Here is a 121,896-nt window from a genome sequence, read left to right on the forward strand (position 1 = left end):
CAAAGGGCCAAATGCTATGGAAATAATCTTCATTCATCCTCTCAGAGAAAGTGAGTGTGTGAGAGAGAGAGAGAGAGAGAGAGAGAGAGAGAGAGAGAGAGAGAGAGAGAGAGAGAGAAAGAGAGAGACAGGAGCAAATATCGCATTAATGAGAGCTCCTTTATAAAGAAAGATTACAGTTTTGAAACTCCAGTAAAAGTGCTGTAACTGCAGTAAAAGTGCTGTAACTGCAGTGAAAGTGCTGTAACTGCAGTAAAAGTGCTGTAACTGCAGTGAAAGTGCTGTAAATGCAGTAAAAGTGCTGTAACTGCAGTAAAAGTGCTGTAACTGCAGTGAAAGTGCTGTAACTGCAGTAAAAGTGCTGTAACTGCAGTAAAAGTGCTGTAACTGCAGTAAAGTGCTGTAACTGCAGTAAAAGTGCTGTAACTGCAGTCGACTGTGGTATTTTGGACGCAGTAATTGCAGATTAACTGCAGTTATATTGCACTCTGTCTGCAATCTTTTTTAGTAAAGGATCACAGATATCCCTCCTCTCAAACGAGAAGACAGTGTCTGGAGATGTGTAGAAGACAGTGTAGAAGACAGTGTATGGAGATGTGTAGAAGACAGTGTAGAAGACAGTGTATGGCAGTGGAGTGTCCTCAGAGGAGGAAGGGGAGGACCATCCTCCTCAGTGAATTTCATAAAAATTAAAATAATTAAACATTTAAAAAGTAGATCAAACTTTTACTAAATATATTCACGTTACCAAATAAATTAATCAAACGCACTGCTTTGCAATGAAGGTATATTGTAGCCTCAATAGCACTCTGTAGGGTAGCACCATGGTGTAGCCAGAGGATAGCTAGTTTCTGTCCTGCTGTGGGTACATTGACTTCAATACAAAACCTAGGAGGCTCACAGTTCTCACCCCCTTCCATAAACTTACAAAGTAATTATGACAACTTCTGGAGGACATCTTCCAACCTATCAGAGCTCTTGCAGCATTAAATACCTTTATCCACCCAATCAAAGGATCAGAGAATGAATCTAGTACTGAAAGCAAAATATACTGCTAGCTAGCACTGCAATTGTTTTTATTTTTAATTTAACTAGACAAGTCAGTTCAGAAAAATTCATATTTACAATGATGCCAAACCATAACCCGGTGATGCTGGGCCAATTGTGTGCCACCCTATGAGACTCCCAATCACGTCTGGTTGTGATACAGCCTGGAATTGAGGGTCTGTAGTGACGCCTCTAACGCAGTGTTTTAGACCACTGCGCCACTTGGGAGCCCCCCAAAAATGTGGTGAGTAGTCGACTAAAAGAGAAAGATGGTAGTTGAACAGTTTTGAACAAATTAATTTCTTCATAAATGAAAGAGAAGCAAGACAGAGGGAGCTAGCTATATTTCTTTGTATTTTTTTATTTCACTAGTTTAACTTAATCAAATACCCGGCTCAAAAAGAGAGGGAAGCAATGTTAGTTAGCTGGCTATGGCTAACCAACACTGGAACTACTGTACTGTAGGACGTTTACTAATGTGTTAGTTCTCGTAGGTATGTTGACTATGACATTAGCTAATATGGTGACAACGATGTAGACTTTGTGTAGAGTTTAGCGGTTATGATGTGAAGGTTTGGCTTGGAAAGGTTTTTCCACCTGGTCACAGACAGCTGATGTGTTTTGCAATGAAGTCCACAAGTGAAGGAAAAGGGTGAGAGGAAGAGTGTGTAGATGCCAGAAGGATTTATACATCGGGGTGTATTCATTCCGCTGCTTCTGTTGAAAAACCTTTCTTAAACGGAAGCAAATGGAACAAAACGGGGATAAACATACCTGAATTTGTCCAATTAGAAACACTTGTTTGCAACTTTTGGACTAATGATTAGCTAGATGCAGGCAAGAGTGTGCAAGAAGGTATTGAATGTGTCAATGTCTGTCACCTTGATTACACAAATTTATTTTGACCTATGCACCTGCGTTGAAAACTTTCATTCATAGGCTAGGTTGTCGCAACCTCCTGATGGGTAGAGGAAAAATTTGAGCATCATGAAGTAGCCTAAACCTATCGATGCTGCATTGAGCTGGGTGAATGAAATATTAATGACAGTCATCCAATATGCTGTAACAGAAATAAGGCCATGCTCATAAAAAAAATTGTCCTCATCTTAAACGGCCTCATCTTAATCGGTGTATGGTGGTATATAAGAAGTAAGAAATTATGTTTTGCTCCCTCAGATCTTCAGCTCCCAAGACAGTAATGATCTATGCATGTCCATTACCACATCAGCTCAGACTAAAAGCTCAACATCTCTGTCCAGAGTCACTGGTTAGAAACAAGAGAACTCTGAAGCTGATCTCCCTACTAAACAGAGAAATTCTATGCTAATCACAATAACAAGTTGGACAAGTGTAATTTCAAAACACCAATAAAACTTGACCCCCAATGACACACCATTGAATGGATTATGCAAAATTGAATACATATTTTAAAGGTGTATACAGACATTTCCTGTGCAGTGTGTAATGTGCCAAGCTGTTTTCCCTGCAGTTGCCCTGGGGGATCTCATAACCCACACTAAGCAGGGTTGTGATGCATGTCTGCCCATACTCTGTTGTAATTAATTCCAGTCCTTTTGGCTTTCTTTCTCCTCCATTAATCTGCAAATTTAATTAAGGCCCCACTTGCTTTTGTGGTGCAGGGAGAGAGACACCTACAGTATGGTGCAGGGAGAGAAATAACTACAGTATGGTACAGGGATAGAGAGAGAGACCTACAGTATGGTGCAGGGAGAGAGAGAGACCTACAGTATGGTGCAGGGAGAGAGAGACACCTACAGTATGGTGCAGGGAGAGAGAGACACCTACAGTATGGTGCAAGGAGAGAGACCTACAGTATGGTGCAGGGAGAGAGAGCAAGAGACCTACAGTATGGTGCAGGGAGAGAGAGACCTACAGTATGGTGCAGAGAGAGAGACACTTACAGTATCGTGCAGGGAGAGAGAGACCTACAGTATGGTGCATAGAAAAACATCACAGTATGGTGCAGGTAGAGACATGCCTCCAATCTGGTGCAGAGAGAGACATACAGTATGGCGCAGGGAGAGACACACCTACAGTCAGGTGCAGAGAGAGACATACAGTATGGTGCAGGGAGAGAGACATACAGTATGGTGCAGGGAGAGAGAGACCTACAGTATGGTGCAGGGAGAGAGAGCAAGAGACATACAGTATGGTGCAGTAAGAGAGAGCAAGAGACCTACAGTATGGTGCAGGGAGAGAGAGACCTACAGTATGGTGCAGAGAGAAACACCTACAGTCTGGTGCAGGGAGAGAGAGACCTACAGTATGGTGCAGGGAGAGAGAGACCTACAGTATGGTGCAGTGAGAGAGAGCAAGAGACCTACAGTATGGTGCAGGGAGAGAGAGACCTACAGTATGGTGCAGGGAGAGAGAGCGAAAGACCTACAGTATGGTGCAGGGAGAGAGAGCAAGAGACCTACAGTATGGTGCAGTGAGAGAGAGCAAGAGACCTACAGTATGGTGCAGGGAGAGAGAGCAAGAGACCTACAGTATGGTGCAGGGAGAGAGAGACCTACAGTATGGTGCAGAGAGAGAGACCTACAGTATGGTGCAGGGAGAGAGACACCTCCCGTCTGGTGCAGGGAGAGACACACCTCCAGTCTGGTGCAGAGAGAGACATACAGTATGGTGCAGAGAGAGACCTACAGTATGGTGCAGGGAGAGAGAAACAGTATGGTGCATAGAGAAACATCTACAGTCTGGTGCAGGGAGAGAGAGACCTACAGTATGGTGCAGAGAGAGAGACCTACAGTATGGTGCAGGGAGAGAGACACCTCCATTCTGGTGCAGAGAGAGACATACAGTATGGTGCAGGGAGAGAGACACCTCCAGTCTGGTGCAGAGAGAGACATACAGTATGGTGCAGGGAGAGACACACCTCCAGTCTGGTGCAGAGAGAGACCTACAGTATGGTGCAGAGAGAGAGACCTACAGTATGGTGCAGGGAGAGAGACACCTCCAGTCTGGTGCAGAGAGAGACATACTGTATGGTGCAGGGAGAGACACACCTCCAGTCTGGTGCAGAGAGAGACATACAGTATGGTGCAGGGAGAGACACACCTCCAGTCTGGTGCAGAGAGAGACATACAGTATGGTGCAGAGAGAGACCTACAGTATTGTGCAGAGCGAGAGACATACAGTATGGTGTAGGGAGAGACCTACACTATGGTGCAGAGAGAGAGACATACAGTATGGTGCAGGGAGAGAGACCTACAGTATGGTGCAGAGAGAAACACCTACAGTCTGGTGCAGGGAGAGAGAGACCTACAGTATGGTGCAGGGAGAGAGAGACCTACAGTATGGTGCAGGGAGAGAGAGCGAAATACCTACAGTATGGTACAGGGAGAGAGAGACCTACAGTATGGTGCAGGGAGAGAGAGACCTACAGTATGGTGCAGGGAGAGAGAGCGAAAGACCTACAGTATGGTGCAGTGAGAGAGAGCAAGAGACCTACAGTATGGTGCAGGGAGAGAGAGCAGGAGACCTACAGTATGGTGCAGTGAGAGAGAGCAAGAGACCTACAACATGGTGCAGGAAGAGAGAGCAAGAGACCTACAGTATGGTGCAGGGAGAGAGAGAGACCTACAGTATGGTGCAGAGAGAAACACCTACAGTCTGGTGCAGGGAGAGAGAGACCTACAGTATGGTGCAGAGAGAGAGACCTACAGTATGGTGCAGGGAGAGAGACACCTCCCGTCTGGTGCAGAGAGAGACATACAGTATGGTGCAGAGAGAGACATACAGCATGGTGCAGGGAGAGACACACCTCCAGTCTGGTGCAGAGAGAGACCTACAGTATGGTGCAGAGAGAGACCTACAGTATGGTGCAGAGAGAGACCTACAGTATGGTGCAGGGAGAGAGAAACAGTATGGTGCATAGAGAAACATCTACAGTCTGGTGCAGGGAGAGAGAGACCTACAGTATGGTGCAGAGAGAGAGACCTACAGTATGGTGCAGGGAGAGAGACACCTCCCGTCTGGTGCAGAGAGAGACATACAGCATGGTGCAGGGAGAGACACACCTCCAGTCTGGTGCAGAGAGAGACATACAGTATGGTGCAGAGAGAGACCTACAGTATGGTGCAGGGAGAGAGAAACAGTATGGTGCATAGAGAAACATCTACAGTCTGGTGCAGGGAGAGAGAGACCTACAGTATGGTGCAGAGAGAGAGAGACCTACAGTATGGTGCAGGGAGAGAGACACCTCCATTCTGGTGCAGAGAGAGACATACAGTATGGTGCAGGGAGAGAGACACCTCCAGTCTGGTGCAGAGAGAGACATACAGTATGGTGCAGGGAGAGACACACCTCCAGTCTGGTGCAGAGAGAGACCTACAGTATGGTGCAGAGAGAGAGACCTACAGTATGGTGCAGGGAGAGAGACACCTCCAGTCTGGTGCAGAGAGAGACATACAGTATGGTGCAGAGAGAGACCTACAGTATTGTGCAGAGCGAGAGACATACAGTATGGTGTAGGGAGAGACCTACACTATGGTGCAGAGAGAGAGACATACAGTATGGTGCAGGGAGAGAGACCTACAGTATGGTGCAGAGAGAAACACCTACAGTCTGGTGCAGGGAGAGAGAGACCTACAGTATGGTGCAGGGAGAGAGAGCAAGAGACCTACAGTATGGTGCAGTGAGAGAGAGCAAGAGACCTACAGTATGGTGCAGGGAGCGAGAGCAAGAGACCTACAGTATGGTGCAGGGAGAGAGAGACCTACAGTATGGTGCAGAGAGAAACACCTACAGTCTGGTGCAGGGAGAGAGAGACCTACAGTATGGTGCAGAGAGAGAGACCTACAGTATGGTGCAGGGAGAGAGACACCTCCCGTCTGGTGCAGAGAGAGACATACAGTATGGTGCAGGGAGAGACAGTATGGTGCAGGGAGAGAACACCTCCAGTCTGGTGCAGAGAGAGACATACAGTATGGTGCAGGGAGAGACACACCTCCAGTCTGGTGCAGAGAGAGACATACAGTATGGTGCTGAGAGAGACCTACAGTATTGTGCAGAGCGAGAGACATACAGTATGGTGTAGGGAGAGACCTCCACACTATGGTGAAGAGAGAGACATACAGTATGGTGCAGGGAGAGTGAGAGACCTACAGTATGGTGTAGGGAGAGACCTACAGTATGGTGCAGAGAGAGACATACAGTATGGTGCAAGGAGAGTGAGTGACCTACAGTATGGTGCAGGGAGAGACATACAGTATGGGGCAGAGAGAGATCTACAGTATGGTGCAGGGAGAGAGAAACAGTATGGTGCATAGAGAAACATCTACAGTCTGGTGCAGGGAGAGAGAGACCTACAGTATGGTGCAGAGAGAGAGACCTACAGTATGGTGCAGGGAGAGAGACACCTCCAGTCTGGTGCAGAGAGAGACATACAGTATGGTGCAGGGAGAGAGACACCTCCAGTCTGGTGCAGAGAGAGACATACAGTATGGTGCAGGGAGAGACACACCTCCAGTCTGGTGCAGAGAGAGACCTACAGTATGGTGCAGAGAGAGAGACCTACAGTATGGTGCAGGGAGAGAGACACCTCCAGTCTGGTGCAGAGAGAGACATACAGTATGGTGCAGGGAGAGACACACCTCCAGTCTGGTGCAGAGAGAGACATACAGTATGGTGCAGGGAGAGACACACCTCCAGTCTGGTGCAGAGAGAGACATACAGTATGGTGCTGAGAGAGACCTACAGTATTGTGCAGAGCGAGAGACATACAGTATGGTGTAGGGAGAGACCTACACTATGGTGAAGAGAGAGAGACATACAGTATGGTGCAGGGAGAGTGAGAGACCTACAGTATGGTGTAGGGAGAGACCTACAGTATGGTGCAGAGAGAGACATACAGTATGGTGCAAGGAGAGTGAGTGACCTACAGTATGGTGCAGGGAGAGACATACAGTATGGGGCAGAGAGAGATCTACAGTATGGTGCAGGGAGAGAGAAACAGTATGGTGCATAGAGAAACATCTACAGTCTGGTGCAGGGAGAGAGAGACCTACAGTATGGTGCAGAGAGAGAGAGACCTACAGTATGGTGCAGGGAGAGAGACACCTCCAGTCTGGTGCAGAGAGATACATACAGTATGGTGCAGGGAGAGAGACACCTCCAGTCTGGTGCAGAGAGAGACATACAGTATGGTGCAGGGAGAGACACACCTCCAGTCTGGTGCAGAGAGAGACCTACAGTATGGTGCAGAGAGAGAGACCTACAGTATGGTGCAGGGAGAGAGACACCTCCAGTCTGGTGCAGAGAGAGACATACAGTATGGTGCAGGGAGAGACACACCTCCAGTCTGGTGCAGAGAGAGACATACAGTATGGTGCAGAGAGAGACCTACAGTATTGTGCAGAGCGAGAGACATACAGTATGCTGTAGGGAGAGACCTACACTATGGTGCAGAGAGAGAGACATACAGTATGGTGCAAGGATAGTGAGAGACCTACAGTGTGGTGCAGGGAGAGACCTACAGTAGGGTGCAGGGAGAGTGAGAGACCTACAGTATGGTGCAGGGAGAGAGACCTATTGTGCAGTGAGAGAGACCTTTGGAACCGTTTTGCTGGAGCTGTACGGTTTGATGGTTGCTGTCAACATCAGACTTTTGGAGTGATGGGAATGCTTGGCAAAGCAGAAAGTTGGACAAACAAACAGGCTGCTGGAGGTCATCCAAAAATGTAACTCCTCCTCCGTTCCATCCATCTCCATCTATTCCTCCTCCTCTCTTTCATGGGTGTCTATCTCTCGCTGGTGTATTTCAACCTCTCTTTCACTTCATCTGTATCAGACAATTAATTGTTAGTGTCTCACCCCCATCTTACCTTTTTCTCTCCTCTCAACAGAACATGCTGTATTCTCTGGGATGTCGTTGGGTGGTCAGCACAAACATAATAATGATTAGAAAACCAAACATAACCTGTTGCATCACTAATATTATTTCCACGCTTGTAAGGGAAAATGTCATTCAAGAACACAAACAAATCTAACATGAATATAAATGATTGCGGTAAAGAAATCCGATCGTTCAGCAATCAGCATAATGAATTGCGTAAAAAATATTCACATTTTATTTATATTCTCCACAAAAGTATGCAGTCACAGCACAGATGTGAAATGTGTATTAACAACACAAACAGGGGAGAAAACATACCCAGAATCTTTAACAGAGTTTTAGCATTGTAACAGTGGTTGGATATTGAATGAGGCATATATGTAGTTATATGTAGAGTCATATTAACTGGTGACCAGCTTCGGTACACTATATTCACTAAGTCTAGTATATAAATAACTGCAGGCAATATGGTTTCCTTTTAAAAGATAGTTAATTAAGAGAGGTGAAAAAGCGGTCAGAGATGAATTTATTTGAAATGAAAGAACAAAGTTAATCTGTGAGTATTATGCACAGTTATTCACTCGGTCCTTAGAAATATGTTCACTAACAAAGTAGTTGAAATAAAAACGGACCACAGTAGGAGGAAACAATAAGAGAGCGCTTTCTTCTGAACAACTCCGACGCTTTATAAATAAACACATTATATTTAGCTCGTTTGACACATGTGACAAGGCTAGAGAACAGGGATACCATTTAGAAATGTTGTCCACAGTTATGAACGAAAGGTGTCAAAGTGTCTTTAAAAAATGCTGTGCCATATTTAGAGTAAAAAAAATACATACTATGCCAGACAATGAAGATTAAAATAGTCTTTGTGAATACTGAGACTGTAGCATTGTGTAGTTTGGCTGGTGGCTATACAAAGATGGGTGGTTGAGGACTAGCAGTCTAGTCCTCCTGGAGGTGAGGGGGAGTCTAGTCCTCCTCCAAGGGGTGAGGGGGAGTCTAGTCCTCCTAGGGGTGAGGGGGAGTCTAGTCCTCCAAGGGGTGAGGGGGAGTCTAGTCCTCCTAGGGGTGAGGGGGAGTCTAGTCCTCCTAGGGTGAGGGGGGTGAGGGGGAGTCTAGTCCTCCAAGGGGTGAGGGGGACAGTCTAGCAGTCTAGTCCTCCTAGGGGTGAGGGGGAGTCTAGTCCTCCTAGGGGTGAGGGGGATAGTCTTGCAGTCTAATCCTCCTGGAGGTGAGGGGGAGTCTAGTCCTCCTAGGGGTGAGGTGGCGTCTAGTCCTCCTAGGGGTGAGGTGGAGTCTAGTCCTCCTAGGGGTGAGGGGAGTCTAGTCCTCCTAGGGGTGAGGGGGAGTCTAGTCCTCCTAGGGGTGAGGGGGAGTCTAGTCCTCCTAGGGGTGAGGGGGAGTCTAGTTCTCCTGGGGGTGAGGGGGAGTCTAGTCCTCCTAGGGGTGAGGGGGAGTCTAGTCCTCCTAGGGGTGAAGGGGAATCTAGTCCTCCTAGGGGTGAGGGGGAGTCTAGTCCTCCAAGGGGTGAGGGGGGACAGTCTAGCATTCTAGTCCTCCTAGGGGTGAGGGGGAGTCTAGTCCTCCTAGGGGTGAGGGTGGACAGTCTAGCAGTCTAATCCTCCTGGGAGTAGTCTAGCAGTCCAGCCCCTCACCCCCATGAGGACTAAAGGCAGATTCAGAGGAAGCTAGACTCAGAGGGACCAGACAGACAGCTGTTGTTCAGAATCTTCAATACAAACAGCTATGTGGAGCATAGGAAGATATGCAAAAATGATCCACAAGGGTAGGGTCAGGGGTGGGGTTAGGGGTCGGGTCAAGGGTGGGGATAGGATGGTGATGGACATAGGAAGGAAAGCAGGAGGTGGAGTCTATATCAACAGTCCAAAGGTTCATCCTCTTCTATATTTCATCTATACGGTTGGGAAATAGATTGCTTTCCAATTAGCGTAGATATAAAGGAAGGAGACAGGCTGCACCCTATGAGTGATGATGACAATGATTATGGTCAGTTTGGTCTATATGGCACAGTCGTCCTGAGAGGCGGGGCTGAAGGCTGAGCTCCGGAGCGTATCCAGGCAGTTGACGAGGATGAGCGTTCCCGTCAGGTGTTTCCAACGCTTGGTGATGGGGCTCTTCATCTTGTCCAGGCCCATGTGGAGCTCCTGGATCACGTCCCGGTAGCTGTCCCCAATCTGGGCAGCCCACGTCAGTAGGAAGTCATAGGCTGGCTTCCACATGGCCTACACAGGGAGAAAGAGAGAGGTGGCGATTGAAGGGAGCATATTGGACTGACAATAGATCACATGGGAATTGCATGCTGTTTTCTGATGTTTCTATGGTAATAATTAAATAAACTCAGTGACCCTGTGATTAGATTGCCCGCCCTGAGGTTGGAAGTTCGATTCCCGGCCGCTTCATACCAAAGACTGTAAAAATGGGACTCAACGCGTCTCTGCGTCGCACTCAGCATTAAGGATATAGATTGTAAGGCCCTGTGGTAGACTAGCGTCCTATCTGTCCAGGGGGTGTACTTGTACATCAAGCTGCCTCACGCTACAGAAACAGGAGATCGGCTCCTGCTCCTATGAGCTGTTCTAGCTCGCACAAGCAAACGCTCGTGCAAGGTTATTTACTTACTATGGTCATAATGATGTTGTTGGCTTACCCACAGTGCAGCACAGGGAGAGATAAGGACAGAGGATGATGTGGGGTGGTAATTGAAGGGTATACATATTGAAGTGAGGGTGACAATAAAATCACATGGAACTGGCATGTTATGCTCCACCAGTTTAACAGTGGTTATTGTTTTCTGACATTCATAGTATATCAATCTAAAAGTATGTAAAGCACAAAAAGTCTTTAACCATTTCCAGTTCACAGGTCATGTCATTTCCAAAAGCTGTGTGTAGTATTTCAATAATGCCAGATCAGAACCTAGCCTCACCTCGTTGTCCACCACTCCGTTCCTGTCTCTGTGCGGTCCCTCGTATGCATCCAGCTGCAGACGGGACACTTTGGATAGCCTTTCAGCCAGTTCCCGCCACCGCCCAGCCACCTCCACCGCCGTGGTCAGCAGGACAAAGTCCATCACCAGCCTGGCCACCAGGCCCTGGCAGTCCATCTTCAGCAACGCCTGAGGGGGGAAGACAGAGAATGGTTAAAAAAATAAAAACACAAACTGTACATTCTTGCCAGTACAATTCCACGAGAGAGCTGGTCAGGACAGGATGATATACAAAACTCACAGGAACAAACACACACAAGAACACAAGATTAAGAGTTTTGTTTCTTGGATATGCTTCCCATTGTTCCTAAATATCGTCTTTCCCATAATCTCAAATCTGTGTAATTTTCCATAATCTCAAATCTGTGTAATTTTCCATAATCTCAGGTCTGTTATTATTCAGATGTATTCCGGAGGGCCTGACGGGAACAGAGCCTCTACAGCGGTAGGCACCACCTCACCAGGAGGGCTACAGCATTCCAGAGCCATGCAGGCTCCAACTCTCTGGCTCTCTAGGCACCACCTCACCAGGAGGGCTACAGCATTCCAGAGCCATGCAGGCTCCAACTCTCTGGCTCTCTAGGCACCGCCTCACCAGAAGGGCTACAGCATTCCAGAGCCATGCAGGCTCCAACTCTCTGGCTCTCTAGGCACCACCTCACCAGGAGGGCTACAGCATTCCAGAGCCATGCAGGCTCCAACTCTCTGGCTCTCTAGGCACCACCTCACCAGGAGGGCTACAGCATCCAGAGCCATGCAGGCTCCAACTCTCTGGCTCCAGCTAGGTACAGTAGCTGTCTATGCTGCTGGGCTGAGAGGAGGAGAGCGATTCTTGTTTGATTAACTCAGCGATAGGCAGGAGAGCAGACCAGGGGACAATGTGCCAGAATGGAGCACAGCAAACAGCAGAAAACCCATGCTTTTTTTTTACACTACTTCAAATGGAGAAAGAGACTTTTGACTGGCTAGCACTGTGTAAAATGGCCTGTTTCCAAGTGTAAATCAGAGAATATCTTTAATGATAAGAAGTAGAAAAGCAGTATTGAGAAGTCAGAACAAAAACAGTCTTACCAGTCGCCTCTGGAAGGTCATGGATATTTACACACGCTAATAGCCTCTAACAGCTTGTCTATTGTCCTCATATCACGGCCCAGTTCAGCTCAGCAGGCAAACTACTCCAAACATGTATTTAGTAGGTTTATAACCTAGTACATCTATTTTTTTTTCCATGTCTTAACAAGAAGTATAGACTATAAAGTTAATATATGGTATATATGGTTTCTATATTCATACAATCATCAATAAAGGTCTAATATCAAATCAAACTTCAATTAAAACTATTTGAATTACATTTAAAATAGTAACACACTTAAAACAATAACATGAACTTGTGAACATTCATGTGCCTTAATAACAAACTTGTATGCAATCTGTAAATAAGAATAAAATTGTTCAAATTGCGAGTCCAGTTGGTTTAGCCACAGAAAACGAAAGCAACCTTCCCGCTAGCCATGATTGGCTGAGATAATGAGTGGGCTGGACATGCTGAGAGATGAGTTTGGCCATATAGCACGCTTCTGTCTATTTGAGCTGGTCAGTATGTATTGGTACTCCTGTCTAACGCTGCTTTTAACTCAGGTAGTAAAACTGCATACGTGTTGCTTTCCACTTTCTGGAGGACTGAGTTCAGTGGAATTCGAGTATGATAGCTGAGGAGATGGAGAAAGCACCTGTCTCCGGATTACATCTTCAAACTAAGGGCAACCATGGCATCTGCAACTGGAGACGCATCCATCTATAAAAAGGGGTTTAATTTCAAGTTAAAGTGTACTGTTAGCCAACTAACGTTAGCTGGCTGGCTCGCTAGCTAACATTACGTGTATGATCTTATTATACGTATCTCAGAGCCATTTGCTTGGCTAGCTAACATTGAACCTGGTTGGTTAACTACCGGCAGATTCATGCAGGGTAGTAACGTCATGAGTTGGGATTATGGTTCATTGTTCATCTTAACAAAATAACCCACTATGCAAGTAACCGATTCGGGTGCGTTCGTAAATTCAGTCTGGCCAATTAAGAGCACTCTCGTCTGAGTGTGGCAGAGTGCAGAATAACTGAAGAATTTACGAACGCTCAACACCCGTTGAATATGGCCAATGTCAGTAAACGTTGGCAAAAAAAGCATAATTAAATTATTTCCAGCAGCACAGTTACAGTCACCAATGCTCTGGATAACATGAAAACAGCCTAACCATCTCTGCTAGGACAAGTAAAATGGTCAGACTGGGGTGTTCTTTCGTTTGTGTCTGGAAGTAGCTAGTCAATGTTAGCCAGTTAGCTTGGGTGCTTGACTGCCATTGTGAAGTCAGAACGTTTGGCTCAACCCTACTCATCGGCCAGAGCGTCCAGCGTGCTCTCTGAACGGTCCGAGAACGAAACGCTCTGAATTTACGAACTGACAATCTGACAGCACAGCTGCAGTCACCAGCACTCTGGAAAACATAACAGCCTAACCAGCTCTGCTAGGGTGAGTAATGTACAGTGAGCTGTTCTGTCTGGAAGTAGCTAGCAAGTTAGCTTGGGTGCTTGACTGCATTAACATTAATACTAGTTTATTTGAAAATAAAATCTTCTAACTCACGCCAAAATCTTCTGACATAAGAACAGTCCAAAAATAAAAAGGTCAAGAGTCCCGAGTCACAAGAACAAAATACACATTTGATATCAATAGCTATTTTGAATCTGTTTATAACAAAGGTCTTTACAGGGGTGCTTGACTGCTGTTAGTACTGAATGCTCGGATCAACCCTTAAAGAGATGGGTGTGGCTAAAGCTTAAGAAGGTGTGAATGATGCCGAATGTGAGTAGACACAGAAGGGCTCTCCAGTAATAGTACCAAAACATTCAAAGGCCATTTTATAAAAAAATGAAGTTTACAAGTTTAATCAACTTTCAAAGCAAAATGACTTTTCCATTGTTCCTCAAATACAGTGTATGATATACCATTTTGTAGCTCTGTGAGGCTACATTAGACCGACTTGAGCCGGTTGGTCACACATTGTACTATAGTCCAAAAATAATTTCTTCAAGTGGCTACGGCGGTGCATATTCGATGTGCAATACTGTTTTCCATACAACCTTGCAAAGTTCTCACATAACTGTTGCAAGTGGAAAAGAGCCAACTCGCTCCACTGTGATACATTTTGTACATAAGCTGGTACAGGCGTTGACAAAATAGGTCCAGCAATCATAACAGAGCGAATAAGGAGTAAACGCATGTCACATTTTTACATTCATGTGCATTGAAATGAGAAAACCCTGATGAGATTTTAGCGAGCAGGTGGCCAACTTAAACTGAATATTTCTTATCATTCCATATCCAGAACACCAATATTCTTCCAGACGGTAAAAATGTGTTTTTGATGCCCAGAGTCCACTACAGCCATGTCCATGGGCATGAAATACAGCAATTTAAATAGCTCTGAGAATCTCAGTTTCAGTCTCTATTGTTTTCCTGTGTGCCTTGGTCTTTGCCTGTGTCCACATACTCTGTTGCATTTTGTGAACTTCATTCTGATGTTATAGTACACAGTTGTCTGTCCAGTGCATGATGGAGTAATCTGCTTTTTTACCCCAATTCCATGGAAAAGTCTGCAAGCATTTGTTTCAACCTGTCTGAGCTTGACATGGATCTGTGTTGTTGAGCAGATACAAACATGGTGGTGAAATCTCAAGTAGACTACATGGAAGTTAAACACATACCACTAAGAGAAAAAAAAGTTTCTAATGAAATGACATTGAAAATAAACAGGGGCCTGAAAGGCTTAGCAATAAAGTAGCCAACTGTATAAACTGTTATGAAATGTCACCAATGTATACTAGTTGTTAGTTGAAGAATAGGCTACTCTGAGAAAATATTCTTAAAGCTTTTACAGAGACGCAAACAACTCTGTAATAATAAACACACATAAAACATGTTCATCCTGCCAAAATGACTCCTGGGTCTGTTCTGGCTGCAATGGCAAATCATCTGGAAAGGTGGCTGTCTTCCCTCTGGAAAGGTGGCTGTCTTCCCTCTGGAAAGGTGGCTGTATCTTGCTGTTCAACTGTCCATTGAGTGAATTTAAGGCTTTGTGACTGTGGTAACTAGCGACGCCCAGAGTTTCTGTGCTTGTTTGAGTGGTAAAGGCTGAAGCAATCTACAGCAGATGAAAGTCGAGGAGTGAAGTCGGGGGAACTGCATCTGCTACAGCTGAAAGTCGGCCACTGATGTGGTTTTCCAACAAAGGTTTTCCAACAAAAATAATTTTCTATGTCACACACTCAGTCAGAACATACGTGCCTGGCTGCAAAAGTGCATTGTGCGTGACGTCAGCAGCAGGCGCTCAGCTCGTACACAGGCAGCAGCAGGCCAGCAGCAATTTCAGTAAATTGCAAATCATTGTTGGCTGACTGCAACAGCAGTAGTGTGGGTTCAGCGAGCCAAACCAAATTAATATTGTTGGTCACGAATGTTTGATCTTGAACAGAACTTACAACATCAATCAACATGTGTCAATCAAAATTGTACAGCCAGAAGTACAGAAAAGAGTGGGAGTCTGTAGCTGAACAAAATGTCAAATCATATTTTTTGCCGAGATGGCCAGTCAATTTGAGTAACGTTATTGTGTATTCTAAGTAATGACGCAGTTTTACGTTATCACGCAATGACATCACAACGTCATTTAGCAAATTTTTGGCAACAAATCAACCTGCCTCTAGCAACTTACCCTGAAAATTAGTTGGCAACACCGGTCGGGGGATGTACATATGCACCGTCAGGAAGTCGGATAACTTCTGATGTTTCTAGGAAACAGCTAATGGCAGACATGGAATTCGCCTTCGTTATTGCCGATTAAGTGAATGATATAAAACAATCCACTTTATATCATTCACATGATCAACATGTCCCAAGGAATGAATATTTTGATACAGAAATATTAGATACAAGCCCAAGCTCTTCCTAACACTCACAATACTTATTTTGTATTTTGAGGTTCTCAAAATATAACCAGGTACAGTAGTGAATGCATAGGCTACGACAATGAGGTGTTTTTGCAGCATATGGGATATGGTTGGTTGTTTGCCATTACTTCATGCCCTTGTACCTGTACCTTGTATTATTTGTGATTGTGCAACATGGAATTGTAACAGGTGTGATTAAATGGTCCACAAAGATTCTTACTGAATGCAAATTGACTGCAGTGTATATTTCTTTAATTCACAACCCTTATATTGCTTGTCAGTAAGCATGTAAAGAATTTGATTAAATTACATGAAGTACACAACACTCACCGTACAGAACAGTATTAGACTATACAGCGGATAAAATGTAGATTTTGGGCCACTGATCTACACGCAATACCCCACAATGTAAGTGGAATTGTGTTTAGAGAATTTTTTAGTAATTAATAACATTTTCTCGAGTCAATAAGTATTCAACGCCTTTGTTATGACCTTAAAACGTCCAGGAATAGAAATTTGCTTACCAAGTCACATAATAAGTTGCATGGACTCACTGTTTGCAATAACATTAAAGTAATTTTTGAATGATTACCATCTCTATACCCCACACATACAATAATTATCTATAAGGTCCCTCAGTCGAGCAGTGAATTTCAAGCACAGATTCAAGCACAAAGACCAGGATGGTTTTCTAATGCCTTGGAAAGAAGGGCACCTATTGGCAGATGGGATTTTTTTTTTTTAAAGCAGACACTGAATTTCCCTTTGAGCATGATGTTATTAATTACGATTTGGATGGTGCATCAATACACTCAGTACCTACAAAGATACAGGCGTCCTTCCTAACTCAGTGGAAAGAAAAGGAAAGAAATTGCTCAAGGATTTCACCATGAGGCCAATAGTGATTTTAAAACAAAGTTTAATAGCTGTGATAGGAGAAAACTGAGGACGGATCAACAGCTTGAAGAGTTGGGCAAATATTGCCCAAAAGAATGGGCAAATATTGTACAATCCAGATGTGCAACGCTCTTAGAGACTTTCCCAGAAAGACTCAAAGCTGTAATTGCTACCAAAGGTGATTCTAACATGTATTAACTCAGGGGGTTGAATATTAATCTCAGTAAATGTTAGAAAATGTTTTTTTCTTCTTCCACTTTGATATTAGAGTATTTTGTAGTTAACATGATAATGTTACATGGATTTATGTTACATGGATTCATGTGGCTGTTTTGACTAAAACAAGCTAATGTTAGCTGGCAAGCAAAGTTAGCCAACTATCCTTTGGTAGCTAGCTAGCTAACGTTAGCTATCCAATGTTGGTGGGAGAACAGATTGCTTGGTAGCTAGCTCGCTAACCAAGTCTAGTAAAATACATCAAAAGAAGAAAAGCGGATATTGACATTTTATTTATATTGTTTTGATACAATTAGTAAGTGGGAGAACAGATTGCTTGGTAGCTAGCTCGCTAACCAAGTCTAGTAAAATACATCAAAAGAAGAATAGCGGCTATTGACATTTTATTTGTACTGTTTTGATACAATTAGTAAGTGTGAGAACAGATTGCTTGGTAGCTAGCTCGCTAACCAAGTCTAGTAAAATACATCAAAAGAAGAAAAGCGGCTATTGACATTTTATTTGTATTGTTTTGATACAATTAGTAAGTGTGAACGATGCATCAAAAAACAAGGTAATGGATTTCCAATAACTCATAGCCATGCGGAATCAGATGCCAGACTTCAACACGGTGGCTGATATGAACGAAAGGCCGACAAGTAACTCAACTATTCCAACAACAGAAGCAGAAGCTATAGCAAAGCACTCCTCCAGCAACTGCAACGGAACAGGAGTTTGTCGAGCAAGACGTAATGAGCTATCCACAAGTTCAATGTTTACCTTCATAACTTGCACTTTGATGGTAGCTAATGTTGAATATTTTAATCCTGTTAATTTGCTAATGATGTTATTTTCTGTTTTAATAGCAGGCAGCAAGGGATCTACACATTAATGCTGACTTGGAGATATATAAGCCACAAGAAAAGTGACTACAAATGTGTATTTGTTTGACTTTGACAAAATATATACTGTACCAGTCAAAAGTTTGTACACACCTACTCATTCATGGGTTTTTCTTTGTTTTTACTATTTTTTACATTGTAGAATAATAGTGAAGACATGCACTATGAAATAACACAAAGAGAATCATGCACTAACCAAAAATGTGTTAAACAAATCAAAATATATTTTATATTTGAGATTCTTCAAAGTAGCCACCCTTTGCCTTGATAGCAGCTTTGCACACTCTTGGCATTCTCTCAACAAGCTTCACCTGGAATGCTTTTCCAACAGTCTTGAAGGACTTCCCACACTTGTTGGCTGCTTTTCCATGACTCTGCGGTCCAACTCATCCTAAACCATCGGGTGATTGTGGAGGCCAGGTCATCTGATGCAGCACTCCATCACTATCCTTCTTGGTCAAATAGCCCTTACACAGTCTGGAAGTGTGTTGGGTCATTGTCCTGTTGAAAAACAAATGATTGTCCCACTAAGCACAAACCAGATGGGATGGAGTATCACTGCAGAATGCTGTGGTAGCCTTGCTGGTTTAGTGTTCCTTAAATTCTAAATAAATCACAGACAGTGTTACCAGCAAAGCACCGCACACCATCACACCACCTCCGCCTTGCTTCACGGTGGGAACCACACATGCAGAGATCATCCGTTCACCTACTCTGCGTCTCACAAAGACACGGCAGTTGGGACCATAAATGTCAAATTAAGACTCCGGTCTAATCTATTTCCACCAGTCTAATGTCCATTGCTCGTCTTTCTTGGCCCAAGCAAGTCTCTTCTTCTTGTTGGTCCTTTAGGAGTGGTTTCTTTGCAGCAATTCGACCACAAAGGCCTGATTCACATCTCCTCTGAACAGTTGATGTTGAGATGTGTCTGTTACTTGAACTCTGTGAAGCATTTATTTGGGCTGCAATTTCTGAGGCTGGTAACTCTAATGAACTTATTCTCTGCAGCAGAGGTAACTCTGGGTCTTCCTTTCTTGTGGCGGTCCTCATGAGAGCCAGTTTCATGTATACCCCCCCACCTCGTCACAACACAACTGATTGGCTCAAACGCATTAAGGAAAGAAATTGCACAAATGAACTTTTAACAAGGCACACCATAATTGAAATGCATTCCAGGTGACTACCTCATGAAGCTGGTTGAGAGACTGCCAAGAGTGTGCAAAGCTGTCATCAAGGCAAAGGGTGGTTACTTAGAAGAATCTCATATATAAAACATATTTTGATTTGTTTAACACTTTTTTGGTTACTACATAATTCCATGTGTGTTGTTTCATAGTTTTGATGTCTTCACTATTATTCAACAATGTAGAAAATAGTAAAAATAAAGAAAAACTCTGGAATGAGTAGGTGTGTCCAAACGTTTGACTGATCCTGTATAAATATATAATTAAAAAAATGACATCCAACCAAGCAATCTGGTTGTTGTAGGATAGTTATCTTAGCATTGTCAAATATGTTATTAAATGAAATAGTTGTGTGAATATCATGCTTTTCTTTGTCATGTCTCAGGAAGAACACTCTGCACAACACCCATGTACTGTCTGCTGTTCCGTCAGCTGAGGTTAAGGTACACAGATGGAAAGTGAAGCATGGCAGAGTTTAAGTTGAAGGTGAGTAAAAACATGGACTGACTAACATAGTTCTACATCTTACAACTTTCTCAATGATTTTGATGCATGTAACCATTGATAATACACCACACTGACTCCTCAGGTGATTTTGATGCATATAACCATTGATAATACACCACACTGACTCCTCAGGTGATTTTGATGCATATAACCATTGATAATACACCACACTGACACCTCAGGTGATTTTGATGCATATAACCATTGATAATGTGTGCTTTTTTGTTGTTGTTGCACAATAACTTATTGTCTCCTGTAATGTCACAGACTCTCAGACGCTCTGCTGAAGAGAAGAGTATCCGGATGCGTTTTTAATAACCTCCCACCCTGGCACTCCCCAGAGTTTTAGGACCTGATTGCGTCAGCAGAACGGAAAAGGGCCAAGCAAGCTTATGGGGAGAAAAAGCGCAGTCAGAATGAAAACCGGAGCAACCGTCCACGTCAAACGCAGCCTTACCCAAAACAACCGAATGTGCAATAGACCACAGACTATTTTCACTGACTCTTCACACTTGCTCCTCAAGAGACTTATTGCACCGACTCCCACTCACTCACCCAGCCTTACATATACACAGAACATCCTCTTATTTAGTACTTGTCTTGTAAATTGTCTTGATATTCCGTATTTATTTTTTTTATAAACGTGTATTGCACCGCTGAGAGCGTGTCATTTTTTTGTTATTTCATTACTTATTTTTTGGAAGGGGTTTGGGAATATATCATTTTTTACTTATATGTTTTATGTTATAAATGTTTTATATTTTTTATTAGAAATGTAAGTGTATATTATGACACCTACAAAAGACTGTTAAAACCCACATTTATTCAAATGTGTTTTTCCCTGCCAAGAAGATTCCTTTCGTTTGAAAGTTATAAAAAAAAATAAAAAAAATCCATTGTTGTAATGATTTCTTTACAGTCAAGTTTTTTTCATCGTATTTTAAAGAACTTGTAGAAAATATTGAATAATTTGTTTGGAGCAATAACATGCAAAACACCTTAGTTCTTCCGACTGGCATGGGAGTGACTAGTCTTCAGAGCTGTAAGGATAATTAGGAGTCTGAAACTATTTTGTGGCAGTGTAGTCAATGGCTTGTTTCTGTACATCTAATCTGTTTGGAGTATCGCCCAGACCAACCACTCGCCCTTTGAAACCCTCGGTCTTGTCAAGTTGAGGTGAAAGCAAACTATGCCTGTGCTCATGGAAACTGAATATGTTTTCATTTGGCACAGCCTCAGGCAGAGAGAATCATAGGGTATGACTGAAGTGCAGCATGCAAAGTCATTCACCCAAACACATATATGAACACACAACAAACACATATACACGCCAAAGACTCATCCTTTACTGATACTGAGCAATCACAGCACACATGGTTAAGCTCAGTGACTCGTGACTGATCCGTTCTCTGACTAGCAGACTCAGAGCTCCGCCAACTAAAGCTCTTATTTGTTCCATGGGCAGGAATACATGGAATGACAGGAAACGGGCAGGGGGGGAGGTTGGTGGAGATGCTCCCTCTCTCTGTGTGTACAGAGACATAGACAGGTTACAAACAAGAGCATAAGATAGCGGGATGGATGCCTGGAGTTCCTGCTAACGTCTACCCAGGAATGCACAGTTTCAGCCCAGATCAGAGTTCAATCGCAGAGGGAGTTTCCACTTCAGCCCAGTCTACATTATATATACCCTTCTCCAGAGAGAATAACAAGGACATTCAAAAGAAGGATTCTGTTCCCATCTGTGTGCATTTGTACAGGATAAGTAAGACCTGAGACAAGCACCTGCTTCCTCTCTGGATAACAGCAACAGGAAATTCCCTGCAGGAATCAAGGAGATTGCTTCCCAAGTCACCTGCTGCTAAAAGACATACAATAATACTGCACATATAGAGCCAGTAAAGTTGACTTTGCACACAACACAAACAGTTTCAGTGTTGACCTACACTGAGTGCACAAAGCATTAAGAACACCTTCTCTTTCCATTACAGACTGACCTGGTGAATCCAGGTGAAAGCTATGATTCCTTATTGATGTCACCTGTTAAATCCACTTCAAATTCAGTATAGATGAAGGGGAGACAGGTTAAATAAGGATGTTAAAGCCTTGATACAATTGAGACATGGATTGGTGTATGTGTGCCATGCAGTGTGAATGGGCAAGACAACACGTTTAAGTGCCTTTGAACAGGGTAATGTGGTAGGTGCCAGGCGCACCGGTTTGAGTGTATCAAGAACTGAAACACTGTTCGGTTTTTCATGCTCAACAGTTTCCCGTGCATCAACAAAGGTCACCCAAAGGACATCCAGCCAACTTGACACAACCGTGGGAAGCATTGGAGTCAGAAAAGAAGAACTGAGCACACTGCTGCTCATGCTCCCAGGTGATATTTATTTACAACATTTTGACCCTTAGGTCTTCATCAGGCATCCATATCCCAGGTGCGGGTGGAAGGTAAGAAATTACAATTATTGACTAAGGGTTGGACATAGTCGTCAGTATATCCATTGTTGAGGAGTGGATGTGGGGTGAAAGTTTATGAGCACAGAGCATAATGAATATAGCTACATACTCAAAAGACAATATGCGACCGACCGGTTTGATTTGGTCTTACGTAGCAACATTTGAAAGTGTTTTTTTATATTGGATAAAAGTAGAGGCTAGATGGTATATCATACACTACAGTTGAGGAACAATGGGAAAGTAATTCTGTTTTGAAAGTTGATAAACTTGTAACCTCACTTTTGAGAAAAGGGTCCTTTGATATTTGGTACCTACTGGAGAGCACTTCTTTGTCTACAACCATTCCTTTTTTAAAATAAATGTAACCTTTATTTAACTAGGCAAGTCAGTTAAGAACAAATTCTTATTACAATGACGGCCTACCGGGGAACTGCCTTGTTCAGGGCAGAACGACAGATTTTTACCTTGTCAGCTCGAGAATTCGATCCAGGAACTCAATGCTCTAACCACTAGGCTATCTGCCACATTGTTCACACCCTCTTAAGCCTTAGCCCCACCCATCTTTTTAAGCCTTAGCCCCACCCATCTTTTTAAGGATTCACATGTGAGGCCATGTGCTAAACAACCAAAGATTTCAAGACTAATGGCTGGTTTATACTATGGGTGTGTTTGGAAATTTAATCTGGAGTGCCAGTGTGATCAGAGTTCGCTCTCTGGGCATTGTCAGATTGTCAGTTCATAAATTCAGAGTGTTTCGCTCTCGGAGCGTTCAGAGCGCACACTGGACGCTCTGGCCGAGGTGTAGGGTTGATCCGAGTGTTCTGACCAAAACAGCAGCAGTCAAGCACCCAAGCTAACATTGGCTAGCCTGCTAGCTACTTCCAGACACAAATGAGAGAACAGCTCACTGACCATTTTACTCACCCTAGCAAAGCTGGTTAGGCTGTTTATGTTATCCAGAGTGTTGGTGACTGCAATTGTGCAGCTGGCAACAATTTAATTACTATTGCTATGCCAACGTTTACTGACACCGGCCATATTCAACGGGTGTTAAGTGTTAAATTTGTCAGTTATTCTGCACTCTGGCACTGTCAGACGAGCGAGAGTTCTTTGAAATTGGAGTAGATAGCCTGAGCAAATTTACCAGCTACTGTACGTCTATCGACAGTTGTCACAATGACATCATTAATATTCTATTGAAATGGTTACTTGTATAGTGGAGTCTTTTGTTTAGACATGTAGCTAGCTAGCTAAACAATGAACCATAATCCCAAATCATAACATCACTACCCTGCATGAATCTGCAGGTAGATAACCAACCAGGTTCAACGTTAGCTAGCTAACAGGCTATAACTAGCAATTTCAAATGGCTCTGAGAAAAGAATAATATAACTACACAGATCATGCACTTAACATTAGCTAGCTAGCTAACAGTACACTAACTTGAAATGAAAACAACTTTGACAAAATTAGAAACATGTAATATCTGAAAATGTAGCTAGCTAGACTATCTTACCCGTTTATATGGATGGACGCTTCTCCCTCTCTGTCACGGATGCCATATTCGCAAACAACCAGAATAATTTTCTACATCTCCTTAGCTATTATACTCGAATTCCACTGGTTTCAAAACTTGGTCCTCCAGAAAGTGGAGAGCAATGCTTTTGCAGTTCTATGTGATATCTTTCAAAAAAGCCACGGGAAGATTGCTGTCTTTTTCTGTGGCTAAACCAACTAGGCTCATAATTTTACAAATGTATTCGTATTTTCAGATGGCATACATGTTTGTTATTAAGGGACATGAAAGTTCCAGAAGGCAAAAAAATATAAAAAATGTTCAAATGGCCCTCCTGTGAAGTAGTGACACACGAAAATGAAGTGTTAATACTGTTATGATGCGTGACACGAATCATGTATTTACATTGTCAAGAGTCGTATGATAACATATCGGCACTGGGACAGAGCAAACATATTTTTTAAATTTTTATGGTATTTGAAGTCAATTTCTACTTAATAATTTTCCACCAATAGACAATGGGTTAAATCCACGCAGGGCATAATTGCCAGCTTCAGGCCAGAGACCATCACAGATAGCTGAAGAGGAATTATACGCGGTGCTGTTATTCTCAAATGTCACTGAGGAATAAAGGATTGTTGTTTTGTGTGTGATGTGTTTGTGGCTGTGTGTCTGAGTGTGTGTCTGTGTATGTGTTTCTGAATGTGTGTGTGTGCGAGTGGTTTAGCTAAATGTCACATTGATTGTTTACACCAGCACAGCAGTCAGTACGCAAACTCTGCACTGCATAAATCATCTCACTGAATGCAACTCCGGCAAGCATATTTCTGAGAGGGGCAGGAAGGGCTTTACACAGTGTGAATCAGTCTTAGCTCGATCGTTTACTACTTGTAAACAAAGTGTATGAAAGCAAGATCTAAGGATAGCTCCAAGTGATCAATGGCAGGTTGAGAACTGAGGGAGTTCATTTGAGGAATGTGATGCTTCTTGAAGAATAGCGAGATCTCTCGTCTCTCTAGACTCCTTATTCTCTAATCATCCCGAGGGCTCCCGAGTGGCGCAGTGTTCTAAGGCACTGCATCTTAGTGCTAGAGGCTTCACTATAAACACTGATTCGATCCTGGGCTGTATCACAACTGGCTGTGATTGGGCGGCGCACAATTGGCCCAGCGTTGTCCGGGTTTGGGGAGGGGTAGGCCATCATTGTAAATAAGAATTTGTTCTTAACTAAAAATATTTTAAAAAATGTATATAATCTCCCATTACTCATGTACTACTTCCATCTTATCCACCTCTCTTCTATTTCGCTCTCCATTTCTGCTCCCTCGTTCCATCTCAGCCACTCACTCATTTTAGTCATGCTCTCGTTCTCTTAGTTCTACTTTTCCCTTTCAACCTGTAGGCTCTCTTCATGTTTTCCTTTTTGAATACACATATCCAACTGAACGCCTCCATACCCTCAACCAAAACAAGTGTCTGCTTAGCTGCGATTAGAGAATTCTGGGTTCTGATTGTGTCACTCCACTCCTCTGCATGAACCCCCTCCATTCTACCCAGACTGGCAGAAGAGTGAAAACAAACAAATGTCTCAAATCTCCAGAGGGAAACAGATATGGAGAGCTGTCAACTGCACCATCACAGTAGTTGGCCACACCTTACTGCTGAAGGAGGGAAGGAAGGAAGGAAGGGTGGGGAGGGAGGGAGAACAGAAGAGCGTTGATCAGAAAGTGAAGAACAGAAGATGGAGTCTAGAGATGCTGGGAAAAAAGGGGGAGCTGTGTACAAAAATGGCAAAGCAGTAGTCAAAGTAGTCTTCCAGAAACAGATTGTTATTATGACTCCTGAGTACTATCAACTGCATGGGATCTCCCTCTCCGCAAATAATTCATAGAGTAGAGTAGGGGTCTGCTACAGAGTTGGGAACGAAATCCCCCTCAGCGCAGGACACATTGGGGTGCCCACCTACGCGGTTTAGAACCTCTCCAGATTTTCCCTTTTTTCCCAAATCCTATTTGCAGAATGGAACGGGTGCAAAGGTGACTCGGTCAGAGCCCATCTGAAAACTGAAGTCAGTATACACACACACACACACACACACACACACACACACACACACACACACACACTCTCTGGCCTCCAATTCATGACCGAACAACACCGGACAGCACATGGAGTGTTTCTGCATAATTGTCTGGTCCTAGCTGGGCTGAGGTAGGTTGTCTGGTAATAGCTGGGCTGAGGTAGAGGGGCTATCCAAGGGGGTAAAGGGGAGGTCAAGTGGACAGCAGGCGCCTCTTGGTCCATAACTGGCGCTTCTGTTTAGCCTGTTAACAATGAGACAGGAAACATCTGTGGGGCTGTGATCCTCCACAGAGACATAACCTGGCCCACGTCCATCATACACCAAACTCCATGGTCATTACACACAGACCTCTGGTTATCAGAATGGGGTTGATACAAGCCCACATTATTGTTATGTGCAGATGTAGGATCATCATGTGAGCCAGTTTGCTACAGCAGCAAAATGATCCTGCAGCAACAGGATTCTGTGAAATTAATAAAATTGACCTTTTTGTAGAGGTTGATATTTTTCGTAAGAGAAAATCAAGTCAAATTTCAAAGTGGAAATTAAAGCCTTTTTAAAACACCAATATACTACAAGTTTTAAGTTTCTCTCAGTGATCAAATTAAGAGCCTACATTTATGAGAGTCTAGAAGACGCAATACACAAAAAACACAAAATAGTGTGATTATTTTTTGTCTCTCAGTCAGTGACCTGGCTGGCTGTTTGATGTTGCAGTGCAGAGCTCAGACATCACAGATGAGGCTTGATTTCATACACAAAGAGTGAGTGAGAACATCTGTACATCTTACAGAGTATTGGGTTCTTTCTACATTGAAGAAAAATGTGAATGCAACCTGTAATGTTTTGGTCCCATGTTTCCCGAGCTGAAGTAAATGATCCCAGAAATGTTCCATACGCACTTAAAAAATATTTCTCTCAAATTTTAGGCATACATTTGTTTACATGCCTTTTAGTAAGCATTCCTCTTTCGCCAAGATAATCCATCCACCTGACAGGTGTTGTATATCAAGAAACGGCTCGATCATTACACAGGTGCACCCTGTGCTGGGGACAATAAATGGCCACTCTAACACAATGGAACAGATGTGTCAAGTTGAGGAAGCATGCAATTGGCATGGTGACTGCAATAATGTCCACCAGAGCTGTTGCCAGATAATTGAATGTTCATTTCTCTACCATAAGCCACCTCCAACGTCGTTTTGACGTGTAACCACGTCAGCCCAAGACCTCCACATCCGGCTTCTTCACCTGCAGGATCGTCTGAGAACAGCCACCCAGACAGCTGATGAGACTGTGGGTTTGCACAACCAAAGCATTTCTGCACAAACTGTCAGAAACCGTATCCGGGAAGCTCATCTGTGTGCTCGTCGTCCTCACCAGGGTCTTGACCCGACTGCAGTTCGGCATCGTAACCGACTTCAGTTGGCAAATGCTGAACTTTGACAGCCACCGGCACTCTGGAGAAGTGTGCTTTTCACGGATGACTATCAGTTTCAAATGTACTGGGCAGATAGCATGTATGGCGTTGTGTGGGCGAGCGGTTTGCTGATGTCAATGTTGAGCAACGGCAGTGTGGCATAGGCAAGATGCAGTAGATGGTACAGAATACAGTATATACATATGAGATGAGTGATGTAGGATATGTAAACATTACTAAAGTGACGTTATTTAAAGTGACTAGAGATATCTTAAGTCTATTTATTTAAGTGGCCAGAGATTTGACTCAGTATGTTGGCAGCAGCCACTCTATGTAAGTGATGGCTGTTTAACAGTCTGATGGCCTTGAGATAGAAGCTGTTTTTCAGTCGCTCGGTCCCTGCTTTGATGCACCTGTACTGACCTCGCCTTCTGGATGATAACGGGGTGAACAGGCAGTGGCTCGGGTGGTTGTTGTCCTTGTTGATCTTTATGGCCTTCCTGTGTCATCGGGTGCTGTAGGTGTCCTGGAGGGCAAGTAGTTTGCCTCCGGTGATGCATTGTGCAGACCGCACTACCCTCTGAAGAGCCTTGCGATTTGAGGTCGGTGCAGTTGCCGTACCAGGATGCTCTAAAAAAGGTTCCATCTGTAAAAGTTTGTATGTTTTAGGTGACAAGCCAAATTTCTTCAGCCTCCTGAGGTTGAAGAGGCACTATTGCGCCTTTACCACGCTGTCTGTGTGGTTGGACCATATCAGTTTGTCCATGATGTATATGCCGAGGAACTTAAAACGTATTACCCTCTCCACTACTGTCCCGTCGATGTGGATAGGGGGGTGCTCCCTCTGCTGTTTCCTGAAGTCCACGATCACCTCCTTATTTTGTTGATGTTGAGTGAGAGGTTATTTTCCTGACACCACACTCCGAGGGCCCTTACCTCCTCGCTGTAGGCCGACACATCATTGTTGGTAATCAGGCCTACCACTGTAGTGTTGTCTGCAAACTTGATGATTCAGTTGGAAGTGTGCATGGCCACGCAGTCATGGGTGAACAGAACAGGGAGTACAGGAGAGGGCTGAGAAATCACACTTGTGGGGCCCCAGTGTTGAGGATCAGTGGTGTGGAGATGTTTTCTACCCACCATCTGGGGGCGGCCCTTCAGAAAGTCCAGGACCCAGTTGCACAGGGCGATGGTGAGATCCAGAGTTTCGAGCTTAATGATTGGAGGGTACTATGGCGTTAAATGCTGAGCTGTAGTCAATGAACATCATTCTTACATAGGTATTCCTCTTGTCCAGATGGGATAGGCCAGTGTGCAGTGTGATGGCGATTGCATTATCAGTGGACCTATTGGGGCGGTAAGCAAATTGGAGTGGGTCTAGGTAGGGTGGAGGTGATATGATCCTTGACTGATGATAGAAGTGAGTAGAAGTGAGTCCATTTAGTTCTGTTACCTCAGCTTTATTGGGAACAGGAACGATTGTGGCCATCTTGAAGCATGTGGGAACAACAGACTGGGATAGGGATTGATTGAATATGCCAGTAAACACACCAGCCAGCTGGTCTGCACATGCTCTCAGGACGCAGCTAGGGATGCCGTCTGAGCTGGCAGGCTTGAGAGGGTTAACAAGTTTCAATGTTTTACTCACGTTGGCCATGGAGAAGGAGAGCCCAGAGGCTTTGGTAGCGGGCCGTGTCAGTGGTATTGTATTGTCCTCAAAGCGAGCAAAGAAGTTGTTTAATTTGTCTGGGAGCAAGACGTTGATGTCCGCGACGGGGCTGGTTTTATTTTTGTAATCCATGATTGACTGTAGACCCTGCCATATACGTCTCGTCTTTCTGTTGAATTGCGACTCTACTTTGTCTCTATACTGACTCTTTGCTTGTTTGATTGCCTTGCAGAGGGAATAGCTGCACTGTTTGTATTCGGTCATGTTTCTAGTCGCCTTGCCATGATTAAAAGCGGTGGCTCGCACTTTCAGTTTTGCGTTAATGCTGCCATCAATCCACAGTTTCTGGTTAGGAAAGGTTTTAATAGTCACACTTTGCATAGTATGTGTGCAATATTCATCACATCAACGCTTGGCAGTCAGGCTCTTCTATTGATTTGACCATTATAGCACTTGTGAGTCTAGACAACATTTTAATGCTAAGTTGTCCTCAGCATTTAGCCTCGGTCTGCTAACTGTTTTTTAAGATGCACAGCAACGGGATAATAATGACAAAAACAATTCCTTTAGGAGACACTCTCTTGCGCTTTGCTTTGTCTGTCAGTTTTATGTAAACCCAAATACACTTAACAAGAATATATGATTTACAGTTCATAAAAGGAAATCGGTCAATTGAAATAAAGAAATTAAGCTCTAATCTATGGATTTCACATGATTGGGAATACAGATGTGCATGTTGTTCACAGATACCTTAAAAAAACAGTCAGTATCTGGTGTTACCACCATTTGCTTCATGTAGCACGACATCTCCTTCACATAGAGTTGATCAGGTTGTTAAATAAACTGATTTAGAAGTGGGAGTCTGTGATATAACAAATGCCATGGAGAAAGTAACACAAAACATTGTTAAAAAGCAGGCACAAACAAGAACCCATACAGGGTTACAACACACACTATATGTAGTGATCACACACACATAGGACGTAGTGATTAAAATAAAGTAGCCATATCTTGGACGTAATAATATATTGTATAAGAGGTCATATCATAAGTTCTGTAGTGATTCTTAAGTTGATGATGTAAAGAATATTCGCTAGTCTGTAGTGTGTAAGCAACCAGACACTCGACTTGTAATATTTACTAAATTGCTTTCTCCAGTTACTAATAAGTATGCAACCATTAAGAAAATGACTGTAAAAACTTAAATCCCCTTGGATTGATGAGGAATTTAAAAATTGTATGGTGTAGAGGGATGAGGCAAAAGGCTTGGCAAATAAGTCTGGCACAACCGATTGGCAAACGTGCTGCAAATTGAGAAATCATGTGACTAAAGTCAATAAAAATAATAAGAAACTATACTATGAAACAAAAATAAATTATATAAAAGTTTGATAGTAAAAAGCACCTTAAAACCTGTTAAGGAAGTTGAGAATTCAAGCAGCTTTTCGCAGCTTTTTGTTAAAAATCGCGCAACATTTCAGCGCCCTGCTATTCATGCCAGGAATATAGTATATGCATATGATTAGTATGTGTGGATAGAAAACACTCAGACGTTTCTAAAACTGTTTAAATCACGGCTGTGACTATAACAGAACGTGCGTTTCATCGAAAAGTGCAGGGAAATCTGATCACTGAAAATGGAAAAATATATCCGTCCGCGACTTCAAGGAATTGTTCAAAGTGAACCGAATTAAATAGGGCCGAGGTTACAGTGCCTACAGCTTCCACACGATGTCTAGAGTCTTGTCATTTGATTCAGCTTTGATTCTTGGTCGAACCGAATCAAGGGAACTCACCGGATGTTTTGGTCGAGCTCTCTTCGGACATGTTTTCGAGACGGACAGCTAAAGAATTTACATCGCCTCCTGATGAATTTTATCGCTTATTAACGTGTACTAATACCTAAAGTTGCATTACAAAAGTATTTCGAAGTGTTTTGTGAAAGTTTATCGTCGACTTTTTGAATTTTAAAAAACGACGTTACGTTATGAAACGCTATTTTTTTCCGTTTATCACACAGTATTCTTAGATCGATATCTAGGCTATATATGGACCGATTTAATCGAAAAAATACCCTAAATGATGTTTATGGGACATCTAGGAGGGCCAAGAAAGAAGCTCGTCAAAGGTAATGAATGTTTTATATTTTATTTCAGCGTTTTGGTTTGCGACGGCTAACGCAAAATCTGTCGTGTTAGGTGACGTTGCAGTATTTTGAGGGTGCATGGTATCAGATAATAGCTTCTCATGCTTTCGCCGAAAAGCATTTTACAAATCTGACTTGGTGGATAGATTCACAACGAGTGTAGCTTTAATTCAGTATATTGTATGTCAATTTTAATGAAAGTTTGAGATTTATCAACCTCTATGGGTGGCGCTCTTGAACATTTCCGCTGATTGTGGTTCCCACCTCGGTACCACGTCCTTAAGAAGTTAAATGAAATTTAGGGGGAAAAAAAGCTAACTCATTGAATCAGATGGCTCAGTCATCACAAAACCCACTGATATTGCAAACTACTTTATTATTTGTTTCATTGGCAAGATTAGAAAACTTAGGCATGACATGCAAATGCTGACACTACACATCAAGTATATATGACCGAATTATGAAAGACAAGCATTGTATTTTTGAATTCTGTAAATTGAATGCGGAAGAGGTGAAAAAAAATGGTTGACTATCAACATGACAAGCCACTGGGGATGGAAAATTACTGGGGGAAATAGCAGACGATATTACCACTCCTATTTGCCATATCTTCAATTTAAGCCTACTAGAGAAAGTGTGTGCCGCAGGTCTGGAGGGACGCAAAAGTCAATCCGCTACCGTAGAATAGTTAAGAACCCTTTACTGGATAAAAAATCCGACCAGTCAGCAAACCTTAGTAAACTTAGTAAACCCCTGTTAGCAAACCTTAGTCAACTTTTGGAAAAAATGGCATTTGACCAGATACAATGCTATTTTACAGTAAAAAAAATTGATAACCGACTTTCAGCACACTTATAGGGAAGGACATTCAACAAGCACAGCACTTACACAAATGAATGATGATTGTATCATCGATTTCTATCAGCCAAAGATTGTGGGGGTTGTTTTGTTAGACTTCAGTACAGCTTTTGACATTATTGATAATGGTCTGCTGCTGGAAAAATGTGTTATGGATTTACACTCCCTGCTTTATTGTGGATAATGACTTAAATGTCAAACAGAACATGGAAGCCTCTCCAACATAATACGGGTAGAATTAGGAATTCCACAGGGCAGCTGTCTAGGCCCCTTACTTTTTTTCAATCTTTACTAATGACACGCTACTGGCATTGAGTAAAGCCAGTGTGTCTGTGTTTGCGGATGACTCAACACTATACACGCCAGCTACTACAGCAACTGAAATGACTGCAACACTTAAAGAGCTACAGTTATTTTCAGAATGGGTGGCAAGGAATAAGTTAGTCCTAAATATTATAATATAAAATCATTGTATTTGGAACAAATCATTCACTAAACCACAACTAAATCTTGTAATAAATAATGTGGAAATGAGCAAGTTGAGGTGCCTAAACTGCTTGGACAAAACATATTGATACAACAGTAGCTAAGATGGGGAGAAGTCTGTCCATATTAAAGCACTACTCCGCCTTCTTAACAACACTATCAACAAGGCAGGTCCTAGTTTTGTCGCACCTGGATGACTACTGTTCAGTCGTGTGGTCGGTCACGTGCCACAAAAAGGGATGTGGGAAAATTCTATTTGGCTCAGAACAGGGCAGCATGGCTGGCCCTTAAAAGTACATGGGGAGTTAACATTAATGATATGCATCTTTCATGGCTCAAAGTGGAGGAGAGATTGACTTCATCACTACTTGTTTTATAAGTGTTTATAAGTGTTGACAAGCTAAATGTACCAAGCTGTCGGTTTAAACTACTAGAGGCACACAGTTCTACACAGAGCTATGGCTACATGGAACTCTATTCCACATTAGGTAACTGATTCAAACAGTAGAATTAGATACAATTATTTTTAAAACAGGTAAAAACATACCTTACGGAACAACGAGGACTGTGAAGAGACACACACACACACACAAAAGGTACAGACACACGTATACAAGTGCTACCACACGCATCTACACACACATGTACATTGTAATATTATTGTATGGTGGTATTATACATTTTCTATTGTAGATATGTAGTGGTGTAATAATGTTATATGATGTACTGTTTTATCTTTTGTTTTATATGTAATGTAAGTGCCTTAACGTGTTTGGACTCCAGGAAGAGTAGCTGCTGCCTTGGCAACGGCTAATGGGGATCCCTAATCAATACAAATACACGCACGCACGTGTAGCAAAAGCAGTGGCCGATTACACTTTTCTTGAGAAACATCCTGTTCAATACCTATTAGGCTTGGGTGGTATCCAAATTTTCATACCATTCCTCTGCCATCCTGGGATTTATAGTATTACCTGTCACGCCTTGGTCATTATATTTTGTGTTTTTGGTATATGTTTGGGTAAGCCAGGGTGTGACATGGGTTTATATGTTGTGTTTCGTATTGGGGTTTGTAGTAATTGGGATTGTGTTGATTAGGGGTGTGTCTAGTTAGGCTTGGCTGCCTGAGGCGATTCTCAATTGGAGTCAGCTGCTTATCGTTGTCTCTGATTGGGAACCGTATTTAGGTAGCCTGAGTTCGCGTTGTATTTTGTGGGTGTTTGTCCTGTCTCTGTGTTATAGTCACCAGATAGGCTGTAATTAGTTTCACGTTCCGTTTGTTGTTTTGCTTTGTATGTTATTGAGTTATTTCATGTACGCATTCTTTCATTAAAGTCATGAGTAACCTACACGCTGCATTTCGGTCCGACTCTCTTTCTACAACCGAAGAACGGCGTTACAGAAACACCCACCACTCACGGACCGAGCAGCGTGTGAACTGGCAGGATCTGAAGGAGGACGTTATGGACAGCAGAAGCATGGAGTATACTACGTGGGAAGAAGTCGACAGGTGGGCGGCCGATCCAGAGCGAGTGCAGGAGCCCGCCTGGGATTCCCTACAGCAATGCGAAGAGAGCTACAGGCTAATGGAGTCAAAAAGGAAAACACGGCGACGCAGAGCGAAAACCGAAAGTAACGGGGGAGAGCGCAGAGAGAGAGTGGCTGAGTCAGGAGTCAGACCTGAGCCTACTCTCCCTGTTAATTGCGAGGAGCAAAGGACCCTGGGCGCAGCCGGGAGAATATCGCCGTTCCAAGGAAGAAGCAGAGGCAGCCGGAGATAGGAGCCGACGATACGAGGGAACACGGTTGGCAAGGAAGCCGGTAAAGCAACCCCAAAAAATTATTGGGGGGGGGCTAGAAGGGAGAATAGTTATGCCAGGTAGGAAACCTGCGCATACTCCCTGTGCTCACCGTTGGGCTAGAGAGACCGGGCAGGCACCGTGTTATGCTATGGAGCGCACGGTGTTTCCAGTGCGGGTGCAGAGCCAGGTGCGGCACATACCAGCCCTTCCTATTGGCCGGGCTAGAGTGGGCATCGAGCCAGGTAAGCTTGGGCAGGCTCGGTGCTCAAGAGCTCCAGTGCGCCTGCACGGTCCGGTCTATCCAGAGCCACCTCCACACAACAGTCCTCTGGTAGCAGCTCCCCGCACCAGGCTTCCTGTGCGTGTCCTCGATCAAATACCACCAGTTCCAGCACCACGCCTTCAGTGCGCCTCGCCTGTTCAGCACAGCCAGAGCCTGTATCCTCTCCTGCGCTGCTGGAGTCTCCCGCCTGTTCAGCGCAGCCAGAGCCTGTATCCTCTCCTGCGCTGCCGGAGCCTCCTGCCTGTTCGGAGCAGCCTGAGCCGCCAGTCAGCCCAGCGTCGCCAGTCTGCCCAGCGCCGCCAGTGCTCCCCGTCTGCCCAGCGCCGCCAGTGCTCCCAGTCTGCCCAGCGCCGCCAGTGCTCCCAGTCTGCCCAGCGCCGCCAGTGCTCCCAGTCTGCCCAGCGCGCCAGTGCTCCCAGTCTGCCCAGCGCCCCAGTGTCTGCCCAGCGCCGCCAGTGCTCCCAGTCTGCCCAGCGCCGCCAGTGCTCCCCAGTCTGCCCAGCGCCGCCAGTGCTCCCCGTCTGCCCAGCGCCGCCAGTGCTCCCCGTCTGCCCAGCGCCGCCAGTGCTCCCAGTCTGCCCAGCGTCGCCAGTCTGCCCAGCTCCGCCAGTCTGCCAGGATCCGCCAGAGGTGCCAGTCTGCCAGGATCCGCCAGAGGTGCCAGTCTGCCAGGATCCGCCAGAGGTGCCAGTCTGCCAGGATCCGCCAGAAGTGCCAGTCAGCCAGGATCTGCCAGTCTGCAGAGAGCTGTCAGCCTGCATGGAGCAGTCAGAGCTGTCAGTCTGCATAGAGCAGCTAGATCCGCCAGCCAGCCAGGAGTTACCGGAGCCTACTACCTGTCTGAGCTTCATCTCAGGACTGGGCGTCCTCTCAGTACTGGGCGTCCTCTCAGTACTGGGCGTCCTCTCAGTACTGGGCTGCCCCTCAGTCCCGGGCTGCCCCTCAGTCCCGGGCTGCCTCTGTCCCGAGCTGCCCCTCAGTCCCAGGCTGCCCCTCAGTCCCAGGCTGCCCCTCAGTCCCAGGCTGCCCCTCAGTCCCAGGCTGCCCCTCTGTCCTGAGATGCCCTTCTGTCCCGAGCTGCCCCTCAGTCCCGGGCTGCCCCTCAGTCCCGGGCTGCCCCTCAGTCCCGGGCTGCCCCTCAGTCCCGGGCTGCCCCTCAGTCCCGGGCTGCCCCTCAGTCCCGGGCTGCCCCTCTGTCCCGAGATGCCCTTCTGTCCCGAGCTGCCCCTCTGTCCCGAGCTGCCCCTCTGTCCCGAGCTGCCCCTCTGTCCCGAGCTGCTCCTCGGTCCCGAGCTGCCCCTCAGTTATGTGGGGATCAGGGTGAGGACTATTAGGCCATGGTCGGCGGAGAGGGTGGATTACCCCAGGACGCGAAGGGGAGGAACTAGGACATTCATGGAGTGGGGTCCACGTCCCGAGCCAGAACCGCCACCATGGACAGATGCCCACCCGGACCCTCCCTATGCTCTTGAGGTGCGTCCCGGAGTCCGCACCTTAGGGGGGGGGGGTTCTGTCACGCCTTGGTCATTATATTTTGTGTTTTTGGTATATGTTTGGGTAAGCCAGGGGGTGACATGGGTTTATATGTTGTGTTTCATATTGGGGTTTGTAGTAATTGGGATTGTGTTGATTAGGGGTGTGTCTAGTTAGGCTTGGCTGCCTGAGGCGATTCTCAATTGGAGTCAGCTGCTTATCGTTGTCTCTGATTGGGAACCGTATTTAGGTAGCCTGAGTTCGCGTTGTATTTTGTGGGTGTTTGTCCTGTCTCTGTGTTATAGTCACCAGATAGGCTGTAATTAGTTTCACGTTCCGTTTGTTGTTTTGCTTTGTATGTTATTGAGTTATTTCATGTACGCATTCTTTCATTAAAGTCATGAGTAACCTACACGCTGCATTTCGGTCCGACTCCCTTTCTACAACCGAAGAACGGCGTTACATTACCGACATAGCACACAAGGAGGCGCTATAACCAAAATGCTAACTAGATTAGCACAAGTAATAGCGAAATCACACAGATGCTGTTAGTTTATATGTTAATTTTCTCATTAGCATTTAGCTAATTGCAAAGACAGGCAAATCCAGCTCATAAATGTATACAAGCATAGCTAGTAGCTACCGAATATAATTTTCAGTGTGTGGAAAAAAATTCAGGCGTAAGTGAATGAGAGTAATTGTGCAAATAAACCAAGTTGTGATGCATACTTTTCAAAAGGAAAAAAACACTAGTAGGAAGCACAGAGAAAAATGGCAGCTGTACAGTTAACTCAGATAACAGAGCTGATTTCTAAAACAAGGCAGAAAGCTGTTAAGATATCCGATGGCAAACATTTAGTAGTGAACGGCGTACAAGTGTAACATCACCTTGTGTGAGCCGCACAAGAGACACGTCGATAGAACGCTACGGACACACCAGCAGAGATTCGCCCATAGAACGCTACGGACTCACCAGCAGAGACTCACCCATAGAACGCTACGGACTCACCAGCAGAGACTCGCCCATAGAACGGTACGGACTCACCAGCAGAGACTCGCCCATAGAACGCTACGGACTCACCAGCAGAGATTCGCCCATAGAACGCTACGGACTCACCAGCAGAGACTCGCCCATAGAACGCTACGGACTCACCAGCAGAGACTCGCCCATAGAACGCTACGGACTCACCAGCAGAGACTGGCCCATAGAACGCTACGGACTCACCAGCAGAGACTCGCCGATTGAACAATACGGACTCACCAGCAGAGACTCGCCCATAGAACGCTACGGACTCACCAGCAGAGACTCGCCCATAGAACACTACGGACTCACCAGCAGAGACTCGCCCATAGAACGCTACGGACTCACCAGCAGAGACTCGCCCATAGAATGCTACGGACTCACCAGCAGAGACTCGCCGATTGAACAATACGGACTCACCAGCAGAGACTCGACCATAGAACACTACGGACTCACCAGCAGAGACTCGCCCATAGAACGCTATGGACTCACCAGCAGAGACTCGCCCATAGAACGCTACGGACTCACCAGCAGAGACTCGCCCATAGAACGCTATGGACTCACCAGCAGAGACTCGCCCATAGAACGCTACGGACTCACCAGCAGAGACTCACCCATAGAACACTATGGACTCACCAGCTCCCACTTTCTCTTGTTGTGCTCTTTACAACAAACATGTGAATGGCTCAACTGTTCTGGGGAACATGGTAAACTTCATAAAGTAAAATAATGTGACCTGTGAAATGAAGATCGCAATATGCGCAATACGCAATATTATCGCCTAACTTATTGTGCAATTTGTCTGCAGGCATTAACTTAAAAAGTAGCTACTAATATTCAAATTTATTGAAACACTTCAAAGAAATAGTTCTGACGAAATTGACAGTATTGAAAAACCATTCTGTGGCTTTTTCCAAATACCCCAGTATACGGTATATAAGCTATACCACCAAGCCTAATACCTATGTTGACCCAGACTGCTGAGCTTTGTTGACTCATGGATATTGGAGAAAAATGACTGAGTGCAGGTTAAGCTGGGGTAGGTGTAACTCTGCCCAGTGCAGGGATCATATTGGATCAAGTACTTTTGTGTTGTATTACCCCTTTTGGCTAGCTACGAGAGAACAGCATGACTGACAGATGAGGGCCAAGCTCTGGGTAAAAGGAACTTATCTCCAAAAGCCCTGCTTCCAAAGAGCTTTACTCTTCCTGATGAAAGAGAAGTAATGTGACATTCTTCTCAGTGGGTTGAATGAGAAAAAAAGCTGGCACTGGATACATTCGGAGTACAATGATTTTCAAACAAACAAAATCAGTTTCAATATTTTCACCACTATGAGGGTCATGACTAGTTTCTGTCATACGTTCTGTGCCAGAATATAGTCCACCACAGTTTCATCTGTTCGGGCAAGAATGTACATGATAAAAATATGCAATAAATATACACTGCTCAAAAAATAAATGGAACACTAAAATAACATCCTAGATCTGAATAAATGAAATATTATTATTATTATTTTCTTTACATAGTTGAATGGTGCTGACAACAAAATCACACAAAAATTATCAATGGAAATGAAATTTATCAACCCATGGAGGTCTGGATTTGGAGTCACACTCAAAATTAAAGTGGAAAACCACACTACAGGCTGTTCCAACTTTGATGTAATGACCTTAAAACAAGTCAAAATGAGGCCTCCACGTGCCTGTATGACCTCCCTACAACGCCTGGGCATGCTCCTGATGAGGTGGCAGATGGTCTCCTGAGGGATCTCCTCCCAGACCTGGACTAAAGCATCCGCCAACTCCTGGACAATCTGTGTGCAACAGATGGTGGATGGAGCGAGACATGATGTCCCAGATGTGCTCAATTGGATTCAGGTCTGGGGAACGGGCGGGCCAGTCCATAGCATCAATGCCTTCCTCTTGCAGGAACTGCTGACACACTCCAGCCACATGAGGTCTAGCATTGTCTTGCATTAGGAGGAACCCAGGGCCAACCACACCAGCATATGGTCTCACAAGGGGTCTGAGGATCTCATCTCGGTACCTAATGGCAGTCAGGCTAGCTCTGGCGAGCACATGGAGGGCTGTCCGGCCCCCCAAAGAAATGCCACCCCACACCATGACTTACCCACCGCCAAACCGGTCATGCTGGAGGATGTTGCAGGCAGCAGAACGTTCTCCACGGCGTCTCCAGACTCTGTCACATGTGCTCAGTGTGAACCTGCTTTCATCTGTGAAGAGCACAGGGCGCCAGTGGCGAATTTGCCAATCTTGGTGTTCTCTGGCAAATGCCAAACATCCTGCACGGTGTTGGGCTGCTCCTCCTGCTCCTCCTTGCACGAAGGCGGAGGTAGCGGTCCTGCTGCTGGGTTGTTGCCCTCCTACAGCCTCCTCCACATCTCTTGATGTACTGGCCTGTCTCCTGGTAGCGCCTCCATGCTCTGGACACTACGCTGACAGACACAGCAAACCTTCTTGCCACAGCTCGCAATGATGTGCCATCCTGGATGAGCTTCACTACCAGAGCCACTTGTGTGGGTTGTAGACTCCGTCTCAGGCTACCACTAGAGTGAAAGCACCGCCAGCATTCAAAAGTGACCAAAACATCAGCCAGGAAGCATAGGAACTGAGAAGTGGTCTGTGGTCACCACCTGGAGAACCACTCCTTTATTGGAGGTGTCTTGAGTTCTATCAATGTTGCAATGTATTGTTGCTGAAAGGATATCCGATGTGACAAGAGTAGGGCATTCCAATCTTTATGCTTAGCTTGCTTCAGGCTTTGTGTTTGTAATAAATAGCCCATCGTATCATCAACACGTTGGGCTTTTGACAGTCTACACTGAATCTGGGGGCTTATTCAGAAAAACCTGGAGGATTGTAGCCTACGTACCAGAAAAATAATGGTCTGCTCAGCTCAATTATCAGGATAAACATCAGGGTGTTTTGGTTCAAATGTAGGTTAGACAAGAGTCAAGATAGAATATAATTTGTACTTTACTACCCTAGCTCTGAAATATACATCCACAGCAAAACTCCTACAAAATCAGTCAAATTAGCTAGATCACAAAAGCATTTCATAGCTGGAGCCTTGCATGAAATAATCATGCAAAATTAACAGAATGCACTAAACATATTTTCTCATAAATGGTATTAAGGTAACCCCATAGGCATAACAGATTTCATTAAAACAAAGTTAAGTTCATGGCCTGTTGCTAGATATAGATTTAACATGGGTACTGCAGTTTTGTGCTTTAGCAGTGATGTTCAATTGGTGGTTGCTATTATCATACGCAGACTCATTATCCATCTTTTTTTTTTTAGATAGAAAGTGTTTCTAATTAATTGCATTATGCTTCAACAGGCAATAACTACAGGCAATGCAGTTCCACTAACTCAGAGAAGGTAAAATGGGGGAGGCAGAGGGAGAAAATCTGAGGAATCTCTCTCTCTATTTGGGAGGAGGGGTATAGTCCCATATAGTGGGTATAGTCCCATGTCTAACACAGATTCACTCTGCATGCATTCAAGATGCTTGAGCACAAAGGCTGTCATCTCCCTTTCAGAGGCGCACACAATCACTTTTGAATTCCTTTGCTTTGTATCTAAAAATACACTCTCAGCTCTCATGTCATATGACATGCAAATAAGTCAGGAAGAATTGTTATCAGTGTCAGTGAAAACACTTAATTGGCGAGAGACATAGGAGATGGTAATTCAATTCACAGCCACATACTAAGCTTCGGAAGACCACAACGGAGGCCCACCACGATGTATGAAATGTAATATCTTGGAGGATACACACACAAGATGCTTCTCTTAAAATGGCTGATCGTCTATGCATTTAAAAAGCTCTTGAAATACAACGGTGAAAAAAGCAACAACAGTTTTGTTATTGTTGTTATTGTTGTGTACACAAGAAAAGTGACTACATTGGATTAGCCTTATGGTATTAATCCTAACGAGTAAAGATCCATGTACATTGATGGGTCCTGTGTGGCTCAGTTGGTAGAGCATGGTGTTTGCCAAGCCATGGTTGTGTGTTCAATTCCCACAGGGGACCAGTTTACTGTACTCTACTGTATGTTGCTCTGGATAAGTGTCTGCTAAATGACTGACATGTAGATCACAACACAGTTGCTAACAAATATCCATCCTGCAAGTTTCAGCTCCCTTGTACCTTGGGCTAACTCAGTGGAGCCTCATAAAACTAACATCCTCAGTGGAAGGAAGTGGATTAACTTTTTCCTTTTCCACTCTGCATAAGCACCAAATAACATTGTGTGAAGTTGTTTACGCTGCGATATTTGCCATAAATAAACTATAAGAGTGAATGTTAAGGTCTTTGGGAGTCATCCATCAGGAATAGTACATTCTATGAATGCAAGGCTGGAGGAATTTGGTATAAGCATGCCACTTGTTTTGTGTATACTTGGAATTCTGTAATAACATCAGTATTATTGGTTGCTGCACCATCGCTTCCAAAGATCCACCCAATGAGGTACATCCTATTTGCTAAGATGTTCTATGTACATATGAAAAGGGAAAACGCTTAATGCTGATTGTATCACGTAATTAAAATGTGTACACCAAACAACTGAATTAAACAGGGCCCTGAGAAATTGGGCCTTTTATTCACCACCATGGACACATCTTTATATTCAGTTCTTCTTCTCCACTGAAGCTCCCCCATGTCTATAAATGGTTGTAACTGGTGTTTACAACCCAACTTAAATTATAGCTTATGTTCCATCATACCTCTAAGTCCATGACTTCAATGTTATTGAAAAATGTATTATGAGGTACAGAGAGTGAGGGAGGCTGAAGTTTTCTTGCACTTTAAGTATGTCAGAATTTTCAAATAGCACACACACAGTGTATCTAAAATGCAATGAAATTGACACGCAGATGAAAACATTGATGATTATCAAATCAATATCACATCTCTTAGATGTTGTCAACACTGAAACATAATGAGGGAAGGAAAGACTTCATATAGAATTTCTTTTCAATATTGGTTTGTGTAGAAACTTACTGCGGGACCTGTTGTCAATTTTGCCAACGGCAATCCTGGGCAATACTGAACAAAACTATTTCAAGACCAACATCTTTCCACACGATAGTGTGAGAAAGGGAAACAGACAAAGGGTTGGGTTTGCGGGAAAGTTTTGAAGTCAGGCCCAAACTAGCTGGTTTCTGGTCTAGTGGGGTGAGGCCACAGTGTTAAGATTGATTGATTGTTCTTTATAAGATACGTGCTAGCTAGCACCTTACCTTGGCTCCTTGCTGCACTCGCGTAACAGGTAGTCAGCAGTCTCCTCGTGGAGTGCAACGTAATCGGCCATGATCGGTGTCCAAAAATGCTGATTACCAATTGTTATGAAAACTTGAAATCGGCCCTAATTAATCGGCCATTCCGATGAATTGGTCGACCTCTAGTCTCTACTGCCCCTTTCAGAAAGCATCACTATGTTCCCTGTTCTCTTTGATAGCTGAGATATTATTGACTGTTTCCCCTCAGATGTGTTTGAGATGGGAGGCCACACACAAGACATAACTATTGGTGTCATTACTTTTGACATTTTAGTCATTTAGCAGACACTCTAATCCAGAGCGACTACCAGGAACAATCAGGGTTAAGCATTTTAAACATCTGCATTATTCAGTCATCATTGTCCCTGTTGGTAACCCTGACATGTCAAAACTCTTAAAATCAATACACAAGTATTTATTTTTAAACCTGCATATTTAGTTAATATTGCCTACTAACATTCATTTCTTTTAACTAATGAAATTGTGTCACTTCTCTTGTGTTCTGTGCAACAGAGTTAGGGTATATGCAGCAGATTGGGCCGCCTGGCTCGTTGCGAACTGTGTGAAGACCATTTCTTCAAAACAAAGACAGCCAACTTCGCCAAACCGGGGATGATTTAATTAACAAAAGCACATTTGCGAAAAAAGCACAATCGTTGCACGACTGTACCTAACCAAAAACACCAATGCCTTTCTTAATCAATATATTTTTTAAAACCTGCATATTTAGTTAAAATAAATTTGTTAGCAGGCAATGTTAAATTAGGGAAATTGTGTCACTTCTCTTGCGTTCATTGCACGCAGAGTCACAGTTTGGGCCGGCTGGTTCGATGCGAACTAATTTGCCAGACTTTTACGTAATTATGACATAACATTGAAGGTTGTGCAATGTAACAGCCATATTTAGACTTATGGATGCCACCCGTTAGATAAAATACGGAACGGTTCCGTATTTCACTGTAAGAATAAACGTTTTGTTCTCGAAATGATAGTTTCCGGATTTGACCATATTCATTAACCAAGGCTCCTATTTCTATTTGTTATTATATTATAATTAAGTCTGTGATTTGATAGAGCAGTCTGACTGAGCGGTGGTAGACAGCAGCAGGTTCGTAAGCATTCATTCAATCAGCACTTTACTGTGTATGCCAGCAGCTCGTCGCCTATCAACTCCCGAGATTAGGCTGGCAATACTAAAGTACCTATTAGAACATCCAATAGTCAAAGGTTTAAGAAATAGAAATGTTATAGAGAGAAATAGTCCTATAATAACTACAACCTAAAACTTCTTATCTGGGAATATTGAAGACTCATGTTAAAAGGAACCACCAGCTTTCATATGTTCTCATGTTCTGAGCAAGGAACATAAATGTTAGCTTTTTTAAATGGCACATATTGCACTTCTACTTTCTTCTCCAACACTTTGTTTTAGCATTATTTAAACCAATTTGAACATGTTTCATTATTTGTTTGAGACTAAATTGAACGTATTAATGTATTATATTAAGTTAAAATAAAAGTGTTAATTGTTAAGTCAGTATTGTTGTAATTGTTATTATTACAAATATATATATATATTTATTTGTAATAATGACAATATATATATATAAAAAAAATTCAGATTAATCGGTATCGGCTTGTTTTGGTCCTCCAATAATTGATATTGGCGTTGAAAAATCATAATCGGTCGACCTCTAGTAGAGACGTTTCTATGGATCTCTTCTTCAGTGTGTCTGAGTTTATCATGTTAATATTCATAATAGTATTCACCACACACACATCTACAATGGTCAGAACACTGAATATGACTTCCAAAATCAACCAATGACAAAAGTCAGGCACTTTTTCAGAAACATAGTTTGACAGTACTGTTGTTTTCTGGTAGGTTTTGATTTACACAAGAAATGAAGACAGAGCATTATCTAGGCAGGCTGAGCCCTCAGCACATCTCTAACTCAATGTGATTTACAAGAAAGAAACGGTGGGGGTTGGACTACGCCAAAATATTCTGCTGCTCTCCACAACTCCTTAGATGTCGATGCCCACACAGCACTTATTGACTGCACTCTCAACAGGATTAGCCCACTGGACCATAGCCTCAAGCAGCTGGAAGTAGATAAGGGGCTGAAGCATGCACACTAGATGAAACAGACAAACAAAAAAGTTGCACACTAGACGAAACACACAAACAAAAAAGTTAATCACACATCAAAAAGACAGACAAAAGCACCCATTTCCGACTGAATAATAGTTGAAAGGAAATGCTAACTTACTGTCATGAGTTCCTTCTGGAAGGATTTCCTCTCCTTGCCCTCTGTATTATTGCAGTCCTCTTTCAGCTTCTCCAGAACAGACGCCACCCTCTCAGGCTCGCTGTCCAGCTCTGTACGGCAGAAGTGTGAGAGCGGTAGGTTAACGTAACCCAGGGCATCGGCAAACGCCCTCCAGCTTCCTACGTTCTCCATCAGTATAGTCCTCACAGAGGCATAGATGTACGTCAGGAACTTGCAGGGCTTCAGGATCTGATCCAGTAAGAGTGCAGTGGTTAGTTCAGCCCCGCTGAAGTAAATGGGTTTTACTTTGCCCACCAACAGAACATTTTTTGCATGTACAAGCCCTGTTCTACCCTGATAGTAACATATGTACCATTCCTTAGTCCACAACTGTCCCTTTAATTTGATTTTCTCTTCGCTCAGAAGGGCAAAGTAATCCCCCTTTTTGTACTCCAGTAAGTATTGGTTCTTGGTCTGACGGATGACTGTTTTGATCAACTTGCCAAACTTCAGGTTGCGGATTCGTCGGTCATGGAACACAGGGTATTTGGTAGTGATGGCCAGAGGGGACAAGACAATTTTCCCTAGTTCCTTCTTCTTCAGGAAGCGCCTCTGCACAGATGTTTGTGGACCGGTCTTGGGTGGAGGTGTTGGAGTTTGAACACAAAACTGGGCGAGAATACAGTCTTGATCATCCTTGACCTGGACACGTAATGTGAAATCTGAGACATCATCAGCAGTGCGTGAGGCGATCACATAGACTATCCGGCTAACCTTTCCCAGTTTGACCTGGAAACCCCTAACCACCCTGGCCTGCTCACTGGCCTTTACCTCATAGTTGGCCATGTTGGAGTAAACACCAACCCGAAGGTCCTGGGGCCTTGCCAGGACAAACTGGTGCTTCCCCCAGAGCTGAAGAGCCACTGGAGGGGTGGCATGGGCCTGCTTCCCTACTTCACTCACCAGTAATGTTTTTGGGGCACAGTCATGGCCGAAGATGGCCACCACAGCCTTAAAGGATGGGTGAATGTGCTTGGGACCATAGACACCGAGGGTGACCTTCTTCACCACGTTGTCCCAAACAGTGGTTTCTGGAGCAACTGACTGGGCCTGGGCCACAACAGACACATACATGCAGGGCTCAAGGTTATCCAGACAGACCTGGATGGTGTCCCCATACATATAGGCTTGGGGGATTGGTGTGTAGGGCCCCTCCTTGCAGTCACTCCTCACACATATGACCTTTGTCGTCTGCCTGCTCTCCTTCTTCACCACAACGGACACCGTCATCTCAAGGGTGACTGTGGTTTTGGTCTCCATGTTACCGAGCTTGATCTCCACCACAGGGCTTACGGTTGTTGTACGGTCGTTGTTGAGCTCCAGCGGTGGGTCCAGCAGGGCCTTCATTGAGATCTGCTGGGAGTCTCCAGGGGCCACGTGGCCCTCTGGGATGTGGATGCTGATGCTGGTGTCTGGAAGCTGGACGGCCCCTCCAGAACTGTCTAAACGGCACAAAATGTTGGTCTCCACTGGCTGTGTTTGTCCCCAGCCTGGATTCTGACCCAAGGAGTCCAGGTCATGGCAGGACCTGGCTAGCTTGCGGTGATTGAGCCACGCCGCCCGGAAGTCCTCTCTGCTCTGGAACTGTTCAGGTGCAGGGGCTTTCAGGCCTCCAAAAAAACCTGAGGATGCCTGAGGGGCGTCATTCTGAGCTTGCAGGATTGAAAGTTCTGAGAGACTGTAGGATCGCTTGCTCCTGAAGAATGGGTTGTCCCTGCGTAACATCTGGCCCACTCCCAAACTGGGGCTGATGGGTTTCAGATCGAAAATGCCGCTGCCAAAGCCGTTGATGTTGATGCTACTGCTGGTAGAGTTTGGTGGGACAGAGGAGACTAGGTTGTCAAAAAGAAGAAGGTCCACTGACTTACTGTTCTCATTACTGTTCTGATCCAAAGAACCTTGAAGGGCCCCGTTGAGGAAAGGGTTAGTGGAGCTACGGCTAAGGTGCTGGTGATGGGGGGCAAAGGGGTTCCCGTTTTGGGGGGCAGTAGGTTTCAGCATCACCCCGGTCCAATCTCCAAGGAGGTCCAGCTCCTTGGCTCCCTCCTCAACAGAGCAGTCTCCTAGGCTGTCAATCATACCGCTGTCACTGAAGGAGGAGTCCCGGTAGTTGATGGGCTGGACGTATGTCGCAGGGATGTAACCCATCTCAGTGCTGTTGTGGGCGTACCACCACTCTCCACCCGATGTGTCCAGCACAAAGAGATGTTCTCCCTTGGAGAACCTGAGGGTGGTGAAGCTGGAGGGACAGTAATCCTTAATAGCAACGACTTCCCTGGCAGTGCCGAAGGAGGCAGAGGCGTCCAGTCTTAAGGCACTGGGAGAAGGCACTGGAAAAACAGAACATTAAAAAAATAGGTAAATCAGAGAACCAATATTACGACAAATATCTCAATATAAAGGTTTACCGTAGTCATGTGATGACAGTACATTTACACAAGCAAAACTTTGTTTTTTTTACGCAGTTAATTAACACGTAATAATCAACCTCATAGCGTACCTTTGACATCTGTGAGACAGTTGGATTCAGACACTCCATCACTGAGGTCAATGAGTGTCCCCTCTGACTTGCAGCGCGGCAGTGCAATGTTGTTGTTTGTCGCTCTGATTCGATGGGCGGCCATTGTTGGTTATTTCCCTGTACACCCAACCTATGTGTTCATGCTGCTCTCCTGAGTTACGTTTTAGCCGAAGGCAGAGTTAGCCATCAACAGCCTTCCATGGTGTCTGGAGGAGAGAAAGAAAAAACTGGATTTAATTAGCTTTTAGCTACACTTGACAATCTCATTAAATGGGGCAGATGCATTCTGATTAGAAAAATAAATCAGAATTGCAACCTGCTCACTAATATAATCAAGAGGAACAAATAATGGATTACCAAATGCTGACAGGATGTAAATATCCCCCAGATATTTGCAAGTTTCACATGTGGCAGGAATTTGAATGTGGCAAGTGAAAGAAAAACACCCCTAGTCCCTAGTGTGTGTGTGTGTGTGTGTGTGTGAGAGAGAGTTGTGTCTAACCACGTAATTCCTGCACACAAAGTTCTCTTCCTCGAGGTGGGTGGAGAGGACATTCAATGTGAGACTCCAAAGAGTGCATGATCATTTCCAATAGAATGACAAAGAATATTATTGAACATTCATGTGAAACTCTATAGACACTGAATTGTCTTAATCTCATCTCTCATTGGTCTACAATCTTGAAATTCTACATTCTGTTAAACTATACCAACAGACAGGTCGTCCTGAGAGTAGTGGCATGGTATACCAAAACGTATGTACTTGTTTACAATAATAGAACATGAACTACGGTTAGGTACTAGAATTTGTTACTTTCGGCACTTCTGTAAAATGAGTCTCACGTCATCTACTGATTGAGAGAGGAGGAAGTCTGTCTATCAGCACAACTCATGTCCCTTTATAGTGCTAGAGCACCATGACTGCTCCACTTACTCATTGCTAGCTCTACCCTGTCCTGAGGAACCACTGTACTCACTGGGAGTCTGGGCTGCATCATGTTAGATCAACCTCCCATACTGTCCTGAGGAACCACTGAACTCACTGGGATTCTGGGCTGCATCATGTTAGATCAACCTCCCACACTGTCCTGAGGAACCACTGAACTCACTGGGATTCTGGGCTGCATCGCCTCTTATTCTACACAGAACACAACTGAATAATGCAACAAGGCATATAGAAATGTTGAAACTTCATTACAAAACAAGCTATTTGATATGGAATTTTAGGACCCGTTTAGGAATCTTTAAAAAAAGAATAATAATTTGGCCATTACTTCTATAGCCCAGAGAAACGCATTGAATAACACATTCATGAATGCCGAAAAATATATCATAAGAAACAAGGTTTTGAAGTGATTTGTCCCTATATCTAGGAGATATAAGAAAGTTCAGGAAATATTATATAGATGTTTATTATACAATCAAAAGTATGTGAACACACTTCAAATTAATGGATTTGGCTATTTCAGCCTCACCCCTTGCTGACAGGTGTATAACATCGAGCACACAGCCATGCCATCTCCATAGAGAAACATTGGCAGTAGAATGGCCTTACTGAAGAGCTCAGTGACTTTCAGTGTGGCACCGTCGTAGAATGCCACCTTTCCAACAAGTCAGTTTGTCAAATTTCTGCCCTGCTAGATCTGCCCCGGTCAACTGTAAGTGATGTTATTGTGAAGTGGAAACGTCTAGGAGCAACAACGGCGCAGCTGCGAAGTGGTAGGCCACACAAGCTCACTGAAAGGGACAGCCGAGTGCTGAAGGGCGTAAATATTATCTGTCCTTGGTTGCAACACTCACAACCGAGGTCCAAACTGCCTCTGGAAGCAAAGTCAGCACAATAACTGTTTGTCGGTAGCTTCATGGGTATTCATGGCCGAGCAGCCATACACAAGCCTAAGATCACCATGCGCAATGCCAAACGTCAGCTGGAGTGGTGTAACGCTTGCTGCCATTGGACTCTGGAGGAGTGGAAACGCGTCCTGTGGAGAGATTAATGGTTTTTCATGGTTCGAGCTAGGCCCCTTAGTTCCAGTGAAGGAAAATCTTGACGCGACAGCTAACATTGACATTCTAGACAATTCTGTGCTTCCAACTTTGTGGCAACAGTTTGGGGAAGGCCCTTTCCTGTTTCAGCATGACAATGCCCCCATGCACAAAGCGAAGAAAAGGTTTGGAAGAACGTGACTGGCCCGCAGCAATGTTCCAACATCTATTGGAAAGCCTTCACAGAAGAGCAGAGGCTGTTATAACAGCAAAGGGGGGACAATTCCATACTAATGCTCATGATTTTGGAATGAGATGTGTATACAGTGGGGAGAACAAGTATTTGATACACTGCTGATTTTGCAGGTTTTCCTACTTACAAAGCATGTCGAATTTTTATCATAGGTACACTTCAACTGTGAGAGACGGAATCTAAAACAAAAATCCAGAAAATCACATTGTATGAATTTTAAGTAATTAATACGCATTTTATTGCATGACATAAGTATTTGATCACCTACCAACCAGTAAGAATTCCGGCTCTCACAGACCTGTTAGTTTTTCTTTAAGAATCCCTCCTGTTCTCCACTTGTTACCTGTATAAAGACACCTGTCGACACACTCAATCAAACAGACTCCAACCTCTCCACAATGGCCAAGACCAGAGGGCTGTGTAAGGACATCAGGGATAAAATTGTAGACCTGCACAAGGTTGGGATGGGCTACAGGACAATAGGCAAGCAGCTTGGTGAGAAGGCAACAACTGTTGGCGCAATTATTAGAAAATGGAAAAAGTTCAAGGTGACGGTCAATCACCCTCGGTCTGGGGCTCCATGCAAGATCTCACCTCGTGGGGCATCAATGATCATGAGGAAGGTGAGGGATCAGCCCAGAACTACACGGCAGGACCTGGTCAATGACCTGAAGAGAGCTGGGACCACAGTCTCAAAGAAAACCATTAGTAACACACTACGCCGTCATGGAGCACACGCAAGGTCCCCCTGCTCAAGCCAGCGTATGTCCAGGCCCGTCTGAAGTTTGCCAAAGACCATCTGAATGATCCAGAGGAGGAATTGGAGAAGGTCATGTGGTCTGATGCGACAAAAATAAAGCTTTTTGGTCTAAATTCCACTCGCCGTGTTTAGAGGAAGAAGAAGGATGAGTACAACCCCAAGAACACCATCCCAACTGTGAAGCTCCAAACCCACTAGCAAAATAAACTACGACTGCACATGGGGACGGAGATCGTACTTTTTGGCCATAATGACCATTGTTATGTTTAGAGGAAAGATGGGGAGGCTCGCAAGCCGAAGAACACGATCGGAAACCGTGAAGCACAGGGGTGGCAGCATCATGTTGTGGGGGTGCGTTGCTGCAGGAGGGACTGGTGTACTTCACAAAATAGATGGCTTCATGAGGGAGGACAATTATGCGGATATATTGAAGCAACATCTCAAGACATCAGTTAAAGCTAAAGCTTGGCCGCAAATGGGTCTTCCAAATGGACAATGACCCCAAGCATACTTCCAAAGTTGTGGCAAAATGGCTTTAAGGACAACAAAGTCAAGGTATTGGAGTGGCCATCACAAAGCTCTGACCTCAATCCCATAGAAGATTTGTGGGCAGAACTGAAAAAGTGTGTGAGAGCATGGAGGCCTACAAACCTGAATCAGTTACACCAGCTCTGTCAGGAGTAATTGGCCAAAATTCACCCAACTTATTGTGGGAAACTTGTGGAAGGCTAACCGAAACGTTTGACCCAAGTTAAACAATTTAAAGGCAATGCTACCAAATACGAATTGAGTGTATGTAAACTTTTGACCTACTGAGAATGTGATGAAAGAAATAAAAGCTGAAGTAAATCCTTCTCTCTATACTATTATTATTTCACATTCTTAAAACAAAGTGGGTATCCTAATTTATCTAATACAGGGAATTTTTAGTGGGATTAAACATCAGGAATTGTGAAAAACTGATGTATTTGGCTAAGGTGTATGTAAACTTTCGACTTCAACTGCATTTAACCCTTTTTAGGGGTTGGCACAAAACTACCTTTATACGAGTCCCAAGACACCTGTAAGGGTCGTAGAGCAAAACTGCGAACACCATCATGTTCGTGACAGTCATACTAGTTACTAGGTTAAACTGTTCGGACGCTAAAGACATTTTTGTGAGATGCAGAAGTGCGAAATTGACAGATTTTGATGGGGATTTTTTTATTTTTATGTTACTTAGATTGGGCGTCAGGGCCACACTCCACTTAAACAAATTTGTGTTTAGTGAGTCCACCAGATCAGCAGAGGTAGGGATGACAAGGGATGTTCTCTAGACAAGTGCGTGCATTGGAGCATTTTCCTGTCCTGCTAAGCATAGTGCCTTTGTGTGTCAGGGAAAATGTATGGAGTAAAAAGTATATTATTTTGTTAAGGAATGTAGTGAAGTTAAAGTTGTGAAAAATATAAATAGAATATACATTTTTAAAAACTACTTCACACCACTGCCGAGTACCGTAACCATAATGAAAAATATTTCAGATTTCAAATGCTCACCAAAACCATTCTTTAACTTTGTCTCCCCTGCCTCACGTCTCTCCCAGTCAAGATCATCTTTACTCAAGCCTGTGTATGTGAATGAGGTCATGGGTCTTAAAGAGACAGTGCAAAAGATACAGAGCACACTATTGTAGGTGCAAATGTTGTTGATCGGGGCCCAGTTTCCCAAAATCATCTTAAGGATAAATTCATCGTTAGAACCTTCGTACCAGCATTGTTAAATCTCCAAGTTTTTTCCAAAAACCATCCTTATTAGCATTGCACATTAAAACACATAATCGAACGCCTGCCTCAGACCACTCGTAGATCAGTAAAGTGCCATCGGTAGATGCTTTTTTGCCCTCCTGTCACTTTATACACCAAAAAAATCGTATCCGCATCTTTGTGACAGCCGACAACTTCAGACCAAAGTTGACAAAAAATACAGTTGCCGATGTCGTTGCAATTGATACAAACAAGCGACGTATAAAAAGGTGCTTCAAATGAAAACCGAAACGAGCATTAAAACAAACAGGCTATAGGCCTCCTTCAATCATATTGAAATACATTTCATGATCAATCAACTGAGTTCTATTTTGCTACTTTTTTATTTATTTCACCTTTATTTAACCAGGTAGGCCAGTTGTTTCTATATATCTAATGATCTGAATTCTAACATGCGAGGGAGCTGATCCGTCAGCAGTATTGTGAAATAATTATAATGTTAACTTGTTGTAACTCCCATCCTGTGAACGGGATCATTGTCATCATCTGACACTAATTAGCATAACGCAACGGACATAAATATTACTAGAAAATATTCCTATTCATGAAAATCACAAGTGAAATATATTTAAAAAACAGCTTAGCCTTTTGTTAATCACCCTGTCATCTCAGAATTTCTAAATATGCTTAACAGCCAAAGCAAGACAAGTATTTGTGCAAGTTTATCGATAGCCTAGCATAGCATTATGTCCAGCTAGCAGCAGGTAACTTGGTCACGAAAATCAGAAAAGCAATCAAATTAAATAGTTTACCTTTGATGAGCTTCGGATGTTTTCACTCACGAGACTCCCAGTTAGATAGCAAATGTTCCTTTTTCCCAAAATATTATTTTTGTAGGCGTTCTTCATGCTTGGCTGAGAAATCGACCGGAAATTGCGGTCACGACAACACCGAAACATATTCCAAATTAGCTCCATAATATTGACAGAAACATGGCAAACGTTTATAATCAATCCTCAAGGTGTTTTTCAAATATCTATTCGATAATATATCCACCGGGACAATTGGTTTTTCAATAGGAGCGAGAGGAAAAATGGCTACCTCTGTATTTTACGCAAGAATCACTCAGAGTCATCAGGTGACCACACAATGTAGCCGCTTACGGATATTCTTCAACATAAAGGCGTGAAACTACGTCACAATGCTGTGGACACCTTGGGGAATACGTAGAAAAAGGAAACTGGTTGATAGCCCATTCACTGCTGAATAGGGACGCATCAGAACGCAGAGCATTCAAAACATGAGTCACTTCCAGATTGGATTTGTCTCAGGCTTTCGCCTGCAATATCAGTTCTATTATACTCACAGACAATATTTTTACAGTTTTGGAATCTTTAGGGTGTTCTCTATCCTAAGCTGTCAATTATATGCATATTCTAGCATCTTGTTTACTTTGGGAACGTTATTTTTCCAAAAATGAAAATACTGTCCCCTAGTCACAACAGGTTTTAAGGAAAGATTTGAATGGAGAAATGTGATTCGAAAGCAGCGCTCCCTTTCTTTCGACCCCATCAGTAATTGACATGCTCGAATGAAGCACTTAGCGACCGTTCTGTCTGCATGGTGTTGTAGGAATGATGCATTGTTAAAACACTCGTAAGCCTTCATTCCATTGCTATTGGGAAACCAGGCCTAGTACAAGAAAATAAGTCATCCCAAATGGAAGGGGAAAAGATTGTTTGTCATCTGTAGCCCCATGAAATTAGCCAAAACAAGTTCAATAACTCAAAGCATGCACACACTCCTAGGAAATATGCATTCACCTGTATTGTGAATTGGCGCAGGCTGCATCTTGATTTACACAGTTTATCAATATAGATTTACCATCACAATAAATGACAACCAATATGTTGTGCAGTTAGAATGATAAGTCAAAACTAAGTCAAATTGATTCTATGATTGCATAATTGATTAATTAATGCATACATTTCTCCCCCATTTTTTTGTACTCTAAAGATCTGTCAGGATTAAATGCCACTGTGACATGCTAATATGCCTTCTTTTGATGATGTTGAATCGTTTTGGTATTGAGTATTGTGATAGTATTGAGAATCGTGATAGTATTCAGTATTGCGATACTGAACCTGGTAGCAAAGTCAAAGGTCTGGTATTGTGAGAATACAGAGAATGCAACCTGCTGTTTTCAACTCTCTAGAGACAGCAGGAGCGGTAAAGGTACTCTGAATGATCGGCTATGAAAACCCAACTGACATTTACTCCTGAGGTGCTGACCTGTTGCACCCTCGACAACCAATGTGTTTATTATTATTTGACCCTGCTGGTCACCCGGCACAGCCAGAAGAGGACTGGCCACCCCTCATAGCCTGGTTCCTCTAGATTTCTTCCTAAGTTCTGGCCCTTTTATGGCGTTTTCCTAGCCATCGTGCTTCTACACCTGCATTGCTTGCTGTTTGGGGTTTTAGGCTGGGTTTCTGTACAGCACTTTGAGATATCAGCTGATGTAAGCAGGGCTTTATAAATACATTTGATTGATTTGATTGAACCAACAGCTTTCTTTCTTTTTTGCAATTAAGTCATGTGACAGTTAGTGGCCCAGTGTCGTCCGGGTTTGGCCGGGGTAGGCCGTCATTGTAAATAATACATTTGTTCTTAACTGACTTGCCTAGTTAAATAAAGATTAAATACAAAATAAAATAGTGCACTCTGGGATAGGGTCTAGTTTCCTGAATTTCCGCCTGACTGACATGCCCAAAGTAAACTCAGGCCCAGAAGCCAGGATATGCATGTAATTGGTAGCATTGGATAGAAAACACTTAAGTTCCTCAAACTGTTAAAATAATGTCTGAGACTATAACAGAATTGATATGGCAGGCAAAAATCTGAAGAAAAACCAACCAGAATAGTTTTTTTTTTTTTTAGGTCCCAGGCTCTTATAATAGAATGTTATTGTTCCTATGTAATTCTGTTTCCAGATTGCAATTCCCATGGCTTCCACTAGATATCAACAGTCTTTATTCAAGGTATCAGGTTTGTTTATTGAAAAACATGCAAGAATTGAGTTTGTGAGCACCGGAACAATATCAGTCTTTCGGCACGCAAGGGAGAGGGCGCGCACTTACTAATTTGGCTTTCCTATCGAACATACTACTTTCTGTATGAAATATTATAGTTTATTAAAATTTTTAGAGTACCTGAGGACTAAACAGAAATGTCGTTTGACTTGTTTGGACAAAGTTGAGCGGTAGCTTTTTGGACTCCTTTGTCTGCGCGTTGAATGAGTGGATTACTGAAATCGATGGTGCCAAATTAACAGACCTTTTCGGATATTAAGAAGGATTTTATCTAACAAAACGACCATTCATGTTGTAGCTGGGACCCTTTGGATTGCAAACAGAGGAAGATCTTCAAAAGTTAGTGATTTATTTAAATCGCTATTTGTGATTTTATGAAACCTGTGCTGGTTGAAAAATATGTTTACCGTCCTCAGACAATCGCATGGTACGCTTTTTCCGTAAAGACTATTGTAAATCGGACAACGCAGTTAGATATACATTCGGACAAAAATATACATTTTTAAATTATATAAGATACTTGTATGTTCATGAATGTTTAATATTACAATTATTTATTTGAATTGCGCACCCTCCAATTTCACCAGATTTTGTCGGCTGGTGTCCCGCTAGAGGGATGCCTATCCCCAAGAAGTTTTTCAGATACCTGGTTGGGATAACCACATGTCATAGTAAGTACACATTTTTCTCAAAGTAGCTTGGCAAAGTCAGAGCTAGTAGGAAAAAGTAAAGTGAGAGTGGTTTACCTCTTGTCTTGGAAATATATCCTGTTGATCTTAGTAGGGCCCTTTCGTTGCACAATCTTTGAAATAGTAAACCCTGGAGTCTGAACAGTTTTCATGAGATTTCGCTTCACTCAGTTCTCTGTACTTTGAAATAAATCTAACCATCAAGGATATATCAGTGAAAGGGATTTCTAGAATATGTATATTAGTTAAAAATAGTATGTCAAGCTAATTTCCATATCCATTCCCTCTGAAACATTTGATCGTTGATCATCCTTTGGAGAGGATGGTTGTGTACTAAGAGAGATGTGAAAAAAGACCTGGAAGAAGATATATTGGAGAGGAAATGGGAGAGCTAAAGAGCCATACTGAAACAGAATGATAAATGAAGTGCATATCCAAAAAGCTCAAGTTGATTTCAAGTAAACATTTTGTCTGACAGACCATCAGGAGGGGGAGTAGACAGCACTTTGAACTGAAGCTCGCTCAATGTTCAAAATATTTATTCTAGTTTACTTTTTAGAACATGTCTTTCCGGTCAAGACAACCTAAGCACAAAAAAAGCCTTTTTATAATTATTGTTGCTTGTAACAAAAACAGACCAGGTGTTGCTACTCACTGAAAAGCCAGACCTCATCTCAGCTAGTCTCCGTTTTCTTTACGCATATTTTGTGGATGACCCAAATGGCAAAACATCAAATCAACAGTCACATCTGCTGCCTCTCCCACACTCAAGGAGAGGTGGTTTGTGTAAGGTGCCAAAACCCCCATCTGCCTGCTCCCCTGTGCAGTCAGGAAAACAACACACAGTGGGTGTGGCATGTGACAAAATAAACCATTTGAACTGTAATACGGCTTCGGGGCATTGAGGACAGGGGTCTCAGATGTTTTAAAGAAATGAGCTACAGACGGCTATATCAGTCCACTAATACAAGACTTGTTAAAAGGCCCAGTGAACTATTTTAGAGAATTTATTTTTGTTTACATTTTTTATAATTCTTTTTGTTTCATAATATTTTTATTTTGCAGGGGGTGCTGTAAGTTTGTCATGGAAAAAGCAGGTGTTCATAATGTACACATTTATGTTGTATTAGTGATGCACCGATATTACATTTGTAGTTGATATCGATATCCATTTTTTCCTTGCCCCCCCCCAAAAAACTATATCAATAACCGATATTTAAATTTTGAGCAGCCTTTCAAAGCATTCTAGTACAGTTAAACAGTTAACACACATACATGGACGCAGCGGTCTAAGGCACTGCATCTCAGTGCAAGAGGCGTCACTACAGTCCCTGGTTCGAATCCAGGCTGTATCACATTCGGCCGTGACTGGGAGTCCCACAGGGCGGCACACAATTGGCCCAGCGTCGTCAGGGTTTGGTGGGGTAGGCCGTCATTGTGAATAAGAATTTGTAGGGTGCATTTTTTCAACTTTAGGAAACACTGAAGTTTCTAAAACTGGTTGAATTATGTCTGTGACTATAACAGAACGTGTGTAGCAGGCAAGGAAAAACTGTTCACAAAAAATAAATAAAATATCCCTCCGCCAGTTCTCTGTATTGTCTATGGCAAGGGAAAATAGATAGCGCCCAGTTTACAGTTCCTATAGCTTCCACACGATGTCGCCAGTCTTTGCAATTGGGTTGAAGTTAATCCTTGGTGAAATGAGAAATACGCACTTCCTGTCATCGGGTACACCGGGGGAAGTTATGAAAGGGAGAATATCGACCATGATTTCAAGACTTGCTGCTATTGAATACAGATCGCCCCGTGATCAATTTGATCGATTATTAACGTTTACAAATACCTAAAGTTGGATTACAAAAGTAGTTTGAAGTGTTTTAGCAAAGTTTATAGGCAACTTTTTTAATTAAAAAAAATGACGTTGCGTTTTGGAAAGCTGTTTTTTCCTGGATCGGACGGGCTTCATAAATGGACATTTTGGGTATACATGGACGGATTTAATCGAAAAAAAAGACCCAATTGTGATGTTTATGGGACATATTTGAGTGCCAACAAAGAAGCTCGTCAAAAGTAATGAATGTTTTATATTTTATTTCTGCGTTTTGTGTAGCGCCGGCTACGCTAATTCTTTTGTTTACGTCCCCTTCAGGTATTTCGGGGGGGTGCATGCTATCAGATAATAGCTTCTCATGCTTTCGCCGAAAAGCATTTTTAAAATCTGACATGTTGGCTAGATTCACAACGAGTGTAGCTTTAATTGAGTACCCTGCATGTGTGTTTTAATGAAAGTTTGAGTTTTATCGAGTACTATTAGCATTTGGCGTTGCGCATTTCCATTTCCTGTTGGCTAAGTGAGACGCTAGCGTCTCACCTTGCTCTAAGAGGTTTTAACTGACTTGCCTAGTTAAATAAAAGGTCACATACACGGACTAAAAAGTTATTTTGTTGGTATTTACGTATGTCCCCATTACCAGAAAAACATAATCAAAACCTATTTATTATTTCACTTACTTCCTGTGCTGTTTCATTGTTCATTTATTCAGACGTTTCATTCCCAACCAGGATTTCTATGGAACGCCGTTTGGGTCTTTGCATGTGAAAAAAGAGAGACGTCAAATAACACTCACTATATGATTTGTCAAATAAGCTTGTTGATTAATTAGGACCTGAATATGACTGCATGTCACACAATAATTTAACGCATTCATAATTTGTCTGTAGTTATTACACATTGATTACACTATCACTCATATTTCATGTCTCAACAATTCATCGAGACGCATGCTATGATGCTGGTAAAATTTTCATAAAAAAGCTAGTTCGCTCATGGATGCAAACAATGTTCTTCCCCAAAAACATAGCAAAAAGACAATGTTATAGTAGCTATAGTTAGCTAGCTAAAATAACCTTCGAAATTAACACAGTTCTTATTTGATTAATGGTGGTCTGACCCATCTATGTGAAGCTAGCCACAATAGTGGACTTTGCGGTTAGCCTTCAAAATAAAATTGTCATTGACAGTAATGCAAATGAATACAAATAGTATAAGTATGCCATAATTGAATAGATCATGCTAAACGAGGTTGGAATGTTATATAAAATCAACAAAAATGATAATTTGTTAATTTGACAAAAATGAATGTGAATCGAGCCACATTTATTGTCAACCTATGTGAATTGAACACTATTCCAGAGGAAAAACAATACTGCGTGGATGTTTTTTAGTCTGATAACTCTTTTGAGGACGTTGTGAAAAAATATTGGAATATATATATACCCCATTTCATTGATCCCCAATCTTTGGGTGAAGCTGTACAGTGCAATATGAATGTCAACACACACAATAGGCTGACAGGACAGGTGATTTCACACAGTCACAGTCCCGCGATAAGAGCTCCAACGCTAATAACTCTTCACAGTTGTGTTCTATGGGTGTCACTGAGTAGACTCATACCCCATTTCATTGCTTCACATTCCAACCTTGTTTCACTAGCCAGATGAAGATAGCTGGCTGCTTAAAACGTTAGCTTTGGGCAACAGGGGTAAGTAGCTGGCTAGCTATTTATTTTCATGAACTGCAGTTCAAATTCAATAGGCAAACAACAAAGGGCTACCTAGATAATACTTACTCACAAGGATTTCTAAATCTTTTCTAAGAATAGTGAAAATGTCTGCAGTTTCTACTGGTCATTGTTTTCAGGCTGGTTGTATTGGTGCTAGATAGGTACTAAGCTAAAGCGAGCTACCCCAGAAGTTGCCGTCGAACAAATAATGCTTTATTACCAACGCGGTATTGTAAACACATCGTTCGTGGCTGGTGCTTAATTGTTTGCAGACTTTTTTGAACAGCTTTGACAGCGCTACTGTTGGTAGGGTGGCGCTTAGCTTGCACGTGCAAATTCAGAACACACAATATTCTATAATAGAACAGTGTTATTTGACATGTCAAATTAAAAGCTTATTTCAAATTAAATCACATTTTAATAGTCACATGAATACAACAGGTGTAGAGTGAAATGAGTGAAATGCTTACTTACGAGCCACTAGCCAACAATGCAGTTTTTTTTAAATGGATAAGAATAAGAAATAAAAGTAACAAGTAATTAAAGAGCATCAGTAAAATAACAATAGCGAGACTATATACAGTGGGATACCTGACTATATACAGGGGGGTACCTGACTATATACAGGGGGGTAGCGGTACAGAGTCAATATGCAGGGAGACACCGGTTAGTTGAGGAAATCAAATCAAAGCTTATTTGTCACCTGCGCCCAATACAAAATGTTTACTTACAGGCCCTAACCAACAGTGCAATATTCAAGTAAAAAAATAGGTAATAGGTGAACAATAGATAAGGAAATAAAAAACAACAGTAAAAAGACAGTGAATAACAACAGTAGCAAGGCTATATACAGTAGTGAGGCAATATACTGGCAGCGGTTAGCCAGGCTAATTGAGGTAGTATGTACATGTAGGTATGGTTAAAGTGACAATGCATATATAATAAACAGAGTAGCAGTAGTAGCCAATGGGCAGAGGCACAAGTTAGTCGGGCTAATTGAGGTAGTATGTACATTAATGTATAGTTAAAGTGACTATGCATTTATAATAAACAGACAATAACAGCAGTGTAAAAGATGGGTTGGGGGGACGAAGATGCACAACGCAAATAGTCCTGGTAGCCATTTGATTAGTTGTTCAGGAATCTTGTGCCTTTGAGGTAAAAGCAGTTGCCATACCAGGCAGTGATGCAACACTCTCGATGTTGCAGCTGTAGAACCTTTTGAGGATCTGGGGACCGATGGCGAATCTCTTTAGTTTTCTGAGGGGGAATAGGCTTTGTCGTGCCCTCTTCACGACTGTCTTGGTGTGTTTGGACCATTATAGTTTGTTGGTGCTGTGGACACCAAGGAAATTGAAGCTCTCAACCTGCTCCACTACAGCCCGTCGATGAGAATGGGGGCGTGCTCGGCCCTCCTTTTCCTGTAATCCACAATCATCTCCTTTGTCTCGGTTACATTGAGGGATAGGCACCACCCGGCCAGGTCTCTGACCTCCTCCCTATAGGCTGTCTCATCGTTGTCGGTGATCAGGCCTACCACATTGTGTCGTAAGCAAACTTAATGATGGTGTTGGAGTCGTGCCTGGCCACGCAGTCCTGGGTGAACAGGGAGTACAGGAGGGGACTGAGCACAGGGAGTACAAGGGGCTCCAGTGTTGAGGATCAGCGTGACAGATGTGTTGCTACCTACCCTCACCACCTCCAGGATCCAGTTGCAGAGAGAGGTGTTTAGTTCCAGGATCCTTAGCTTAGTGATGAGCTTTGAGTGTACTATGGTGTTGAACGCTGAGCTGTAGTCAATGAATAGCATTCTCACGTAGGTGTTGCTTTTTGTCCAGGTGGGAAAGGGCAGTGTGGAGTGCAATGGAGATTGCATCATCTGTGGATCTGATTGGGCATTGTGCAAATTGGAGTGGGTCTAGGGTTTCTGGGATAATGGTGTTGATGTGAGCCATGACCAGCCTTTCAAAGCACTTCATGGCTACGGACGTGAGTGCTACAGGTCTGTTGTCATTTAGGCAAGTTGCCTTAGTGTTCTTGGGCACAGGGACTATGGTGGTCTGCTTAAAACATGTTGGTATTACAGACTCAAATCAGGGACATGTTGAACATGTCATTTTAGACACCTGCCAGTTGGTTAGCACATTCCCGGTGCACACGTCCTGGTAAGCCTTCTGGCCCTGCAGCCTTGTGAATGTTGACCTGTTTAAAGGTCTTACTCACGTCAGCTACGGAGAGAGTGATCACACAGTTGTCCAGAACAGCTGATGCTGTCGTGCATGCCTCAGTGTTGCTTGCCTCGAAGCGAGCATCGAAGTGATTTAGCTCATCTGGTAGGCTTGTGTCACTGGGCAGCTTGCGGCTGTGCTTACCTTTGTAGTCTAATAGCGGGATTTCTTATAAGCTCCCAGGTTAGAGTCCCGCACCTTGAAAGTGGCAGCTCTACCCTTTAGATCAGTGCAAATGTTGCCTGTAATCCATGGCATCTGGTTGGGGTATGTACATACAGTCACTGTGGGGACGACGTCCTTGATGCACTTATTGATAAAGCCAGTGACTGATGTGGTGTACTCCTCAATGCAATCGGAAGAAACCCGGAACATGTTCCAGTCGGTGATAGCAAAACTGTCCTGTAGTTTAGCATCTGCTTCATCTGACCACTTTTTTATAGACCGAGTCACTGGTGCGTCCTGCTTAAATTTTTGCATGTAAGCAGGAATCAGGATGATAGAATTGTGGACAGATTGACCAAATGGAGGGCGAGGGAGAGCTTTGTACGTGTCTCTGTGTGTAGAGTACAGGTGATCTAGAATTCTTTTCCCTCTGGTTGCGCATTTAACATGTTGATAGAAATTGGGTAAAACTGATTTAAGTTACCCTGCATTAAAGTCTCCAGCCACTAGGAGCACCGCCTCTGGGTGAGTGGTCTTAGTGCCAGCGTCCATATGTGGTGGTAAATCAACAGCCATGAAAAGTATAAATGAAAAGACTCTTGGTAAATAGTGTGGCCTACAGCTTATCATAAGTTACTCTACTTCAGGCAAGCAAAATCGAGAGACTTCCTTAGATTTCGTGCACCAGCTGATGTTTACAAATACGCACAGACCTCCCCCCCTCATCTTACTGGAGTCTGCTGTTCTATCTAGCAGGTGCAGCGTATATCCTGCTAGCTGAATATCCTAGTCATCATTCAGCCATGGTTCCGTGAAACATAAGATGTTACAAGTTTTTGATGTCCCGTTGGTAGGATATTCATGATCTTACCTCGTCTAATTTATTGTCCAATGATTGTACGTTGGCAAGTAATATTGACAATAACGGCAGCTTTCCCACTCTTCTTCTCCGGATCCTTATGAGGCACCCCGCTCTGTGTCCTCTTGTAACTTTGTCTCTTTCTCTTGCCAATAACGGGGATGCCGGCCTTGTTGCGTGTTCGCAGTATATCCTGTGCTTCCTGCTTGTTGAAGAAAACATCTTACTCTAATCTGAGGGGAGTGATCGCTGTCCTGATATCCAGAAGCTCTTTTTTTGCCGTAAGCACATAAGGGCACAATTGGTTAGGCACCGGTAAAACTGCTGCCATTTCTTCCGGCACCATTTTGAACCAATATGTACATGAAGGTAGAGTTATTAAAGTTATTAAATTGACTATGCATAGATGATAACATAAGAGTAGCAGCGGTGTTAGACTACTGAAATGCTCTACTTTCCGGCTACCTGGATAAAGTACTAAATAAACTTCAGTTGGTGCTAAATACGGCTGCTAGAATCCTGACTAGAACCAAAAAATTTGATTATATTACTCCAGTGCTAGCCTCTCTACACTGGCTTCCTGTCAAAGTGAGGGCTGATTTCAAGGTTTTACTGCTAACCTACAAAGCATTACATGGGCTTGCTCCTACCTATCTCTCTGATTTTGTCCTGCCGTACATACCTACACGTACGCTATGGTCACAAGACGCAGGCCTCCTAATTGTCCCTAGAATTTCTAAGCAAACAGCTGGAGGCAGGGCTTTCTCCTATAGAGCTCCATTTTTATGGAACGGTCTGCCTACCCATGTCAGAGATGCAAACTCGGTCTCAACCTTTAAGTCTTTACTGAAGATTCATCTCTTCAGTAGGTCCTATGATTGAGTGTAGTCTGGCCCAGGAGTGGGAAGGTGAACGGAAAGGCTCTGGAGCAACGAACCGCCCTTGCTGTCTCTGCCTGGCCGGTTCCCCTCTTTCCACTGGGATTTTCTGCCTCTAACCCTATTACAGGGGCTGAGTCACTGGCTTACTGGGGCTCTCTCATGTCATCCCTGGAAGGGGTGCGTCACCTGAGTGGGTTGATTCACTGATGTGGTCATCCTGTCTGGGTTGGCGCCCCCCCTTGGGTTGTGCAGTGGCGGAGATCTTTGTGGGCTATACTCAGCCTTGTCTCAGGATGGTAAGTTGGTGGTTGAAGATATCCCTCTAGTGGTGTGGGGGCTGTGCTTTGGCAAAGTGGGTGGGGTTATATCCTTCGTGTTTGGCCCTGTCCGGGGGTGTCCTCGGATGGGGCCACAGTGTCTCCTGACCCCTCCTGTCTCAGCCTCCAGTATTTATGCTGCAGTAGTTTATGTGTCGGGGGGCTAGGGTCAGTTTGTTATATCTGGAGTACTTCTCCTGTCCTATTCGGTGTCCTGTGTGAATCTAAGTGTGCGTTCTCTAATTCTCTCCTTCTCTCTTTCTTTCTCTCTCTCGGAGGACCTGAGCCCTAGGACCATGCCCCAGGACTACCTGACATGATGACTCCTTGCTGTCCCCAGTCCACCTGGCCGTGCTGCTGCTCCAGTTTCAACTGTTCTGCCTTATTATTCTTCGACCATGCTGGTCATTTATGAACATTTTAACATCTTGGCCATGTTCTGTTATAATCTCCACCCAGCACAGCCAGAAGAGGACTGGCCACCCCACATAGCCTGGTTCCTCTCTAGGTTTCTTCCTAGGTTTTGGCCTTTCTACTGAGTTTTTCCTAGCCTCTGTGCTTTTACACCTGCATTGCTTGCTGTTTGGGGTTTTAGGCTGGGTTTCTGTACAGCACTTTGAGATATCAGCTGATGTACGAAGGGCTATATAAATACATTTGATTTGGTGTAAAAGAGGGGGAGAGGGGGGGCAATGCAAATACTCTGGGTAGCCATTTGAATAGGTGTTAAGGAGTCTTATGGCTTGGGGGTAGAAGCTGTTTAGAAGACTCTTGGACCTAAACTTGGCGCTCCAGTACCGCATGCTGTGCATTAGCAGAGAGAAAAGTCTATGACTAGGGTGGCTGGAGTCTTTGACAATATTTAGGGCCTTCCTCCGACACCGCCTGGTATAGAGGTCCTGGATGGCAGGAAGCTTGGCCCCAGTGATGTGCTGGGCAGTTCGCCAGTCGTGAAAGCCAACATCACCCACGACAGAGAGCGGTTGATTGTCAAGGGCAATGAATACCATTATCTTGTCGTTAATGGATTTCACCTTTGAGTTGTCTGTCTGAAATGTTCTTACTCTTTCAAATGACTGCTTGACTTGTTGACTGCTCGACTTGTTGACCGCTCAATCCACACAGCAGACATTGTGGGCTAGGTTAGGAATGCTGTGTTGCACGTGTAGCGCAACATTTTATGTGGCGTCATATTTCATGTGTCTACGTTATATAGGTATGCACGTCAGATGTGACATCTGTTTTTCACATTGGCGTTAAAATAGACATCGGGCCGATACCGATGTTGCCATTTTTCGATAATATCGTCCGATTCCGATATGTTCACTGATATATCGTGCATCCCTACTTTGTATCCCTCATTTAGTCTAGTGTTTTTCCATTATTTTACCTGTATCTCTCAACTCTTGGCCTATCTTTGAAACCAGATGTGGGTCAATGGAACCCAGCTCTGTCTTGACACATACCAACAAACTACTTTTTTACATCCCATCTATAATTCAATAACCTCTTTTTCATGGGAGAAATGACTTATGATACCACTGATATGTTTTTACTAAAGCATGAGTGATTCTACTCCCCCAGGCTGTGAAAGAAGAGGAATGCAGCGTTGCTCCACAAAGTGGTAAAGATGAGCCCATTCTGTCCTACGACTGCCAACATAAGCCTTTGATAAAGAGTTTGGGGGAATTTGATGGTCTGTATCAAATGCATGTGTCCATCTACTTTCACACTACCCCTGGTTGGCCTACAGTGCTTTGCAAAAGTATTCACTCACTTGGTCTTTTTCCTATTTAGTTTCCTTGCAACCTGTTAAATTGATTTTTATTTGGATTTCATGTAATTGACATCAAATCAAATCAAATTTTATTTGTCACATACACATGGTTAGCAGATGTTAATGCGAGTGTAGCGAAATGCTTGTGCTTCTAGTTCCGACAATGCAGTGATAACCAACAAGTAATCTAACTAACAATTCCAAAACTACTGTCTTATACACAGTGTAAGGGGATAAGGAATATGTACATAAGGATATATGAATGAGTGATGGTACAGAGCAGCATACAGTAGATGGTATCGAGTACAGTATATACATATGAGATGAGTATGTAGACAAAGTAAACAAAGTGGCATAGTTAAAGTGGCTAGTGACATAAGAATGCAGTCGATGATCTAGAGTACAGTATATACATATGCATATGAGATGAATAGTGTAGGGTAAGTAACATTATATAAGGTAGCATTGTTTAAAGTGGCTAGTGATATATTTACATCATTTCCCATCAATTCCCATTATTAAAGTGGCTGGAGTTGGGTCAGTGTCAATGACAGTGTGTTGGCAGCAGCCACTCAATGTTAGTGATTGCTGTTTAACAGTCTGATGGCCTTGAGATAGAAGCTGTTTTTCAGTCTCTCGGTCCCAGCTTTGATGCACCTGTACTGACCTCGCCTTCTGGATGATAGCGGGGTGAACAGGCAGTGGTTTGGGTGGTTGATGTCCTTGATGATCTTTATGGCCTTCCTGTAACATCGGGTGGTGTAGGTGTCCTGGAGGGCAGGTAGTTTGCCCCCGGTGATGCGTTGTGCAGACCTCACTACCCTCTGGAGAGCCTTACGGTTGAGGGCGGAGCAGTTGCCGTACCAGGCAGTGATACAGCCCGCCAGGATGCTCTCGATTGTGCATCTGTAGAAGTTTGTGAGTGCTTTGTGAGTGCTTTTGGTGACAAGCCGAATTTCAACCTCAGGAGGCTGAAGAGGCGCTGCTGCGCCTTCTTCACGACGCTGTCAGTGTGAGTGGACCAATTCAGTTTGTCTGTGATGTGTATGCCGAGGAACTTAAAACTTGCTACCCTCTCCACTACTGATCCATCGATGTGGATAGGGGGGGTGTTCCCTCTGCTGTTTCCTGAAGTCCACAATCATCTCCTTAGTTTTGTTGACGTTGAGTGTGAGGTTATTTTCCTGACACCACACTCCGAGGGCCCTCACCTCCTCCCTGTAGGCCGTCTCGTCGTTGTTGGTAATCAAGCCTACCACTGTTGTGTCGTCCGCAAACTTGATGATTGAGTTGGAGGCGTGCATGGCCACGCAGTCGTGGGTGAACAGGGAGTACAGGAGAGGGCTCAGAACGCACCCTTGTGGGGGCCCCGTGTTGAGGATCAGCGGGGAGGAGATGTTGTTGCCTACCCTCACCACCTGTGGGCGGCCCGTCAGGAAGTCCAGTACCCAGTTGCACAGGGCGGGGTCGAGACCCAGGGTCTCGAGCTTGATGACGAGCTTGGAGGGTACTATGGTATTGAATGCCGAGCTGTAGTCGATGAACAGCATTCTCACATAGGTATTCCTCTTGTCCAGGTGGGTTAGGGCAGTGTGCAGTGTGGTTGAGATTGCATCGTCTGTGGACCTATTTGGGCGGTAAGCAAATTGGAGTGGGTCTAGGGTGTCAGGTAGGGTGGAGGTGATATGGTCCTTGACTAGTCTCTCAAAGCACTTCATGATGACGGAAGTGAGTGCTACGGGGGCGGTAGTCGTTTAGCTCAGTTACCTTAGCTTTCTTGGGAACAGGAACAATGGTGGCCCTCTTGAAGCATGTGGGAACAGCAGACTGGTATAGGGATTGATTGAATATGTCCGTAAACACACCGGCCAGCTGGTCTGCGCATGCTCTGAGGGCGCGGCTGGGGATGCCGTCTGGGCCTGCAGCCTTGCGAGGGTTAACACGTTTAAATGTCTTACTCACCTCGGCTGCAGTGAAGGAGAGACTGCATGTTTTCGTTGCAGGCAGTGTCAGTGGCACTGTATTGTCCTCAAAGCGGGCAAAAAAGTGATTTAGTCTGCCTGGGAGCAAGACATCCTGGTCCGTGACTGGGCTGGGTTTCTTCTTGTAGTCCGTGATTGACTGTAGACCCTGCCACATGCCTCTTGTGTCTGAGCCATTGAATTGAGATTCCACTTTGTCTCTGTACTGACGCTTAGCTTGTTTAATAGCCTTGCGGAGGGAATAGCTGCATTGTTTATATTCGGACATATTACCAGACACCTTGCCCTGATTAAAAGCAGTGGTTCGCGCTTTCAGTTTCACGCGAATGCTGCCATCAATCCACGGTTTCTGGTTTGGGAATGTTTTTATCGTTGCTATGGGAACGACATCTTCGACGCACGTTCTAATGAACTCGCACACCGAATCAGCGTATTCGTCAATATTTCCATCTGACGCAATACGAAACATGTCCCAGTCCACGTGATGGAAGCAGTCTTGGAGTGTGGAGTCAGCTTGGTCTGACCAGCGTTGGACAGACCTCAGCGTGGGAGCCTCTTGTTTAAGTTTCTGCCTGTAGGCAGGGATCAGCAAAATGGAGTCGTGGTCAGCTTTTCCGAAAGGGGGCGGGGCAGGGCCTTACATGCGTCGCGGAAGTTAGAGTAACAATGATCCAAGGTTTTACCACCCTGGTTGCGCAATCGATATGCTGGTAAAATTTAGGAGTCTTGTTTTCAGATTAGCTTTGTTAAAATCCCCAGCTACAATGAATGCAGCCTCCGGATAAATGGTTTCCAGTTTGCAAAGAGTTAAATAAAGTTCGTTCAGAGCCATCGATGTGTCTGCTTGGGGGATATATACGGCTGTGATTATAATCGAGGAGAATTCTCTTGGAAGATAATGCGGTCTACATTTGATTGTGAGGAATTCTAAATCAGGTGAACAGAAGGATTTGAGTTCCTGTATGTTTCCTTCATCACACCATGTCTCGTTAGTCATGAGGCATACGCCCCCGCCACTCTTCTTACCAGAAAGATGTTTGTTTCTGTCGGCGCGATGCGTGGAGAAACCCGTTGGCTGCACCGCCTCGGATTGCGTCTTCCCAGTTAGCCATGTTTCTGTGAAGCAGAGAACGTTGCAGTCTCTGATGTCCCTCTGGAATGCTACTCTTGCTCGGATTTCGTCAACCTTGTTGTCAAGAGACTGGACATTGGCAAGAAGAATGCTGGGGAGTGCTGCGCGATGTGCCCTTTTTCAGAGTCTGACCAGAACACCGCCTCGTTTCCCTCTTTTTCGGACATACACAAAATAGTCCAAATTGGTGAAGTGAAAAATATAAACTTGTTTCACAAAATTCAAAAAAATAAAAAATAGAAAAGTGGTATGTGCATATGAATTCACCCCCTTTACTATGAAGCCCCTAAATAAGATCTGGTGCAACCAATTACCTTCAGAAGTCACATAATTAGTTAAATAAAGTCCACCTGTGTGTAATCTAAGTGTCACATGATCTCAGTATATATACTGTTCTGAAGGGCCCCAGAGTCTGCCACACCACTAAGCAAGGGGCACCACCAAGGAAGCAGCACCATGAAGACCAAGGAGCTCTCCAAAACAGGTCAGGGACAAAGTTGTGGAGAAGTACAGATCAGGGTTGGGTCAAGGCATGTGGGAGACTCCTCAAACATATGGAATAAGGTACTCTGGTAAGATGAGACTAAAATGTAGCTTTTTGGCCATCAAGGAAAACGCTATGTCTGACACAAACCCAACACCTCTCATCATCCCGAGAACCAGCATTATGCTGTGGGGATGTTTTTCCATTGGCAGAGACTGGGAAACTGGTCAGAATTGAAGGAATGATGGATGGCACTAAATACTGGGAAATTCTTGAGGGAAACCTGTCTCAGGCTTCCAGAGATTTGAGACTGAGATGGAGGTTCACCTTCCAGCAGGACAGTGACCCTAAACATACTGCTAAAGCAACACTCGAGTGAAAGGTGCAAATGGTGAATAGTTATGCACGCTCAAGCTCTTTTCTAATCTTATTTCTTGTTTATTTCACAATAAAATATATTGTTCATCTTCAAAGTGGTAGGGATGTTGTGTAAATCAAAAGACACAAACCCCCCCAAAATACATTTTAATTCCAGGTTGTAAGGCAACAAAATAGGACAAATGCCAAGGGGGTGAATACTTTTGCAAGCCAATGTACATCTCTAGACCATCCCCTGGCCTTGACCAGTGACCACCATACCATACTTAACCTCACAGCAGCAGTTCAAGGACAATAGCGGGAAGTGGCGTCTGGAATTCAACAAACAGAAACAACTCGTAAGGATGTTACCTGAGACTTAAATCTAAGTAGTTGCAAAAGTAGCACACTCCGTAACAACGCGTTTGGAGAGAGAGCTAAATGAGGTTTCATGTCGTCTGGAGTCCCACTGGATGTGCCAGACACAATTTTTGCTCTGCTTAGCTGCTCTCTCTGCCTCCTTGGTTCACCTAATAGGGAGATAAAGTTAATATGGCTACTTCATACAACTAATCAGGGATTTATCTTGTGACTATTTCATGCTTTAGCAGGATATTACAGCAACGTAGCACAGGTTGAACTGCTTGTTACATGTTTTCTCTCATGTCTTGCACTCAAAGCACCAGCATCTATTCTAGCCCACAACTTAAGAAAAGTGCATATTTAAAATATATGCTTTAAATATGACACGTTGTCAGTCAAAATAACTCCCTTAGACAGTGGTAATATTGCCTGGCTACCCTTCCACATGGCGCTGGTCAAACGCCATGCCCTCTAACGTTTCTTCTCCACGATGACTTTTGGAATGCCAACACATTCAAACTGATGGATAGAGCAGTGGAATTAAATGCAGGATGAATCGTCAGGCAAGCGGTAGTAGCCAATGTTTACAAAACAAAATGAATTGGACTAATAAATGACAGTGAGGGGGGATGCGGTTTGCATGAGGTTTCTTAATTTGTCTTTTAAAACAAATCAAATCAACCTAAAGGTGATGCCTTTAATTAAATCATGACTGCAGGCCATCTCCTCATAGTAAACCTGATATCTACCATTACTGCAGGCCATCGCCTCATAGTAAACCTGATATCTACCATTCGGCTTGTCACCAAAAGCACTCACAAACTTCTACAGATGCACAATCGAGAGCATCCTGGCGGGCTGTATCACCGCCTGGTACGGCAACTGCTCCGCCCTCAACCGTAAGGCTCTCCAGAGGGTAGTGAGGTCTGCACAATGCATCACCGGGGGCAAACTACCTGCCCTCCAGGACACCTACACCACCCGATGTTACAGGAAGGCCATAAAGATCATCAAGGACATCAACCACCCGAACCACTGCCTGTTCACCCCGCTATCATCCAGAAGGCGAGGTCAGTACAGGTGCATCAAAGCTGGGACCGAGAGACTGAAAAACAGCTTCTATCTCAAGGCCATCAGACTGTTAAACAGCCACCACTAACATTGAGTGGCTGCTGCCAACACACTGTCATTGACACTGACCCAACTCCAGCCACTTTAATAATGGGAATTGATGGGAAATGTTGTAAATATATCACTAGCCACTTTAAACAATGCTACCTTATATAATGTTACTTACCCTACATTATTCATCTCATATGCATACGTATATACTATACTCTACATCATCGACTGCATCCTTATGTAATACATGTATCACTAGCCACTTTAACTATGCCACTTTGTTTACTTTGTCTACATTCTCATCTCATATGTATATACTGTACTCGATACCATCTACTGTATGCTGCTCTGTACCATCACTCATTCATATATCCTTATGTACATATTCTTTATCCCCTTACACTGTGTATAAGACAGTAGTTTTGGAATTGTTAGTTAGATTACTTGTTGGTTATCACTGCATTGTCGGAACTAGAAGCACAAGCATTTCGCTACACTCGCATTAACATCTGCTAACCATGTGTATGTGACAAATAAAATTTGATTTGATTTGATTTACTGCAGGCCATTATCTCATAGTAAACCTGATATCTACCATTACTGCAGGCCATCATCTCATTGTAAACCTGATATCTACCATTACTACAGGCCATCTCATTGTAAACGTTGCTTGCCAAATAAATCACACCATTAAAGTCACGTGAAGAAAATGAAAAACAATTATTTACGGCTGAAATTAAAACTGCCCTACTGCTCCTCGTACTTTTACTTTACCAGTACTGCCAGTCAGCATTCTTAACTTCAAATGGCTGCCTTATAACTCTGCCTGCCAAGACCTGTCTACAGCGTGTGTAGCCTGTTGTATGTGTTAGTGAGGTTAAACCTACGTTCAAAGGGAAGAGTGAGTGAGAGAGAAGAGTGGCAGGCAGCTAGATGGTGGCGGGTAACTCAACCGCAGCACCAGGAAGGCAGCGTAAGCGGATTAGCCTATCAAACTCTGATACAGCTCTGAGGCTATGACAGAACAGCCAAAATGCTCTGTCCCTTTTCGCTAAAAATCCCCACAGAGGAAATGCACTATGAATCTCCTCCACAACCACTCATTTTATCCAGTGATTTGGTTCCTGCTGTGTTCTGGCCCCCAGGGGAGCGCTGGTGCAAATGGGTTTTATTACAAAGGAGCGGATGACGATACTACGCCTGTCTTTTACTTCCAGGTCAGATACAGGTGCTCATATATTTCTCACCTAAGGTGTGACATGAGGAAATATGTCATTAAATAGATCCTGCAAAAAAAACAAAAGTCGTCAATATGTCCACTGAAATGTAAATGAAATGGGCCCTGGTGCTGACATTATTCATACTGTAGGAATATATCTATGCTCACAAAAACCATAGGTGCATAAGAAAGTGAAAAGATAATTAAAGAATCCCTGAAACAGTGTTCTTGAATTGGCACCATATCTATCCGGCTCTCCTGCATAGCGAGGTTACTTTCTGTTCTCATACTGAATCTGCTGAATGTGAAAATGGAAAAAGATAGCAGCCCTACAGTTTATTCGAGGATTAGTGTGAAGAGGTCTTGAGAGGTCCAACTGAAATAGGGAAGAGAAGTGTGACCCTGCTTTCACATTTCAAAGGGATGACGAGTCCAAAGGAAACAATGCCTACAAAGGATATTGTCTACTGTGTAATGTTTCCAACAGTCAAAACAACAATGACATCATTTCCAGCCATTTCCACCAAAACAAGTATGTCTTCAGGTATAAAGCTATTCTCAATACCCCATCATCCTCCACACAGGATTTGGACTCAGACACCATGGGAGGGGGTGGTCCTACTAAGCTATATGGAAATGTTTTAAGGTCATACTAGGGATCATTTTGCTGTTTGATTTAAAAATTAAAAGGCCCTTGACATACTCCCCCATCACCCTCCACACAGAATAAAGACTCATATACCAAGGTGATGTGGTTAGCCTTCCATGTAGAGCTATTCTTCTGTTGGAGGATACATTGTGTTGGCTCATTGTTTGCTCCCTATTGACAGTGGCACTGTGTCCCTGACAGATTGTGCTCCAAAACTGTTTACTGACACCAGATGGACAGAGCGGTCCAGTGATGAGATTTCACTTGTGCGTACCTCATTAGTAATACATACAGTTCAAGTCGGAAGTTTACATAGCCAAATACATTTTAGATCAATTTTTCACCATTCCTGACATTTAATTCTAGTAAAAATGCCCTGTCTTAGGTCAGTTAGGATCACCACTTATTTTAAGAATGTGAAATGGCAGAACAGTAGAGAGAATGATTTATTTCAGCATTTATTTCTAAAATCACATTCCCAGTGGGTCAGAAGATTACATACACTCAATTAGTATTTGGTAGCATTGTCTTTAAATTGTTTAACTTGGGTCAAACGTTTTGGGTGCCTTACACAACGTTCCCACAATAAGTTGGGTGAATTTTGGCCCATTCCTCCTGACAGAGCTGGTGTAACTGAGTCTTGAGATGTTGCTTCAATATATCCACATAATTTCCCCTCCACTTGATGTCATCTATTTTGTGAAGTGCACCAGTCCCTCCTAAAGCAAACCACCCCCACAACATGATGCTTCTAACCCCGTGCTTCACGGTTGCAATTCAACTCTCCTTCCGTGCAAGTAAAACTAAATACATTCTCTTCAACCGATCGCTGCCCACACCTGCCCGCCCGACTAGCATCACCACTCTGGATGGTTCTGACTTAGAATATGTGGACAAATACCTAGGTGTCTGGTTAGACTGTAAACTCTCCTTGCACACTCACATTAGGCATCTCCATTCCAAAATTAAATCTAGAATCAGCTTCCTATTTCACAACAAAGCATCCTTCACTCATGCTGCCAAACAGACCCTCGCAAAACTGACTATCCTACCACTCCTTGACTTCGGCAATGTCATTTATAAAACAGCCTCCAACACTCTACTCAGCAAATGTTATGCAGTCTATCGCAGTGCCATCCGTTTTGTCACCAAAGCCCCATATACTACCCACCATTGCAACCTGTATGCTCTCGTTGGCTGGCCCTCGCTTCATATTCATCGCCAAACCCACTGGCTCCACGTCATCTATAAGTCTTTGCTAGGTAAAGCCCCGCCTTATCTCAGCTCACTGGTCACCATACCTGCACCCACCCGTAGCACGCGTTCCAGGAGGTATATTTCACTGGTCACCCCCAAAGCCAATTCCCCTTCGGCTGCCTTTCCTTCCAGTTCTCTGCTGCCAATGACTAGAACAAATTAAATCACTGAAGCTGGAGACTCATATCTCCCTCACTAGCTTTAAGCACCAGCTGTCAAAGCAGCTCATAGATCACTGCACCAGTACATAGCCCATCCAACTACTTCATTCCCATACTGTTATCTATTTATTTATTTTTTGCTCCGTTGCACCCCAGTATATCTACTTGTACACTCATCTTCTGCACATCTACCACACCAGTGTTTAATTGCGATATTATAATTATTTCGCCACTATGGCCTATTCATTGCCTTACCTCCATTATCCTACCTCATTTGCAAACACTGCATACAAACCTTTTCTATTGTAATATTGGCTATGTTTGTTTATTCCATGTTTAACTCTGTGTTGTTGTTTGTGTTGCACTGCTTTGCTTCATCTTGGCCAGGTCGCAGTTGTAAATGAGAACTTGTCCTCAACTAGCCTACCTGGTTAAATAAAGGTGAAATAAAAATATTTTTTAAAGGTTTTTAGGCATCCTTGCTCACACACGCTTTCTCAGTTCTGCCCACAAATTTTCTATAGGATTGAGGTCAGGGCTTTGTGATGGCCACTCCAATACCTTAACTTTGTTGTCCTTAAGCCATTTGGCCACAACTTTGGAAGTATGCTTGGGGTCATTGTCCATTGGGAAGACACATTTGCGGCCAAGCTTTACCTTCCTGACTGATGTCTTGAGATGTTGCTTTAATACTCCCACATTTTCCTGCCTCATGATGCCATCTATTTCATGAAGTGCACCAGTCCCTCCTGCAGCAACGCACCTCCACAACATGATGCTGCCACCCCTGTGCTTCACGGTTGGGATGGAATTCCTCAGCTTGCAAGCCTTCCCGTTTTTCCTCCAAACATAACGGTGTCATTATGGCCAAACCGTTCTATTTTTGTTTCATCAGACCAGATGACATTTCTCCAAAAAGTACGATCTTTTTCACCATGTGCAGTTGCAAACTGTAGTCTGGCTTTTTTAATGGCAGTTTTGGAGCAGTGGCTTCTTCCTTGCTGAGCGGCCTTTCAGGTTATGTAGATACAGGACTCGTTTTACTGTGGATATAGATACTTCTGTACCCGTTTCCTCCAGCATCTTCACAAGGTCCTTTGCTGTTGTTCTGGGATTGATTTGCACTTTTCGCACCAAAGTTCGTTCATCTCTAGGAGACAGAATGCGTCTCCTTTCTGAGCGGTATGACGTCTGCGTGGTCCCATGGTGTTTATACTTGCGTATTATTGTTTGTACAGATGAACGTGGTACCTTCAGGCATTTGGAAATTGTTCCCAAGGATGAACCAGACTTGTGGAGGTCTACAATTTCTTTTCTGAGGTCTTGGCTGTTTTCTTTTGATTTTTCCATAATGTCAAGCAAAGAGGCACTGAGTTTGAAGGTAGGCCTTGAAATACAGTAGATGTCCTAACCGACTTGCCAAAAGTCTGTTACCAAGAAATGTGTGGACTGGTTGAAAAACAAGTTTAATGACTCCAACCTAAGTGTATGTAAACTTCCGAATTCAACTGTATGTCATACAGTATATTTTTATGTAAAGTACTATAGTCGTTGTGGTGTTATTAATTCAACCTAAGGCTTGAGCTGCTGCTGTCCTGTTTTGGGAATGACCGTGCACAGTGCTTGCTGGCCGAGGAGGTTACCAGACATCACTGGTCATCACAGCTGTAAAAGTGAGTGAGCGTGAGTAACAACTTTCAAACGCTAGTTTGAATATCATGAAAACGGACTGCCACTTTCCTGCTGTTGTACTGCAGATCACTGTGTAATGTAAAGTGTTCCACTCAAGAGGAAGGGAAACTGTCTGTAGGTAGAGGAGTGGGGAACATTCACAGAACATTATGGGGCAGTGTGTGTGTGTGTGTGTGTGTGTGTGTGTGTGTGTGTGTGTGTGTGTGTGTGTGTGTGTGTGCGCGCAGGAAGGGAAACTGTCTGTAGGTAGAGGAGTGGGGAACATGCTCAGAAGATTATGGGGCAGTGTGTGTGTGTGTGTGTGCGCGCAGGAAGGGAAACTGTCTGTAGTTAGAGGAGTGGGGAACATTCACAGAACATTATGGGTGAGTGTGTGCATGTACAGGAAGAGACGAACGCTGAAAATTGTCATTACAATTGTCGTAAATGTGTGTTCAAGGCCAAAGACACAGGACAAGCTTACACCCTGTGGTAAGAAGAAGGATATTGATATCTTAAGAGATTTGGGTTCATATTCTCTTTGGCATACAGTCCAGAGTAGGGATGGGCACAGTTATTCCAATATCTGAACAGACGTAAGTATTTGATTACTTGCGAGAGTATTCATTTAAAAAAAATGGAGGCCTATTTCATTGAAAATGCTTCGCTTAAAATGTAATTATCTGTGTGACATACAAGGATAGACCATGATATTAGACATTTTAATAAAACAACAGTTATGAGTGAGCCAGTGGTTGAAAAAGTACCCAACTGTCATACTTGAGTAAAAGTAGAGATACCTTAATAGAAAGTTACTCAAGTAAAAGTGAAAGTCAGCCAGTAAAATACTACTTGAGTAAAAGTCTAAAACTATTTGGTTTTAAATATACTTAAGTAGATTTTAGCAAATACATTTACTTTTGATACTTAAGTATTAAAAAATACAAGTAAAAGTATAAATAATTTAAAATTCCCTATATTAACCAAAGCAGACTACCATTTTGTTGTTTTGTAAAATGTATGGATAGCCCTGGGCACACTCCAACACTCAGACATTATTTACAAAAGATGCAATTGTGTTTAGTGAGTCCGCCAGGCCAGGTAGGAATGACCACGTGTTCTCTTGATAAGTGCTTGAATTTGTCCATTTTCCTGTCCTGCTAAGCATTCCAACTATAAAGAGTACTTTTTGTTGTCAGGGAAAATGTATGGAGTAAAAAGTACAATATTTTCAGGAATGTAGTGAAGTAAAAGTTGTCAAAAAAAGTACAGATACCCCGAAAACCTACTTAAGTAGTACTTTAAAGTATTTCTACTTAAGTACTTTACACCATTGCCAGTAGCCACACCTATCTTGTTATTGTTGAAGCTTGTTTACATCGATTTGATGCAGTCAAGGCAGACCCTACCAGATGAGATGATAGGTAACCTATAGACAACCTATTGATAACCTATTGCAGTGACACGTTAGTCTAACAAGCGCGAGTCTAACAACACGCTGAGTGCATTACCTCTACTGAGTCGCTCAAACAAGCCCCCATTGAAGTAAAACAATTAATAAAATAAACATGTCTTTAAAACATGCATTTCAACTATCCGAATATCCGAAAAAAATACTATGATATTGTTTGAATAGTGAAATAATTTCAAATGTCCATCCCTAGAACATAGGAACAGAGGAGGTTCTTGCCTCTGTCTAAGGAGGGCTGTTCATGTTCATGCCCGAGGAGCAACAACAAGAAGGAAATGCCTTTGTGATGAGGGGAAGCCAGATCCCCCATGCGCCTCACTGTCTCCTCCCCAACATCCCCTGACTTCAACTGTGACTCAGCTTGACTGTGCATTGTTCTCAGCTCTTGCAAATTAAAAATAAACTGCAAGCCATAAAAATCTATGGAATAAGGCAATAAAGTTGAAAATAATAATAAGCTCACTTGTAAATCCATTGTAACCAGTCTTCCTGAAACTTGATTATCTTTGGCTACCACAAATCTACTGAAAGCATACAGTAAAGCAGGGTCCCCCAACTGGTGGCCTGTGGGCCGAATTTGGCTTGTGCATGGTTTTATTTGGCCCCCAAGTAGTCTGAGCAGAAAATAAAAAAAAACAGATTAATTTTCATAGTTGGACATAAGAGTGTAAGACACCAGGAAATCACGTCCAATGGATTTAATTTAGGAAATCTGTTCCCAAGTATTCCCACACATAATAGAGAGGTATGTGATTGTAAACAAATAATAATAATAGTAATATGAATACAGTGACTAGTGAAAGTATTCACCCCCTTGGCATTTTTACTATTTTGTTGCCTTACAACCTGGAATTAAAATTGATTATTTTGGGGGGGGGGGGGTTGTATCACATGATTTACACAACATGCCTACTACTTTGAAGATGCAAAATATATTTTGTGAAACATAACAAATAAGACACACAAAAAAAACTTTAGCATGCATAACTATTCACCCACCCAAAGGCAATACTTTGTAGAGAAACCTTTTGCAGCAATTACAGCTGCAAGTCTCTTGGGGTATGTCTCTATAAGCTTGGCACATATAGCCACTAGGATTTTTGCCCATTCTTCAAGGGAAAACTGCTCAAGCTCCTTCAAGTTGGATGGGTTCCGCTGATGTACAGCAATCTTTGTCATACCACAGATTCTCAATTGGATTGAGGTCTGGGCTTTGACTAGGCCATTCCAAGACATTTAAAATGTTTCACCTTAAACCACTCGAGTGTTGTTGTAGCAGTATGTTTAGGGTCTGCAGGGAAGGTGAACCTCCATCCCAGTCTCAAATCTCTTGGAAGACAAACAGGTTTCCCTCAAAAATGTCTCTGTATTTAGCGCCATCCATCATGCCTTCAATTCTGACCAGTTTCCCAGTCCCTGCCGATGGGGTTCTCAGGGTGATGAGAGGTGTTGGGTTTGTTCCAGACATAGTATTTTCCTTAATTCATCAATTTTATTCTCATCTGACCAGAGTACATTCTTCCATATGTTTGAGTCTCCAAACATGCCTTTTGTCAAACAACAAACATGTTCGCTTATTTTTGTTTTGCTACTCTTCTGTAAATCCCAGCTCTGTGGAGTGAACAACTTAAAATGGTCCAATGGACAGATACTCCAATCTCCGCTGTGGAGCTTTGCAGCTCCTTAAGGGTTATCTTGGTCTCTTTGTTGTCTTTCTGATCAATGCCCTCTTTGCCTGGTCCATGAGCTTTGGTGATCAATGCCCTCTTTGCCTGGTCCATGAGCTTTGGTGGGCGGCCCTCTCTTTGCAAGTTTGTTGTGGTGCCATATTCTTTCCATTTTTTAATGTGGGATGTTCAAAGTTTCTGATATTTTTTTACAACCCAACCTTGATCTGTACTTCTCCACAACTTTGTCCCTGACCTGTTTGGAGAGTTCCTTGGTCTTCAAGGTGCCGCTTGCTTGGTGGTGCCCCTTGCTTTGTGGTGTTGCAGACTTTGGGGCCTTTCAGAACAGGTGTATATATACTGAGATCATGTGACAGATTGCACACAGGTGGACTTCATTTAACTAATTATGTGACTTCTGGAGGTAATTGGTTGCACCAAATCTTATTTAGGGTCTTCATAGCAAAGGGGGTGAATACATATGCACGCACCACTTTTCCATTTTTAATAATTTTTTGACACAAGTCATTTTTTAAATTTCACTTAACCAATTTGGACTATTTTGTGCATATCCTTTACATGAAATCCAAATAAAAATATATTTAAATTAGAGGTTGTAATACAACAAAATAGGAAAAAGGCCAGGGGGGTGAATAGTTTTGCAAGGCACAGTAATTGATTGGATTTATATAACACTTTTCTACCACCTGAGGTACTTAAATCACTTTATATTGTAGGGGGAAACTCACCTCATCCACCATCAATGTGTAGCACCCATCTGGGTGATTCACAGCGACCATTTTTGTGCCAGAACTTTCACCACACATCAGCTATCAGGTGGAGAGGTGAGGAGTGATACAGTATATGCCAATTCGGAACGAGGGGGAAGATTAGGTTGCCATGATGGAATGCGCAAGGTTTTGAATACAGCCATGACACCAGGGTGATCACCCCTACTCTTACAATTAGCACCATGTGATTTTGAATAACCACGGAGTCAGGACACCCGTTTTTACGTCCCATCCGAAAGACGCCACCGTGCAGAACACTGTTCCCAAATATAATCAAAATTGGTTTGAAAGTATTGTGTTTTACTCAAATATTACATTGGTTTATGCTTCTTGCGGTCAATTTGCAGTGTAAAAATATATTTTGTTCCGGCACCCCGACCACCCACTCAAGAAAAATATGATTTTGGAAAAAAAGACGCTGGAGGAGATGGCTGCCGTTTTTTGTGCACTTAACCAATTGTTCTACTGTGTGTATTTTTTCACGTTTTTGTAACTTATTTTTTACACAATGTTTCTGCCACCATCTCATGACTAAAAAGACCTTCTGGATATTAGGACAGCGATTACTCAACTCGTACTGGACAGTGCGGATGAGAAGGATCTACTTCAGACACCAGACAAGGCCCAAGTCCCCGTGATTCGCAGGAGAAAGACACAGAGATATCAGGAGGACGAGCACACCCCATTCTCATCGACAGATCTGTAGGGGAGAAGGTTAAGAGCTTCAAGTTCCTTGGTGTCCACATCACAAACTAATTATCATGGTCCAAACACACCAAGTCGGTCGTGAAGAGAGCATGACAAAGCCTATTCCTCAGGAGAATGGAAAGATTTGGCATGGGTCCTCAGATCCTCAAGGTTCTATGCCTGGTATGGAAACTGCTCGGCCGCTGAGGGTAGTGTGTATGGAGGGTAGTGTGTATGGAGGGTAGTGCGTATGGAGGGTAGTGCGTATGGCTCAGTACATCACTGGGGCCAAGCTTCCTGCCATCCAGGACCTCTACACCAAGTGGTGTCAGAGAAAGGCCCTAACATTTGTCAAAGACTCCAGACACCCTAGTCATAGACTGCTCTCTCTGCTACCACACGGCAAGCAGTACCGGATCGCCAAGTCTTGGTCCAAAAGGCTTCTTAACAGCTTCTACCCCCAAGCCAGAAGACTCCTGAACAGCTAATCAAATGGCTACACAGACAATATGTATTGTGTGCCCACTCTCCGCACATTTACGCTGCTGCTACTCTCTGGTTATCTATGTATAGTCACTTTCTCTACCTACATGTACATATTACCTTGACTAACTGGTGCCCCCACACATCGACTCTGTACCGGTACCCCCTGTATATAGCCTCCACATCGACTCTGTACCGGTACCCCCTGTATATAGCCTCCACATCGACTCTGTACTGGTACCCTCTGTATATAGTCTCCACATTGACTCTGTACCGTAACACCCTGTATATAGCCTCCCCATTGACTCTGTACCGTAACACCCTGTATATAGCCTCCACATTGCCTCTGTACCGTAATACCCTGTATATAGCCTCCACATTGACTCTGTACCGTAATACCCTGTATATAGCCTCCACATTGACTCTGTACCGTAATACCCTGTATATAGTCTCCACATTGACCCTGTATATAGCCTCGCTACTGTTATCTTACTGCTGGTCTTTTACCATTTGTTATTTTTTACTTAACACTTATTTTTCTTAAAACTGCATTGTTGGTTCAGGGCTTGTAAGTAAGCATTTCACTGTAAGGTCACACCTGTTGGTTCAGGGCTTGTAAGTAAGCATTTCACTGTAAGGTCACACCTGTTGTATTTGGCGCATGTGACACATTTGATTTGATCCCTGCACTAAAGAATAGGTGTTATCCCAGAGGTGAATGTTTCAGCAGCGGTCTAGAGTCCTCGGTGACGTGAGTTTTATAACCACCCTGTGGTCCTTATAGCCTGCAGATAAACGGTGGTCTAGGAGACCATAAAACTTTCTACAAATTTAGCTCCAACATAATACAGAGACACTCTTCATGACACTATGTGTGGCTCTATTGACTATTGGCCAGTCAAAGATAATGTAATCAAAGACCAATATTGACGGAGAACCATAACAGAAGCCTCACTGTGTACATTGACTGATTCTGATGACAGCATCAGATTCTAGATTATTCAGTGACATCATCTGTCTCACATGGTACTAAGATTGGTTTACAGCCAGTGAGGAGATTTGAATGGGTTGGTAAACATTTGTCTAATAGCCCGACATTTCTATGCATGCAAACTTCTGTCTTGCAAATCATACATGGTAATACAATTTCCTTTCAACACTTTAACTGAAAATGCATTAAAACTATGTTGTGGTTGTGTATCACATTGCAAAGAGTCTAAAACTGGCATTATGCCTTATTAAATGACTGTGGAAAACCCCTTTTTGCTAAAAAGAGGGGAAAATGGCTACTAGCTTTGGCTATCCTTCTCCACTTCATTCACTTGAAAGCTTTGAACATAAATATTTCATTGTGAATTGGCACAAGGGATGAAGAGAAAAGGAATCATTCTTTCCATAAAAAAATAGGGTGTCTTCCAACTGTCAATGCAGGCTTTATAAAATCAAACATAGTAGAATTCTCTTCTCATCACATCGCTGGTCTCACCATGAAGTAGGAGGAATGCTATGGTAACATTGGAATCCAAAAGGGAAATGTAGCCTCTGGTTTCACTTCCTAAATCTCCCTTTCTAAAAGACACTGCGTGTTCCAGGTTATAAACAACACCGGTTGTACATTCAAGACTCAGAATTGGAACACCCCAAAAGCTGATGGGCTAATGTTACACAAACAAAGCTGATGGGCTAATGTTACGCAAACAAAGCTGATGGGCTAATGTTACGCAAACAAAGCTGATGGGCTAATGTTACGCAAACAAAGCTGATGGGCTAATGTTACGCAAACAAAGCTGATGGGCTAATGTTACGCAAACAAAGCTGATGGGCTAATGTTACACAAACAAAGCTGATGGGCTAATGTTACACAAACAAAGCTGATGGGCTAATGTTACACAAACAAAGCTGATGGGCTAATGTTACACAAACAAAGCTGATAGGCTAATGTTACGCAAACAAAGCTGATGGGCTAATGTTACGCAAACAAAGCTGATGGGCTAATGTTACGCAAACAAAGCTGATGGGCTAATGTTACGCAAACAAAGCTGATGGGCTAATGTTACGCAAACAAAGCTGATGGGCTAATGTTACGCAAACAAAGCTGTTGGGCTAATGTTACGCAAACAAAGCTGATGGGCTAATGTTACGCAAACAAAGCTGAAGGGATAATGTTACACAAACAAAGCTGATGGGCTAATGTTACACAAACAAAGCTGATGGGCAAATGTTACACAAACAAAGCTGATGGGCTAATGTTACACAAACAAAGCTGATGGGCTAATGTTACACAAACAAAGCTGATGGGCTAATGTTATACAAACAAAGCTGATGGGCTAATGTTACACAAACAAAGCTGATGGGCTAATGTTACACAAACAAAGCTGATGGGCTAATGTTATACAAACAAAGCTGATGGGCTAATGTTACACAAACAAAGCTGATGGGCTAATGTTATACAAACAAAGCTGAGAGAAGTGTTGCCTGGGTAATCCAGTTAATACATCCCTGTGGAGATGGGCACTAGAAACATGGACACAATCAAACAGAAGCTACTAGAGGGATCGGCATCCTCCATCTTAAGAAATCACTGTTGATTAAAACTGTTCAACACTTAGAGAACACAATCACTTACAACACAGGCTGAATGGATCAATACAGAATGACCCAACCAAACCTCTAGTATGAGTGACACCTGGCAATAAGTGACTATTATCCATGAGTCAGACAGGGTCCCAGGGTGCCCCGGGGCCAACAAAGAGGCACTGTCTGATTCCAATTGTGCCAGTGTGCCCTCTGTTGTAAAGGGCGGTGTAAATAACCAGCTGGACCCAGCACTAATGTCCACGGGGAGAGTGCGGAGAGAGAGAGAGAGTGCGGAGAGGCACGTTCTCACTGTGGGAGCAGCTTATCTAGAATCACATGCACATTCACTCACACAATGAACTCCATTTAAATTATTTGTCACTCAAGAGGGAGCTCTGAAAGACGGAAAAATGAGTTATGCTTTGGCAGAGGCTTCGTATTATACAAGTGACCTGAGAAATAGCAGAAAGTAGGCAGAGACTTTGGTATTATACAAGTGACCATTGGTGCGGCTGGCTTCCGGGTTAAGAGGACGGGGTATTAGGAAGTGCAGTGACTCAACAGAAGATTGGAAGATGCATGACTCAACCGTCGCCTCCCGTTGAAAAATTGTGGAGAAAAAAAGGGGGTGAAAAAATGTAAATAAAAAAAGAGTGATCTCCATGTCACCCGTTAGTGCACAAAGACGCTCTGCCCCGGGTGACTAAATAAAACATACAAGGACTAACCAAGTCTATGCATTATTCAATATGAACTTCAGTCCAAGTAAAAGAACAAGACTCTTCTCAGGCCCACAAACTGAAAAACGTTTTAATCCATTGAAATAGATCCCTGTCTTGTGCAAAAACATGGGTTAATGTTGCTCCAAGATAAGTTATTTATTTTATAATGAACAAAAATCTAAAACGCCAGAATTTCAATGATTTTACTGAGTTACAGTTCATATGAGGAAATCAAGTCATTTGAAATGAATTAGGCCCTAATCTATGGATTTCACATGTGTGGGAATAAAGATATGCATCTTTTGGTCAAAGATACCTTAAATGGGCCACAGGACCTTGGCACAGTTTTTCTGTGCATTAAAATTCTCTAAAACGACATTGAAGGCGGCTTATAGTAAAGAAATTATCATTACATTTTCTGGCAATAGCTCTGGTGGACATTCCTGCAGTCAGCATGCTAATTGCATGCTCCCTCAAAACTTGAGACATCTGTGGCGTTGTGTGTTGTGGGAAAAACTGCACATTTTAGAGTGGCCTTTTATTGTCCCCTCCACAAGGTGCACCTGTGTAATGATCATGCTGTACAACCAACTTCTTGATATGTCACGCCTGTCAGGTGGATGTAAACAAAAAACAAGCCTACCACTGTAGTGTTGTCTGCAAACTTGATGATTGAGTTGGAGGCGTGCATGGCCACGACAGTAGTGGAGAGGGTAGTAAGTTAAGTTCCTCGGCGTACACATCACAGACAAACTGAATTGGTCCACCCACACAGACAGCATGGTGAAGAAGGCGCAGCTGCGCCTCTTCAACCTCAGGAGGCTGAAGAAATTCAGCTTGTCACCAAAAGCACTCACAAACTTCTACAGATGCACAATCGAGAGCATCCTGTCGGGCTGTATCACCGCCTGGTACGGCAACTGCTCCGCCCACAACCGTAAGGCTCTCCAGAGCGTAGTGAGGTATGCACAACGCATCACCGGGGGCAAACTACCTGCCCTCCAGGACACCTACACCACCCGATGTCACAGGAAGGCCATAAAGATCATCAAGGACAACAACCACCCGAGCCACTGCCTGTTCACCCAGAAGGCGAGGTCAGTACAGGTGCATCAAAGCAGGGACCGAGAGACTAAAAAACAGCTTCTATCTCAAGGCCATCAGACTGTTAAACAGCCACCACTAACATTGAGTGGCTGCTGCCAACATACTGACTCAACTCCAGCCACTTTAATAATGGAAAAATTGATGTAAAAAATGCATCATTAGACACTTTAAACAATGCCACATAATATAATGTTTACATACCCTACATTACTCATCTCATATGTATATACTGTACTCGATACCATCTACTGCATCTTGCCTATGCCGTTCTGTACCATCACTCATTCATATATCTTTATGTACATATTCTTCCCTTTACACTTGTGTGTATAAGGTAGTTGTGAAATTGTTAGGTTAGATTACTCATTGGTTATTACTGCATTGTCGGAACTAGAAGCACAAGCATTTCGCTACACTCACATTAACATCTGCTAACCATGTGTATGTGACAAATAAAATTTGATTTGAAGTTTGCACAAAATGAGAGAAATAAGCTTTTTGTGCATATGGAACATTTCTGGGATCTTACATTTCAGCTCATGAAACATGGGATCAACACTTTACATGCTGCGTCTATATTTTTCTTCACTGTATAAAGATATGAATGAACGGCTGTGCAAAATACATTTGTAGAGATGTTGTACTAATTATGAAGCTTGAAGGTGACTGGCCATATGATGGGAAAAGACAAGCATTTGAGATGATATACCGTTCCACAGGCAGATTTTAAGTACGCACTTTAAAGGCTAATTATTATTCTCCCAGGTGTCTGAATAATTACGTAAATAAGGAATCTGTTTTTTAAGTTAGAATAAATTCGCAAAATTTCAAGAAAAAATGTTTTTGCTTGGTCATTGTGTTGTACATTGATGTTTTTTTTTACTTAATAGTTTTTTGGAAAAGGCTGTAACGTAACAAAATGTGGAAAAAGGTCTGAATACTTTCCCGAATGCAATGTAAATGCTGCTGCTACTCAGATTTTAATTATCCACACTTTAAAGGCTGATCATTGTTATTATTCTCCCAAGAGTCCCTCTAATGCAGATGGGATAAAGGAAAGAGAACAGAATGAGTGAATCAGATTCATCTGAGAGGGCATATTTTTTCACCGGGTGAAAGTTGACTGAATTGATTCTGGAACTAGGGTGCCATTAAAATAACATGAAATTGATTCTGGAACTAGGGTGCCATTAAAATAACATGAAATTGATTCTGGAACTAGGGTGCCATTAAAATAACATGAAATTGATCAGAAATACAGTGCAGACATCGTTAATGATGTAAATGACATGTAAATGTAGATGGAAACGGCTGATTTTGTATGAAGTTCCTCTGTCCAGTGTCTGTGTTCTTTTGCCAATCTTAATCTTTAATTGGCCAGTCTGAGATATGGCTTTTTCTTCGCAACTCTGCCTAGAAGGACAGCATCCCGGAGTCGCCTCTTCATTGTTGACGTTGAGACTAGAGGTCGACCGATTAATCGGAATGACCGATTAATTAGGGCCGATTTCAAGTTTTCATAACAATCGGAAATCTGTATTTTTGGGCGCCGATTTTCCGGATTTTTTTATTTCATCTTTATTTAACTAGGCAAGTCAGTTAAGAACACATTCTTATTTTCAATGACAGCCTAGGAACGGTGGGTTAACTGCCTTGTTCAGGGGCAGAACGACAGATTTTCACCTTGTCACCTCGGGGGACCCAATCTTGCAACCTTACAGTTAACGCTTTAACCACCTGCCTCCCGTTGCACTCCACGAGGAGACTGCCTGTTACGGGAATGCAGTAGAAGCCAATGTAAGTTGCTAGCTAGCATTAATCTTATCTTATAAAAAACAAGCAACCATAATCACTCGTTATATGGAGCAGCAGGGTAGCCTAGTGGTTAGAGCGTTGGACTAGTAACCGGAAGGTTGCAAGTTCAAACCCCCGAGCTGACAAGGTACAAATCTGTCGTTCTGCCCCTGAACAGGCAGTTAACTATTACGACGGACTGTTCCTAGGCCGTCATTGAAAATAAGAATTTGTTCTTAACTGACTTGCCTAGTTAAATAAAGGTAAAAAAAAAAATAATAACTACACATGGTTGATGATATTACTAGTTTTTCTAGCGTGTCCTGCGTTGCATATAATCAATGCAACGCTGGGGGATGATTTAACAAAAGCGCATTTCTGAAAAAAGCACAATCGTTGGACGACCCTTCTTAAAATCAATACACAGAAGTATATATTTTATATTTTTAAACCTGCATAGTTAGCTAAAATAATTCCAGGTTAGCAGGCAATATTAACCAGGTGAAATTTTGTCACTTCTCCTGCGTTCATTGCACGCAGAGTCAGGGTATATGCAACAGTTTGGGCAGCCTGGCTCATTGCAAACTAATTTGCCAGATTTTTACGGAATTATGACATAACATTGAAGGTTGTGCAATGTAACATGAATATTTAGACTTAGGGATGCCACCCGTTAGATAAAATACCGAACGGGGGGGATCCAATCTTGCAACTTTACAGTTGCAGTTGCCAATCTTGCAACGTTACTAGTCCAACGCAATAACGACCTGCCTCTCTCTCGTTGCACTCCACAATGAGACTGCCTGTTACGCGAATGCAGTAAGCCAAGGTAAGTTGCTAGCTAGCATTAAACTTATCTTATAAAAAACAATCAATCATAATCACTAGTTAACTACACATGGTTGATGATATTACTAGATATTATCTAGCGTGTCCTGCGTTGCATATAATCTGACTGAACATACAAGCATACAAGTATCTAAGTATCTGACTGAGCGGTGGTAGGCAGAAGCAGGCGAATAAACATTCATTCAAACAGCACTTTTGTGCGTTTTGCCAGCAGCTCTTCGTTGTGCATCAAGCATTGCGCTGTTTATGACTTCAAGCCTATCAACTCCCGAGATGAGGCTGGTGTAACCGAAGTGAAATGGCTAGCTAGTTAGCGCGCGCTAATAGCGTTTCAAACATCACTCACTCTGAGCCTTCTAGTAGTTGTTCACCTTGCTCTGTTGTCGTTGTGTTGCTGGTTCGAGCCCAGGGAGGAGCGAGGAGAGGGACAGAAGCTATACTATTTACACTGGCAATACTAAAGTGCCTATAAGAACATCCAATAGTCAAAGGTTAATGAAATACAAATGGTATAGAGGGAAATAGTCCTGTAATTCCTATGATAACTACAACCTAAAACTTCTTACCTGTGAATATTGAAGACTCATGTTAAAAGGAACCACCAGCTTTCATATGTTCTCATGTTCTGAGCAGGGAACTGAAACGTTAGCTTTCTTACATAGCACATATTGCACTTTTACGTTCTTCTCCAACACTTTGTTTTTGCATTATTTAATCCAAATTGAACATGTTTCATTATTTATTTGAGGCTAAATGGATTTTTATTGATGTATTATATTAAGTTAAAATAAGTGTTCATTCAGTATTGTTGTAATTGTCATTATTATAAATAAATGACAAAAAAATAATAATATGTAAATACCAATTAATCGGTATCGGCTTTTTTATGTCCTCCAATAATCGGTATCGGCGTTGAAAAATCATAGTTGGTCGACCTCTAATCACTACTTGACATACAGCTGAACTAGCCAACTGAGTTGTTTCAAATTTCATTCTGGCAGCTGAGTTGTATAGGGATTTGTCCTGACAGCTGAAAAAAAAACATTCCCAATCACAGAAAATTACTAAAAATACAAATTCTTAAGCATCCGGGATCACAAATCATGACGTGAAGTTGGACCCATTTGCAATGAAAATATGTTATTTTATATTCCCGAACTAACAGCAGTGCCTATATGACATCCTTCTCCTAGAGATGAACGTACTTTGGTGTGAAACATGCAAATCAATCCCAGAACAACAGAACCTTGTGAAGATGCTGGAGGAAACAGGTACAAAAGTATCTATATCCACGGTAAAAGAAGTCCTATATTGACATAACCTGAAAGGCCGCTCAGCAAGGAAGAAGCCACTGCTCCAAAACCGCCATAAAAAAGCCAGACTACGGTTTGCAACTGCACATGGGAACAAAGATCGTACTTTTTGGAGAAATGTCCTCTGGTCTGATGAAACAAAAATAGAACCGTTTGGCCATAATGACCATTGTTATGTTTGGAGGAAAAAGGGGGAGGCTTGCAAGCCAAAGAACACCATCCCAACAGTGAAGCATGGGGGTGGCAGCATCATGTTGTTGGGGTGCTTTGCTACAGGAGGGACTGGTGCACTTCACAAAATAGATGGCATCATGAGGCAGGACAATTATGTGGATATATTGAAGCAACATCATAAGGCCGCCATTGAAAATAAGAATGTTTTCTTAACTGACTTGCCTGGTTAAATAAAGGTAAAATTAAAATAAAATGTAAATGTAAATAAATTATAAAGCATGTGTCGATGTGATTAGATTTTTTGAAGCACATTGACTGAACACTTCTTAAAATTAACAGGAGAAAGTGCACCATATCCATATGACACAATTTCACTCCTATTCAAACTCCTAATTTACATGTTGTGTGAGTTGGTTTGATTGATACCATGGCAACGAATATCATGCATGCGAGCCAGTGCTGTTTGACCAGCTTTTCAATGGCGGGGAGACTTAATTCCGTCAGTGGAAGCTCCTCAGAGGAGGAAAGGAAGGACCATCCTCCTCAGTGAATTTTATGAAAATAAAAATAGTGAAACATTTAAAAAAGTAACCCTTTCTGGATAAAACTATACTAAAAATATTCACCAAATAACAGATTAAAATATTCTCTTGCAATGAAGTTCTACAGAGGGTGCTGTTGAGGCTACTGACATGTTGTCCATCCAATGAAAGGACCAGAGAAGGAACCTAGAACTGAACAAATAAACTACAGCAAGCTAGAACTGCAGTGCATAAAGTGTGGTGAGTAGTTGACTCAGAGAGAAAGACAATAGTTGAACAGATTTGAACAAATTAAGTTCTTAAATTAAGGAGAAGCAGCAGAGAGAAAGAGAGCTATATTGTGTGGTATTTTCTATTCTTCTTAGTTTACCTTCCCTTAGGCAATGCAGCTACTCTAGCCTACTCAACAACCCGACCCAGACATAGAGGAGTGCTATTGGATCGTGGGTTTACTAACGCATTAGTTCTAGTTTGTTGACTATAACGTTAATATGGTTACAACTTGATACCAAAATATACCCAGTATTGCAATATTTGTTCCATGGCAAAAAGTCAAACATGAAGCAGACCAAACTCTATGGTCCATCAAAAACACCTGCAGTATGTAAAGTACTGTGTTCTATAGCTTGGGAAATAAATGTGACTCTGGATGACAATTGAATTATGTTTGTTGTTTCTTTTTTTCTCATTAGGGCTATTTTCCTAAAAAAGTCAAATTCGCTTTGTATTTTGTTAATAAGTATCGTGATACTAGTATGGTCCAGGACCTAGTGGCAATGATGTAGGCTGTGTAGTGGTTAGTGGTTAAGGTATGAAGGTTTGGCTTGAAGAGGTTTTTGCACCTGGTCAAAGACAGCTGTTGTGTTGTGCACTGAAGTCCACAAGCGAAAGGAAAATGTGAGAGGAGGAGAGTAGATGCAAGAAGGAATTATAAACTGGTTGGTTCGAGCCCTGAATGGTAATTGGATGACAGCTGTGGTAGATCAGACTGTATACCACGATTATGAGGTCTGTACTCTGGAGTGGGATCGTTTTGAAGGTGGAGGGTCCATCATGGTCTGGGGCGGTGTGTCACAGCATCATCGGACTGAGCTTGTTGTCATTGCAGGCAATCTCAACGCTGTGCATTACAGGGAAGACATCCTTCTCCCTCATGTGGTACCCTTCCTGCCGGCTCATCCTGACATGACCCTCCAGCATGACAAAGCCACCAGCCATACTGCTCTTTCTGTACATGATTTCCTGCAAGACAGGAATGTCAGTGTTCTGCCAATGCCAGCGAAGAGCCCGGATCTCAATCCCATTGAGCACGTCTGGGACCTGTTGGTATCGGAGGGTGAGGGCTAGGGCCATTCCCCCCAGAAATGTCCGGGAACTTGCAGGTGGCTTGGTGGAAGAGTGGGGTAATATCTCACAGCAAGAACTGGCAAATCTGGTGCAGTCCATGTGGAGGAGATGCACTGCAGTATTTAATGCAGCTGGTGGCCACACCAGATACTGACTGTTACTTTTGATTTTGACCCACCTTTGTTCATTATTCAATTTCTGTTAGTCACATGTCTGTGGAACTTGTTCAGTTTATGTCTCATTTGTTGAATCTTGCATACAAATATGTACACATGTTAAGTTTGCTGAAAATAAACACAGTGAGAGGATGTTAATTTTTTGGCTGAGTTTACATTGAGCAAAGTTATAATGATGAATGTGGCTGCTACGAAAGAACTGTGTGCGCACGCAGGTGATTAGGGGTGTATTCATTCCTGCCGAAAATGTTTCTTAAACGGAAGCAAACAGAATGAAACGGGGAGGGGCCTATATTAATTTGTCCAATAGAAACTCTCATTTTAACTGTTTGGACTAATGTTTACAGACAAGATCAGCTCGATACAGGCAAGAGTATACAAGGCATTATGGAATGTGTCACCTTGATTACTCCCAATTTATCTATAGACCTGTTCACCTAAATGATAAACTTTCAGTTGTAGGCTAGGTTGTAGTAAGCTCATGATGGGTATATAGCATATTCGAGTAGCCTTGAGCTGGGTGAATGGAATATGAATCAGTCATCCAATATATTGTGATAGAAATAATGATAATTAAAAAAAATCGTCCTCCCTAATCTTGATCGGCACCGACTGTCACTGCATTACATCAATGTTGCTAATGCACCACTCTTAAAACGTTTTAAATTGTTGTGTTCAATAGGTGATGGAGAGTGGAGACAATTTCGACAATTTATGACTGCTATTACTCAAGGCAAAACTGTTTTTATAATTGGCAGCAAAACTTGTGTGGAGGCAGAGAGATATAGTGATTTATAGGGTGCATGACGTGGTAAGAAGAAACAATGTAGGTAAGAACTACAAATAAGCACCGCAAAGACAGAAAAACCCACCCACCTTTGGTCAGCTAAGTGGCTACACTGCCCCTTCGGCTCGTAAAAATATCCAACCATAAAAATTACAATTAGTTTCCATTAAAATAACATCACAACTACGGTCTCCATTCTGATTTTTTTTTAAAGTTATTCATAAATGAGCTAATGAGGTTCCTAAACTATGAGAACGCAACTACATCATGCAAACTGTTTTTGTCGACGCGAGCACTTCTGTTTGGATGAGAGCATAAGTTTAACATTTGAAAACGTGGGAATAAGAACTTTAAAATCTTAGCTCACCTAGTAAAAGTCCCTTAAATAAATCCTTTGGAATAAATGCATCAAACGGGCGTAGTTTTGCGAGTTCCCGACTATCCAGTTGTAGTCCTTTGTGAGTCTTTGGCGATGGGAAGAGAGAGCAGGACCCTGCTGATGTCACCGCGAGGGAGGGGCATGGATCAGAGTACTTTCATATGGATATGATGTCAGTTTAGGAGTTTCAGATTACTTTTCACTGTACTACTGTAATGTCATAAAAAAAAGATATAATATACTGGCCTACTACTCTCATTCTCATCATACCTCACTGTTTGAAAATACCACGGAAGAGATTTGTAAGATCAATAGGCATATAGTTCTCATAAACAGACCCATTAGATGTCAAAATCAGATGTATGAAGTACAGAAGGACTTTATCAGGAGCTAGAGCCTATCTATGACTGGTCTTGGTAATGGCTGGTTGCATTTTATTCTCAGTGAATCACACCATCCAACCAATCTTCCTGTATTTTATGCAAGAGAGAAGAAGAAACAGGTTCTTGGAAGTTTCAAGTAATTCCATTAAATAACATACTTGATTTTTTTGACTTGATTTGTTTGCAATGTAGGCTATGATATTGTTTATTGCTAACCATTAGTAGCTCATTCTGGGTTTATGGGAAGGTGTGAGTGAGGATAGTAGGAAGGAAGGGTAGCCTACCCATGGCCGGAATACCGATCAGGCATTTATTTATATATTTTCATTTCACCTTTATTTAACGAGGTAGACTAGTTGAGAACAAGTTCTCATTTACAATTGCGACCTGGCCAAGATAAAGCAAAGCAGTTCGACACAAACAACAACACAGAGTTACACATGTAAACATAGTCAATAATATAGTAGAAAAAGTCTATATACAGTGTGTGCAAATGAGGTGAGATAAAGGCATGCAGGGCCAAACCTGTGTCTGACAGACAAGGGAGGTTATAATGCCTGTGGCTTCCCAATCGAAATAGTTTGTGCATATACAGTATTATAACCACATTTTGTGACTTTTTTGTTAGTTTATGTGTTCGGTAGGGTTTTTTTTTCAGCTGTTTGCGCACACCACATGTTTTTCTTAAGGCAAGTCGAAGTTTCGATGACCGAAGTCTACTCACCTTCATCTGTGATTGGTCAACAGTACTACTCCAATTTGTAAGTCGCTCTGGATAAGAGCGTCTGCTAAATGACTTAAATGTAAATGTAAATGTACTCCCAGTAAGAGCGGGAACTATGGACAGGATTCTTCAATTAAGTGTTTGTTTGTCATTCAACGAGAGACGACTAGTTTTCATGCAGCTTTTATTCACTTGAGAAATACTGCAACAAACATCTTAGCTGGATGTCAAATTTTGATGTAACATTTTGCGACTAAGACCTCCTTGGCAGAAAACATCAAAATTCATTGCAGATTACTTGATTTCTCTTCGAGAGGAAGTGTACTGGCTGTGTTGTTGCTATGGTGTCTCAAGAGGGACAAACAACAGCAATACTACTTTTTTTTCTTGTTTTGCAAGCAAAGGCCTTTTTGGGAGTATGCAGGAGTAACAGAACCTATTTGGCTGCAATTTGGCAAAATAGGCTTATCTGACCATATGCAAATGGTGTTTGCAAAACCAATGTGACTTGTAGGTTAATCAACTAGACATTAGCAGCATATAATAACATATAATAAGAATTGATAAAAATTGCAGGACGTAACATATCATACAAAATGGACGACATAGTACACAATTGGATGACACATGGTAGGTAAATGGATGACACGTGTTACACATTTGGATGACGTGGTACACAAAAAAAAATGTTGGCTCATGAGCACCACTTTTAAAACTACTGGCTGAAATTATACAAACGTTTTAAATCAGCTGGGTCGGTTGATAGATGACGAGTTAGGGATGTGTTGTGTAATTGGCTTTGGGAGCCAGTGTCTAATCAACCAGAGAGTGGGACCTGGCTGCTTGTCTGACTCCACATCCTGAGTGACAGAACTGCTAGTTAAACATACAACAGCAGCAGGCTTGCGCCAGCAATGGAACTGAGCTCACAGAACAAAGACAGGAAGACAGACACCTGATGCCGCCTGTGTAAAGTCTGAGGCATAGATATATACTTATTCTATTTATACGGACTGAAAGCCCAATTCAATCAAAATTCAATTCAATGGAAGCGTTTCTGGGTGGGACCACTGTCTTCCTTGGCAGAGAGAGTGTGGTATTCAAGTTGATATACAGTTGATCTTAGTCTTGTTTCACATAGTTCCATTTCAGATTAAAATATTGTCAGTTGTGTGATTGATCTAATAGATGTTGTGTGATTGATTAGCTAATGAATCCGTTATACAGATACAACTGACACTATTATGGGCATTCCACTGTACTTGTGGATGTGACCCTTGCAAGGAGGTGGAGCTGTTCAGGTGCAATATGTGCATGGGCAGAATTACACAACGCAGTGGGGACCACGTGTTCTGTCATGTCCTCAAAACTGGTTTGTGGTTTTGCTTATGTTGGAGCATAAACTGTGAGTGTCATCACTCACGTCTAAGTGTTTTCGGTATCGGTTCTTGTCCTGCGAGTAAACGTCTACAGGTTAAAGGATTGTTTGTCTGAAATTGGTAAATTGTCGAATTACAGTCCAGCCATACTGTAGTATATTCAATAGCACATTTCATAGCTGAATTTGAGGACATAAAACAACAACAAATCAAATCACATTTTATTTGTCACATACACATGGTTAGCAGATGTTAATGCGAGTGTAGCGAAATGCTTGTGCTTCTAGTTCCGACAATGCAGTAATAACCAACAAGTGATCTAACTAACAATTCCAAAACTACTGTCTTATACACAGTGTAAGGGGATAAAGAATATGTACATAAAGATATATGAATGAGTGATGGTACAGAGCAGCATAGGCAAGATAAAGTGGTGAACAATCGTAAACATGGCCATTTACAAAAACCTCATTACATCTGGCATAACCTAAGAGAGGGAAACTACTGTACCACGTCTGGATGAAAAGGTGGAAGCAGTCACACAAAGAACAGGAACACCAACCCCTCCACAGCCATTGATAAGCAACACACATTGTGCTTTTCTCCACTTCCTGCTGTACTCTAATTGAATTAGGTCATTAACAAGGTACGGTAGAATAAAATATAGCCCACACACACACACACACACACACACACACACACACACACACACACACACACACACACACACACACACACACACACACACACACACACACACAATACCTACCTTTAGAACTGAGTGCTGCAGTGTAAATAATTCTACAACCTCCAAAAGTTTCTGTATGGCTGCGTTTAGACAGGCAGCCCAAATCTGATCTTTTTATTTTCATGATAAATGGTCTTTTGACTAATCAGATAAGCACTGAAAAAGAGCTGACGTGAAAATATCTGATGTGATTGGTCATAGACCAATTAGTGGAAAAATGATCAAGAATCGGGATGCCTTTTTAAACACAGCCTTAGTCTCCTCTCGCCTAAGTAGTCTGCGAGACAGCGGACATGCTTTAACGCAGATAATATTGGAACACTTTTCAAAATGGTAATAAAAGCAGTTATCGCTTCGCAATAAAGAAAAAGGCCTGCCTTGAGTGAAATGCTGAAAAACAACATTAAATATTGATTGAGGAATCCCCAAGGCCTTGCTTTCCCCCCTATGAGGCAAGGAGAGAGTCCCGATCATTCACTTTACCTCACACAGTATGGAGTTGTAGATGTGCTCTGGAGTTGTAGGGGTCCTCTGGAGTTGTAGGGGTGCTCTGGAGTTGTAGGGGTGCTCTGGAGTTGTAGATGTGCTCTGGAGTTGTAGATGTGCTCTGGAGTTGTAGGGGTGCTCTGGAGTTGTAGATGTGCTCTGGAGTTGTAGGGGTGCTCTGGAGTTGTAGGGGTGCTCTGGAGTTATAGGGGTGCTCTGGAGTTGTAGGGGTGCTCTGGAGTTGTAGATGTGCTCTGGAGTTGTAGGGGTGCTCTGGAGTTGTAGAGGTGCTCTGGAGTTGTAGGGGTGCTCTGGAGTTGTAGGGGTGCTCTGGAGTTGTAGAGGTGCTTTGGAGTTTATTGCCCAATGGCTGAATATCTCCAAATTAATGTATCACTTACCTAAAGCTCCCCCTCTCTATCGTTCTCTCTCTCCCCCACCCCCTCTCTCTCTTTCTCACCCTCCCGCTTTCTCTTTCTCTCTATTTCTCTCTCTCTCTATCTATACATATATACAGTGCCTTCGGAAAGTATTCAGAACCCTTGACTTTTCCACATTTTGTTACGTTACAGCCTTATTCTAAAATTGATTACATAGTTTTTTCCCCCTCGTCAATCTGAACACCCATAATGACAAAGCTAAAACATTTGCGAATTTATACAAAAATAAATAATAATAATATACATTTACAGAGGTATTCAGACCCTTTACTCAGTACCCTTTTGGAGCACCATTGGCAGCAATTATAGCATCGATTCTTCTTGGGTATGACACAACAAGCTTGGAACACCTGTATTTGGGGAGTTTCTCTCATTCTTCTCTGCAGATCCTTTTAATCTCTGTCAGGTTGGATGGAGAGAGTCGCTGCACAGCTATTTTCAGGTGTCTCCAGAGATGTTCGAACAGGTTCAGGTCCAGGCTCTGGCTGGGCCACTCGAGGACATTCAGAGACTTGTCCCGAAGCCACTCCTGCGTAGTCTTGGCTGTGTGCTTAGGGTCATTGTCCGGTTGGAAGTTGAACCTTCACCCCAGTCTGAGGTCCTGAGTGCTCTGGAGCGAGTTTTCATCAAGGATCTTCCTGTACTTTGCACCGTTCAGCTTTGCCTCGATCCTGACTAGTCTCCAAGCACCTGCTGCTGAATAACATCCCCACAGCATGATGCTGTCACCACCATGCTTCACCATAGGGATGGTGCCAGGTTTCCTCCAGACGTGACGCTTGGCATTCAGACCAGAGAGTTAAATCTTGGTTTCATCAGACCAGACAATCTTGTTTCTCATGGTCTGAGAGTCTTTAGGTTCCTTTTTGGCAAACTCCCAATTGGTGGAGTGCTGCACAGATGGTTGTATTCTGGAAGATTCTCCTATCTCCAAAGACGAACTCTAGAGCTCTGTCAGAGTGACCATCGGGTTCTTGGTCACTTCCCTGACCAAAACCCTTTTCCCCTGTCTGCTCATTTTGGCTAGGCGGCCAGCTCTAGGAAGAGTCTTGGTAGTTCCAAATTTCTTCCATTTAGGAATTATGGAGGCCACTGTGTTATTGGGGACCTTCAATGCTGCAGAAATGTTTTGGTACCCTTCCTCAGATCTGTGCCTCGACCAAATGCTGTCTTGGAGCTATACGGATAACTCCTTCAACTCATTGCTTGGTTTTTGCTCCGACATACATTGCCAACCGTGGAAACTTATATAGACAGGTGTGTGCCTTTACAAATCATGTCCAATCAAGTTGTAGAAACCTCTCAAGGATGATCAATCGAAACAGGATGCACCTGAGCTCAATTTCTAATAGTAAAGGGTCTGAAAACATATGTAAATAAGGTATTTCTGTCTGGTTCATCCATGGTTCATCCTTGGGAGCAATTTCCAAACGCCTGAAGGTACCACGTTCATCTGTACAAACAATAGCACGCAAACATAAACACCATGGGACCACGCAGCAGTCATACAGTTCAGGAAGGAGACACGTTCTGTCTCCTAGAGATGAACATACTTTGGTGTGAAAAGTGCAAATCAATCCCAGAATAACAGCAAAGAACCTTATGAAGATGCTGGAGGAAACGGGTAATAAAGTATCTATATCCACAGTAAAACGAGTCCTATATTGTCATAACCTGAAAGGCCACTCAGCAAGGAAGAAGCCACTGCTCCAAAACCGCCATAAAAAAAGCCGGACTATGGTTTGCAACTGCACATGAGGACAAAGATCGTACTTTTTGGAGAAATGTCCTCTGGTCTGATGAAACAAAAATAGAACTGTTTGGCCATAATGACCATCGTTATGTTTGGAGGAAAAAGGGGGAGGCTTGCAAGCCGAAGAACACCATCCCAACCGTGAAGCATGGGGGTGGCGGCATCATGTTGGACTGGTGCACTTCACGAAATAGATGGCATCATGAGGCAGAAAAATTATGTGGGAATATTGAAGCAACAAGACAGTCTCAATCAGGAAGTTAAAGCTTGGCCGCAAATGGGTCTTCCAAATGGACAATGACCCCAAGCATACTTCCAAATTTGTGGCAAAATGGCTTAATGACAACAAAGTCAAGGTATTGGAGTGGCCATCACAAAGCCCTGACCTCAATCCCATAGAAAATGTGCGGGCAGAACTGAAAAAGCAAAGCTCTGTCAGGAGGAATGGGCCAAAATTCACCCACTTTATTGTGGGAAGCTTGTGGAAGGCTACCCAAAACATTTGACCCAAGTTAAACAATTTAAAGGCTATGCTACCAATTACTAATTGAGTCTATGTAAACTTCTGACCCACTGGGAATGTGATGAAAGAAATAAAAGCTGAAATAAATAATTCTCTCTTACTATTATTCTGATATTTCACATTCTTAAAATAAAGTGGTGATCTTAAATGACCTAAAACAGGGCATTTTTAGAAGGATTAAATGTCAGGGATTGTGAAAAACTGAGTTTAGATGTATTTGGCTGAGGTGTATGTAAACTTCCGACTTCAACTGTATTTTTACGTATATATCAATCTCTCAACTTTAAATCCCTCAAATTTGCTGTGTTTTCATATGGAGGTGTGTGCAGGAGGGGGACAGGGGGAGCAAGTTCCTGACTTGTGGTGGCTATTCAGCAACCTGATGGTAGAAGCTATTGACCAGTCTGTTAGTTTTAGCCATTATGCTCCAGTACTGTTTGCGTCTGAGTGATGGATGTGGGGAGAAGAGGCTGTGATGCAGCCCGACAGTATGCTCTCGATGGTGCTCGAATAGAACACTGAGGGCCCTCGGGGACAGGCTGAATTTCTTCAGCCTTCTGATGTTAAAGAGTTGCTGTCGTGCCTTCTTCACCACGGTGTCCATGTAGTTTGACCATTTCAGCTCCTCTGAGATGTATATGCCAAAGAACTTGATGTTTTTGACTGTCTCCACGGCGGCCCAGTTGATGAGGATGGGGGCATACCCTGCCTGGTTCCTCCTGAAGACCACAATCAGCTCCATTATCTTGCTGACATTGAGGGAGAGGTTGTTTACCTGGAATTACACCGTCAGAAGTGCCTACCTCCTCCTTGTTGGCTGTCTCGTCATTTTTAGTGATCAGGGTACTACTGTCGTGTTATCAGTGAATTTGATAATGGAGTTCGAGGTTGGAGCCTCAAATCGTTGAGCATCTGCTCTTGTGATCATTGTCACAAAGTCGCATCCGCCCCACTCGCTTAGAAGTTCAAAATGAGAAAGTGGTGGCTATATAGAAATGTTTACACTCAAATTGAAAATCACTAAACAAAATAATGAGGATATATATAATCCTAATGGAGGTGTAGATTACATCTCACATTCCATTGTTCGGACTTGTAAACAAGGCTTCATGGGATTTATCTTTATGCAACAATGGCAATGCCCGCTTTAAGTTGAATGCCAGGAGACACTTGTGGATTTGACAGCTCAAACAAAGTTCAAACTCTGACACTACGAAAACAATCGCTATGCGGATGTTGGCTAAAGCGGACCTGATTGAATCGAGTCCTTTGTCTCAGCATGACTACAAAAAAATCTATTCAAAAAGTTGAGGAGGTCCTCAGCAACATGATCCAAACATCCACAGACCAGCAGCAGCGCAGGCTGGTGGGAGGAGCTATAGGATGATGGGCTAGTTGTAATGGCTGGACTGGAATTCTTCACCTGTGGGATCATCTTGAGACCAGCCACCCGGACAGCTGATGAAACTGAGGAGTATTTCTGTCTGTAATAAATCTGTTTTTGTGGCGAAAAACTTATTCTGATTGGTTGGCCCTGGCTCCCCAGTGGGTGATCCTATGCCCCCCCCAGGCCCCGCCTCTGCCAAGTCATGTGAAATCCTGAGATTAGGGCCTAATTTATCTATTTCAAATGACTGATTTCCTTATATGAACTGTAACTCGGTAAAATCTTAGAAATTGTTGCATGGTACGTTTATATTTGTGTTCAGTATGTGAAGTCAGACTTTTCTTTTTTCTACTAAATATCCACACACTTTGCTCCATTGCAATTTCAATGAAATTGGTCGAAGAGTATAAAATGGGATATCATGAATATAGAAAGACAAAAACACATTTAGATGACATTGAGTGTTGGACAAGTGGGCATAAAAAGGATGGAGAGACATCAAACCTCACCTTGGGGAGTTAGAGAAAAATAATGGTCCAGTTCTATAAACAGCTCATAAACCAAAAACAAAAACGAACGTAATGCCAGCAAAAAACCACAGAGGGTAAAATTCATTTGTTTTCCTATTACATTTGGAAAATGAAAAGATAATGGCCTTTTTAATTGACTTTTTAAGTAACTGGAAAATAGAGGAAGTGTAATAAGAATCTCAGTCAGCTGCTTATGCATTTACCTTAACCCTCTTCTGTCAATCCTCCGGGATCTATGCCCTGTACTTCAATGACAAATGTGGAAGTGCCACAGATACAGAATGTAATGGAGCTATTACTGCCAAATACCACAGAGGACAGTGAGGACGAAAGTGTGTAACCACGTTTTTATATTACAGATTAACTACACTTTCATATATTAATGGTATTCAATGCGTTCTGAAAGTATTCAGACCCCTTGACTTTTTTCACATGTTGTTACGTTACAGCCTTCTTCTAAAATGGATGAACTGTTGTTGTTTTTCTCATGAATCTACACACAATACCCCATAATGACAAAGCAAAACTGTTTTTTAGAAATGTTTCCTGTCTCGGATCTCTATGGACAATTCCTTCAACCTCATGGCTTGGTTTTTGATCTGACATGCACTGTCAACTGTGGGACCTTATATAGACAGGTGTGAGCCTTCCCAAATCATGTCCAATCAATTGGATTTACCACAGGTGGACTCCAATCAAGTTGTAGAAACATCTCAAGAGTGATCAATGGAAACAGGATGCACCTGAGCTCAATTTCAAGACTCATCGCAAAGGGTCTGAATACTTATGTAAATAAGTATTTTTGTTATTATTTTTAATCCATTTGCAAAAATGGTATAAAAAATTATAAAAACCAGTTTTTGTTTTGTCATTATGGGGTATTGTGTTTAGATTGATGAGAAAAAATAATATTTTATACATTTTAGAATAAGGCTGTAACATACCAAAATGAGGAAAAATTCAAGGGGTCTGAATACTTTGCAAATGCACTGTACTTGATCACACTATATTACAAAAAGCATCACAATACATTACATGATACATCACAATACATCACAATACATTACATAATACATCACAATACATGACATAATACATCACAATACATGACATAATACATCACAATACATTACATAATACATCACAATAAATTACATAATACATCACAATACATTACATAATACATCACAATACATGACATAATACATCACAATACATGACATAATACATTACATAATACATCACAATACATCACAATACATTACATAATACATCACAATACATGACATAATACATCACAATACATGACATAATACATCACAATACATTACATAATACATCACAATAAATTACATAATACATCACAATACATTACATAATACATCACAATACATTACATAATACATCACAATAAATTACATAATACATCACAATACATTACATAATACATCACAATACATGACATAATACATCACAATACATGACATAATACATTACATAATACATCACAATACATTACATAATACATTACATAATACATCACAATACATTACATAATACATCACAATACATTACAATAAATTACATAATACATCACAATACATTACATAATACATCACAATACATTACATAATACATCACAATACATCACAATAAATTACATAATACACCACAATACATTACATAATACATCACAATACATTACATAATACATCACAATACATCACAATAAATTACATAATACACCACAATACATTACATAATACATCACAATACATTACATAATACATCACAATACATTACATAATACATCACAAAACATTTCAAGGAAATACTGACAGCTGGATGTTAACTCTGCAAGGGGAATAATCATCAAATCAGTGTTTGCCCATGATCATCCTGCAGTAAAAGCAAACATATAAACTTGCCCTCCTCTTTATCCATCACTGTCCCTTACTCGACACCAGTCCCATAGCAGTCTGTTCATGTAGTGGATATAGCCTAAGACACTCACTGAGTGGTGATATGAGAAATATCCGCACTCGCAGCAAGGCCAAAATCATTGAAATTCTGATCACAGTACTAGCAGAAGTACAGCATGTCTCTCAGGAAATTGGAGTTCAAGCGCTCTCACAGGAGATGGGAAGAGCTCAAACTTCTCACGTCACCAGGAGCCTCGTAGGCTGGGGTTCTGTTCCGGGACCTCTTCGACAAGGAGACACCCGTCAACACACACACAGGGTTCTGTTCAGGGGCCTCTTCGACAAGGAGACACCCGTCAACACACACACAGGGTTCTGTTCAGGGACCTCTTCGACAAGGAGACACCCGTCAACACACACACAGACACACACACACACGTGCAGTACTCCTAGTAGAAGAAAAACATATTGATGTGTTAGTACATTAAAAAGAACAGTCATGTATTATTTTCTCTGTCCTACATTCACTAAAAACACTTAGTTTACCCTGTAGAGTTTTACACTGTTTGTTAATTAAAAATGAAAGAGCTAATGGTATTCACAATCATCTGCAAACACGTGAGTGGCATTAGGACTATTTGCTGAACGCTTTTGAAAGAAAAGGTTAGAGATGTGTGGGAAGGCCAAAGAGTTTTTTTTTTTTGTTAATCCTCCTGATAGATTGTGATAATAGATAATGCGTGCTTCATGTGGTTCCTGTTGCTAAATGGGTTCACTTCCTGAATACCAAATCAATGCACTATTGAATAAAAGTAGTCCTGAGAAATAAGAAAGGCGTAACAAGGGCAACAATCTGGATAAGTTACCTATTTCCAGAGCTTGTCATTAATAACAGTAAATCAAACAAACATCCACACATACTGTGGCTTATGTCTGGTCATGTAAAAGGACACACTATAACTATTCCAATAACAAAACAAGAATGGAATCTCAGCCCTTGGACACAAGGGCATTCCAACTTAACTCCACTCCTCAGTGCTCTCTCTGATCCGATTTGGAAACAAGGGTCTTTTTAGAGGAAACATGCTAGCCCACTGAGGCCAAACAAGCTGTGACACAACTACCTCCTCAGCTGTTGCTATGGACACGGGAGCCAAGGGGCTAACTGAGTCAATATTCAGCCTATGGCTTGATGTCGGTTACACTCAGGCTGGATGTGACTTTGGCGATGTGACATTTCCTTTTGACAGTTTTTGACAATAGAAGTTCCCAGGCCCAGGCCAGGTGAGAAGTCAAATCATTTGAATGCTTTGAACTGCTTGTTTTCATCCTCCCTTCTCTTCTGTTTGCCTGACAAGTTCAGAGGGAATAGATCACAGAGTATAAGTCAACAGCATGGGTGAAGGTTACAGTCCTTAACGCACCTCTAGACATTTAGGGAAGATTCAGAACAAGAAAACAGAATGGTAGTTGTAACACTGAAGCCTCTGATTCAAGTCTCTGAGCATCTGGACCTTCTGGATCTGGGCTCTAAAAATAATTTTAAAGTAGTGTATTCCAACAACATGTCATACTGAATCGTAGCTTTCCCAGCCAGGCAGAGCACAGCAGGTCAATATGCTCCCAGCCAGGCAGAGCACAGCAGGCCAATATGCTCCCAGCCAGGCAGAGCACAGCAGGCCAATATGCTCCCAGCCAGGTAGAGCACAGCAGGCCAATATGCTCCCAGCCAGGCAGAGCACAGCAGGCCAATATTCTCCCAGCCAGGCAGAGCACAGCAGGCCAATATGCTCCCAGCCAGGCAAAGAAACAGCCCGAACAAAACAATAACAATAACAGAGCTATCCCACTGTGCATGGTGACAGTGACAGCTTAGTGTAACCGGAGAGTCAGATTGGTGGCCAGGATAGAGGATTATGAAAGGTGGATGCCATGACCAGGCACAGACCACGAGGAATAGACAGGAATGAAGTGATAGAGTAGAACTGGGAGGATAAACCGACCACTTATCGTGGACAGTTTGCTGATATCGTTCATTACCATAAACAATCTATAGGGCCCTATGAAATAAATGAAATGAGTTTGCTATGGTTGATTGTCAATGTGACAATTGATAGCTACAACATTCAAAGTAGTAGTAGTTGTTTTAACTTTTTGCGTCGAGCCATCCCGGATCCGGTATCGTGACTACAGCCTCAAGCTCATTACCATAACGCAACGTTAACTATTCATGAAAATCGCAAATGAAATGAAATTAATCTATTTGCTCTCAAGCTTAGCCTTTTGTTAACAACACTGTCATCTCAGATTTTCTAAATATGCTTCTCAACCATTGCAAAACAAGTATTTGTGTAACAGTATTAATAGCTAACGTAGCATTTAGCGTAGCATTTAGCGTTAGCATTCAGCAGGCAACATTTTCACAAAAAACAGAAAAGCATTCAAATAAAATCATTTACCTTTGAAGAACATCGGATGTTTTCAATGAGGAGACTCTCAGATAGCAAATGTTCAGTTTTTCCTGAAAGATTATTTGTTTAGGACAAATCGCTCCGTTTTCTGCGTCACGTTTAGCTACGAAAAAAAACCTGTATCCTAGATTGTGTCTATCCGCAAGCTCATTAGCATAACACAACGTTAACTATTCATGAAAATCGCAAATGAAATGAAATTAATCTATTTGCTCTCAAGCTTAGCCTTTTGTTAACAACACTGTCATCTCAGATTTTCAAAATATGCTTTTGAACCATAGCTAAACAAGCATTTGTGTAACAGTATTGATAGCCTAGCATAGGATTATGCCTCTCTTTCAGCATGCAACATTTTCACAAAAACCAGAAAAGAATTCAAATAAAATCATTTACCTTTGAAGAACTTCAGATGTTTTCAATGAGGAGACTCTCAGTTAGATAGCAAATGTTCAGTTGTGGCAGTTGACTTTCTCTTCTGAAGAAATGGAACGCGCATGGACCTACAGATTAGGCAATAATTTCGACACAGGACACCGGGCGGGACACCTGGTAAATGTAGTCTCTTATGGTCAATCTTCCAATGATATGCCTACAAACACGTCACAATGCTGCAGACACCTTGGGGAAACGACAGAAAGGGCAGGCTCATTCCTGGCGCATTCACAGCCATATAAGGAGACATTGGAACACAGCGCCTTCAGAATCTGGGGCATTTCCTGTATGAAACTTCATCTTGGTTTCGCCTTTAGCATTAGTTCTGGGGCACTCACAGATAATATCTTTGCAGTTTTGGAAACGTCAGAGTTTTGTCTTTCCAAGGCTGTCAATTCCATGCATAGTCGAGCATCTTTTCGTGACAAAATATTGCGCTTAAAACGGGCACGTCTTTTTATCCAATAATGACATAGCGCCCCCATAGGTTGAAGAGGTTAAGGGTATTATACCATTTTTTTTAAATAAACGTATCATTCAGTTTATTGTTATCGTGAAAATTCAGTCAATTTATTGTTATATAAATGTTTGGCCATATCGCCCGGCTTGATGATAGAGTGACATATTGCTGGCTCAGGAGTGGAAAAGGCAGGAAGTCGACTACATTCACAGCCTAAGAATGTCATGGAATGTCATGGAATGTCATGGAATGTTGTTCATATCAATGTAAACAATAGGCTGTACGGGATGAAGTACCAGAACACAGGACAATTCAACATACACGTTTTTCTTCAAGTGTCCTTACAATCTAAGGAAGGGTGTTTGTAACCATCTTTCACTCTGGTCAAGTGCAGCAGAGAAGATGCTTGTGGTACTCTTCAGGTTCATCAATACTCAATAAAGGCCATGCCACTACTTTCTGTTGGGTTGGCATTGTCCTACTCGTATCCATCCTTTGAGTTAGTGGCATGTTTGCTGGCCAGGGTTGAGTTAAATGCCCTGAGAGAATTATAGGTCCTAATTGTAAGGAGCTTGACCAGGCTGCAGAGGGTGTTTTTCTCCACTGTTTCATTCTGACCACTGGGACCCAGAAAGGGAGAGACTAAATTATTCCCTTAGACTTGTTGCGGTGGATTCTGCTGAGTGGTCGTTTGTCCATTAAACTAACACAAGAGTGAAGGGCCTCTTATAGCCAGATAAATAACACGGAATGGCCTAAGTGAGCTTATTGTAGACTAGCGTAAAACCAAGGCAAAAATCAACAGGCTCATTAGTCTGCTCTTGTGATTGTCTGTATAGACATTTCTCCATCATTCCTTCAGTCCGACTTCTCTCTGTGATCTGAGTAATACTAATTGTGATTGTCTGTGTAGACATTTCTCCATCATTCCTTCAGTCCGACTTCTCTCTGTGATCTGAGTAATACTAATTGTGATTGTCTGTGTAGACATTTCTCCATCATTCCTTCAGTCCGACTTCTCTCTGTGATCTGAGTAATAGTAATTGTTGTTCCTCATACAATTGTTTTTCAGGGGGTAGATCAGCTTTAATATTGCAGATAGATTGTGGCTTCCATCAATGTAATTGTCTGCATCATTTGCAATCCCCCATATATTGTTTTATAAATATGTATATACTGTATATATTAATATATATATTTTCCTTTATTATTTTCTCCTAACCCTACCATCCCTCCCCTTATTGGAGTAAACTAATGGACAACAACTCTTAGGCTTCTACTTCCAGCAAATACTGTACATACTATATATTTTACAGACAAAGTATATTTTACAATAGTTTTGTTTGTTTTTAGTCCCAACCTTCAGCTCCACTCCACCCCTCCTATCTATCTCTGAAGACCATAAAGTTTTAATTTATATTTGCCATGTATTTTTAAACTGTGCTGTAATGTTACACAAAAGTTCTGAACCTTTCTATTCTCATAGACTCTACAGTGCCTTGCAAAAGTATTCACCCCCCTTGGCGTTTTTCTTATTTTGTTGCATTACAACCTGTAATTTAAATGGATATTTATTTGGATTTCTTGTAATGGACATACACAAAATAGTACAAATTGGTTAAGTGAAGTAAAAAAAATTACAAAATTCTAAGAAAACAAAAATGGAAAAGTGGTGTCTGCATATGTATTCACCCCCTTTACTATGAAGCTCATAAATAAGACCTGGTGCAACCAATTACCTTCAGATGTCACATAATTAGTTAAATAAAGTCCACCTGTGTGCAATCTAAGTGTCACAAGATCTGTCACATGATCTCAGTATATATACACCTATTCTGAAAGGCCCCAGAGTCTACAACACCACTAAGCAAGGTGCACCACCAAGCAAGCGGCACTATGAAGACCAAGGAGCTCTCCAAATAGGTCAGGGACACATTTTTGGAGAAGTACAGATCAGGGTTGGGTTATAAAAAAATATCATAATCTTTGAACATCCCACTGAGAACCATTACATCTATTATTAAAGAATGGAAATAATATGGCACCACAACAAACCTGCCAAGAGAGGGCCACCCACCAAAACTCACAGACCAGGCAAGGAGGGTATTAATCAAAGAGGCAACAAAGAGACCAAAGATAACCCTGAAGGAGCTGCAAAGCTCCACAGCGGAGATTGGAGTATCTCTCCATAGGACCACTTTAAGCCGTACACTCCACAGAGCTGGGCTTTATGGAAGAGTGGCCAGAAAATAGCCATTGTTTAAAGAAAAACATTTGCATATGGAAGAAGGCACTCTGGTCAGATGAGACTAAAATTGAGCTTTTTGGCAATCAAGGAAAACACTATGTCTGGGGCAAACCCAACACCTCTCATCACCCCGGAACACCATCCCCACAGTGAAACATGGTAGTGGCAGGTAGTGCTGTGGGGGTGTTTTTCATCAGCAGGGACTGGGAAACTGGTCAGAATTGAAGGAATGGTGGATGGCGCTAAATAAAGGGAAATTCTTGAGGGAAACATGTGTCAGTCTTCCAGGGATTTGAGACTGAGATGGAGGTTCACCTTCCAGCAGTACAATGACCCCAAGCATACTGCTAAAGCATCACTCGAGTGGTTTAAAGGAAAACATTTAAAGGTATTGGAAGGCCTAGTCAAAACATAGACTACAATCCAATTGAGAATCTGTGGTATGAATTAAAGATGAATGTACACCAGCGGAACCCATCCATCTTGAGGGAGCAGGAGCAGGTTTGCCTTGAAGAATGGGAAAAATCCCAGTGGCTAGATGTGCCAAGCTTTTAGAGACATACCCCAAAAGGTACCTCCACAAAGTATTGACTTTTTTTTTTTTGGGGGGGGGGGGGAATAGTTATGCACACTCAATTTTTCTGTTTTTTTTGTCTTATTTCTTGTCTATTTCACAATGAAAAATATTTTGCTTCTTCAAAGTGGTAGGCATGTTTGTGTAAATCGAATGATACAAACAAAATAGGAAAAATGCCCAGGAGGTGAAAACTTTTTTGCTAAGAGTATTATTATAATATTTATTGATTGACTATGACTTTTTAAATCACCCAGGAGTGCTATTTGCAGAGGTAAATTGTGCAATTCTTCAGCCATTCCTCTGTGACAAAAAAACAAGCTACACATGGGACAGTACCAAAACAAATGATCTCATGATTCTATCTCTACACAGCTAAATCTGCAGAGATGGGATGGTTGTATCCCACATATATATATATATATATATATAAAACATTCTATTGTTTGCAAGAATGTTTATCATCATTTCAATAGAAAAACTCTATGTTTTGAATCCAGCGTTTGTGTTTTCTGTATCAGTTCATAAACCATGTACCAAAGGAATTGGTACATGGAAACTCTCTTCCCAACTATTTTGAGATCTATATGGCACAGCTGTCAATTGTTTGGTTCTTAAATTAAACTGGTGTACTTTTTTTATTTATCACAATTTTCTTTAGCCAATTTTGGTCTTTAATGCAGTGTGGATAGAAAAGTTTCATGTGACTTTATTACATTTAAGTGGATTTTCTCATCCTGTCTACAGCTGATGTCACCGTATATTGCTGTATTCTCTCTCAATATCTCAGACAGAAAATTGCATTTTGCAATATAAAATGGAAAGCAATAACCATTTGTTATTTCACATCCATGCACAATCACAAAATATTTTAATCTATCTTTACCTGAGTAATCTGAAATATCAAACAGTCTCACAAGTATATATTCTTTGGATAAATTGTCTTCATTTGAAATAACCCATGAACAGATTTGAGTTACTTTGCATGATTGGCGATAATTTAGCAGCTGAATGGATTGAAACACAAAGAAAGCCTTCAGTGATGGATTTTGAGATATTATGCACAAGTCATTTGTCTCACAAAATGCAGATACATTGAAGGGGTTTCTCAGTGATTTCCCCTGTTTGCTTCAGTCTTAATCTTAGAGACAACATTCAATACCCTGTCTGTCTGCCAGTGATGTGAGGATTCCAGTCATTCCATTTAACATCCTTCATCAGACAACACCATACTTACCTGATCAGTTATCTTCGCTCCTGTCAGCTGGGAGACAAGGACACAGGCTACGCTGAATGTCTTGGCGTCTAATCTGAGTGTTTCTGTTGTTGTTGTTGTTGGCATTTCTAGAGTGTGAATCCAAATAGTATGGTGGCCAATAAAAGGTTTAAATTATCATGATGCAAAAATCTGTGACCTGCCCCCACATCGGATGTTGTTGTTATGAAAGGATATCCTGTTCGTATTGTGCCCTCTGAAGTGGATTAACCGCTGATTGTGTGTTTTACAGATGGTCGTGCCAAGTTGTGCCGAGTTGCATCCGTGTCAAACTCTCCTTAAAGTCACTTGATTTGGATCATCCTGTAATTCAAAGGCAGCAAGCAGCAATAGAATCAAGGAAGTGAAGGACCACCAGCTCCTGGAATACAGGTAGGATATGTATGCCTCTCACACTTTAAGATCTACTACCCTCTAGTGGTAATCTTGGATGGTACACTATTTAGTCAAAGAAGTCCTTGAATAAAACTCTATGGTATGACCATCTTTAGTGACCTCTGGTGTTGAGAAAAGATATTACACCAACCTCTGCGAAAAGTTAGTTCATCTGTTAACCAAAAGGTTAAGACTACTTATATAAACCTATATACATTTGCATTTGGTTAGATTGGATTTGGTTAGACATACACATCTATGAAACATTTTCCTAGATAAGTCAGGGTGCTTTCTTCAATTGTTCAGTTAGACATTTTTAAGATTTCATGCAGGCCTAGTTCAAATGCAAATTGTATAAATACCCCCATATTTAATTATATATCTGACTTGAAACAAGCAGAGTTAATTATGTAATGTTGTGCGAATTATTGGAAACACCTTGACCACTCTCTGAGATGCAAAGTAGAGCTGTGAAACATGCTGGATGCGAGCCAACCAGGATGCGGAAACAGCGATATGGGGCATGATGATAAAACATGCAGGCTGAAGTAGAGTAAGATCAATAATTCAGATACAAGTACCAGACTAACACAATTCTAATCAAGATGCCATTAGGTGAGGGGGAAAAAAGGTAATTTGATATCTTAAAACCCTTGATTACCAATTCAATGAATTTTGTCTGTGTGTAATGCATGTTTAGCCTATATGAACCAGTAAATGAACCAGATGTCAGGTAATGAATGGTTATAGCATTGTGTGTGATATTAAGCAATTAGACTCGAGGGGGTGTGGTATATGGCCAATATACTACAGCTAAGTGCTGTTCTTATGACGCAACACGTGTGCAAGGATACAGCCCTTAGCTGTGGTATATTGACCATAGACAACAAACCCTAGGAACCTTATTGCTATTATAAACTGGTTACCAACGTAATTAGAACAGTAAACAAGTAGTTTTACGTCATACACGTTGTATACTGTCTGATATACCACGTCTTTCAGCCAATCAGCATCCAGGGCTCGAATGACACGGATATAAAAAATCATTATACATTTATTAATAATACGGTAATGGATGGTTGGGTCATAGAAATGATTCCAAAGACTATTTTTTCCCATGCATCTCATTCTTCCTCTTTTTAATTATAATGAAGTTTACTGCCAAAGCAACAGTGAAGCCAGATGGACAACTAAAGCACCTACAGTGTCTTCAGAAAGTATTCACACCCCTTGACTTTTTCCACATTTTGTTGTGTTACAGCCTGAATTGAAAATGGATTAAACTTTTTTTTAATTCACTGGCCTACACACAATACCCTATAATGTCAAAGTGAATTAAACTTTTTTTTCTTCTTCAATTGATCAATTATTTAAAAATTAAAAGCTGACATGTCTTGAGTCGATAAGTATTCAACTCCTTTGTTATGGCAAGCCTAAATAAGGCAAGCCTAAATAAGGCAAGCCTAAATAAGTTTAGGAGTTATAATGTGTTTAACAAGTCACATAATAAGTTGCATGAACTCACTCTTTGTGCAATAATTGTGTTTAACATGGTGGGTAAAATTAATAGAAGCAAACATTGAATATCCCTTTGAGCATTGTGAAGTTCTTAGTTTTACTGTACATTTAGGATGGTGTATCAATACACCCAGTCACTACAAAGATAAAGGTGTTCTTCCTAACTCAGTGGCCGGAGAGGAAGGAAACCGGTCAAGGAGTTCACCATGAGGCCAATGGTTACAAAGTTAAGGGCTGTGATAGGAGAAAACTGAGGATGGATCAACAACATTGTAGTTACTCCACAATACAAACCTAAATGACAGAGAGAAAAAGAGGGAACCCTGTACAGAATAAAACATATTCCTAAATGACAGAGAGAAAAAGAGGGAACCCTGTACAGAATAAAACATATTCCTAAATGACAGAGAGAAAAAGAGGGAACCCTGTACAGAATAAAACATATTCCTAAATGACAGAGAGAAAAAGAGGGAACCCTGTACAGAATAAAACATATTCCTAAAAGAGGGAACCCTGTACAGAATAAAACATATTCCTAAATGACAGAGAATAAAACATATTCCTAAAAAGAGGGAACCCTGTACAGAATAAAACATATTCCTAAATGACAGAGAAAAAGAGGGAACCCTGTACAGAATAAAACATATTCCTAAATGACAGAGAGAAAAGAGGGAACCCTGTACAGAATAAAACAAACCTAAATGACAGAGAGAAAAGAGGGAACCCTGTACAGAATAAAACAAACCTAAATGACAGAGAGAAAAGAGGGAACCCTGTACAGAATAAAACAAACCTAAACATCCATCCTGTTTGCAACAAGGTTTTAAAGTAAAATTGCAATAAATGTGGCAAAGCATTTCACTTTTTGTCCTCAATAAAAAGTGTTACAGTTGAAGTCGTAAGTTTACATACACCTTAGCCAGGTACATTTCAACTCCGTTTTTCACAATTCCTGACATAATAGGAAATATTCCCTGTCTTAGGTCAGTTAGGATCATCACTTTATTTTAAGAACGTGAAATGTCATAGTAGAGAGAATTATTATTATATTTTTTTTTAACCCCCAGTGGGTCAGAAGTTTACATACACTCAATTAGTATTTAGTAGCATTGTCTTTAAATTGTCTTTAAAGGCACAGTCAACTTAGTGTATGTAAACTTCTGACCCACTGGAATTGTGATAAGTGAAATAATCTGTCTGTAAACAATTGTTGGAAAAATGACTGTGTCATCCACAAAGTATATGTCGTAACCAACTTGCCAAAACTATAGTTTGTTAACAAGACATTTGTGGAGTGGTTGAAAAATGAGTTTTAATGACTGCAATCTAAGTTCATGTAAACTTCTGATTTCAACTGAATGTTATGGGAAAATCCAATCCATCACATTACTGAGTACCACTCTTCATATTTTCAAGCATAGTGGTGGCATCATCATGTTATTTGTATGCTTGCAATCGTTGAGGACTGGGTAGTTTTCAAGAAAAAAAGAAATAAAAATCAATGGAGCTAAGCACAGTCTAAATCCTAGAGGAAAACCTTGTTCAGTCTGCTTTCCACCAGACGCTGGGAGATTAATTCACCTTTCAGCATGTCAATAACATAAAACACAAGTTAAAACCTACACTGCTGTTGCTTACCAAGTTGACAGTGAATGTTCCGGAGTGGCCAAGTTACAGTTTTGACTTAAATCTACTTGAAAATGTATGGCAAGACCTGAAAATAGTTGTTTAGCAATGATCAACAACCAATTTGACAGAGCTTGAATCATTTTATTAATGCGCAAATGGGGCACAATCCAGACTTACCCAGCAAGACTCACAGCTGTAATCATTGTCAAATGTTGATCTAAAAAGTATTGACTCAGGGGTGTGAATACTTACACTACTGTTCAAAAGTTTGGAGTCACTTAGAAATGTCCTTGTTTTTGATAGAATCGATTAAAAAAAGTCCATTAAAATAACATCAGATGAATCTGAAATACACTGTAGAATGTGGCAGACCAGGGGGTTTGGTCAAGACGTTCACACAGATCAGACACGGACGGAGTAGGATTATCTCGGTTTCAAGGGTGTTTAAATAATAAATCAAAAGGATAGGTCTCCCACATGAGACCGTCTCCGGGATACCGTCTTCTGGGCTCCGAGTCTGGCTGTATCCTGTCGGGCACAAAAACTGAACTCCCTCCTTTTAGCTCAGGCACCGTCTCCAACTATACAGAAGTCACCTTTCTTCCCCCCCCAATCCCACTCCTTGTATTGTGCCCTTCTGGCAGCTTTATGGGACTCATACAGCTGGTGAGCAATCAGCCCTTGATTACCCACCAACCACAATCAGCCTCAATTAGTCCTGGCCGGAGAGCCCGTCGAGACCTGGCACGTCCAGCAGAAGGAGCCATCGCCTCGTGATGTAGACTCCGTCTGCCACCATGGCCTCGACGAGTCTCCCCCTGGTGCTTGACCTGCTGTACGCCACAAGACATTGTTAATGTTTTAAACTGAGCAAGAGGACAAGTACAGTTGAGGACTTATGAGGCATCTGTTTCTCAAACTAGACACTCTAATGTACTTGTCCTCTTTCTCAGTTGTGCACCGGGGCCTCCCACTCCTTTTACTGTTCTGGTTAGGGCCAGTTTGCGCTGTTCTGTGAAGGGAGTAGTACACAGTGTTGTACCAGATCTTCAGTTTCTTGGCAATTTCTCGCATGGAATAGCCTTCATTTCAAAGAACAAGAATAGACTGACGAGTTTCAGAAGAAAGTTCTTTGTTTCTGACTATTTTGAGCCTTTAATCAAACCGACAAATGCTGATGCTCCAGATACTCAACTAGACTGAAGACAGACAGTTTTATTGTTTCTTTAATCAGAACAACAGTACTCAGCTGTGCTAACATAATTGCAAAAGGGTTTTCTAATGATCAATTAGCCTTTTAAAATGATCAACTTGGATTAGCTAACACAATGTGCCATTGGAACACAGGAGTGATGGTTGCTGATAATGGGCCTCTGTACGCCTATGTAGATTTTCCATTAAAAAACAGCTGTTTTCCAGCTACAACAGTTATTTACATCATTAACAATGTCTACACTGTATTTCTGATCAATTTTATGTTATTTTAATGGACAAAAATGTTGATTTTCCTTTCATTTGATTTTTCATTTTCAATACATTTGCAAACACTTCTAAAAACATGTTTTCACTTTGTCATTATGGGGTATTGTTTGGAGATGGGTGAGAGAAAACTCTATTTAAACCATTTTGTAGTCAGGCTGCAACACGACAAAATGTGGAATCATTTTATGGGTATTAATAGTTTTTGTAGGCACTGTAAAGGATATATGTATCAACATTGTCATTTTGAGGTGTAGGAAATTATTACAAAACATATGCATGATTGGAATTTGTCAATAACTTTTAAACTCTCATCTTCCCTTATTGTACTGTAATGATTGCATTACTAAAGAACAGGCATTTGGTGGGTTAGTTATCCTGCCCCTAACGGTGGCCATGTCAACTGTCACAGCGAAATAGTAACTTGTCAAGCAAGTCTTTCACTGCCTTATATAGGGAATCAATACGAGATTTCCTATTCTACAAGCTAAGAGGGTGAATCTCTTTGAGAATAGTTATAGTTATCTAAAGAAGATCTGCTTGCATTCCATGTTGTTAATCAGATCAGATCTAACCACATTGGGAACTGAGGCACAGTGAGTTTTCATTATTGTATCATGAGGAGGTGACAGCCTTAATTGTAATTGTCACAGTAGGTGTCCAGCCCCACGCTCTCCTCCCAGTTCTTAGCCACGCTATTCTTCTTGTTCTTCTCCGCCATGATAATGGCAGCTACCACGGTGATCACCACGGTGACCGTCAGAATGAGCACTGTCACAGTCTCTCCGACACACAGCTCATCATCCACTTCTCCCATGGACCTGCCCTGTAGCTCGGTGGGCTGGCTGCACCTCAGGTCCTGGTAGTCATCCAGGAAGACCCTGTGGATGCTGGACAACTTCCTGAACACCCTCTGCAGGTCGCAATCACAGTGCCAGGGGTTGCCCTCCAACAGGACATGGAGGCTGGGGGTGTGGATGCTCAACAGGGTCCTGTAGCCCAAGGTGCTCAGACGGTTGAGGGCCAGGTCCAGCAGAGTTAGGGAAGACATAGGAGCGAAGACTCCTGGCTCAGTGGAGCTGATCAAGTTCCCCCGAAGGCCCAGCACCTCCAGGGAGCGCAGTGTGGAGAAGAGGCCTGAACCCAGGGAGGTTAGATGGTTCCCCTCCAGGTGGAGCTGGCGCAGGCCAGTCAGGTAACCCAGGGCTCTGGGCTTTACTGTGGAGATTAGGTTGCTGCTCAGGTCCAGCTTCTGGAGGCTATCCAGGCTGTGGAAGGTCCCACTCTCCAGGACGGTGAGATGGTTGTGATCCAGCAGGAGCTCGGTTAGGGATTCAAGGCCCAGGGAGAAGCCAGGCCCCAGGGCAGAAAGGTGGTTACAGCTCAGGTCCAGCCTCCTCAGCCCCTGGAGGGAGGAGAAAGCTCCATCATCTACATGGCTGAGGTTGTTCTCTTTTAAAAGGAGCACCCTCAGGCTCCACATGGTCCCAAATGAACCTGCTTGGACCACTGTCAACAGGTTTCTGGACAGGTCCAGGTACTCTGTGTTGTGGGGGACATTCCTAAGAGGAGTGGTAAGATTCCCACCCGAACAGTTGATATATTTTATATCTGTGAGGCAGCTGCACCCATCATAGCAAGCAGTCATTTTCTTGAATGTAAAAGTGATAACATACATGATGAATATGAACCAATGGGATGGATCCATCCTGTTCCTGAAATAAATAAAAGAACAAAGGCTTATGCATTTCACAACATATCCTGAAAAATGATATGACGGTGAATTATTTGTTAGTGTTTGTGTGAACACTACTCCCACAAGCTTGAGAATAGCATCAGATACTTTACCCTGTCTAAAAACAACAACTGTTCAAACACTATATGCTGAATATACCTTGAGCTGGTTTAGAGTGTTAGCCTGTAATTAACAACAGTTATGTCAAACAGACAAAGAGACAGGAACAGCCATTTATTTTAGCACACTATTAAGCAAAAAAAACAAGACGAAGAACCCACGCCTTACCTGTTGTCTGTGGTAGCTTAATTGTAAAAGTCAGCACACCATGTAGCATATGTCTGCGTCTATCCCGGACTGCCAGCAGATGAACCACACGGAGCAGACAGACCAGACAGCTGACCTGATCCATCTGTCAACCTCTGAAAAGAAGGGGTGGTCTGCTCACAGCCCCCCTCCCCCTCCACCCTTCAACCCTTCCACTCCTCTCTAGTGCACCTGTTGACAGGTGAGGGCCACTCTGACAATGGCAGTGTGAATAATTCACACAGTGGCAGGAAGAGAGTCGACTTTCCACCCTGCCTGGTCAAAGTCACATACTGTACCAATGGAGATGGAAGTGATGGCGGTGGAGTGGTTCTTTATTGCATTCTTAGGAGATAGTAACTCATGCATTTCACTGCACCCGCTAGAACATCTGCTAAACTGTGTATGCTACCAATAAACTTTTTATTTGATTTGAAAGAGGAGGAAGACATGGCACCGCATCAATAAACAACACTTTCGATAGTAAGGTCTACGTAGACTAGCCAATGACAGACACAGCAGGTGTCTACAGTAGACTAGCCAATGACAGACACAGCAGCTGTCTGTTATCTTTACCAGCATCATTAAGTGTTGCACACATGGTTAATTCAGCTACATTGTTATTCCACTCCTTGTAGACTAGACCTTATTTCACTCCCTGTCATTTAGAAGTCACATGCTTACTCTGTAAACCCAGCACAGAGCAGTAGTATGCTACTAGCTGCCTGGATCCTGGAGTCGGCTGCTCCTCTGCTCCATAAAGATGTGCTGTGCTGGATCCCCACAGCTAAACCCAGCACAGAGCAGGAGTATGCTACTAGGTGCCTGGATCCTGGAGTCGGCTGCTCCTCTGCTCCATAAAGATGTGCTGTGCTGGATCCCCACAGCTAAACCCAGCACAGAGCAGGAGTATGCTACTAGCTGCCTGGATCCTGGAGTCGGCTGCTCCTCTGCTCCATAAAGATGTGCTGTGCTGGATCCCCACAGCTAAACCCAGCACAGAGCAGGAGTATGCTACTAGCTGCCTGGATCCTGGAGTCGGCTGCTCCTCTGCTCCATAAAGATGTGCTGTGCTGGATCCCCACAGCTAAACCCAGCACAGAGCAGGAGTATGCTACTAGCTGCCTGATCCTGGAGTCGGCTGCTCCTCTGCTCCATAAAGATGTGCTGTGCTGGATCCCCACAGCTAAACCCAGCACAGAGCAGGAGTATGCTACTAGCTGCCTGGATCCTGGAGTCGGCTGCTCCTCTGCTCCATAAAGATGTGCTGTGCTGGATCCCCACAGCTAAACCCAGCCCAGCTATCAAGTGGAGGAAACATGATTGGAAAAGAGGTTCATTACTCAATAACTGTGAGCTGGGGCACAACACCATGGGAGCAGATGAGTGCTGAATATCAAACCAGACTCTATCAGGGAAAACATGCAGACCACCCAGGAAATTCCTACCAGTGTGATCAGCAAGGATATTGTGTAATTGCAATTCATTTCACCATGACATTTAACCCATCTATTTTTGTATTTAGACTGAAGGCTGTTGTGCGGGCTTCCTGAGTGGGTTTCATTAAGAGACAAACACAGCAGATGGCAGCATTGCCACGTGGTAGCACTTGACTTGCAAAAAGAGAAAGACAAAGCTACTATAAATTAGCAATGGAAGATATTATTACGGCAATTCATAGATCCATACAAATAGCACTTTTGAGTAGAACTAGTATGATACAAAGCACTGCCCCAAAATGATTTGTTTTGAGAAAGAGAATAAATGTTTGGTTCAGAACAACCTTTTCTCCATGTACAGCAGTAGCTAAAGGAAACCAGTGAGTGCAGAAACAATAGTTACTCCTATACAATGGAAAGCGCTTCTATACCTAGATGCGATAAAAAAGCTATTAATTATTAATTCTCCATTAGCATTATAAAACAATTACTATTGCAATGGTTGCATCTTCTATTATGCGAACAAATACAAAGATGTTTTAATTTAAAGTAACTCAATGTATTACCACTGTCAAGGTTCCCACTGGGCACAGACGTCAATTCAACGTCATTTCCACGTTGGTTTAATGTCATTTCATTGAAATGACGAGGAAACAATGTTGATTCAACCAGTTTGTGCCCAGTGGGTTGATACTGAAAACAAAAAACACAAGACTGAAATCAACAACCTGTGTTTTCCAGTTATTGTGTTTTCAAGTTGTTGTTGTTTCCCAGTTGTTGTTGTTTTCCAGTTGTTGTTTAATCTAGTTGTTGTTTTCCAGTTGTTGTGTTTTCCAGTTGTTGGTGTTTTCCAGTTGTTGGTGTTTCCAGTTGTTGTGTTTTCCAGTTGTTGTGTTTTCAAGTTGTTGTTGTTTTCCAGTTGTTGTGTTTTCCAGTTGTTGTGTTTTCAAGTTGTTGTTGTTTTCCAGTTGTTGTTGTTTTCCAGTTGGTGATTTCCAGTTGTTGTTTTTTCCAGTTGTTGTTAAATCTAGTTGTTGTTTTCCAGTTGTTGTGTTTTCCAGTAGTTGTTGTTTTCAAGTTGTTGTTGTTTTCCAGTTGTTGGTGTTTTCCAGTTGTTGGTGTTTTCCAGTTGTTGTGTTTTGATGGTTGTTGTTTATTCCGGTTGGAATTTTCCAGTTGTTGTTTTCCAGTTGTCATGTTTTCCAGTTGTTTTCCAGTTGTTGCGTTTACCAGTTGTCGTTTCCAATTTTTGTTTTCTAGTTGGTGTTTTCAAGTTGGTGTTTTTTTTCCAGTTGTTGTGTTTTCCAGTTGTTGTGTTCTGACATGGTGGTAGTGCTGTCGGTCATCTCCTTTGGCAGGTTGTATAATAGTTTCATTGATAATCTGTCAGCACTGGCCCTTCGAACCTGGGCTCGTATGATGTGTGTTAAGGCCCCCCTGGTCCTATGTCAGTAATCCTGTATACAACTATGACATACATCACCGTTTGTGGCAGGTTAGGTTTCAGATAGCTTTCAACATGAAATTAGACTGGTTAGGTACTCTGTTGAAAGGAAAAGTTCTAAATAGATCTGCATTGTATAAAATAGCTTTTCACTGCACCGTCTTCTTCTTCTTCACCGTTTTTGTTTTTGTCCTCAAAGAAACAACTACATCAAGAATCACACAGTAGCATCGGCATCAATAATAACACCAGTCATCCCTCTCACCAACACATTCAAATTAGTCAGCAGTAATATAAGACCAGACAACATCAAAAACACCTGAGATAGAGGCAAAGTGGTGTACATAACCTTAACACTTAATTAGATAAGGATTGATTATTGAGAATGGAAAGTGCAAGTTGTACCAAGGGCAGATGCTAAAGCTTCTTCTTGTCCTTCAGTGGGGGATTTTTCAAGGCTACAGGCACATGCAGATTCTTAAGCTTTTGCTTTCAGGAGAAAAATATATAAAAATGGAGCCGCTGTGCTCTCTTCTAGCAGATATCATCTCACTGTCCAACCTCGCAAAGTTTTATGAAATCCATTTACTTACCATTGAAGTCTACTTTTCACAAAATCAATGATTTAGATGTGCATCTTTGCAGCGCCCCGTGCCAATACAAGTGAAGCAGGGCCATAAATGATTCAGAATTACAACACTTTTCTCTCTGTGTATGGGCATTAGTCACTGTTGTTCTCACTCCCTGACTTTGTGGAGGAGGAGATCCCTCTGGGTGGAGAGGCCAGTATATTCACACGGCTCTGCTCTGACTGCACTGGAGCCTGGGCAGGTTTGGGTAGACTGTCTGCAGTCTGTGGGGAGGGATGAATAACTGTGGCAATTCTTTGGTGCAAAACACAGAAGATGAGAGAGAATGAGCTCTCCATAGAGTAATGGAGTCTAATAGCATGATACAATGATTGTAGTCTCTATGTGTGTCTGTTCAGACAGGAATTGAGGGCATTGGGGCATTTCTCATCCCATTGCACATTTCAAAGGATGACTAATCAATATGGTGTCTGGTCCTTTTTGGCAAGTGATGAGACTGAATGGATTAAGAGCTACAATACTAATGTGGAGAAAGCAATGTCAAGGTGCTGCTCAATAGGAAATGTTTACCTGAATGGTGTGTGCCCTGAGAATAATCTTGGTCTGAAAATGTGTGATCCCTTTCGATGTGATGCAGGTTTAAGATTCAAGTCTCAAAAACACTCCCTTCTTGACAATTTCCTGTTAATTATGCACATTGCAATCTTTAAACAGAGCTACTTCGCATTCATAACTTCCTGGTCAATCTGGATATGACAAAGATGAAAATGAATAGACGTTTTCCTTATTGTCTTGTGACTGATATGAATGATCACATGGGGAAAATGTAATTTCCTTATCTGTTACGTCTCACCATCTGTCATTAGCTCTCATGCATGAGATGAATGACGATGAAGCGTCTCTTTCTTCTGATAATTGGGGCTGTGGGTGGATTTTTCATTTCTCCTCATCTGAGCTCTTAAATGAGGCAGGATCTAACGCTGACTCCTCATCTGTCCTCAAGGACTCTAGAGGGACGTAAAAAAAAAAGATGCCTGCCTATTGAAC

At 42.4% G+C, this 121,896-nt stretch overlaps 2 protein-coding genes across 2 annotated transcripts; both read right to left on the reverse strand.

The window, feature by feature from the left end:
• Window positions 1–9,018: 9,018 nt before the first annotated feature.
• LOC115130405 (SH3 domain-binding protein 4) lies at window positions 9,019–92,701 on the reverse strand. Its single transcript, XM_029661535.2, has 5 exons — window positions 92,587–92,701; window positions 46,999–47,225; window positions 44,439–46,828; window positions 10,860–11,048; window positions 9,019–10,155 (listed from the first exon to the last, which is right to left on the reverse strand). Exons 2-5 carry the CDS (start codon window positions 47,120–47,122, stop codon window positions 9,931–9,933), a joined length of 2,928 nt encoding a protein of 975 aa, XP_029517395.1. The 5' UTR covers window positions 47,123–47,225; window positions 92,587–92,701; the 3' UTR covers window positions 9,019–9,930.
• A 20,664-nt stretch (window positions 92,702–113,365) lies between these two features.
• On the reverse strand, window positions 113,366–117,508 carry LOC115131298 (reticulon-4 receptor-like 2). The gene is made up of 2 exons (XM_029662894.2): window positions 117,359–117,508; window positions 113,366–117,050 (listed from the first exon to the last, which is right to left on the reverse strand). The coding sequence occupies exon 2, from the start codon at window positions 117,041–117,043 to the stop codon at window positions 115,970–115,972; it is 1,074 nt and encodes a 357-aa protein (XP_029518754.1). The 5' UTR covers window positions 117,044–117,050; window positions 117,359–117,508; the 3' UTR covers window positions 113,366–115,969.
• Window positions 117,509–121,896: the final 4,388 nt, after the last annotated feature.

The sequence above is a fragment of the Oncorhynchus nerka genome, linkage group LG1 (assembly GCF_034236695.1).
Source record: "Oncorhynchus nerka isolate Pitt River linkage group LG1, Oner_Uvic_2.0, whole genome shotgun sequence".
Lineage (NCBI taxonomy): Eukaryota > Metazoa > Chordata > Actinopteri > Salmoniformes > Salmonidae > Oncorhynchus > Oncorhynchus nerka.

Coding starts and splice junctions, on each gene's coding strand:
- LOC115131298 (XM_029662894.2), bottom strand. CDS start 117,043: ATGGATCCATCCCATTGGTTCATATTCATCATGTATGTTATCACTTTT.
- LOC115130405 (XM_029661535.2), bottom strand. CDS start 47,122: ATGGCCGCCCATCGAATCAGAGCGACAAACAACAACATTGCACTGCCG. Junction 46,829..46,998: donor CTGTCTCACAGATGTCAAAG/GTACGCTATGAG, acceptor CTGTTTTTCCAG/TGCCTTCTCCCAGTGCCTTA. Junction 11,049..44,438: donor TCCAGAAGGAACTCATGACA/GTAAGTTAGCAT, acceptor TTCCCCCCTCAG/GCGTTGCTGAAGATGGACTG.